This window comes from Macaca fascicularis, chromosome 14, assembly GCF_037993035.2.
Source record: "Macaca fascicularis isolate 582-1 chromosome 14, T2T-MFA8v1.1".
NCBI lineage: Eukaryota > Metazoa > Chordata > Mammalia > Primates > Cercopithecidae > Macaca > Macaca fascicularis.
Window position 1 is genome coordinate 38,119,101 of NC_088388.1, and position 111,859 is coordinate 38,230,959.

At 39.3% G+C, this 111,859-nt stretch overlaps 1 protein-coding gene across 2 annotated transcripts; it reads left to right on the top strand.

The window, feature by feature from the left end:
• Positions 1-943: 943 nt before the first annotated feature.
• Positions 944-109,491, top strand: LGR4 (leucine rich repeat containing G protein-coupled receptor 4). Of its 2 annotated transcripts, XM_045371631.2 has the most exons (18): positions 944-1,616; positions 62,135-62,206; positions 82,907-82,978; positions 84,253-84,324; positions 89,972-90,187; positions 91,012-91,083; positions 93,167-93,235; positions 94,463-94,534; positions 94,718-94,789; positions 95,087-95,155; positions 96,670-96,741; positions 98,213-98,278; positions 99,054-99,125; positions 101,386-101,457; positions 101,754-101,879; positions 103,026-103,141; positions 103,724-103,807; positions 106,307-109,491. In XM_045371631.2, the coding sequence occupies exons 1-18, from the start codon at positions 1,432-1,434 to the stop codon at positions 107,581-107,583; spliced, it is 2,856 nt and encodes a 951-aa protein (XP_045227566.1). In that variant the 5' UTR covers positions 944-1,431; the 3' UTR covers positions 107,584-109,491. The 2 variants fall into 2 exon arrangements, with proteins under 2 accessions (XP_045227566.1, XP_045227567.1); XM_045371632.2 differs by lacking the exon at positions 82,907-82,978.
• Positions 109,492-111,859: the final 2,368 nt, after the last annotated feature.

The window sequence follows — 111,859 nt, forward strand, 5'->3', positions numbered from 1 at the left end:
GCAAGAAAGGAAGTACCCCTAAAGCAGTAGTTGGTACAGATAATGTGGGGTCCACAGATTCTGTGGGGTCTATTAGGCCACAGGGACTCAAAATCCAGCAGAGGAGGGAATGCTGATAATTACCTAACACCAATGTTGCTGCCGGCTTCTCAGCCGTAGTCACCTCCCACTCAGATGTTTTGGAAATTGTCCAGTGTTCAGAAACATCATTTTCTCTGACCTTTACAACATTCCTGTGTTTCAGGATTTTAAAGTGTGTGCGAAAGGAGTCTGATTTGCAGTCACCAAAAACACCAAATACAGAGAGAGAACTGGGGAGAATGAATTGCTAAGTAAGACTTAGCTACCAAATGCATATCAAGATAGGTGTAAAGATCCCAGGTGAAGTGACGCACTGGAGAGGGTACACTTTTAGCTTAGTGTATAGCTAAAATCCAAAGATGTGTGTCACATCGAGGGAAACTTTCTTCCTCCTCTTCAAAATCTTTTTTCCGTTTACAGAGCTCCAGACGTCCTCGCCCTTTGGAACAGCAGAGAGTCATTTGAAACTTAACTGAACGCTGGAGGGAAGTTCTACTTTCCAGGTCATCCAATTTAGGAGATCCAATTTCTGCGGAGGGAAGAAAAAGATGGCTGGGGGAGGGAAAAACTAGACCCCTTGTCCGCTTATCCTTCTACCTTCAATCCACAACCTGCCACACAAATCCAGCCAAGTCAGGGATTTTGCCTTGAACCACTACCACCACCACCACAACCACCACCACCTTGTCACTCACACCCGAGAAACACGCCCCTCTGGTCCTACTCTTGGCCAATGGCGGCTCTCTTCTCTGCATACTAATGAGCTCGAGACCTCCCCGGGCCAATGGCGCTCCGGGAGAAGGGGTAGTTTTGCATGTACCTAAGTGATTTGCATAAGCCAGCGGCCGGGGGCTTGGGAACCAGAGCGTGCAACCCTAGAAGGGAAAAGGACGGGAAGAGATTGATCCGCGGCGGGGAGAGAGCGAGTCAGAGTCTGGGTGTTTGTGCGAGAGCCGCGGCGGGGGCTGGGGCGAGTGGCCGGCATGGCTGAAGGCTGCGCTCTGCAACCTTGAAGAGCCGCTGCATTGGGAGGCCGGGGACAGGGAGGCGGGTGCGATGGCAGAGTGCGGCCCCCGCCGCTGCGCCGGGCCGGCCCTGCTGGCCTGAGCCGCCGGAGGAGCGGGGCTGCCTCTGCGCGTCCATGGAGCAGCGGGAAGGGCGAAACTCCGGAGCTCCGCGTCCCTGCGCCGCTGCGGCGGACTGCTGAAGGGGCCGAGCCTGCGCGGACCGCCGAGGAAGAGACCCCTGCCCCAGCCCGCAGGCCGGCTGCCCAGGGGCGGAGGGGGGCGTCGGAGGGCAGCGGAGCAAGCGGCGCCGCGGGAGAGGCCGGCGCGGGAGGCGGCCGCAGCAATGCCGGGCCCGCTGGGGCTGCTCTGCTTCCTCGCCCTGGGGCTGCTCGGCTCTGCCGGGCCCAGCGGCGCGGCGCCGCCTCTCTGCGCGGCGCCCTGCAGCTGCGACGGCGACCGTCGGGTGGACTGCTCCGGGAAGGGGCTGACGGCCGTGCCCGAGGGGCTCAGCGCCTTCACCCAAGCGCTGTGAGTGCGGGCGGCGGGGACGCGGGGGAGGGGGCCCAGCGGGGGGCGCCGCGGGGCGGAGCCAGGGGTCAGTCCCACCCCACCCCGCCCCGCCGCCGCCCGGGCCTGGGAAGGGGGTCCGCCGGTCACCTGCGTGCGGGCTGACTGGCACCCACTCCTGCGCCACGGGCTTTCCGCACTTTGCCAGTCCGTGTTCGAGCCAGCAGTAGCTTTCGTTCCCAGACTTTTTGGGCACAAGCACCCTCCCACCCCACCGCGCACACCCCCAACTCACAAGGGCATCTGGGGCCAAGGAGGAGGAAGGAATCTAAACACGCTTGCCCCGGACAGCCTGTCCACGCGACCTTCCCTTCTCTTGCGGGCCCTCGCTCAGCTAGCAGGAGTTCCGCCACCGGCGGGGCTGAGGGCGCCGAGAACTTGGCCTCAGTCTGCAGACTGAGGCACGTCTCGTGGGGAAGCACCTGGAGCCTCCTGGGTTCCAGCATGTGAGGAGAAGAAACACCTGTACCTCAGTCAGGGCGAATCTCCTTCCAATTTGGCCCCATCCAGGTAGTGCGTCCTGGCACCTACTTCCCCCCAGTTCCACTCGGGACTACCCCTCTAACGCCCAGGCTTCTGCAGCACGCAGGGGAGTCCGAGAAAACAAGGGAGAATTACAGGGTTCTCTTGGTGGAAATGATGTTACCCAACAAGGTCTTTTAAAGAAGGAATGCTGACTTGAGGTGCAGGATGTTGGAAGAGAAGCAAGTTCCGGAGCATATGCTCAACCCAGGCTGCAAGGTAGCAGCCGGTTTCTAATGCACCTTCACGCAACCAACAGATCTTTTCTTTTGAGCTGTCTGAGATCGAGAGACACTCAAATGTTTCAGACTTCCAAAATCTCCCTGTTCAAACGGGGACTTGAGAGCTTTAGATGTTCCCTTGAGAAAAGAAGAGGAATCTGAACTAGGTTGTGAGGTGGTGGCAAAGGCCACGGATAGAGGAGGAAGAGGGTGACTGAGGGCAGGGCTTGCGTGTTCTTATTGCTTCTTATGTTGCGTGGCCAGCTGAATGCTTAAATCAGGAGCAGTCAAAGAAACGTGTGAGAGAGGAAGGGCTCCTGAGGGGCCCTCGGGTAGACGGAATTTCCTTTTACCTATTGTGGAAGGGACCTCTTAGAAACAGAAAGTTTTAAAGGACCCTGTGAAGAAATCTTTATGCAGGCAGGAGCATTGCTGTATTTCCACGTCGGTGGTGGCAAAGGTGTTCTCCCTGCCCTCTCAGAATGGACTTTTAGTGAGCATCGAGACCTGTTGTCTTGGAACCTGTTTCATTCTTTCACCTTCAGCCTTCCCCTCCCCATTTGTTATTTTTCCTGTCTCAGGTTAGTTTTAGTTATGTATTTGAGGTCTTTTTTTTTTTTTTTCAGTATAGTGAAGTTTAACTTATATTGAAAAACAAAAGTTAACTTTGCGGTGAAGAGCATTTTGTTCACAAAGTTACATTAAGTGGGAAAGTTTGAGCAGGAATGAATTGAATCAAGAGAAAGAAGACCTGTGGAGAGGAAATGGGGCTAATTTTTCCCCAAGTTCTCTACAAACGTTTAGGGAATTTGTGCAGAAAGAAAGGTCCCTCTACCTGAACCTCTTGCAAGGCTCTGCATAGAACAGAAAAGCATGATTTTACTATTTTGACTAGTTGTAAAGACCTTGTTTAGCAGATTCCTCACATTTTAGTGAGTAGACTTGTCCTATAAGGAAAAGGGCTGTTTTACATTAGTATCTAAAACCACAAAGAAATAATCACATTTTTATGGGAACATACTCCTCTCTCCAAAGCATCTTCTGGTAGAACTCACTGAAGGTAGTGAAATGCTGTATCTTCAACTTTGGGCCTTAGATTAAGTTAGTGTTCATGGCTTAGGAAACAAAAATAATTGGTACCAGTCTAAATTGGAGTGCCTAAACTAGCATTATTTTAGCACTTTCTGAGCTTTGGTGCTGTGAAAATGTGTTTTATTTTCTTAGATTTGTGACCCATAGGTAGAGTGATCATACATTCTGGTGACTCCTTATTTCTCCCTACTACTCATTTCACCCTCAAAAATATATATAACCACCCTCTCTAAAAGGGTTTTCAAGAGCAGCATATTTGCGTTTTACTCATGGGGACACTAGCTCATTCAGTGATTCTCAAAAGCCATGTATGAAGCGAGGCCAGCGCTGCAGGTCTGCACACTCCAGTCGATCGTATATAGGACATGTTGTGATCAGCTAGGGTCTTTTTCCAAGTACTTCCAGTCTGTTCTCCCATCGCAGCTTTACTTAGCTACAGTTACACATCAGGAGACTAGTTCCGTGGTCTCTAAGCGTTTGTTCACCTATTCTTAATTTCTGGAGCATGTGAACCAAAAACCTCTGTAGTTATACAGAAAATTACAATCATGAAAGTAGAAGTTAAAAAGATGAGACTATAATTACTAATCAGAGTTCTTCATTTTCTTCTCATTGCTCAATGGCTTGTCCTGGAGTAGTGCTTTCACCTCCCCTGGGGACAGGGGTGGAGGGTGCATTCCACTTTAGAGATCCTGGGACTGACAGAGCAGTGATTTTATTTTACTCAACTTGGGGTCCCCAGAGCCTGGCATATAGGAGGCACTTAAAAATGCTGGAGTGAATAAATAAGGATGCAAGGCCACACTGAGAGCAGAACCATGGCATGGAATTCAGACACCATTCCTACAGGGGATTTTCAGATGCAACATTCTCAGCACTTTTAGCCTTTTGTCCAGATTTGAGAAGGTCCCAGAGAGAGAATACCTGCTTCTTCTCCTTGAGGCTCGTTGAAACTTGTTCAGTCTAACAGTGTCTATTTCCTGGTGAAAGCTGCTTTACCGGAGTCTGGGGACAGCGTCAGATGTAATCCTCAGTACTGTGAATGGGATTCCTGTGTTCACACCATTTGCTGCCCCTGTAGTGACTATTTATGTTTTTGAACGACAGTGTTCAATCTTGTGTCACAATGGACTGACCTGTCACAATTCACCCTGAAGAGTGTTCAAGGCCGTAATCTTACTAATATTAAAATTCCAAAGTTTAATCAGAAGGATTCAAGGTTATTACCGTATTTGTGGTAATAACTCAATCACCTACATTCCAAGATTGGGAGAAAGAGATGAAGTCATGGGGAGGGGAATGTGTATGTGAGTCCTCTCATTTGTGTGTTATTGCTATGGTGTTTGAGAAACGTAGACCTTGAGCACAAATTTGCACGTCCTAGGTTATGTTTGGCATATAGTTTTAAGATTAGCAAGGCTATTTCTGTGACTTCGTGAAGAAAGTGGTGGACCTGAGTACTTGATCACAGCCTTACTATGCCACTGAATAATTGTATGGCCTTGGGCAAGTCATTCACTTTTATTTCTTTTTTTTTTGTGACAATTTCCTCATCTGAAAAATGAAGCAATTCACTGACAATTTCCTCATCTGAAAAGTGAAGCAATTGGATTCACTTGATCACCTCTAAGGCTGCTGCTTACTTCCAGAAGTTTTATGACTTTATATTTTTTATGCAATTTTAGGATGGCAAGGTGACAATAAGGTTATGATCCTCTCATAAAAGTATCCCAGGAGTAGCAGAATATCCTTTTAGTTGAACTCACACGAACCTGTTTATTACTTGGAGGAGTTCTTTGTGTTTAGAAGTGTGTGTTAGGAAATTTGCCATGGAGACTTGTTGCAGAATGCATGACTAGCTAAGGCACTCTGCTAGGGTAGAATAGCCTTGGTTGTTTCCTGTGGGTAGGCTTAACACTTGGAAAAGAAAATCACTCTGTTTCAGTAATTTGGATACTGTACAAAAAGTTACTCAACATCTTCACTTCCATATAATTAGTCATAATCTCTCAAACCTTCACAGTATGTATCCTGTACATGAGCAGGTTGTCCAGCTTTTTATATAGAATTGAGTTACCTGAAGGGCTTTAGAGTGTTTTTAAAGAATCTCCTTTTGCAAAGATCATCTCAGATTCTTCCCTAAGGTGTATTTTTTTTTTCACTATTCCAAGCACCTTTCTTCTTTTACTAATACCATTTGAAAGTATTTTTTTAAACATATTTTCTGATATCTACTGTATATTCTCTGGCAGGTCTGGTTAGTAATCAGTGGCTACATGTTTGTATTTATTGATGGTAGAGTTTTGTCATCTTTTGATTTCTGAATTACAGAAATCAATTGTTGGCTTAGTTTGTGTTGTGTGTCTTTCTAGAGATGCGTTAGTTTATTTATATACAAGTGAACTTTGTTCAAAACAAGAACGATATATGAATATCTTTAAGTATAGGTCCTTTATTTTCTGAACTAGTGAACCATGGATTCTCTTTAAATATAAGCGAGGAAAAAATATTCTGCCAGGCATAGGGAGAGCTGGGTTCCAGATCTGTCAATAATTCACAGGAGTGACCTTGAATGAATCACATGCTTAACCCTTCAGGACCTTATTTTCCTCATCTGTAAAACAAGCCAACAACTCTCACTGCCAAAAGTTTTTTTGTTGTTGTTCTCTATTTAATTAAATTAATTAATTAATTAATTTTTTGAGATGGACTCTTGCTCTGTTGACCAGGCTGGAGTGCAGTGGCACGACCTCGGCTCACTGCAACCTCCGCCTCCCAGGTTCAAGCAATTCTCTGCCTCAGCCTCCCAAGTAGCTGGGATTACAGCCACCTGCCACCACACCTGGCTAATTTTTTTTGTGTCTTTAGTAGAGTCGGGGTTTTACCATCTTGACCAGGCTGGTCTTGAATTCCTGACCTTGTGATCCACCGGCCTCGGCCTCCCAAAGTGCTGGGATTACAGGTATGAGCCATCATGCCCGACCTTAATTTGATGTTTATACATTCTTTGGGTCCTCTGTATTGTCTTAAGTGAAGTATAGGTGTCTAAATTGTAGACTGTCTCACCTACCCAGGAGACTCCTCCAGTTGTCCAGTTCACCTGAAACATTTCCACTGAATGGGGAACTCATGCCTCACAGGCAAAAGTGTACTGGATATGACCTGAGCAATTCTTAAGACTTGAGGCCAGGCGTGGTGGTTCACGCCTGTAATCCCAACACTTTGGGAGGCCAAAGTGTGTAGATCCCTTGAAGTCAGGAGTTCAAGACCAGCCTGGCCAACATGGTGAAACCCGTGTCTACTTAAAATTTTAAAAGTTAGCTAGGCATGGTGGTGCACGCCTGTGGTCCCAGCTACTTGGGAGGCTGAGGCAGGAGAATCTCTTGAACCCAGGAGGCAGAGGTTGCAGTGAACCGAGATTGTGCCACTGCACTCCAGCCTGGGCAACAGAGCGAGACTCCTCTCAAGAAAAAAAAAAAAAAGAGAGACATGAACCAGTAATTCCCTCACTTAGGGGTCCTTAAGGCTTATAGTAACCAATAATGTTTTATAATTTCCAGTCAAACTAAATGCTGTGCCGGTTATGGTATCATAAGTGATTTTTAATGTCCAGGCCCTTGGCTCTTAACATTAGGATTGTAAGGTAACATTTGACAACTTAATCTCTTAGGAAAGATCAAAGTTCTGTATTAGTAGGTGGATCCAGGCAAGTTTAGGCATATTCTTGGCCTCTGTCTCTGTCAAGTCTATCTGTCAGCTTCTTATTTTAGTCATCTTTATAATAATGGAAAGTACTGGCAGCTTGCAAGTTTGGAGTTTAGTTTCTGGTCTCCTTGATGGTGCCTTTTATTCTCATTCTTCTAATCAATAAATAATGGACATTTGACTAGATGATGGCTAACGCCTCTCTCTTTGCTTTGAATTTCTGTGAATCTGAGTAGAATATTAAGTAAAGTTGTAAGAATCGTTTAGTAATTCATGGAAATATTTTTAAGACTGTCTCCCACCTTTTCTCTATTAAAAAATGATAACTATCTTTAAAAGTACAGTATTTGTTGATATACTTGGGTTAAAAGTTAAAACCCTGCAAAATGTGCCTTTAACTCTGAAAAATAAAAGTAATGTAACTTAGAGTATTCTTTATAAGACAGCTTTGCTCTTTTAATGTTTTAAACTTGATCTCAAGGTTTTGGATTGAGAAATATGTTACCCAGCTTGCTATTTAACCACCGTGTGCGGCCTTCAAGTTGTTGGCAAGGTTAAAGCTTGTTTTCCTATATATAAAAGAATATGGATGACTTTTTTCTTTTTTCCCCCAACTTTGTTCGGTGAAGTGTGGTTTTTTAAAAGCTTGATTGAAGATGATAAAATGCTGTAATTGTAAATCCTGTCGGTGAAAAAAAAAAAAATCTAGGACATTTAGCAAATCAGTACTCTTACACAATGGCTAATTTGTCTGCCTCTCTTGACATTTCTTTTGTGCCTTTCAGCACCTGATGGTCACACTGTATGCTAGGTGTCAACTCTATTGTCTACAATTGGGTGAGTTAAAAATTGAGTTTAGAAATCAGTCTTAGCATGAGACAGATCATGATTTTTAGCTCATGTACAGTTAATAACTTCTCAATTTTCCAAAGACTAACAAGTTAGTATTCAAACACCTCTTTTAAATTGCAAGATGTAATTGTGTGGTAGTATACTCTCAGTTCACTCACACATAGACAAATATTTGTTATTAAACTTGGTGTATGGCTGAGTTATTTTTAGCAAGATTTTTAAAGCATACTAAAATATTCTGTGTCGTGTCCAGGCAATTAAAACTCTGAATAATTGGGTTGGTTGATTTTAATGTCTAAAATGTGTTTTTTATACCATTACGTATTTTAATTGTCAAAAAAGCTCACCAGCCTGGTCTTTCCCCAACCACAAGATTTGGCATTATGCACCTCTTATTTTAGATGCAAGTGACCGAGGTTCAGTAATACCCTTGTAATAGTCCAGGTCCCAGAAATGAATATTTAAAAAATATATACTTCGGCCGGGCACGGTGGCTCAAGCCTGTAATCCCAGCACTTTGGGAGGTCGAGACGGGCGGATCACGAGTTCAGGAGATCGAGACCATCCTGGCTAACACGGTGAAACCCCGTCTCTACTAAAATACAAAAAAAAATTAGCCGGGCGAGGTGGCGGGTGCCTGTACTCCCAGCTACTCGGGAGGCTGAGGCAGGAGAATGGCGTGAACTCGGGAGGCGGAGCTTGCAGTGAGCTGAGATCCGGCTACTGCACTCCAGCCTGGGCAACAGAGCCAGACTCCGTCTCAAAAAAAAAAATAAAATAAATAAAAATAAATAAATAATATATACTTCTTAGCTTTCTGTCATGAAAGATCTTATGGGTAAGGCATTGAACCACCCTCCTGTGGCAACATGTTGGTACATAAGTATATAAGCATATCCTTGTAAGGAAATGTAAACCATAGATATTTTGGGAGGCAGCTGGGCCAAGATTGGGTATACGTTTAGATCCCAGGCTGGCCTGCTGTTTGTGCTAGTGAGAAAATGTGCAGAGGAAGCATATTTAATATGTTACAAGACATTTAGTGGTTCTTTATTCTTTATATTTAATTTGTAATTAAGTATTCTGAATCAAGATAAGCCTTTTTAAAAGGCCATGTAAACCCCTTTAGCTGGTTGTATTTTCTAGATTTACACTAAGAGAATGTAGTTTTTTTTTTTTCAAAGTTTTAAAAACAAAATTGACCCTTGAAAGAGTGAAAATCTCATTGTACCCTGGCAGCAAAGTATTTTTGGTATTTGAATCAGGATGTAGAACCCGATATCCAGAAAAAATAACAAGTTAGATTCTCTCTATCCCCTTATATTTTTAAAGTTCTATTTGGGGAAATTTTTCTTCCCAAGAAGAGTGACATAAATTTGGCAGGGAGATAGCTCCTTACCTTGGAGCTGTAATAGGCATAGCTAAGGAATGTGCCTGAGATTGCTTCAGGTCGCACTTCTCCACTCCCCTCAGGCTTTGAGGTTCCTTGTGTAGCTCTTAGTGTAAACAGCAGAGTCATTTAGTACAAGTGGTGACATCAAAACTCCCCTAAAGAGCTTTATTAGAGCTGTTTTCATGTGAGGGGTGATGAATTTTATAATTCTCACTCTTCAAGTGTCTGGTTTTGAAGTTGCTGAATGGGAGGTGTGTTTGCAAACTGGCAATCTCTTCTCTGAAACTCTAGGGAGTAAGGCGTGGGCTATACCATGGCTAACTTCCTGGTTTTTCCCATTTCCGTAAGGGATCAGCTTTATGTTTAGAAGCCCTTGAAGAAACCATAAGGGTCATATATGAAGGGCTTGGCAGACCAGATATTTTCAGGAGGGAGGAAACTCATGGTTGCCACTCCATTCTAGATTATCAGCCTTCTTCTGTGTGCAAACCATCTCAGAGAGCTGGATTTTTGCAGAATAATTCTCCAGAGAAGGAGAGAACACTCTTGAGTAACTCAACAGGAACTCTTAGGCTAGCCTATCAACTCTTTTCTGTAGTAGGGGAGAGAAAGCAGATATGTTAACTGTGGACCTTCAGATTTCAGTTCGTGGAAACTGTTCATGTGCTCTTCAGCCTTCTGTTTTAGATACTAAATTAATCCAGTCTTTGCATATTTTAAATGTGATAATTGCTCTTTAGTTGCCCTTCAGGATCTCCTTCTCTCACACAAGTTGAAGTGTACACAGAATTCTTACGTAATTTAATCTGAGTTCATGAGAAGGGAATATTAAATGAATTTAATACATTTCAAATATCTTTCTGTCCTGTTTTTGTTTTGTTTTGTTTTGAGGTGGAGTTTCATTCTTGTTGCCCAGGCTGGAGTGCAGTGGCACGATCTCAGTTCACTGCAACCTCCGCCTCCTGGGTTTAAGTGATTCTCCAGCCTCAGCCTCCCAAGTAGCTGGGATTACAGGCACCTGATACCACACTTGACTGGTTTTTGTATTTTTAGTAGAGACAGGGTTTCACCATGTTGGCCAGGCTGCTCTCGAACTCCTGAGCTCAGGTGATCTGCCCGCCTCAGCCTCCCAAAGTGCTGGGATTACAGGTGTGAGCCACTGCGCCCAGCCAAGTGTCATGTTTTAAATATTCTACATTATAGGTTTATTAACTGATATTTAGCAGTTTATCATAATCTCGGTTTTCATCCCTTCTCTGCTATTTCTGCTATTTATTTCATTTGATTAATTTTTAAACATCTTAATGTTTTTCTACAAAGAAAAATTTTCTGGTTGGCCTTCCATTCTCCAAGTTCATTTTGAGTCCATGGTCATGTCATCTAGCTTTTTAAGTTACTATCAACTCCCCATTCTTTTTATTTTTGAGACAGGATCTCACTGTGTCACCCAGGCTGAAGTGCAGTGGTGCAGTCACGGCTCACTGCAGCCTTGACCTCCCAGGCTAAGGGCATCCTCGTACCTCAGTCTCCGAAGTAGCTGGGACTACAGGTGAGCGCCACCTTGCCTGGCTAAGTTTTGTATTTTTTTTTTCCTTTTTTAGAGACAGGGTCTCACCATGTTGCCCAGGCTGGTCTCCAACTCCTGGGCTCAAGTGATCTGACTGCCTTGGCCTCCCAAAATGCTGGGATTACAGGTGTGAGCCACTGTGCCAGACCCTCAGGCTTCTTTTATAGGCGTATTTTTATGAATAGATTTTCCAAAACGTTTTTTTTTCTTTTTTCTTTTCTTTCTTTCTTTCTTTTTTTTTTTTTTTGAGGAGTCTGAAACAGGACATGAAGACCTCTGAGTTCAGAAAGGCATTGTAGAGCTTGGGCAAGTCACTTAACCACTTTGGACTTAGCATTTCCCTTGTGCAAGAAGAGGGAGCTTGCATTATCTTTAGGGTTGCACCAAGGAAACGCTTCAGCATGACTTTTTTTTTTTTTGAGACAGAGTCTTGCTCAGTCACCGGGCTGGAGTGCAGTGGCGCCATCTTGGCCCACTGCAAGCTCCACCTCCCGGGTTTTACACCATTCTCCTGCCTCAGCCTCCCGAGTAGCTGGGACTACAGGCGCCCGCCACCACGCCCAGCTAATTTTTTGTATTTTTAGTAGAGACGGGGTTTCACCATGTTAGCCAGGATGGTCTCGATCTCTTGACCTCGTGATCCGCCCATCTCGGCCTCCCAAAGTGCTGGGATTACGGGCGTGAGCAACCACACCTGGCCGCAGCATGACTTTTTTGAGTGACACCGAGTGAAAACTCAATTTGTTATCATTTCTTGTGGGAGTGACTAAGCCGTTTTGTGTGTGTGTGTTATAACAGTGACTTAAAATTCTAACCCTGTTTCTTTGGTTCTTTGAATATATATCAGGTTCAAAGCCCATAGACTTCACAGGTGAGCCACTGTGCTAATGGAAAAAGGCTACTCATCTGGTAGATTTTTCGTGCAAAAATCCATAAAGACCCTGTTAGAGAAACAGTAGTACATCTGATTTTATAAAGATACCTTCTTGTAGATGGTGCTACTTCCCTCTAACAGGAAAGCCTTATGGAGGAGAGGTACGGTTTATCTGGAGGAGGGAGCTCAAGGGAAATCTTACATTTTTTGCCTGGGTCTCTGTGACTTGTTGCTGCTTTCCTGAGACGGCTGGTCAAGTAGAAAGTGCTGTCCTAACAGGCGAATGTAGGGTTTCTCTTCAGAGCAAATGGGTGTGTGATAGCCCATCCTTTAAAGACAGTGTCAAAGTGATCTGTAGATACTGACTTTCTACTTCCAGACTTTGTGACAATGAGGACTTTCATTAAAAATCCTAACTCAGTGGCTGGGGGCGGTGGTTCACGCCTGTAATCCCAGCACTTTGGGAGCCGAGGCGGGTGGATTACCTGAGGTCAGGCGTTCAAGACCAGCCAGGCCAATGTGGTGAAACCCTGTCTCTACTAAAAATACAGAAAAGAAGTTAGCTTGGCATGGCAACGGGCGCCTGTAGTCCCAGCTACTTGGGAGACCGAGGCAGGAGAATTGCTTGAATTCCGGAGGCGGAGGTTGCAGTGAGCCAAGATCCAGTCTGGACGACAGAGAGATTCTATCTCAAAAAAAAAAAAAAAAAAAATTCCCAACTCAGTCTTTGGGAACCTTCATGCCAATGAGAGCCCATTGTAGTTTTTCAGATCACTTTCTTTCTTTCCATGTGGACGTAAGGAGCACGGGTGTCCAATCTTTTGGCTTCCCTGGGCCACACTGGAAGAAAAATTGTCTTTGGCCACACATAAAATATACTAACAGTAACGATAGTTGATGAGCTAAAAAAAAAAAAAAAAAAAAAAAAAAAAAAAAAGTGCAGAAAAATCTCATAATGTTTTTAGAAAGTTTATGAATTTGTGTTGTGCTGCATTCAAAGCTGTCCTAGGCTGCATGTGGCCTGTGGACTGTGGGTTGGACAAGCTTGATGTAGAAGGTGGGTAAGATTTACTTATCATGGACAATTTGGCTGCATTCTTATTTTTCACATCACTTTGTTCTAGAAATATGCAGATTACAAAAGAACTTTTTAAGTATTTTGAAAGTATTTCTTTTACGATTTTTTTTTTTTTTTTTTTTTGAGACGGAGTCTCGCTCTGCCGCCCAGGCTGGAGTGCAGTGGCCGGATCTCAGCTCACTGCAAGCTCCGCCTCCCGGGTTCCCGCCATTCTCCTGCCTCAGCCTCCCGAGTAGCTGGGACTACAGGCGCCCGCCACCGCGCCCGGCTAGTTTTTTGTATTTTTTAGTAGAGACGGGGTTTCACTGTGTTAGCCAGGATGGTCTCGATCTCCTGACCTCGTGATCCGCCCGTCTCGGCCTCCCAAAGTGCTGGGATTACAGGCTTGAGCCACCGCGCCCGGCCTTTCTTTTACGATTTTACTGGTTATTGGATACCTGTGTGTTTTTTATTTTTATTTTTTTAATTTATGGAGATATGTTCTCATTTTGCTGTCCAGGTTGGCCTCGAACTCCTGGCCTCAAACGATCCTCTTGCCTCAGCCTCTGAAAGTGCTGGGTTTACAGGTGTCAGCCAGCGTGCTCCTATTTTTTTTTTTTTTTTTTTATATTTGCAATTAATGCTTGGTTTTGTGGCTAAAGAAAAGCTTATTATCTTAAAAGTAAATTTAAAACTAAAATCCTTTCTTTAAAGTATTACATATTTTTAAAAAGTTATCTGACATTCTTAAGCACAGTTAAATCTTTCTCAGAAACTTTAAAAACTTTTCTGACTTTTGATTCAGACCTGATTTGAACATGAATTATAAAGCCAGAATAGTAGCTAACATATGCAGTAGCACTCACAACCTATTTAGATTGGCTGAGTGTTTCAAATACAGTTGTGCATTTTCTACCCTGGGTCTCTTTCTTAAAAAAAAAAAAAAAAAATGTTTGAGATGTTTTTCCCATTACCATCTTGACATCTGCCTGGTTACACATGAATAGCTTGACCCAGTCCCTCAGCAGGGAGACTACCGTGGCCTTGCTTTCAATAGCCATGTCACTGACAAAGAAAACATATGGAATATTTCATTCCAATCCTTCACACACAGAGTCTGGGGCTGTGAGGGCATGCAGCAGAATGCTTCATACTTTATGGTAGGTTGGCAAATCTGTGCACAAACCACAGGCTCTGCTGTTAGTAATCAAACTGTGTTTTCCAGAGCCTCATTATATTCTGTGGAAAGAAAATCCCTTGTTTTGGATAAATCAATTTCTAATATCAATTTGAATTAACTTAGGATGGCCTGCTTCCATAATGGGTTTTCTGCCTAATCATGTATTTCACCAAAGGGCATTTGGGTATTGCTGTCCCACATTTGATATGTGGTGTGTGTTGGGATCACAGATGCTTGAATTCCCAGTAGGATAGACCTTGAAGACTGCCTGCCTTTATGTTTATCTTCTTGTCAGTCCACAGAAAGAGATCAATTGATCATTGTCCTGCTAGCCAAACACTGCTGCAATGACCTTTAAAAGTTTCTGTTGCATATAGTACTAGCCTTCTACTTGGGGGCTCGATTTCAGCTCAGCTAGCATTGAGGACTTTTGTCTGTGGCATCTAAATCTATAGTACTGAGGCTCATCAGCAGGTGTGATAGGAGATGGTCAAGAACATAAAATTGAAGAGTAAGTTAATTCCTGTCTTTCTCAGCTCTTATTCTTTTGTTTGAGACGGAGTCTTGTTCTGTTGCCCAGGCTTAAGCATAGTGGCACCATCTCGGCTTACTGCAGCCTCTGCCTCCCAGTTCAAGTGATTCTCGTGCTTCAGCCTCTCGAGTAGCTGGGACCACAGGCACATGTCACCATGCTTGGCTGATTTTTATTTTTTTTAGTAGAGATGGGGTTTCACTATGTTGGCCCCGCTGGTCTCGAACTCCTGACCTCAGGTAATCCACCTGCCTTGGCCTCTCAAAGTACTGGGATTACAGGAGTGAGCCATTGCACTCAGCCTCTCAGCACTTATTCTGTGTTAAAAGAATTTGCCAGCCAGGCACTGTGGCTCATGCCTGTAATCTCAGCACTTTGGGAGGCCGAGGTGGGTGGATCATGAGATCCGGAGTTTGAGACCAGCCTGGCCAAGATAGTGAAACCCCGTCTTTACTAAAAATACAAAAATTTGGTGGGTGCGGTGGTGGGTGCCTGTAATCCCAGCTATTTGGGAGGATGAGGCAGGAGAATCACTTGAACCCAGGAGGTGGAGGTTGCAGTGAGCCGAGATCGCGCCAGTGCACTCTAGCCAGCGTGACAGCAAAACTGTCTCAAAAAAAAAAAAAAAAAAAAGAATTTGCCCTTCACACCATCCTGGCTGAGGTGGCATTCCAGAAGTAGGAAAAAACGCCCCCTGTGACATCCAAGGATAAGAAGATTTATGATGTTGGCAGAGGAAGTAATGACATCCATTTCATCAGGGTCCTTCCCAACCCTCAAGTTACTCCAGCCTGAATTTCTAGTTTCATTGTTTTTCAGACATGTAGACTGGTTTTGACAGAAGTTGATGATTTATCTAAAAGGCAGTGAGCTCTCATTGATTATTTTATCCCTGATATAGCCAAATATTTAAATTTATATAGACATCTCTTCTAGAAGTTATTTCTGATGGTTCTTGGTATCATTACTGAACATAAGCTGAATAACAATATGCTAATAGAAATGATTGGCCTTCACGTTTTCTCATAAGAGTGATTCCTTTTGTAGTTCTTGATTATAATAGATTTCCTTTAAATTTATTGGCTCTTTTAAGGTTAAATTTTTAAAAGTTTCTGTTTTATGGTTCTTCATAAATGAATCTATTTGTGGTTCCCTTTTTATTTATTGCCTCCGTATTTTTATCCTAAAATAAATGGTTAATCTTAGATGTTCCATCTTCCTTACTTTGACTGCTTCCTTGACTTTCAAAACTATAAATTAAAGGCCTGGCATGGTAGCTCACACTTGTAGTCCCAGCACTTTGGGAGGCCGCGGTGGGTGGATCACCTGACATCAGGAGTTTGAGACCAGCCTGGCCAACATGGTGAAACCCCATCTCTACTAAAAACACAAAAATTAGCCGGGCATAGTGGCAGGCGCCTATAGTCCTAGCTACTTGGAGGCTGAGACAGGAGAATTGCTTGAACCCAGGAGGCAGAGGTTGTAGTGAGCTGAGATCGTGCCGTTGCATTCCAGCCTGGGTAAAAAGAGCGAAATTCCATCTCAAAAAAAAAAAAAAAAAAATTAAAAAAACAAAACTATGAATTCATAGAGAAAACTTCCCCAAGCTCCTCAATTTTAAAATGCCTCCTTTTTAGTGTTCAGTTCTGTGAGTTTCAAAATGTATACAGTCATATGACCACAGTCACTGTGAATATATAGAGCATTTCTTCACTAGCTGAATTTCCATGCCTCTCTGTAGTTATCTCCTCTCTTCACCTCCAACCTCTGACAACTGCTGAACTGTTTTCTACCTTGGTTTCCTCACTTTATGTAGTTTTGCCTTTATTAGGATGCCATAAAAATGTAATAGAACAATGTAGCCTTTTGTGTCTGGCCTCTTTTACTCACCGTACTGCATTTGAGATTGTAACATGTTGTTACATATATTAATATGTAATACTCACTTTCTTTTCTTTTTCTTCTTTTTCTTTTTGAGATAGGGACTTGCTTTGTTGCCCAAGCTGGAGCACGTAGCATGATCACAGCTCACTGCAGCCTCTAACTCCTGGGCTCAAGCAGTCCTCCTACCTCAGCCATCCAAATAGTTGGGACTACAGGCATGTGCCACCATGCCTGCCTGATTTTTTTATTTTTTTGCAGAGATGGGGTCTTGCTGTTTTTCCCAGACTAGTCTTGAACTCCTGGCCCCAAATGAGCCTCCTGCCCTGGCTCCCAAAGTGCTGGGATTACAGGTGTGAGCCACTGTGCCTGGCTAGTACTCATTTTCATTGCTAAGGAGTGTTCCATTGTATACATATACTATAATTTGTTTCTCCATTCGCCGGTTGAGGGACATTTGCCCTATTTCTAGATTTTTGGCAATTATAAATAAAGCTACCGTAAATATTCACATAGAGGTTTTTGTACGAACTTAGGTTTTTATTTCATTTGCGTAAATACTAGAGTGAGATCCTGGGTCATATGCTAAATGTATGTTTATTAGAAAATCTCAATTTTAATGTCTTGGACTGTGGTGAGGTTTGTTATCACCAATTCCTTATAGTCACAATATATTGTTAGCATGGTGTGTAGTATTAGCAAAAGCTGTTAAAAACTGATTTTGTTTAAATGTCTGCTTTCTTTTTTTAAGTTCTTTAAACTCTTCTAAACTGAGAATGTCTGCTTTTAAAATAATTCTTAGCTTGCTTTATGATACCTAGCAGTTACTATAATACCCGCCAGAGACTCCTGTAGAAATTACCCTAACGTGAAGCATTTTGCTTACAGTGAAAAAAGTTTGAATTATTAATATATTCATATTTGGAATGTCTGATTTTTTTAAAAACGGAAATTTAATGAAGAATTGCAGGGCCTATTATGCATCTTACATGTGCTAATGGGAATTTCCACAGTAACCATCTTGGTCCATGGCAGGATTCCCATTTTGTCACTGAGCAAACTGGGATTTAAAAGGATTAGGTAACTTGGTCAAATATCCCACAGTTAGTGGATGGTAGTTTGTGAAGCTCAGGTGTTCCATATTTAAGTTTGTTCATCCCTGTAGTTTGCTTAGATATTTGACAATTTATCAGAAGAGGAAAAGGTGAAATGAGAAACAAAATGGTGAGAAGCTACAGGTTATTACAGGAAAAAAAAAAATAAGAACAGAAAAAAATGTGCATCCAAAAAGCACACACACATCTGTATGTCTGTATACACTGGGAGACTATGACTTGATTTAGATTCAAAATCTATTGTGTAAAATGAAGTTATCTGTTATTCGTAGCAGAACTTTAAAAAAGTATCTCTAACTTAGTCTTTTTGCTTTTTATACATACTTGTTTAAAAACTTTCACATCATTTCCCATGTTAATAGTGTTTTTTTGTGTGTGTCTGGAAAGTATCAGTCATATGCTTTTTGACTTGCTTTTTCTTTCTTGCATGAACTTCACTTACATGGTATATGAGGATCAGATCTGTTAGTGGACTCACTGTTCTGTTTCTAAAGAAGCAAATTTCTGAATATGCTGCTTTAAACCAAAACCTTGCAGTCGATTAAAAAGCAAAATGTGCAGTATGATGGTTTCCATATAGCTGCCCCCATTCACTCACTGGAATTTCCTGCCTCTCCTGTTGAAGATGTTTTTATAGGGAAGTCAGCATAAAAGTGAATCACCCATGAGCCTTTTTTTCCCCCAAGGCATTCATTTAGTCAACTTGGTATTAATTTAGTTGGTACTCTTTCATTGACTCGAACACCGTGTGTGTTGATGGTGTGAGCTGATGTTTATTAAGCTGTTAATGTTTTACAGACTTGATGGGTTTCCATTTGGATCTGTGTGCTCTTTCCTTTAGCAGCAGGGCTATTATTCATGATTGAATCTGTGGCCACAGTTTTAATTTTGAATGTACTAGTGATAGCCAGCCTCATCCTAAACAGTCATTTGCTTGGTGATTCTAAAGGTTGTCTTCTTCCCCTGGAAGCATTTTTCTTTCTCATTTCACTTATGTTGCATTCTTATGAAGAGCTCTCCGGTCTGTCCTGCCATTCAGATAATATCATCACCATCCTCTTGTTATTAACTTAGATGCTCATAATAATGTTATTGAGTGCCAGGTACTAAGGGAAATGCTTAACACATATTATCTATTTAAGCCTCCCAATAGGCCTCTAAAGCAATGCTGTTATTATTCTCCCCATTTTAGAGATGGAAAAACCATGGCAAGTGAGGACTTACTACCACTAGTAATGAGAGGTTTTGCAGGCAGGGTGTTGGATCTTGCTTTTATAGACTAGGGTTATTTGGTTGAGTGGGTTGTATAACAGTGTCTTTCAGTGCTCTTCCTAAATGTAGGCGTTCATCCATTGTACATGTCTTAGGTATCGTAAACTTCTCATTATGTAGATGGGGAATTAATTCTGGAGAGGTTTTGTTTTGTTCTGTGCTTGAAGTGTTCTCAGCTCCTTAGAATGTAGATTTGGAAAGGATCTAGTCATCTAGTGCAGTGGAGCTAAAACTCTTGTGTATTATGGTCCACCCATCAAAAAGGCTATGTCGTTCCATGGGGAAAGCAAAAAATCAATTTCTTCCAATGGCGTATATTTGTTTATAGACATGGTAGTTATTATTTGCTAAACTTTTCAGCCACGTAAATCGTAACACCAAATTCTCCTGTTGATTTTTGTTTTTAGACTTTTCCTCCCTTCTCAGTATACTTCTGTTAGGAGCTGGCAGTTGCTCTGGCCCAAATTCCCCATTTAATGGGGGAGAAATTCAGTTACATTTAGTTGTACAACATGACCAGAAACATTTATAGTGCTCCAGGGTATGTTAAAAATGAAACACCCCATCTCTACAAAAAATAAATTAGCCTGGCATGGTGGCACACACTTGTAGTCTCAGCTACTCAGAAGGCTGAGGCAGGAGGATCACTTAGAGACCAGGAATTTGAGGCTGCAGGGAACTATGATGTTGTCCCTGCACTCCAGCCTGGGCGACAAAGTGAGACTTGGAAAAAAAAAAAAAGAAAGAAAGAAAAACAAGGCAAGTGGAAGAGCATTATCAGAAGAGATGGTCCTTTGACTGTGTTAATCTTTAACATTTAATTTAATATTAACATTTAGTGAGACTTTTGACTTGTATTGCTGTGGCTTGTGTCTGTTGGATGACAATATAAAATTTCCTGTGTGTCTTCCTTGTCTTCCCAGTTTTCCATGGGCTCGGTACTTTGTTGAAATTGTTGGAGATAATTTGTGGAGGTAAATAAAAATGTTTAATGCAAATAATTTTACTTTTTTTTTTTGAGACAGAGTCTTGCTCTGTCATCCAGGCTAGGGTGCAGTGGCACGATCTCGGCTCACTGCAACCACTACCTCGCTGGTTCAAGCAATTCCCCTGCCTCAGCCCCCTGAGTAGCTGGGATTACAGGTGCACACCACCACATCAGGCTAAGTTTTAGTATTTTTAGTGGAGACGGGGTTTCACCATGTTGGCCAGACTGGTCTCGAACTCCTGACCTCAGGCAATCTATCTGCCTTGGCCTCCCAAAGTTCTGGGATTACAGGCATGAGCCACCATGCCCAGCCAATAATTTTATTTATTCAAACTATTCTTTGAGAGCTACAAATATTTGTATAATGGTTCATGGAATTGTCAGCCCAAAAGTATCTGTGACAGATCTCAGTCAATTTAGAAAGTTGATTTTGCCAAGGCTAAGGACTTGCCCATGACACAGCCACAGGCAGTCTTGAAGATGTGGTTGGGGTACAGCTTGCTTTTATACTTTTTAGGGAGATGTAATATATCAATCAATACCTGTAAGATGTACATGGGTTTGACCTGGAAAGGCGGGACAACTTGAAGCCAGGGAACTTCCAGGTTATAGTTAGATTTAAAAATTTTCTGATTGGCAGTTGGCTGAAAGAGTTTAGTTATTATCTAAACGCCTGGAATCAAGAGAAAGGAATGTCCAGGTTTCAATGATAAGGGTTGTGGAGACCAAAGTTTTATCATGCAGATGAAGTCTCCAGGTAGCAGGCTTCTAAGAGAATAGATTGTATTATAAATGTTTCGTATAAGTCTTCAGGTCTGTGTTGATGCTCATGCTGGTTGACTCTTACTGAATTCCAAAAAGGTGTATGTAGGATATAATGAGGCATGTCCAACTTCCCCTTCCCATCATGGTCTGAACTAGTTTTTCAGGTTAACTTTGGAATGCCTTTGGCCAAGAGGAGGGTTCCATTCAGAAGGTTGGGGCCCTTAGAATTTTATTTTTGGTTTACAGAATCAGTACTCTTTCAACTTTAAAGTAATAATTACTGAGATAATAAGTTGGAACTTTAAAAATTAATTTGTTCAACATTTGTTTATTAAGTGTCTGATGTGTTAGGGACTGTTTTTGGTCCTGGGGACACAGAATTGAACAATATCTGACGCCATCCTTGCACTGCTATAACTTACCTGGTGGGGGGGTGGAGCGGGGAGTTTTGGTAGACAGTAAATAAGCACAATGAATATAAAAGGTCAGGTAATATTAAATACTGTCAAGGAGAATAAAACAAGATGAAGGTGGTTTGCTGTTAAAGTAGGGTAGTCAGGGAAGGCTGCAATGAAATTTAGATATTAAGATAATTAGTCAATATCTATCAGAATATGAATCCATCTTAAGCAATGGCAAAACAAAGTTTAAAAAGTTCCTCCTGGCCGGGTGCGGTGGCTCACGTTTGTAATCCCAGCACTTTGGGAGGCCAAGGTGGGCAGATCATGAGGTCGGGAGTTTGAGACCAGCCTGGCCAACACAGTGAAACCCCATCTCTACTAAAAATACAAACATTAGCTGGGCGTGGTGGCGGGTGCCTGTAATCCCAGCTACTTGGGAGGCTAAGGCAGGAGATTGGCTTGAACCCGGGAGGTGGAGGTTGTGGTAAGCCAAGATCGCACCATTGCACTCCAGCCTGGGTGACAGAGCTAGACTCCATCTCAAAGAAAAAAAAAAAAAAAGTGTCTCCCTACCCCATAGTGACAACTTAATTAAACATAAAAGTCACTGTGCGTGTAGGAGCATTAAAAAAGAAAATAAAAGAAAAAAGAAAAAAACATAAAAAGATTTAAAATCAATGTGGCAGAGTAAATTGGTATGTCAATACAACAGGCTCATGTCTGTAAACCCAGGACTTTGGGGGGCCAAGGCGGGAAGACAGCCTGAGCCCAGAAGTTCGAGAACAGTCTGGGCAACAGGGCAAATCCCTGTCTGTACAAAAAAAATACAAAAGTAATACAAACTATTGATACACATGACTATGGATAGTTTTCAATGGTATTAAGGCTGAATGATTAAAACCAAACTCAAAAAGTTGTATACTGTATGATTCCAGGTTTACTATAAATGACAAAATTATAGTGTTGGAGAACAGAGCAGTGGTTGCTAGGGTTGGAGATAGGAAAATGATGCGAGAGAAAGGTGTTGCAGGAGGGCATTTCTTTGCAGTGATGGAGCAGTTCCTTATCATGATTGTAGTGATAGTTACATGAATCCATCTAAGTAGGGTCTGTAGTGTTAGTAGTGTTGCATCAAAGTAAATTTCCTGGTTTAGCTAATATATTATGATTATGTAAGATGTTGCCATTGGGAAAAGCTGTATGAAGGGTATGCAGGAACTGTCTGTACTATTTTTGCAACTTCTGGTGAGTCTTATTTAAAAAACAACAACAAGTATACCAGATCTGTTGAGAGTCCTGAGAAGTCTTAGTCATGGCCTTACCCCTTAAAGAAGATGAGGAAACTGAGTCTCTGAGGCAAGATGACAGCCTGGGGTTGCAAAGCCAGAGTCTCAATCTAGATCTTTTAACTTTCACATCAACAGTATTTTGCTCCCTGAGAGCATAACCAGTTTTAATTTGCTATTGAGCAATTGTTGGAAGATTATGTGGGTGTCCATTTTTCTCCCCAGCTTCATGACCACATTCCCCCCAGCTATGTATGTGTGTATGTGAATTCTCTTTTATGTTCTGAAGCAGAGAAAGTACAATATACAAATTATGCATTAGGTTTATAATTTAAATGGTTTGAATCATAATTTTGAATGGAATGGACATGGATCTCCTATTATGAAAGTATTTCATTACTGAGTGCTTGGTACAGTCTAAGTAGTATGAGGAATGACCTTGGATCTCTGCCTGTGAATTAGTAGCTGAATGGTGTTTTACTTCTGATGATTCAGTATATTTGCCTTAATTGCTGGATTAACCAATTTCTTGCCTCCCACTAAAAGCACACACAGTTATCTAAACAGAGGATGAATGAATGAAGTTTTAGGGACTAATTTTTGTGGTATTTAAGCAACAATAGTCTAGATTACCCACAACCTTAATTTCCTTTCATGAGTCCTATAGATGGGCTTTGTCACCATTTACACTTGATTACTTCATTGTTAACCCCAGTGATGTGATTTAGCATGCAAAGACTTAATTATTCCTTTCTGGCCTAGTGAGAAATTTCCTTCCAATAATTGCCTCCACTGCCCTTTAGCCTCTTTAAAACATTTAGTTTGTTTGAAACAACATGGTTGCTCAGTAAGCAATTCCAAGCTCAGCAGTGCCTGGCGCTGTCTTTGGACCATAATTTGTACCTTTGACATGGTGACTTAGGCCTCAGTTCTTAAGTGATGTCTGGTCGGTACTCTTCATTAAAGTAGTGGTGTGAAGCATTTGTCTGAAGTTATGGTTCCTAACTAAATGGTCCTAAACAGTTCTCTGGTAGTCTCTTTAAATTTAACATTACCTTATTTTAAGTGAAAAATTGTGCCAACTTTGAAAATCAAAGTAGACTCTTTAAACTTTAGTTTTAAGTATTGAAAAGTACCATTCATTTAGTTGTGAATACTAAAAACTGTAGTATTTTTAAGAAGTGTTTTTGTAAGGAGTCCTAGAAATAGTATAGATCCTTACATAACCTAGAAATAGTAATCCTGGAAGTAGTATATAGATCATTACATAACCTGCCACTGGACATTATTCTGTCCCAGGGTATCAGACTTGTTGGAGAAATTGAAACATTTATGAAGAGTTGGCAAAGAGATGGTTTTGTTTTGTTTTTAAATACAGGTGCATTGCATCTAGCACCCCAAAGCAAGGAATAGATGTGAGAGTACAATTTTCTTTCTTTCTCTCTCTCTTTCTCCTTCCTTCCTTCCTTCCTTCCTTCCTTCCTTCCTTCCTTCCTTCCTTCCTTCCTTCCTTCCTTCCTTCCTTCCTTCCTTCCTTCCTCCCTCCCTCCCTCCCTCCCTCCCTCCCTTCCCTCCCTCCCTCCCTCCCTCCCTTCCCTCCCTCCCTCCCTCCCTTCTCCCTTTTTTCGCAGTTTCACTCTTGTTGCCCAGGCTGGAGTGCAATGGCATGATCTCAGCTCACCGCAACCTCTGCCTCTCAGGTTCAAGCGATTCTCCTGCCTCAGCCTCCCAAGTAGCTGGGATTACAGGCATGTGCCACCACCCCCAGCTAATTTTGTATTTTTAGTAGAGATGGGGTTTCTCCATGTTGCTCAGGCCGGTCTCAAACTCCCTAACTCAGGTGATCCACCCACCTCAGCCTCTCAAAGTACTGGGATTCACAGACGTAAGCCACTGCGCCTGGTCTGAGAGCACAATTTTCTGTGAGAGTATTTTTTATTATACAGCAAAAACATTATGGGAAGTTCCGTTTCATTTTCCAAGTGGAAGTTTGTGGAATTGAAAGTGTCTATTTTCTACCAGGAGAAATTGAAGATATTCTGCCAGAAGGAAAGTATTCTGCCAGGAGGAGTTGAAAAGTATTAATTGTACCATGTTTCAAGTAGAGGAATATACCCGTGTCTCTACTGACAATGTATAAGGCTTGTTGAATGTTGCTTTTAAAATTTTTTTGGTAGCATAGGTTTAGAGCTTTAGTCTTAAGGCCCTATTGTCCGTCTTCAAAATTCTGTCCCTTCCCATGTCCTTAATATTAACAGCTTCATTTTGCTCAGAGGATCTAGAATAACAATAGCATATAGGGAATTGGATATTCTACATTAAAAATACTAGCATGCCAGTCTTTTGGAAAGCAGAATATTACATTTATCAGACATAATGAAAGCGTTTTTCAGGGAAATGTAGCCAAGTTCCACCTTTCAGTTTGCATGTCGTACAAGGCATTTTTGCCTTAAATCATCAGCTTTTAGGGGAACCAACTTTTAGGTAACCTAGAAATAAGTCAAAGGAACACTCACTGAAGAGATATTGATAATAAAGCAGTTCTAATTATTAAAATACTGATCAGGAAGCATAGCAGAAACAATTGAAGCTCATCCTGTTTTATTTTCTGGAGTGTTTTTAAAGAGTTTAGACTATTTAACTTATTATAGACATATGTCATTTGAATTCTGTAAGTGATATCTCCTACAGAATTTTTCTCAGAAATGATATAATTGTCAACATTTTAAACTTTATTTTTATTTAATTTACTTTTTAATTTATTGGTCTTTTTTTTTCTTTCTTTTTTTAGTAATAGTAAATAACCAAGCAAGTTTTTGAATTTTTTAAGAGACAGCGTCTCACTTTGTCACCCAGGCTGGTGTGCAGTGGCATGATCATGGGTCACTGCACGCTGAAGCTCTTAGGCTCAAGTCACCCTCCTGCCTCAGCTTTCTGAGTAGCTGGGACCACAGGCACAGACCACCATACCTGGCTAATTTTTTATGTTTTGTAGAGATGGTGTCTCGCTGTGTTGCCCAGGCTGGTCTTGAACTCCTGAGCTCAAATGATCATCTTACCTCAGCCTCCTGAAGTGCTGGGATTATAGGCATGAGCCATCTCGCCTGGCCGACATTTGACAAAATGATTGAAATAGATTTTTGTTAAACTTTAATTATTATGATACTGTACATTCAATATCAAAAAATAAACTCTTAGGCATGTCTTGAGGATTCACTCATTATACTTCAGTAGGTATTGGTTATTTTATAGCAGCTGATAAGTATCTGGACAGTTTTGATGATAGGCATCATGTTCTCTTGGATGAAGGTAATACAAATAATATTCTTTACTTTTGATAGTTTTATTATTATAGTTTAGCTAACTTGTGATAGTTAGATATTGTCAACTAGGTGAGTTTTACCTCCATTTGCATACTTCCATAGAAAAATAAGAAAAGATGTAAAAATTTATTATAGTATGTGTTTATTATGTTTTATTTAGTTTTTATGAAGTATCAGTGAGTGAATGAGAAAGGCATTTGTTGGTAGTCTTAATCTAGTGAGAGTAGAGGTGAAAGGCAGTACTCCTGCCCTCAGGGGGCTTGCTCCAGTGGTTGATTTAAGGAGCTCATTTTTGTTAGTCTCATGACTCTCTTCTAGAAAAATGGAATACAGTAAACCTGCCTGATATTTTCAAATGCAAATACATATCTGTAGCTTTAATGCTTTATTCAGACTCATGAAATTAGTGTTTCATGACAAAATAATTTGGATTATGAACAAATGTATAGCAAAATCATTTTGTTTCCATACATTCTTTTCAGCTAAAGAACAACTGTGGTGGGGTGTGGTGGCTCACGCCTGTAATCTTAGCACTTTGGGAGGCTGAGGCGGGTGGATCACCTGAGGTCGGGAGTTCGAGACCAGCCTGACCAACATGGCGAAACCCCATGTCTACTAAAAATACAAAATTAGCTGGGTGTGGAGGCGCATGCCTGTAGTCCCAGCTACTTGGGAGGCTGAGGCAGGAGAATCGCTTGAACCCGGGAGGTGGAGGTTGCGGTGAGCCGAGATCACACCATTGCACTCTAACCTGGGCAACAAGAGCAAAAGCTCTGTCTCAAAAAGAAAAGAAAAAAAGAACAACTGAAACTCTGGATGATTTATTCTAATTTAAAAATGATTCTAACTTACTGATGATTTTATTAAACTAGGTCTTACTAGATTGCTACATTTAAGCCAGTGATCCTGTATTTCATGGTAAGGTCTTTGAAAAGAGCATTATGGAAACAAAATGATTTTACCACACATTTGTTCATGATCCAAATTCTTTAATTTCATGCATAAGTAGTTTTGACTCTTACGGTGCTACAGAGAGCAATAACTGTAATCATAGAACCACAGGATATAGACCTGGAACGCATACACGGTGCTATGTTAACATGAAGCGTTAGTGAGAATTATAAGGTTCATTGAAGTATATTAAATATAACATACATAAACCCTATTACTTTCTATTCCTTTAGTGAAATGCGATACTTTGATTGTACATATATTTTTAAAATATTTAAAGACTTAAAATATTTTAAAATATTTAAAGACTTTAAAAATATTTAAAGTCTAATGAGAAAATGCACATTAGACAAACATATTGTGAAAGCGTAGTGTCAGCCATGAATACAATAGACATATAGTTCTAGATGCTTTGTCATAGGATGAACCCCAAAATTGGGGTTCAACCTACGAGACCATGGGAATTCTTGGCTTTGCACAGGAAGGAATTCAAGAATGAGTGACGAAGTTAAGTGAAAACAAATTTATTAAGAATGTAAAGGAATAAATTGGCAGAGCAACCCCAAGGGCTGCTGGTCAGCTATTTTTATGGTTATTTCTTTATCATATGCAAAACAAAGGGTGGATTGTTCATGAGTTTTCCAGGAAAGGGGCAGGGAGTTCCCCAGAACTGAGGGTTCCTCCCCCTTTTCAGACCAAATAGGGTAACTTCTGGACGTTGCCATGACATTTGTAAACTCTCATAGCACTGGTGGGAGGTTCCTTTAGTATGTTAATATATTATAATTAGCATATAACGAGCAGTGAGGATGTCCAGAGGACGCTCATGCCACCTTGGTTTTGGCAGGTTTTGGCCAGCTTCTTTATTGCATCCTGTTTTATCAGAGGGGTCTTTACGACCTGTATCTTGTGCAACCACTCCTGCTGACCTATCAGCTTCATGCTCAGAATCATTTGTAGGCTCGCTCTCTCTTTTTTTTTTTTTTTTTTTAAATTATACTTTAAGTTCTAGGGTACATGTGTACAACATGTAGGTTTGTTACATAGGTATACATGTGTCATGTTGGTGTGCTGCACCCATTAACTCATCATTTACATTAGGTATATCTCCTAATGCTATCCCTCCCCACTCCTACCCCACGACTGGCCCTGGTGTGTGATGTTCCCCACCCTGTGTCTAAGTGTTCTTATTGTTCAATTCCCACCTATGAATGAGAACATGTGGTGTTTGGTTTTCTGTTCTTGAGATAGTTTGCTCAGAATGATGGTTTCCAGCTTCATCCATGTCCCTACAAAGGACATGAACTCATCCTTTTTTATGGCTGCATAGTATTCCATGGTGTATATGTGCCACATTTTCTTAATCCAGTCTGTCATTGATGGGTATTTGGGTTGTTTCCAAGTCTTTACTATTGTGAATAGTGCCGCAATAAACATACGTGTGCATGTGTCTTTATAGCAGCATGATTTATAATCCTTTGGGTATATACCCAGTAATGGGATGACTGGGTCAAATGGTATTTCTAGTTCTAGATCCTTGAGGAATCGCCACACTGTCTTCCACAGTGGTTGAACTAGTTTACACTCCCACCAACAGTGTAAAAGCGTTCCTATTTCTCCACATCCTTTCCAGCACCTGTTGTTTCCTGACTTTTTAATGGTTGCCATTCTAACTGGTGTGAGATGGTATCTCATTGTGGTTTTGATTTGCATTTCTCTGATGGCCAGTGATGATGAGCATTTTTTCATGTGCCTGTTGGTTGCATAATGTCTTCTTTTGAGAAGTGTCTGTTCATATCCTTTGCCCACTTTTTGATGGGGTTGTTGCATGACTAAAACACCAAAAGCAATGGCAACAAAAGCCAAAATTGACGAATGGGATCTAATTTAACTAAAGAGCTTCTGGACAGCAAAAGAAACTACCATCAGAGTGAACAGACAACCTACAGAATGGGAGAAAATTTTTACAATCTACCCATCTGCCAAAGGGCTAATATCCAGAATCTACAAAAAACTTAAACAAATTTACAAGAAAAAAATCAAACAACCCCGTTTGTAAGCTCTCTAAGGGCAGGAATCAACTCTCACTCAGTATCTTTTTAGTTCTTCCCTTGCTTATATTTGTGCCTTGCATGTAACATACTCTTAAATGTTGAATAGTTTGAAGGACATAGACAGATTGTCTTTCAATATTCTATTATATTTTACTGGCAACATTTTATTAATTAACTTGCTTAGCCAAAGTTTATACCGTGAACATCAAATGTGTGCTTACTGCACTTTTTTTTTTTTTTTAATTTTTTTTTATTTTTTATTTTTTTTGAGACGGAGTCTCGCTTTGTCGCCCAGGCTGGAGTGCAGTGGCCGGATCTCAGCTCACTGCAAGCTCCGCCTCCCGGGTTTATGCCATTCTCCTGCCTCAGCCTCCCGAGTAGCTGGGACTACAGGCGCCCACCACCTCGCCCGGCTAGTTTTTTTTTTTGTATTTTTAGTAGAGACGGGGTTTCACCATATTAGCCAGGATGGTCTCGATCTCCTGACCTCGTGATCCGCCCGTCTCGGCCTCCCAAAGTGCTGGGATTACAGGCTTGAGCCACCGCGCCCGGCCATGCACTTTTTTTTTGAGACAGGGTCTCACTCTGTTGCCCAGCCTGGAGTACAGTGGCACCATCTCAGCTCACTGCAACCTTTGCCTCCAGACTCAAGTGATCTACCGGCCTCTGCCTTCAGAGTAGCTGGGACTGCAGGCATGCACCACGAGGCTTGAATAATTTTTAAATTTTTCTGTGGAGACGAAGTCTTACTGTCTTGCCTAGCTGGACTCAAACTTTACCTCACACCATCCTTCTACCTCGGCCTCCCAAAATGCTTGGATTACAGGTGTGAGCCACTGAAACCAGCCTCTATTGTACTTCTAAGTGTGCTGCTGTATTCATGGGGGGAGGAGGGACAATATAAACTCTTCTTCCTGTTTTAACATTTATGAAGCCCTTCATGTGTACCAGATATCATGCTGAGAGCTTTATATATGTGAGTTTACTTGATCATCATAACAGCTGTGTAAGAGGTATTCTTTATCTCCATTTTAAGCTCAGAAAACTGAAGTACAAAATGTTTAAATACGCATTAGTCAAATATATTGAAAATATATATCCAAGGTCATGATTTATAATCTCTAACCAGAATTTGAACCCACATAGTCTGACTCCAGAGCTTGTGCCGTCCAGTCTCTCACACTGGCCCGCACGTGTCCGTAGGTGATAGGGTTTGGTGGAAAAGATAGACATAAACAAATAAAATACAGTATGAGAGTACCCTAAAGGAGGGATGAACAAAGGGCTGTGGGAGCAAAGAGGAGGGGAATTTACTCTGCCTTGGGGATTGGAAGGCTTCGCAGCAGAGGTGACATTTGAGCTGGGTCATTTAGTCTTCTGTAGGGCAGCTGCCCGAGTTCTGCCTTGTTTGAAATAAGCACATTTACAAGAGAATAGTGGAGCACATTCCACTTGATGGATTGGATTGACAGATTGAAAGTAACTCCCCAGAATGATGGCTTTGTTAGGTATTTGTTCTCTGAGAACCCTACCTGCCACTCCCCTTTGGTGAATTGTGGCAAGAAAGCTGTCACATTAAGCTGTCACTCAGGATACTTGTGAGAGGGGGAGGGAAGAACAAATTATGGGCAGAACTAGGTATTTTCAGAACAGTCTAAAACCCGGAAAGATTATATTTCAGAGCATTTAAAAATGAACACAACAGCCTTTTTTTAAGTTGTGCAAAAAGAAAATTGAATAATGAAAACTTAATTAGGCTATGGATATTTTTAAAGCTGGACATTCTGATTCTTATCCACCCTAATTATATGAAGCTTTTTAAAGGCCAAGATAGAAAAAGAAATCAATTATAGACCTACACAAAGTTCTTATAGAGATTGTTTAATTGTAAAAATATCTTTTTTGTGTGTGGTTTTTAAGGAGTGTTTCAGAAGCAGATTCAATTCCAATTTGTGTTACCTTTTGTCTCGGTTGACTAGTTGTTTGCTCTAAGAATATTTCATGTTTTGCTGTTTCTTTCAGTTTGTAGGTGCTAAGCTATTGAAAGGTCTAGAGACTAATCTAGGTCTTTCTAAATTATGGCCGCTTGCAGTTTTATTCCTGGCGAAATGGTTTAACAGCACTTCTTTGAGTTGGCACTCTTCTGCCTGTCTCAGCTTTAACTTTCCCGCCTCCTTCTCAGTAGTCCCTCTTTCACCCTCCACTCCCCAAGCCTGAAATGGAAAGAACTTGCTTTGTTACTGATGATAATATTTAAGCTCTAAAATTTTAACAGTATTTCAGTTGCAAATAAATGGAAATTGTGTATTCTGTTTAATGTGTTTCAGAAAATCCCTGCTATTTTTTTTTTCTTTAAATACAAGAAAACAGGCGTGTAATGCCTCATTGAAAAAAGCCTGTAGGGGTGCTTTGTGCAGGTCTTAATTAAGGGCTTTGAAAGACCAAACAAAAGGAAAAAGGAAAATGCTACAGGGTTATTGTTATTCCACCCCATTGGCTCAGCTAGCTGACCATCCATTGGAGCATTTTGTCCATTTTGAAACTGAATGACACTTTTGTTCGTGATTAACAGAGGTGAAAGAAGCCAATTATTGGGCCGTCTTTTTCCATAGAGCAGCTGCTGTTGGATTTAACTGCAGGCAAATATGGCCTTTTACTACCACAAGGATGTTGTGATGACAGTTTATTTTTATAGAACTCTGGTAGAAAACAAAATCTGTCTGACTCCTGTTATGAATATGCCCTGGAATTTTCATGAAAAGGGTCATTTTAATGTTCTAGCTGTCCCAGAGGTCTCTTTAAAAAACAACATATATGTATATAAATACCTATGTACATATTTTTAACAGCTCCTTGTGTATGGATTCAGCCTTAAAGTTATGTAAAGATTTTTAAAATTTGTACATTTGTAAGCCGCTTCAGCCTTCCCCCATTTCCATTTTAATAAAATCCTCCAAAGCTTGTTAAAGTGACCAAGTAATTAGGGGAAAACAGAGTAGTCTTGCTCAAGCTGTTTTGATATACAGGCTACTTAGGTGGGACGCATGAGTCTCAGAGACCACCTACCCATTAGTTCAGACTTCTAGCCTCTCTGGTGTTCAGTGGTAGGAATGAGCTTGGGGAGGAATTTCCCATTGTGCGATGATACTACATGAGTGTGTAATAACAGGTGTAGCTGGGAGAGGGGCACATGGTTCAGTTCTCAGGATCCACCCAACTCTGATATGCCCTTAGACAATGGAGTAGGAGATGGGGTTCGGGGACCAGCGATCTGCCAGGATTTCTTTCAGTGAGACTCCAGGCCTTCCATTTTTGAGGCATCCTTGTGCTGTGGATAAAGTGCCCTGTCCAGTGTTTCCTTGGGCAAGTTTCTTAACCTTTCCGAGTCTCAGTTTCATCCTCCAGTTGGAGTTAATAATACCTGTCTCTCAGAAGGCTTCTGAGAATTAAATGAGTTGAGCATGATATGTGTCTATCACAGTCCCTGTTATATAGGAAATATTTGATGAATACTAACTTCCTTTATTTCTCTTTTGCTGTGAACATTTCTTATACCAAAATCTGAAACCAAACTCTGCTTCTTACCCAGTTAGTTTTCTTCCTCTCAGATTTTCAAGTAGCAGAGGATTCAGTTTTCAGGGATAATTTAATGAAAATAAATGGCTTCTCTCTATAGCCCTCTCTTCTTCATTTGTCTAGAACAGAACCAACACAGCTCTGTGTACAATGTGAAGAACATGGAATATTGACTCTTTGTTTGTGATTGATTGTCATAATTCATTTGAGAGTCTTCTCAGGCCTGGTGCTGTTGTGCTCTGTAGTCTTTTGAAAATCACCTGTGTTTTTTTGTTTTCGTTGTTGTTGACAACATAGTGGTAACAACATTTAACTCACTACCCCTCAGATGTGTTTTGAAGATGATTATAATTAGTTTATAAGCCCTCTGTAGATATCATTATATTAAAATGGAAGGATGAGGCCCCTAAAATTGTAAAATAAAACAAAATAAAGTTTTCTGGCAAGGTAGGTAACGTAGTTGTGTAGCTGCATGAGACTAAGTTATTAGTTGAACAAGGTGTCTAATGGTGAGGTTCATCTTGTCGCCTCTCAGGTTCTTTGGATGGCACTTTCACCCCCACAAAAGAGTGAGTAGTTCTATTTGTAGACCTCCCACAAAAGGTGGTATTGGAGCTGGGTTGCTTGTCTTTTCTTCTCTGGTTTAATTTCCTACTCTTCTTCTTAATCCCAAGCCCTTGCTTGCCCCATTCGTTCTAACCCTCTTCCATGGTCGATACACTTTTCTCCGTCTCAGCCTGTTCACTGGCTCTTCCCTGAGGAACTGCTTCCCTTGCAGACTTTTGGTTAGAGGCTGCTCATCTTCCTACACTGTTAAGAGAATAGCATTGATTCTCACCACTCCTCGTTGCTGCCCATGGGTCACTGGGCTTTCATCTTCACTCACGACCTCTGTTCTGTGGTCCATGACCTTTAGTTCTCATCCCTCGCAAATACTGTCATCTACTGGCTCCTCTGTTGGTCCCCTTTAAAGGAGAATTGGGTGCCAAGTTCATGATCTTATGGTTTCTGCTATGCTCTCCCCTGCCTAAGTTCTGTCATTCACCCAACATGAACAATCCTTCCAACACTTTTGCCTCTCATTTCATTTATCTCCATCACATTGGTGAGCCCTGTCTTTTTTTTTTTTTTTTTTTTTTTTTTTTTGAGGCGGAGTCTCGCTCTGTCGCCCAGGCTGGAGTGCAGTGGCGCGATCTCAGCTCACTGCAAGCTCCGCCTCCCGGGTTCCCGCCATTCTCCTGCCTCAGCCTCCCGAGTAGCTGGGACTACAGGCGCCGCCACCACGCCCGGCTAATTTTTTTGTATTTTTAGTGGAGACGAGGTTTCATTGTGTTAGCCAGGATGGTCTCGATCTCCTGACCTCGTGATCCGCCCGTCTCGGCCTCCCAAAGTGCTGGGATTACAGGCTTGAGCCACCGCGCCCGGCCGGTGAGCCCTGTCTTAACTCCACTTCAGCCTTTTCCTCCCATGACCACATCTTGGACCTTGTGAACACAGAACTGCTAAAGCACTCTGACTACAACCTCTCTTGCTCTCTTCTTAAGAAAAATTTTAGCTCAGTGTATACAACTTTTTCCGCCTCATTAAACCCTCATGCCCCTTGAACTTTTACTTTCTATCATTCATTTCTTTCTCTGGTTAGATTAAGATCTACTGTCCATTCCTTTAACCTCAGTGTCCTTAACCCTCTTACCCTGTTGTCTTATCAAAGACATTCAAAGACATTCATTTTTATGTAATGATGAAATCAGTCTTATTTAATCACCCATGCCACTTTTTTTGTGTGTGAAATACTTAGTAAGTCCCAAACTAAGTACTTATCACACACAAGTCATCATTTGAGGAGGTAGTTAACTAGTAGAGGCTGGCTGCTTAGATGGAATGGTTTGATTGAGAGTGAGGATGGCACTTTGGCAGGAGAAGAGGCTTTCCATTTGGGCATGTGTGATCTTGTTCATATCATTGAGGCTCTGGGTTCTAGTCGCCTCACCTGTGCATTGAGGCTACTTGGTTACGTGATCCCCAGTATTTCTCTAGTTCTATGAATTTCTTATCCTAGCTGTTTGTTTAACTATGTCACTTTAGGTAAGTCAGGGGACTCCTCTGGGCCTCAATTTCCCCATTTGTAAAAGGGGACACTCTCCCAGCTCTACCTGCCTTGTAAAGTTACTGTGAAGTCCAAATAATTTCACGAGCATAAAAGTGCTTTGTGAGAGCTGGGCAGTGGTTCCCCATTGTGCCGCCATAATGTGTATTCAGATCACTGGGAGGACTGTGTAAAACACATTGCTGGGCCCCACCTCTAGGATTTTTGATTCTGTCAGCCTGGGTGGGGACCCAGTTACTTGTATTTCTGGCAGATTTCCAGGTGATATTGGTGCTGCTAGTTCTGAGAGCACAATTTGAGAACCCCTACTTTAAGGAGTTCTGGATATGTGAGGTACTACCTTACCCTTTCAGACAGTTCCATGCGTGTATGTTAACCATACTTCTTAGTCAAAAGTAAAGACAAGCCTCCGGGTCTTTGTGGGAACAAAGTTACAAATTAATTGAAATCCATACTCTTCCTAAGCAGCTTGGACCTACTATTGTCCCACATGTAAGTATGCAAAACTACATTTTGCCAAGAATTAACTCGTGAAAACCATTGAACTTGTATTTAAAGTCAGCTTAACAGTGGTACTGTGCTCTGTAAAACCAGAATCTTTTCCGACAAGATGCATGTAAATAAGAGACCTCAAAAATAGAAAGACTCTGTTTTTCAAAGAATACAAACAGGTGTCCCATAGAAAACTTGAGATGACATGGGGATTATTTTTCTCAGGTTTCACAGACTGCGGTCTCGGGTGGCTTTCAGGATTGGTTTGGAGAAGGGTCCATCTGCTGGGTGGGCAGGTGTCTTCCTTCCCATGTGCTCTGTGCCTCTCCATACCCCTCCACTGTGGTCAAGATGCATTGTAGAAATCCTACCTCAAGGCCAGGTGCAGTGACTCACGCCTGTAATCCCAGTACTTTGGGAGGCCGAGGAGGGCAGGTCACCTGAAGTCAGGAGTTCAAGACCATCTTGACCAACATGGTGAAACCACATCTCTACTAAAAATACAAAAACTAGCTGGGCGTGGTGGTGGGTGCCTATAATCTCAGCTACTTGGGAGGCTGAGGTGGGAGAATCGCTTGAACCTGAGAGGCGGAAGTTGCAGTGAGCCGAGATCGCGCCACTGCACTCCAGTCTAAGCAACAGAGCGAGACTCTGTCTCAAAAAAAAAAAAAAAAAAAAGACATCCGCCTCAAGGAAAACCAGAGAGTGACAATTCATATTTAAAAAAATCACTCCCTAGGGTGTGTTTAAGAGTGCCCCAGTTTTTAAAGTATTGGCTCACTACCTGCTTCATAAAATGGCCAGGGTACAGGGAGGGAAGTGGAGCAGAGAGAGGTAGACAGAAGAACACTTCTGCTATTGAGAGCATTGCTGATTAAAAATGCACCCAAGGAAATGTAAAATGGCATAACTTCTGTAGAAAACAGTGTGGTGGTTCCTCAAAAAATTAAAATAGAGTTTCCATATGGCCCAGCATTTTCACTCCTGGGTATATGTATTCCCCTCAAATTGAAAGCAGGATTTTAAAAGAAATATTTGCACACCTGTGCTCATAGCAGCATTATTCACAGTAGTCAAAATGTAGAAGCATCCCATGTGTCCATTGATGGGTAATTGGACGAACAAAATATGGTATATACACACATACAATGGAATATCGTTTAGCCTTAAAAAGGAAGGCAATCCATCCTGACACATGCTACAAAATGGATGAACTTTGAAGACATGCTAAGTGAAAGAAGCCAGTCACAATAGGAGAAACACTGTATAATTCCCATTCATATAGGTACTTAGAGTAGTCAAATTCATAGAGACAGAAAGTAGCATGGTGGATGCCAAGGGCTAGAGGGAGTGGGGAATAGGGAGTTACTGATTAATGGGTAGAGTTTCAGTTTTGCAAGATGAAAAAAGTTCTGTGTGGATGGATGGTAGTGATGGATGCTACTGAACTGTACATTTAAAATGGTAAATCTCCATTTACCATCATGACATCTCCATTATGAAAATGTCAATATTCTTATACATCAGGGTTTTTTAACCTTGGCATTGACATTTTGTGCTGGGTAATTCTTGTTGTAGGGGCCAGTATTAGCATGGGTTTTCCAGAGAAATAGGACCAGTGGAATATTTATAGGATATATGTATATATGTTTACTGAGATTGATTAAAAGGAATTGGCTCAGGTGGTTATTAGAGGTATAGTTCCAGTCCACGACTGAAGGCCTGGGACCCAGGAGAGCTGATGAGATAAGTTTCAGTTAGAATCTGAAGGCCTGAGAGCCAAAAGAGTCAATGATGTAAGTTCTAGTTCGAGTATGAGTTGGAACGCCAATGTCTTAGCTCAAAGACAGTTAGGCAGAGAGAGCAAATTCTCCTTTACTTTACCTTTTAATTGTTTTCTAACCTTCAACAGATTGGATGAGGCCCACCCATATTAAGGAGTGCAATCTGGTTTACTCAGTTTACTGATTAAAATGATAATCTCATCCAGAAACACCCTTACATATATACCAAGAATAATGTTTAACCAAATATGTGGGAACTCCATGGCTTAGTAAGTTGACACATAAAATTAACCATCACAGGGCCTGTCCTATGCATTGTAGGAGGCTTAACACCATCCCTGGCCCCTACTCATTAGATACCAGTGACCTCCCAGCTTCTGCCTGCCAAGTGGTGGCAACCAAAAATATCCTCAGACATTGCCAAATGTCTCCAATGCCAAATCACCCCTGGTTGAGAACTATTGCTAAACATTCTTCAGAAGAGTATAAATGTTTTAGGTAAGGAAAGTAGATATTCATTCTAGACTTGCATTTGTTTTGCCATCCCTTGCAATTTTTAGATTCTGATATTTTTATATAATACATGCTAGTTATCAGGTTGTATTGGGAGAAATGTGGGAAATGCACAGACCAAAATTTGGGTCTTGATTCTGGTTGTGTGGCCTTGAAAAAAGAAATGGCCTTTGATTTACTCGTCAGTACAAGTTCCAAAGGTGGGGGTGAGAATGACTTGAACTAGGTCATCTCTATGGTTTCTTTCTTTCTTTTTTTTCCTGGGGCAGGCAGAGAGTCTTGCTGTGTTGCTCAGGCTGGAGTGCTGTGGAGCAATCATAGCTTACTGCAATCTCAACCTCCCAAGTTCAAGTGGTCCTTCCATCTCAGCCCCTTCGCCCCTGTCTTGAGTATCTGGGACTACAGGGGCACGCCACCATTCCTGGCTGTATTTTTAATCTTTTTTGTAGAGACAGAATCTCACTGTGTTATCTAGGCTGATTTCAAACTCCTGGACTCAGGAGCTCCTCCTGCCTGGACCTCCCAAAGTGCTGGAATTATAAGCTTGAGCCATTGCACCTAGCTTTATGGTTTCTTTTTAGCATAAACACACGCGCACACACCACCAGCCCTTTAAAAGACATTCAAGTAAAAATCCATAAAGACTTTAGAAATAGGACCACCTTCTTTTCATGCCTAGCATTACAAGGATTTGAAGGACGGATCTAGTCCCTGTTCTTGCAGGAAATACCTGACCAGGTGACATGCAATAAAAATAGCCACTCCTTCTCAATTTTGACTCGCTATTTATTTTTAAAGCACTTGATAAAAAGTGCATTTTATGGAGGTACGTTAGTTTTAATGATTGCTTCTAGGTAGCACTTTGAAACTTTTCTCAACACTAGAAAATAGTAGCATGTCTTTGGTCTGTTCAACACACATGGATAATTATAATTTCTTTTCAAAATAGCAATTTATAAAAAAAAAATGGCCAAAACAGTAGGGTTCCTTGACTATTTTTAGGGAAGAAATTACTAAGATGCAAAATAAGTTTTAAAATATAAACAAGTGTGTGTATATTTGGACTAACTTACATGTTTACGTTGGTTGTCCTGACTCAGCCACATAAGTGGCAGTTTGCATTCTGGGCCAAGCTTTTTAGCCTGCTGGCCCCCAAATTTAAGACCCATCCCAACTTTTTTGGCTCATGTTTCTATCTAAATATTGGGTGGAAACAGCAGAAGAACCAAAGTAAAATGGAAGGGGGGATTATTTGAAATTAAAACTAGTTAGTAACCAAGCAGGCAGATATATGCCAGATTTTTTAGGGCCATTCCCACCCCCTCAAATCCCTCCATCTCCCTTCACCCCTTCCTAGTCCCACGATGCAGTGCAAAGACTGGTATAGCTAAGGGCCTATCTATCAAACAGATTCAGGATTTGCAAGCATAAGACATGTAGGGTTAGAGTTACCTACAGCTGTGTGATAGGTGCGTGATAACATTATGAACAAACCTGTGATGACTGAGTGGTCCAATAGCTATTTTTATTGCCATGTTGTAAACTATAATGACAAAAATTGTAGGGCTTGTAGAAAATATCTTTACTGCTATCATGATTTATTTTCCTGGGATTTTGTTCTTTTTCCTCTCCATATACATGATAAATATGATGAAAACACTATTACATATATATATTTTAGTTATATAAGTGTTGTCTTCACTTTTCACCAAACCAAGTGAAACATCCATCCTTATAATTTATTCATCCAGGATAAATTTCCTGGATAAATAAGTAGTTTTAGAACATTTCTTAAAATCATTTGATAGTGCCTGACAGTTTCCTTCCTTCCCTCCCTTCCTTCCTCCCTCCCTCCCTCCCTCCCTCCCTCCCTCCCTCCCTCCCTTCCTTCCTTCCTTCCTTCCTTCCTTCCTTCCTTCCTCCTTCCTTCCTCCCCTCCCCTCCCCTCCCCTCCCCTCCCCTCCCCTCCCCCTTCCCTCCTCTCCCCTCCCCTACCCCCCTTTCTTTCTTAGCATTATGGTGTAGTGATTAGGGAGACAGGATTTTGAAGATGGTCTGGGTATTCAGATCCTGGCTTGACATCATTGTGAGGTAACTTTAAAAAGTTCCATTTGGCCGGGCACGGTGGCTCACACCTGTAATCCCAGCACTTTGGGAGGCCGAGGTGGGCGAATCACGAGGTCAGGAGATCGAGACCATCCTGGCTAACACGGTGAAACCCCGTCTCTACTAAAAATACGAAAAATTAGCCGGGCTTGGTGGCGGGCGCCTGTAGTCCCAGCTACTCAGGAGGCTGAGGCAGGAGAATGGCGTGAACTCAGGAGGTAGAGCTTGCAGTGAGCTGAGATCGGGCCACTGCACTCCAGCCTGGGGACTCTGCCTCAAAAAAAAAAAAACAAAGAAGTTCCATTTCCAGTTCTGTAAAATGAGAATAGTGATAGGACCTACCTCTTAGGATTATTGTGAGGTTAAGGTATGTGGAATCATTTGAATGCATTCAAAGTAGTTGATGAGCTGGACACAGTGGCTCATACCTGTAATCACAACACTTTGGGAGGTTGAAGTGGGAGGATCACTTGAGGTCAGAAGTTCAAGACCAGGCTGGCCAACATGATGAAACCTCATTTCTACTAAAAATACAAAAATTAGCTGGCTGTGGTGGTGGGTGCCTGTAATCCCAGCTACTCGGGAGGCTGAGGCAGGAGAATAGCTTGAACCTAGGAGGCGGAGGTTGCAGTGAACCAAGATTGCTCCACTGTACTCCAGTCTGGGCAACAGAGTGAGACTCCATCTCAAAAAAAAAAAAAGTAGTTGATGAACAGAAGAGGCACTTGGTCAAATAAGTGTTATCTAGAAAGGATAATACCATTATTAGAATTTGATCATTTAAGAGACTCTGTCTAGTAGCATTGTTATCTCTGAGTTTTTTTTGTTGTTGTTTGTTGTTTGTTTTTTGAGACAGAGCCTCACCCTGTTGCCCAGGCTCGAGTGTAGTGGCACAATCTCAGCTCACTGCAGCCTCTGCCTCCTGGGTTCAAGCTATTCTCCTTCCTCAGCCTCCCAAGTAACTGGGATTACAGGCGTGCGTCACCATGCCCAGCTAATTTGTATTTTTAGTAGATGCGGGGTTTCACTATATTGGCCAGGCTGGTCTTGAACTCCTGATCTCAAGGGATCTCCTGCCTTGGCCTCCCAAAGTGCTGGGATTACAGGCATGAGCCATCGCATCTGGCCGAGTTTTAATATATAAGTAGCTCGTCAGGAAGGTCATCTGGTGTAATGATGTGGATTTCCAGCTACCTGTTTGACAAATTGCATGGCAAAATATGAAAACTAGGGGTATTGTCTTGATTTTTAAGTGAATCTATTCTTATTCTATTTAATTTCTTATTAAATAGAATTAGAATTTAAAGGGCCATCTTTTATTCTAAGATCATACCCTTTGGCTCTTTAGATTGATGGAGTTGTTTTATAAATGTGCTTACAAGTCAAGTCAAAATAAAAAGTTGACAACCTTGAATTGGTCTCTCCAGTTGTGTGGTATTTCAGGGGGTATGGGTAGGCATTGTATTGATTTAAGGTACCAGAACTCCAGGAGTCACATTCATGGTAGGAAGCTTTTCTCCAGTGTCCTTGACAGATTGTCTTTAGCCACTGCCTTTAGTATCTCTGGCAAGGCAGGGGCTTCTCTTACTGAACAGCTCAAGACATTAACAGTAATCTTTTTTGTTATATTTTGTAACAATTAGCTTCCCAGTTCGGTATAGTGGACAGACCATGGACCTCTCCTTCACCAAAAATTATTTTACTTTGGGTATGTAAGACCAGAGTTGTGAATATTAAATGGGGAAATGAGATGGAAACACTAAGCTATATTAAACATTTTGGAATTACTAGTTCCTTTCTTCCTTCCTTTCCCATCGAAAGCATCTATTGATTGTACTTAATTCACGTATCTAGAGCAATGGAGATATTCTTCTCTTATTTACATGAGAGCTCTTCAAGTTTCTTCCTCAATCTTACCTTCTCCAGACTAAATAGCCTCTCTTTTCAGTGGCTGCCCTCGTCAGGTTCCAGATCCCTCACTGTCCTAGCGTTCAGTTTTGGAGGCTGAATACGTGAAGTTTCTATGTTTGGTTCATGAATTCTGCATGGGCATCTAGTATATGTAGAATAGTAATAAAAATGCCTTAAGTTCCCAGAAGACTGTAGTTTTAATGGTGCTTTCCAATCTTCCCAGCCCTGTGGTAGGGGAGATATTTTCCCTTTTGACTGTGAGGAACCTGAGAGCCTTTCTAAGAACAAACAGACATCATTTAATTTTAGAGTTGGGAAGGCTTTGCATGCCAAGCCGACCTCACATCCCAGAAGAGAAACTAGAAGCTCAGAAGAGTTAAGGGACTTGCGTCAGGTCACATGGCCAAAGCTTGGCTGTGGCCCATGGGAATTGGACTCCATTTTTAAGTCCCATTTTAACCCAGAAATTGAACCACCGCACTGTGCTGCCTCTGGTGTTGTGCAAAGGATGAGAGAAGCATAAGGCAAATAACAGGCTCCTTAGTGCAAAGAACTTGCACAGGAATAGAGTGAATTATTTGTTTTGACTTTCTGTTTAATTCATTAAAAAAATTCCAGCAGCTTACATGATGATAGGGTACAAACTATAGGAGAAACCTTCACATTGGGTGAGATTGTTCGTGGAGGATAGTTTAGAGCACACTCTGAAGAACATTAGGTTGTGGGAGAAAAGAATAGAAGAGTGGGCCTGGCGTGGTGGCCCATGCCTGTAATCCCAGCACTTTGGGAGGCTGAGGCAGGCAGATCACGAGGTCAGGAGATTGAGACCATCCTGGCTAATACGGTGAAACCCCATCTCTACTAAAAAAAAAAAAAATTAGCTGGGCGTGGTGGCGGGCGCCTGTGGTCCCAGCTACTCGGGAGGCTGAGGCAAGAGAATGGCGTGAACCCAGGAGGCGGAGCTTGCAGTGAGCTGAGATGGCACCACTGCACTCCAGTCTGGGCGACAGAGCAAGACTCTGTCTCAAAAAAAAAAAAAAAAAAAGAATAGAAGAGTGTTCCCTGTGAGTGATCTAGGGTAGTGTTCCTTAACATTCCTGTGCTGAGGTGCCAGTTTTGTTTTGTTTGTTTGTTTTTTTAATTTCCAATCCAATATGGTTCATGTTTTTATAAAATATAAAGATTAATTTTCAGGAAAATAAAATGGAACAAAGAAAGTCTACATAATACAAACCCAAAGTTCTTATTGTTGATTCAAAGTCATAAAATTTGTCCTGTTGCCATGATGTGAACTTTCAGTAGCTCTGCTTGTCTCATTGTGGAATGTTAACAGTTTACAGACTACTCAGGTTTTGAGTAGCATTGGTGTAGTGGGAACAAAAGTGGGAAGAAACCAACTGTTGTGGTGGGGAGGATATAGGGGTAAGGAGATCTAGGGGAAGAGGACCTGGCCAGGGCAGAAGAGTATAGGTAAAGCATGCAAAGGAAAAGGTTAAGGCAGTGTAACTGATGGAGAATCTCAGTTTCTTCCAGTGGGTGGAGAGGAATTTGAATTTGCCTCTAGAAGCACAATGGGGGGCCTCTATAAGATCTTTAGACAGCTATGCTTTAGACACTCTTGAGTGTTCCTAGTAATTCTAAGATATTTACTGCTGTCTGTAAGTTCTGTGTATATCCAGAACTTCTTTGTTATATGTCAATTGTTCTTCCACGATTTCTTTTCTCTTAATTTTCCTCTGTTATTTGAAGGGCAGAAATAGGCTGCTTTTTCTGTGTCTTCCTCTTTGAATTTTGCCATTGGGTCTTCTCTGGGACAAGCACTTTGTAGGTCAGCCAGTCTCCTGTACTCCTTGTCCCGTGGCTTGACCACCTCTGGGCGATTTCATTCAACTGCAGTCATCTTCCAGGAAATGTCTAATTTGTTAAACAAATACTTGTTTTATTTCTGAGCATTTTGAGAGCAAGGTCAAAGATGGTGGCTGGGGAGAGAAGGTGTTCAAGTGGAAAAGGCTACTAGTGTACAGTAGGAAACTGTGAGAAGGAGGACTTAGGGAATTATAAAGACTAGCTCATCTTAAGTAGGGTTAGTGCTCCTGGTATGTGGAATGCCTTTTTATTCCTTGCCTAGGAGTGAGTGGTAATGCTCTGCTATATAGATCAGTATTTCAGTCCTGAACCATCAGGGCCAAGAATTTGCCATCCTACTAGGGATAATAACCAGCAGGATGTGACATATTACAGTCAATGTGCATAGAGTACTTTCCTTATGTCAGCATGATCCAAACACTTTACAAGATGAATTACTTTATTCTCACAGCAACCTTGTGAGGTGGATGCCATGATTCATTATTTATAGATGAGGAAGCTAAAGCACAGAATTTAATCCATCTGTTGAAGATTACACAGCTAATACATGGTAGAACTTGGATTTGAAATCAGGCAGCCTTGCTGAAAGTCATGTTCTACTTCTTGAGACTGAAATAATGTTGTATGGATGTAGTACTCTTGAAGATTGTTCATCTTGCATGGATTAGTAAGTTCTTTGGATGGACAATCCTTTTGTCCTGAGCATCAAGAAATATGGAAGAAAAATATCGTGACCCAAGAGTCATGGAAGAAGAAAAACAGAAGGAAGAGCAAACCCAGGCTAGGCAATGTCTTTGGGGGATGATGAAAAACAACAGACCATTTAAACGTCCGTGATGTTTACATAGTTTTAGTTTAGTAACACAAATATTGGTTATGGAATAGGATATCTCCTCCTCGTGAATGTTTATAGTATGTTAGGTGTTGGGCTAGGGGTTAGAAAATTGGTGGTGAACAAGGCAGACTAGATCTTTGTCCTCATAAATGTTATTTTCTAGTGGGGAAGACCATGAACACATAAGGGGCCACTGTAATATACTGCAGTGGTTCTCACATGTGAACGTGCATCAAAATCACATGGAAAGTTTATTAATACCCCTAGAGTATTTGATTAGTTGGTCTGGAGAGGGCACAAGAAAGTGCCTTTCTATCAAATTATCATTCCCAGGTGACATAGGACAACTTTCTGAGAACCCCTAGCTCAGTGGTTAATGCTGAAGAAAGTTTGTTTTCGAATAAAGTAAAAGGAAACAAGATAAATCCAATGATAACTAGACAGAGGAAATAAACTGGTTGGTAATATAGCGTTAACTGGTGGCCATTTTAGGGGGGCTAAGGAGAGACTGTGAAGGGGTGACATTTGAGATAAAACCAGGATGTAAGAAGGAGATGCTATGGGAAGAGCTAGGGAAGAGTAGACCAGGCAGAGAACAAGTGCAAAGGTGGAAGGAGGAGAGGTTTGCGTTCTTGTGGGAGTTGGGGGAGCTGGGAGTGGGGTGAGGATGATTTGAGATGATGTTGGGGAGGATGCAGGAGCAAGTTCAGGTAGGGCCTTGATATAGAACAAAGAGAGTGCTAAGCACTGGATGGGCATGAATTGTCTTCTTGTTTTAAAAAGATTGCTTTGACTGCCATGTGTAGGTTGAATTCAGAGGGGCAAGCATGGAAAGAGGGAGACCAGACAGAAGGCTACTGTCGTGGTCCTGGGAGAGATGGTGATGGCTTGGATTGAGGCAAGGGGTCGAGGGGTGGAGAAACAAGATAGAAGTGAGCTGGAGGAATGCACTGTTTTTGTTTCTACTGGCTTATCACCGCCTGGGGATGTTCATAATGGAGGCCCGTGAAAAGCTTAAATTATATTTCCTATGTGCTGTTTTAGAAAGCAGAGAAGCACAAATAACATATTAGAAAAATAGTCATTATCAAGTTATTTAAGTGTCTGTGCCTCCACCTCCTCCATTCCCCTGAAGGTAAACCTCAGCTATCTGGAAGGCTTGGCTGTCCAGGGCAACTTGTTCTCTGAGATCTCTGATTTAGCCCTATTAACATGGAGTATAATCTGTGTGTGTGTCATTGCTTAATTGTTGGCATGTAGTGACTCAACTGGTAATTTAAATTAAAAGACTGCATATAAGCCTACTATTGTTCTTCTTGGATCTCGATGGAGATTTGATTGGCACTTAAGTGATGGCGTCTTTGAATTAATTACTATAGCTGGGGAAGAGCTGGGAAAACACACTAGGAAAAAAATACATAGTTGTGATGTAGGAGTGAGAGGAGTACGTTCAACGTGAAAGTGAGCCTAGAATGAACCATACTGGAGTCAGAGAATAAAGGAATAGATGCCAAGTACTCACAGATGTCTGGGGCCCCATCTACACCACTGCACCCTGCTGAGGTGTGGTCAGGAGGTAGCCCCACCTGCTCACTGATGGGGGAACTTCCCCCTGCCCTGCAGGGCTGCAGGGGGAACAGTCACATGGAGGTCCCCCCTCTTCCTGTCTCTCAGGATCCCAGCCCAGGAAGATCCACCTCAGGCAGTCTCTTTCTCACATGTTTACACACATCCTCTTCAAACTTTGTGTTTCTTTTCCTTTGCTCTTTTAAATCTTGCCCAGTCACCTCAGGAAATTCTCTCCTTTTCTTTGTTCTGCTCCAGAGCCAAAATAAGGGAAAAAAAATTTTAGTCATAGTTAATATGCATGAAATTCATGCTATGATAAACATATAGACAAATGATCTAATTACTAAATCCTGTGGCTCCTCTATTTACAGATTCCTTTGCAACCTTGGACAGCAGAACACTTTCTGTCCTGGAAGCTTTTCTTTTAGGTTCCTCCTCCGTTTCCTGATCACTCCTGCTTCCCACCTCCCCACCTCCCCTTCCTGTTTCTATTCCTTTTTTTTTTTTGAGAGGGAATCTTGTTCTGTCGCCCAGGCTAGAGTGCAGTGGTGCAATCTCAACCCAACTGCAACCTCCACCTCCGGGGTTTGTGATTCTCCTGCCTCAGCCTCTTGAGCAGCTGGGACTACAGGCGCCTGCCACCATGCCCAGCTAATTTTTGTATTTTCACTAGAGACGAGGTTTCACCATGTTGGCCAGGCTGATCTTGAACTCCTGACCTCAAGTGATCTGCCCACCTCAGCCTCCCAAAGTGCTGGGATTACAGGCGTGAGCCACTGTGCCTGCTCTGTTTCTATTCCTCAACTTTGGTTATGTCTAGAAATGTTTTTCTCAGCCGTTTTCTTTATTTTTCTCCTCTTTATCTCTAAGTGATGCCATCCACTTCTGCAGTTTTAATGCTCCATGTTGCCCACTCCCTCACCTTTACCTCCTCTTTGACATTTCTTCTCAATTCTAGGCTTGAATTTACAGCTCCCTGCTGGATAACAACACATGACCCAACAGACCCAACACACAGTTTCCTCCTGTTGTGTCTCCAGGTGACGGCAGCATCACTGTACCGGACACATGGACAAAAAAACCAACATGTCATCTTCAGAGTTTGCCTTTAAGCTGGGCACAGTGGTATGTGCCTGTAGTTCCAGCTACTTGGGAGGCCAAAGCAGGAGGATCCCTTGAGCCCAGGAGTTTGAGTCCAGCCTGGGCAACATAGCAAGAGCCTGTCTCTTAAAAAGAAAAAAAGAAAAAAAAGAAAAGTTCACCTTTTTTTCCAACCTCTAATCAGTAACATTCAGTAACAAAGTTCTACTGGTTCTGCGCCCTGAGGGGGCTCTTATCTATCTATCCCTTTCTGTCCCTTGTGCTGCTCTTTTGGCTCAGGATCTCATTTATCCCTCAGAGTTGATCTTTCCTTCTTGACTCTGCAATCACCTTTTTATACTTCCAAGCAAGACATGTTTGGGCATTTGTTGGCGTATGCATGCCAGGCACATGGAGGCTGCTCACAAGATACTAATATAATCCATTTTATTCCAAAAAGAGTGCAAGATAAACCGGGTGCAGTGGCTCATGCCTGTAATCCCAGTACTTTGGAAGGCCAAGGCAGGCAGATCACTTAAGGTCAGGAGTTTGAGACCAGCCTGGCCAACATGGTGAAACAGTCTCTACTAAAAATACCAAAAAATTAGCCAGATGTGATGGATGCCTGTAATCCCAGCTACTCGGGAGGCTGGAGGAGGAGAATCACTTGAACCTGGGAGGCGGAGGTTGCAGTGAGCTGAGATTGTGCCACTGCACTCCAGCCTGGGTGACTGCATCTCACAAAAAAAAAAAAAAAGAAAAAAAGAAAAAGAATGCAAGATAGCTTATCAAAAAAAAATGCGTAAGATAAAATGCAAAATAAGTCGATGAGATGACCAGGAACCACCCCCAACCCCCGACTCTTGCCAAACAGGGCGAGAAAATACGAATCCAAGACAGGAATTACTGAAGCTGCTCACCTAATGTATGCATTTGTAAACAGCGGGTTACAATTTTGGCTCACAGAATCTTTAGCTGATAGGGAAAGAGGGTCCATTTCTGTGATTCCACGTTGTCCATAAGATAAAAAAGATGAGTCGTGAAGGAGAAATGCAGCTATTCTTGGAATTGAGGTCAGAGAGAACTTTTTTCCCAAGGGCTCTGATAAAGGGAATTCGGTGTAGCTTCCTGAATAGTAACCTCATTGGCATTCTTGGAATATGCATAGCAATCAGTTTCTTGAAGCTGCTACTTCTAACATCACTCATTGTGGGCCAGGAGAAGAGTGCCAATGTGCTGTTTCAATAAAAGTAGTTGCAAAGGTGTAGGGAATGTAAAAATTGTGCCTACCCACCAGAATTTCTTTGTAAAGCAAACTTGTTTATGTTCCTTAAAAAATATTTCATACCTTCTTGTTCCATTCTCAAACTCTATATTATATGGAACTTCCCTGGCAACTGTAATATGAGCCTGGGTTATCTTTCTAGGTTGTTCAGAGACCCCAGCCTCCATCTGCCAATGTGCAGCCCCATAACCCAGCCATACTTGTCTACTTGCAGTTTCCTGAATGGCTCTGTCCTCTAGACTCTACCTTCGTGCCAGCTGTTCTTTCGTTTCAGAGGCCCTTCCCTGTACTCCTTTACTTGGCTGTCTTCCCCACTTGCATACAGCTGCTCTTTTTCCCCTTAAGATCAGAGGGAATGTTTTGCTCATCATGCCAATAAAGATATGTTGATCAACAACCAGAAAAGCTGTGAGTTTTTTAAGTAAAACTGAACATATTACCATCAATAGCACATCCACTCCTTTTAAAGGTACCCAGAATTCCATGTTATAAATTTTGCCTCATTTTAAATTTATTAAACTTCTACAAGGACCATTATTCTTAATAAGCAAGAAGAGACTTTTCCTGCATTTCCTTGGTTAGGTACTGGTAGTACTGTTTTTCTCTTTGTTTTGATGTTTTGTTTTAACATTAGGTCATTAGTTTAGCTACAGGGAGGGGCTCACCCCGCTCTGACCCATTAACCTCATAGTCTAAGCACCATTTGACCATTGTTTCTGGGGAAATTATTTTCCCAAATTCCAAAGCATATTTTTAAAACATAACTGCAACACAATCCAGCTTAAGGTAGTGGAAAGAATCATGGACCAGGATTTATCATTTGGAGTCTGATCTTGGTGCTTTAATTAATTATTTAACCCCTCTGGGTCTCAGTTCCCTCATTATTAAAATGAGATGGTTAGATTAGATGGTGTTGCATGTTGGTGGTAATAGAAAAATAATAATAACTGACTCTTTGCTATGAGCTGGGCATTCGCCAGAGGTCATGTCATCTAATCTTTATAGCAGTGTTCTAAAGTCAGAATCGTTATCCCCATTTACACTTGCAGAAACTGAGGCACAGAGATTAAGGGACTTGCCCAGGGTTATACATCTAGTAAGAGTTATACAGCAGGCTCTTGGGCTGGCTTGGGGAAATTGGTAACCACTATGCTTTCTAGTTGAGTGGTTCTGTGAGATACTATTTATAGGATAAAGCATGTATTTTGAAATTTTGAGGAAGAAAAATTAGTTTTACTGAAATCCAGTTTTACATCATTCCCCCCAAGCTATTTTTAACGCAGTAACTTGTATTTAAATGAAAACCTTACTCTCTTCCCTGCTTTTTCCCCAATGTGTTTGCATGTAAAATTATTTGGTTGTAGCAATAGACAGGGAGGAAATCTGTTGTTAATGCTCTGTCCATAGGAAATATTAGTCTTTCCCAGAAACTTATTAGGTGTCACATGTAAAGAAGATATTTTATATGTCTTCCCTTTCTTTCCTCCTGCAACCAGCCCTTTGATTTAGATGGTTGGAAAACTGTTAGGCCTGTTTTTCTTTGGAAGTGCCAAGTAACTACTTGCTACTATTACTATGTAAAGCATTTAATGCAATGTCTGGCACATCATTCACTCAGCAGTTGCTATGACCACACATGGTACTAGAGGCTTGGCATACAACAGTGAGCAAAACACAGACCCTACCCTAACAGAGGAGCATAGGGGTCCAGGAAGAAGAGCAGGGGATCGATCAAAGAGATATTGATAAACTTTACAGATTCTCCATAAGTTTAAGTTTTTCTTAATATTATAATATTGTACAGATGAGGAATTAGCCTTTTATTCAAGCTCTTTTCCCAAGGCAGTCCAAACCAAAAATTTTACCTCTTCCCATCACAACCCACCCAACTTCATTCAGCCATATCTACTGCTATTAGTGGGATGGTCAGTTCATTTACTGTCCATAGTAGGATACCTTTGAGAGTGAAAGGGTGTACTATTAATATTTATGATGGAGGCTGGTTATGGTGGCTCCTTCTTATAATTCCAGCACTTTGGGATGCTGAGGTGGGATCTTCACTGAGGCCAAGAGTTCCAGACCAGCCTGGGCAACAAAGCAAGATCCTGTCTCTACAAAAAAATTTAAAAAATTAGCCCTGCATGCCTGTAGTCCTAGCTACTGAGGAGGCTGAGGTGGGATAATCTCTTGAGACCAGGAGGTCGAGGCTGCAGTGAGCTCTGATTGTGCCACATGTATTCCAGCCCGAGTGACAGAGTGAGACTCTGTCTCCCAAAAAAAAAAAAAAAAAAAAAAAAAAGAACTATGCTGAGACAATAACTATAAACTGGAATTGTACCAGGCCAACCAGAATATATTATTGTTGTCACCTACTTCATGGTATCTGAGTTGATCCTCCAACTTACATTCTTTATTTTTTATTTTTTTAATGTATATATATTTTTTGAGAGACAGGGCCTCACTTTATCGCCTAGGCTGGAGTGCAGTGGTGCCATCTTGGCTCACTGCAGCCTCACCCTCCCAGGTTTAAGCAGTCATCCCACCTCAGCCTCTGAGTAGCTTCCCTCAGGCTCCTGAGCGGCCTCACTATGTTGCTGAGGCTTGTCTCGAACTCCTGGGCTCAAGCAATCTTACTTCCTCGGCCTCCTAAAGTGCTGGAATTGCAGGGGTGAGCCACTGTGCCTGGCCTTATATTCTTTAAGATTATTCTCTTTATAATGTGTATGTGTGTGTGTAGGTATGTGAATCAGAGGTGTGTGGCTGGTTTTGCTGGAGGTTAGAGGAATTAGGTATTCTCTTCCTTGTAGGAGCTTATTTTCTAAGACATTCGTTTTTCTGCTTACTAATTTAGTAACAGAAGCTGCTTCAGTAAAAAACCAGATCAGCGGCAGAATTGAGAAATTTTCTCAGGTAAATGTCATAAAGCAGTAACTCTCAGTCATCTTTCTCTGGACAGAAAACTATGTTCTGCTGTGAAATTTGTGTTTGTGTCTGGGTGTGTGTATGCCTCGTTCTCTATTTTTTCTTATTAAGCAAATTTCATGGCAGCACGTTGTTTTCTCCCTAGAGAAAGAAACAAGGGACCATATTATTCATATTGATTGCAGAAATTAAAAATAATTTAAACTTTTTGTTTCTGGGACTTTTAGAACTTAAAGACTTGTCACAAGTGGAGCTGTCCAGGAGTATTACAAACCAGGTTTAAGAATATTTGCTCCCCAAGATTCAGGACCTTGTCATGCTCTGATGGCACAGCCTCTTCTATACTGAATAAATCATTAGTGATTTTAATGAGTTATAAGTCATTCCCAAGGGAATATCTCTAGTGACATTTTATAAATCATCATTATCAATGTCTGTTGTCTTACAGTTAATAGAAACAATTGAGTCATTCCAGTTATAATTTTGAGTCATTTCTTTAAGGATAGAATACATTTTTATAAGCCTTTAAAAAATGGCCATCAGAGCAGAGGGGAGAAAGGAGAGAGAGAGAGTGTGTGTAGGGTATGTGTTTGGGAGGGGAGTCTGCATGCCTCATCCCCTGAAGGGAAGTGATTGCTCCACAAGCCTGCATTACAGGGATGGTGAAATCCCAGGGAGCCTGCCTTTGGGTTCAGGCCCTGACGGTTGGCAGCTGGTCTTCAGGGTATATAGATTGCCTCATCATTTAGAATTCTTCTCTTGCCTCAACATAATGAGGTCAGTGCCTTAGTGTCTTAGAAACTGGAGCTGCTCTTGCCTAGGTCACTTATTGGATGTACAAACGGTGCTTATTGGAAGGCCCCTTTCAGACTGGGGGCATTAGGAGGGATTTACTGGAGTGTAGGTTTTTTGTGGTTTTTCCCCCTTGTTTTGTTTTTTTAATCTTAAAATCAAAATACGTAGGGATGGTTTTATCAAGGTTGTGTATAAACATTTTATGCACAGGAAGTGAAAAAAATGTCACAATGTTACTGTATACTTATAAAAACTCAATAGAACCCAGGGGTAGCAGAGTGAAAATAGAGCTATCTCAGTTTATCACCAGTTCTATAGAAACAGTGGAAAACAGAAGTGTAAGAAATTCTCTTAAATACCCCATGGGATCTCATTGGCATTCTCTCATACTGTTACTGTCAGTTTTAGAGAGCCCATGTCACTAAAATATTAAAGATTAGGATGTGGACAAAGAAAAGGGAAACTTTAAAGGTTTTTAAAATCACTGGGCCAAGCTTGTGGTACTAGGAAGGCAGCTATAATTTTGATTCAGTTTAAGTGGAGGAATAAGAAATATTTGACTTGAGTAGGCAATTCCTTGAACTCATGGTTTTAACTCTGTTTCATGGACAATATATTCGAACTTGGGGCTAAACCAGGGCATTCAGAGTTTGCAATCAGGAAGAGAGAAGCAGGTACATGCTGAAACAAATTTTCCTGAATTGATAGTTACCTTTACAGCATTTGATGCATTCTGGCATTTTTCTGTTCTATTCTTTCCTATTTCAATTTTTTAAAAAAGTTGGCTCTGACCCATTGAAGTGATTTCACAATCCATTACTTGTTGTGAGCCGAAGTTTAAAAAATACGCGTCTAAACAGAAGTTTTCGTGGGCGTGCATGTTTGAAGGCAAGGATGGTGAAGTAATGTTTTCCTATCAGTCGTGTTAATAAGTGTAGCCATAAGAAAACATAAACCATTTAGTTAATTAGAATATTTACCATACTAAATGATGTTGGATTGTTTTCTTTATGAATAGTGCATTTTGTCTGCTAGGATGAAGTAATTGAGTGTTTCCAATTTGCCCAGACGATAATCTTTATAATGCTTCTTGTTGATGTTAAATGGACTACTGAAATAGTATTTTGTCTGTGTGTCTTGGCTGGTAATAAACACTGTTTTGTCATCGTAAGGTTACCAGAACAGCTGTTGACACCCAAAGAATGCCTGGGAACACCAGTTAGGTAGGAAGAAAACAAGGAATATTATAGTTTTAACCCTTACTATTCCCTGTGATGCCAGATGGTAGGGTTCTTGATCAAATTAGAGACAGGAGAGTAATTTTTTTTTTGTCTTTGGTATTTATTTTTCTTTGCCATTTAATAGACATTACTCCAGAATTAGAGCATTTTATATTTTTCTCTTTACAACATATCCCACACTTGTGAAAACTAACCTGTTTAAAAAGACCAAAAGAAAAACAGACAAACAAAAAAACACAAAAGAAGCTGAAACTTGTTTTAAAGCTAGAAAATATTGAATTAGTCTAATTAGTTTTATTTGTTTTATTTTATTTTATTTATTTCTTTGTAGGTGGGCACCATCCAATAGTTTTATTTTTTAGTTACCCTTTAAGAATTTGTAATTTAAGCCACACATATGTTTTGTTGTGTTGTGATATTTACACACCAGTGTTTTATCCTCACTCTTTTCTACCTTCTAGTGTTAGCATCCTCTTGAAGAACACACCCTTAAATGTCTCCTAGGCTGTATTGCTTCATCAAGAGTGTAAACAATTACAGCATAAAATAGTACCTTTGGAAATGAAGTCATGCATCTTTCTTAATTGCTAAACTCTTATAATTCTGAAAGGGGTCTATTTTAGCCTGTACTTACTCCCATACTTGCTAACACAAGCAAATGGGCCTACACATACAGATAGGAAAAGCATGAATCTAAGGGTTTCTTAGGGTTCCATAATTATGCATGGAATGTGCAGGAGCAGGAATGTCGAAGTAGGAGTAATAATGATAGATTTAGAAAGGGCCTTAGAGGTTAGTTGGTATACAGTATTTTACAGTGAAGGAAGCTGGAATTGAGCAGGTCTGGGTTTCTTCTTCCTAGCTTCCCCTCCCTTCGTCCCATTGTAATATGTGGCTGTCAGGATGACGTTTCTACAGCAAACTTGATGTGCATAAACTTTGCTGGCAGCTTTCTACACTTTTAGAATAAAGTTCTGATTTCTGAAGGTCACATATGAAGACCTTTTGGGATGTAGTTTTTGCTTGTCTGGGTAGCTTTTCTCACCACTTGTACACATACTGCCTATAATGATCAAATTCCTTGGTGGTCTTATCTTTTTTGACCATACTGCTTGTAATTCTCTAATTCCTTGATGGTTTTATCTCTCTGACCACTGTGGTTTTATCTCATTTGACCATGTTTTCACACATGATATTCTTTCTGACAGGAAGGCACCCTCCACCTTCCCCCAAGACACACATTATCTAGTTCAGAGGCTTCCAAAAATAAATTTATTTTAGTATAAACCCAGTGTGGATTACGTTTATATTATGGCCGTATACATATACAGGCGTGTGTGTATGAATGTACATGTGTGTATGTATATTATATGTAATATATATTTTATATGTAAATCTAAATAATTGTCATGAACATGCTTATTTTTATATGTGATATACTTAACTTTATATTAGTGAGATCTGCCCTTTGTAACTGCACAGCAGCTTTGGTGTTGGAAGGCTTTTTTGAGCTCCAGATCTGATTCGATCATCTTCACTTGCTGGGTCACACATGTCATAGTATTTACTTGTTTTGTTCCTCTCACTGCCTCAGACAGCTCTTGAGGGTAGAGACTATGTCTCACTCATCCTAGCACACAGGCACAGACCTAATAGGTGCTTAGTAAAGAGATAATGAAGAAACTGAGCCCAGTGTTCTGCTACAAATTGATAGCCAAAATCGCAAAGACAGAAAAGAGCCCCCATGTTTCTCGATTCTCAAGACAGAGCTATGCATCGCAATTTTTCATTTGGAGTAGGACTTGCAGAATGGTTAGACATAGGATGAATTTTTTTTTTTCCTTGAAGGAGAAATGTGAGGAGACACTATCATATATGCCTTAGTTATAAAGGAAAAACCCCACAAAATACAGGTATTAAGGCTTAATTACATACAGCCAAATTCACACTTTTTAATATATAGTTGTTTTGAAAAACTGTACAGTTGTGTTACTGCTATCAAAATCAAGATATAGATCATTTCTATCACCACATAAATGTTTTTAATGCCTCTTTGTAGCCAGTCTTTTCTCCACCCCCCAACTGTTACCACCTCTGATCAATTTTCTGTGTCTATAAGTTCACGTTTTCCAGAATGCTGTATAAATAGAATCATGCAATATGTAACCTGTTGCATCTAGCCTCTTTGTCTTAGTATAAGGTGTTTGAAATCATCCATGTTGTTGCTTATATCAGTAGTCTGCTCCTTTTTGTGCTGGATAATATTCCATTGTATAGATATACCAGAATTTCTTTTTTTTTTTTTTTTTTTTTGAGACGGAGTCTAGCTCTGTTGCCCAGGCTGGAGTGCAGTGGCCGGATCTCAGCTCACTGCAAGCCCCGCCTCCCGGGTTCACGCCATTCTCCTGCCTCAGCCTCCCGAGTAGCTGGGAGTACAGGCGCCCGCCACCTCGCCCGGCTAATTTTTTTTTTTTTTTGTATTTTAGTAGAGACGGGGTTTCACCGTGTTAGCCAGGATGGTCTCGATCTCCTGACCTCGTGATCCGCCCGTCTTGGCCTCCCAAAGTGCTGGGATTACAGGCTTGAGCCACCGCGCCCGGCCCAGAATTTCTTTATCCATTCACTAATTCAGGTTGTTTCCAGTTTGGGGCAAATATATATAATTTATGTCTAGGATTCCTGGGTCATATAGTCATTAGTATATGTTTAATTTTATGAGAAATTACCAAACTGTTTTCCAAAGTGGTTGTACCATCTTGCTTATTGCCAACAGCAGATGAGAGTTCCAGTTGTTCTACATCTTTATCAGTACTTGATATTGTCAGCTGCTATTTAAAAAAATTTTAGCTTCTATTTAAAAAAATTTTAGCCATTCTAATAGTTGTAAGATGTCTCATTGTGGTCTGATTTGCATTTCCTTATTAACTACTATGCACATCTTTTCCTGTGCTTATTTGCCATTTGTGTATCTTATTTGGTGAAGTATCTGTTCAAATCTTTTGCCCATTTTAAAATCAGACTTTTCTTATTATTGATTGTAAGAGTTCTTTATACATTGTAATAGAAATTATTTATATTTTTGTAAATATTTCTTCCCAATCTTTTTTGTGTTGTTTCATTTTCTTAACAATGGCAGCACAGCTTTGAAAGTCTTTGAAGGGAATATCCTAAAAGGTACTAAAATAGAGGTTTTATCAGCCTGGGCAACATAGTGAGACCTGGTCTACAAATAATAAAAAAATAATTAGCCGAGTAAGGTGGTGCTTGCCTGTAGTCCCGGCTACTTGGGAAGCTGAGGTGGGAGAATTGCTTGAGCCTGGGCAGTTGAGGCTGCAGTGAGCCATGATTGTGCCACTGCATTCTAGCCTGGGCAACAAAGTGAGACTCCAGTCTCAAAAAAAAAAAAAAAAAAAAAAGAAAAAGAAAAAAAAGAAAAATATTTCAATCCACTAAAGTAGATGATCATAAAATGAATTAAATGTTTTTCTGATAGAAACAAGTTTTTAAAATTCATTTCTAAGATTTGAAGGTGACATTTTCTCTAGCCTTTCCAAGTTGTTAAGAAAGATTATACTTAGGATGTTGAAGTACCTTAAATAGATGACTTTACAAGTTGATAACTTGTCTCTGCCATAATTAATGTTTATTTTTAAGTGTCAATATGGGTGTTGTGGCATCTGTCCCCTTAAGAATTCCAAGGCTGTAGAGAAGCATGTTTTGGATTCCTCTTGCTGGGAAGTACTGAGCCTTGGTACCTGAGAAAAACAGAGAAGATGTCAGACAGCATGGAGCCAGTTTATCCTACTGCTCAAAACTGTTTGTAGTAGAAATGGTGCACAGACATTAGAAGGGTGTCTATTGTGACACTTGGTTGGATTCTAGTCATGCTAAAACATGTAGGGTCAACAAAAAATATCTTTGGAGCAAAATCTAACATGGCACATACACTGTTTTGGCCGCATTTCTACAGTTTAAATAGCCATATCTTCATGTAGCTGTTCTTGTTTTCAAAATGAAATAATGCAATTTTAAAACAGTTAAATTTAATTGAATGTTGCAACAATATCTTCAACAGTAATAGCAAGTTAAGAATAGAGTGGACTGATGGAGTTTAATACAAAAAAAAAAAACCCTATTGATAACATCTTTTTGCATAAAAGCCTTACTATCCTCGCACAGTACCTTGCACGTATGTGCATAATGGATATTTTGTAAATATTTGTTAAATGGATGACAGGATATCTCCTTTTCCTCTTGTAAAGGAAAGCCCTTAATTAACCTCTATTCCTTTTGACATGGTGGCTTTCAGTAGCAAAGATGTTCCAATCCCATGATGTATGGGCTGCTAAAAATAGATTGATATATATTAGACTTCAGTGTTTACACTTTCATTTGAAGGTATTTTCGAGGAAGATTTTTTTCATTTTGCAAATGAAGAATCTTTTTGGTGTCAAGAGATGAACATGTTCAGAACTATACGATTTCAGATTTGTAAAAATATGTACCATACATAGAAAAAATACGTAATGAAAATTCATGAAATATGGCAGTGGTACCAGCGGGTGTTGATATTGTGGATGGTTTTCTCTGTATTTCAATTTTTTAAAAACAATTAACAGTGGTTACTTTGGTTATTATAAAAAGGTGGGGAGAAAATGAGATTACTTGCCCAAAGATATGGAATAGTGTCAGAAATCAAATCCTTAATGAACTTTGATTAGAACTTCGGTGTTATGTGTGTCTTTACTACTTGTGGTTGAGAGAGACCTTCCCTTCAAATTTGTTCCACCGGAGGCATTTTGCAAAGTTCATTTTTAGTTTTTAGTTTTTGGTCATACTATACACCCTGGAAAAGTCATTGGGAGAGTTGTGTTTTTTTTTAAATGTATTTTTAAGATTTGAAGGTGACCTTCTTGGTCATTATTAACATGTGTTTTTTGAGTTTATGGACAGCACCATCATTTTTTTTTTCTTTTCCGAGAGAACACTTTAGAGAACCCTGTGTTCTCTTGAACCTGTATATAATTCAGTGACTTTTTAAACTGCCAGGTAATATTTGAGATAAAATCAACAATATAGTAGTAGCAGTACAGTTTTATCTAATACAAATAGGAGGGCTTGTTCAAATTTAGATAACATTGGGTCAATCACAGTATATTTAAAATTAAATAATTCTGTGGCAGAAGGCCCAGACCCAATAAGGTTGCAGTGTTAGAGTCCACAGTGGTACATGCTTAGCCATCAGCAAACTGGTTGGGCTCGCTTAGGGATCATTTTACAGGGATCTTAAAAGGTACCTTGTTGAAACATGATATTCTTTACTCTGTAGATACTTTAGCATTAGTGAATTTTATGGGGGAAAAAAGATGAGAGTTTAACCACTGGAGAGATTTGGCAGTTTCAATTAAACAATTGCACCCTTTAAATTTTAATTTTGAAATCAATGACTGCTGGTATTTGGGAGTTCATGTTTATTTTTCGGGGAAGGTGGTGTGCTTTTGTATTTCTAATCTTTCGTTTAAATGAAGTATTTGATCTCGAAGGGTTCTCCCAGCTTAAAATCTTTGTCTCCTGGGGTTCTGGAGTTTAGTTTTGTGTTTAGGAACAACCGCTCCAAGTTTTAGGCCTTCTGCAACATTTAGTGTCTTCTGTAAAAGTGATTTCTTTCTGAGAAGGCCAACAAAGGCAATGTGGTGTCTCCTTTTAGTCTGGTCTTGGTCCATTGTATTCAGATGGCTTCCAGGAGCAGCAAAAACAGGGGATGATGATGAGATAACAGCTTTTTCTTGTTGAACTTATTACACATGACCTGACATTTTCTGATCTTCACAGCAGTCTATAAGGTTCAGTTATTACTGCCTCCATTTTACAAACGAAGAAACCAGGGCACAGAAAAGATGAACAATTTGCAAAGATCACACAGCTAGTGGTAGTAAATTCATATGTAAACCTTGGTCTGTCTGGCGCCAAAGCCTGTATTCAATGCTGGCTCCAAGTAAGGCCATCAGCTCTCTGGAAATTGCCCTTCTGAGATATTTGTGAGTTGGTGGTGCTTTGACCTCATATGATATATATTTATATTTAGTTCTGTATCCCAGAAGGTGAATTCCTGGGATTTATTACTGATGCCACTGGTAAGATTGTGCTACTCATGTGAATTTGAAGGTACTAATCTGTGGGAGCATCTTCTGGCTGAAAATTCTTTAAACAACTTCCTTTTATTTCCTTTTATTTATGTATCATAGTAATTTATATGGCTTTTGAGCCTCATATATTTGTAATTATTGTCATAGGTCATCATTTCTAACCTCTTATTTATAAAGTCTCTTTATGGTGTTGGTAATGTCAGGTCTAGAATTTACTCTTAAGACTATCCATAGGTTGTTTATCACCATCAGCCCTCATTATTTTAAATGGATACCCACGCATCTATACTCTGTCACCACAGGTTTCCAGAGCTTCTCCAGAGATAGCATCTTGTAGCTCACCACTGCCCCCTCCCCCAACTTTTTACTTCATAAATGTTGTAACTGAATCCCAGAAAGTATGAGAGAAAACATCTCTAAAGAGGGAACCTCTCCGGGTGTGTGAAATTAAGAAAAATTTAGAAATAAGTATTGCTCCTGAATCTGAAGCTTTGAAAGAAAAACTCACTGTGTGTTTTACATATATTAGTTTGTAAATATGGAGTCTCACTAATTGCATTAACAGCTCACAGCAAAACTACATGTTATGTCTTGTTACTATAAGGAAAAAAATGAGAGCTGCGTGTGTGTGTGTGTGTGTGTATGCATGTTTTAAAAAACTGGAATAGTGTGGTGTAAATTGTCTCTAATTATGTGTCTTTTTCTGGTGAGGCAATTAATTGGTTCTCTCCCAGACCTTTTTCTGATGAGGAAATTAATCAGTTTTTCTGTTACAGTGATATCTCACCTGAATTCAGGTGTGCCAAGCTTAGAGGAAACTGTACAGAATGCCTCATTTTGTAAAGCAGTTATTGTCGTCCTTTCTCTTTTTATTGGAATGACTAAAAAGCACCACAACTGTCTGATATTTTACAGAATGATTGTTTACTCATATCGGATCATTATTTTGCTTTCGATATGATTAAATGTTTTGTTGTATTCTTGAGAAGGATTTTACTGGTTAAGGCCAAATGTATCTCCCATGAGAGTGACTTAGTAATTTAACAATGACAGAGGGATAGTCTTTAAACTTTGCGTCGTGATAAATTTTTCAGAAACATTCTATAAAATGAATCTCATCTGTTTTTATCTGAAAAGGTGGACTCCTCCATGAAGAAACTACAGAAGAGGGTGAATCAGCATATAATGTCAGTATAAAGGCGACAGTATATCATGTCAGGCCAGGAAGCCACCCAACCAATCAGCTTCAATTTACTGATGAGCAGATGGAGGCCCAGTATCACACAATGGCTATGTGGCAGGGTGGGAGTTGCGCCTGCCTTTTCTGACCCCTGTTTTGATGCCATTTCTCCAGTATCTTGCTAGAGTGTTTATGAAAAACAAAGCATTTCCTCTCCCCTTCCCCCAGGGCTAATGATCACTGACTAAAGTAGTATTGAGGCCTGGGTTTTAAAATAGTAATTCCTAGAGAAGCATAGTAATTTGACTTTTCTTATAAGTTTCTTTAGTAGGACTTGAGTTGTTTTCAGTGATATAAAATTTTAGAGTGCACTTATGTCTCTATGGTCATAAGATTCATCTAAAGGGAAATTTCTTGTGCTAAGAAATGTATATTAGTATTGGTTAATGTTGGTTCCTTAATTGCTAAAGCTATTCCTGGTCCTCCTTTTTTTTTTTTTTTTTTAAACCCCAGTTGTCAAGCAAAAGTGCTCTTCCAGAGATTCATGGATAATTATGTGAAGGTGTTAGGGGCATTATTCTTCCCAGTTTTTAAGCTTGATGGGACTCAATTATTTGTTTTACATTTTGACTACCACTGGAGAAAAGTATTAATAACAGGATTCAAATAATACTTAAGAAGACTCATGATTTGCACTTAACGTCATAGGCTCTGGTGTTTTCTGTTATACCGCTTGTTGAATGGTCTTGGGGAAGCTTTTTTAACCTCAGTAAGCCTCAGTTTCCCCATTTGTAAAGTAAGATTTTCTGTCTAGTCTTACCATGTTACAAGCATGCACTGCATCTTAGCTGCTGCTCCTGCCGTTTTTGTTGCTGCTACTGTTACTGTTATTCCCAAGCCAAAAACTTTTCCAAACCTGCATTGGGAAAGTCTAGTAAGAAAGGATGTGGATTCCATTTCTAAATTTTAGTGAGAGGAAAGATGGGGAGAAAGGTTGTACCTAGCATGATACTGAAGGTGTTGCCTCCTTTAAAAGAAAATTTTACCTGATGGAATGGATGTAATAACACAGTATTAGTATTGTTAGCTGACTTTGGTATGCTTCATTTCTCTTCTCCTTCCTCATACCAATATATGTACTGTACTAATGGGCATGTCTCACATGTGAACTTTCATGCCAGGTTCTCGAGAGGGGAGACCCAAGGGCTCAGCCACAGAATTAAACACCATGGAACTGAAGGAGGCAGCTCCACTGCCCCAGCGCATGCTGGGACTTTCCCTTATGGGGCTGTTTTAACCTGTCTTTCACGGTGCTGACCTCAAGTGGAGTGTGGCAGAGAAAGCCAGTTCAAAAGGCAGCTGCCAGGGAAGAGGGAAATGGTTAATAAAGTATTTTTTAGCTGTTTGAACTAGTGAATTGTTGAGTTATATTGTTGGGTGAGTTTTCTTTCTGTGGACGCTCTTAAGGGAAAACTGGAAATGGACCGCATACCTATCATGTATGCACTTGTCCTTAGCCTGCATCTATTCATAGGCGGAACATGAAATCCACTGACAACTGTTACCTGGAGGACTTTTATAGGTTTTGAAGAAAATATGACTAGGGTAGAGCTAGGACATGCTTTTATTGTCCTTGAGTGACTCCAGAAGCCACCCTCACCTGCAAATTCTATGTATCGTTCCTAGAGTATTCATTGGTTTATTTTGATAGGTATGTGTACTGCCATGAATACCAGAGCACAGGGAAGTCACCCTGGCCCACTTATTGTAGGTAGTTTGAGACTTTTTTTCCAATGATACTTAAGAGGGGAAAATACAGGATCTGAGTATATTTCTAAATTATGTGACATAATTTATAACAAAACATTTAGCTTTTCTGTGTTTTCTGAATTTTGCATTCTGAAGCCAAATTGTGACTATTTCTATGTGTCTTCTATGCCCTTTCACAAAATTATAGCACCTAGTTAGTTTTCTGTTGGATTAAATGCTTTAAGCTTCATGCCACTTAATTAACAATATTCTTAACTTTATGTTTTCCAGGGATATCAGTATGAACAACATTACTCAGTTGCCAGAAGATGCATTTAAGAACTTTCCTTTTCTAGAAGAGCTGTAAGTATTACTTTGAGAAATGTGTGTGTATGACTTTTTCCCCAATTCATTTTGGAAGCTTTTGCTACAGAGAAAGTCTGATGTTTTCTGTTAGGAGACATTCTGATAGCTTAGTTTCAGTGGGCTTTGTGAGGAGGAAATCATGTTTCTTGGAGGAAATAAACTTGGTTTTCTAAGTAGCGTAGTTGCCGAAGCTATTTTTGAAAGCCGTAACTTAAAAAATGCTACTTCCACAGGACTTTTTTGCTGCAATTATTATAACTGCAAATGCTGCAGTGACACCAGTTAATTACAGTGTTATTCTGAGATAACAAGGCTGCTGTATAATTACCATTGTTGCCAAGGAGTTGCTATATGGGTAACAGAACCACAAAAAATAACACAAGGTGTTTCAGGGTCATTGAGCAACAATCTCAACAGCAAGCCAGCAGAAAACTGAGGGTAGGACCCCTTGGACAATTGCAGATGACCTTTGGAAATGGGGTGAAGGCATGAAACACTGTCCAGGTCTCTATGAGCACCTTTAACTTTGAGAACGTTTCTGAACTTGTCAGTTGCATCTTACATTTCCAATTTAACAGTTTGCACTGTGGAAATATTTTCTCCTTGTTTCAACCTCCTTTTTGTTGTGCTCTCCACACTTTTTTGAAATCCATAATCAAAATAGGCACTTTGGGTTTTAAAAGAATTGGGAACTGTATATTATATTTTAAGAATCCCAGTGAAAAAATAAAATCGACTTGAATTAAGTTAATATAGGCTTCTAAAGGCCAAGCTAATGGATTATATAATATATAGAGGTAGGAGGGTGACAGTTTGATACTAAGAACATCAAAGAGATATAGCCCTGAAGGAATCTAAATTCATATTACAGATTGTGTCATACAGCCCAGCTGTTGAGTATTAGATCCAAGTCAGCGAATGTCCTCCATCTTTTAGCTTGGCCCCTCCCCTAGAGAATGGGGAACTGGAGTCAAATAAGATACCCAGGTTGTGTTCTCTCATAGAATATTGAAATAGTACTTAAAGATTTAATACAGAGAAATGTTTCCTCCCACACTAGTTAGTCGAACATAATGCTCCCACAGCAAAAGTTGAACAGAGATTATTCGCCACTTACAAGTTTATGAGCTAGGTCAAATTATTCTTTCTGCTCAGTTTCTTTGTCTGAAAGGTGCAGCTAATAATGGTCCCTCCCTCATAGTGTCCTAGTGAAGACAGAGTGAATTCATTTATGTTAAATGCTTAGGACAGTACATGAAACAGAATGAATGTTACATAAATGCTGGCTAATGTTTATTTTACTATTTTCAAAGTGCATAAGAAAAAAAAGCAGAAGAGTATATACCAAATGTTATCTTTGGGTAAAAGTATATGTTTTATTTTTGCCTCCTATGTTTTTTTTTCCTATAGTGAACATTAATTATTTTGTAATAAATTTATTTTTAATTAATATTTTTCAATTGAGTTTAAAAGAAGCAAACCATTAAATTTTCCACCTCCATCCCCCTTATCCAGCCTTAAGATGCTTTACCTCTTCCTTTTTATTTCACATACAATTTGATACTATAGGATTAGTCTCTCTTTACAGAAGTAATTATGCAATGGAAGGACATTAACAAATGGTTTTTCAGCCATTGTATAATTTAATCACTATGGGATAGGTAATGTACCAGGCCAGCAATGGAGAAGCTCCCCTCATTCTGGATGGGGCCATTGTGTGCAGACCATCTTTGTTGATGCCTTTGATTGCCGGTTATCTTTAAGGAATTTGGAAGTGAGGACCTGGATGTGGAGTCAAACCTGGTTAATCTGCTTAGCGAAGTTCACGTCTTGGATTTCTTAAAATCTCAAATGACCAACCATATGCCAACCACATGAATTCTGCCAACCAGGACTTTTAATTGGAATCAAATTGAATTTGGCTGCTCATTCTTTGTAGCAAGGTCATATTCTCTCCATATTCTCCTATCATAGTAATGAAACCCATCAAATCAAGTCCGTATACTCTCTCTAAATGTTGTATGGTATTTCAAAAATGAATTCAGTTAGGAGAGCAGAATGTTATTTTTAAAGAATACTTCAAAATAGTCTTTAATAACTTTTACAGTACTGTAGGCATTCAAGGGAATTTATTTTTCACATTAATATAAATACTAAAATAAATATAAAAAGCCTATGCTTTTTCCTTATTAAACAATGTAGTTGATTTTGACATTCCAAAATGATGCTGCCATGACTATTGTAATATTTCATAAACAGCATAACTTTGTCTTGGAGTCATCTGGAAGTCATTTAAGAGTGATCATGAAGCCAAATGCCCTGAGTAGAAATTATTTGCTGAGGGTTTTTTCCATGTTAGTTAATGAGGTGTGCTTTACAAGATGTGACTGGGTTTGGCAAAATTTGATGTGGTGAATGTTTGAATGTGATAGAATGCTTGGGGTATTGGGAGAAATCACTTCCCAAGAATACAAAAGTATGTATGAATACTTATACATTTCCTTATTCTTTCAATAAACTCTGAATCCTACACTATGCAAGGTGGCAGGTGCTGGGAATACAGATACAAGCATGACCCATCTTCAGAGTTGACAGACCCTCTAGAGTTGTGCTGTCCAGCATCGTAGCCACTAGCCACAGGTAGCTATTATGTTTAGATTTAAAATAAATAAAATTAAATAAAATGAAAAATTCAGTTCCCTAGTTGAACTAGCCACATTTCAAGTACTCGTATAGTTGCCTGTGGTTAGTTGCTACTATATTAGACAGTACAGATGTGGATCATTTCCATCATTGCAGAAAGTTCTATTGGACAACATTGATCTAGAGGGAGAAATGAAACTAACACTTGTTGCATCATGGTGAAGACGCGTGTGCAGGGACAGAGGCCTAAAACAGTGTATTTTCTTAAGACTGTAGCATTTGGGAAAGTCGTCCACAATAGCCTCTGCTGAGTGTTGAAGGACATGTAGGAATTAACCAAATGAGGGTAGTAGTAAGGGTGTTCTAGGAAGAACTTCATAGCATGTGGAAGGCATGGAGATGGAAAATTTCAGAAGTTTTAGGACACGTAAAGTTGTGTCTTGTTATGGCAAGACTAAAGGGTACATACGGAAAAATGTCAGGAGATGAGGCCAGATAATGAAGGGTCATTTTAAGATAAGAAATTTAGACTTGTCCTAAAGGAGTTTAATTTGATATTTGGGTGAGTAATAGGAATGAGACTAGGGTTTTTGCCCCGAATAACTGGGTGCCGTTTGCTGAGACTGAGAACACAGAGAGCTGATCTATTTGGGGCCCAAAGAATTCCATTTTATAAAGATAGGATCGTAAATAGTATTGTGTCTAGAGCTTTACAATGAACAGAAGTCCATTCCCATAACTCTGAAAGGAAAGTCAGTTTCACAAAGGTAGACATTGAGCTGATGAGGTTAATGGCCTATTGGAGTTCATGAGCCTGGTATGTTGTTTTGCTGGGACTTGAAGTCAGGTCCCTAGAGCCCAGTTCTTTCTGGAACACTGTGAGTGATAATATATTTGTTCTTAGGAAAATATTCCATCCAACTTTTTCAGTGAAATGTACTTTAGATACTATTGTTGCCAGTTGTTTTGTTTTCACATTTAACCTACTTTTTTTCTCACTCTTTTTCCAATCCTGCTCCTTCTGTATATTTAACCTACTTTCTGAAAGTTTTATAGTTCATAAATAGTGTTACCTAGTGATTCCTGCTCTCCCACAACACCTTTTGGGAATATAGAAACATAGATTGTGGCCCCAAATTCCGTACATGCAAGGTTCTGAAATCTTTGCACTTTACTTTCCTATTCTTTACAATGGAACTTCTCACAGAAGTACTGTAAAGGGAATATGGGATAATTGATGTAAAAGTGATTTGTGACCATAAAGTGCTATGTCGCCGTGAGAAATTTCACTAATCATCTTAAACATTGCAGTCTTCCTTAAAGTTATTTGGAAGAGAGATGGTTTTGCTTGGGGATAGAAGTTGCAGTTTCTGTTTGCATTGTAAAAGGAAAGCCAGATTAAAGAAAACATTCACTTAGCGTTGACAGGCTCTGCTGCCTGACCTGATGTTGTCAGACGTGGCTTTGGCTCTCCTTTAGGCTTGTTGGGTATCAGTAGTCATTTGGGGGATGGCTGAAATTTGGAGCTGTGAAAATGATTGAGTTAGAAACAGTAGAAGGAATATCCAGCTAATTTTCCATAGTCTGTCACTGAAAAAATTGCTGTGGCTGTTACTTTGATGTGGCAAAGCAGAAGAAGCCATTGCCAGCTTTGGCACTTGGACAGTTACTGTTTAATGCACACTATATGACTAGGATAATTCCAGTCGTTTCAAAACAAGATTTGACTTTGGAAGACTTCACGATGCTAAAGTGAAACTTACATCTCTTCACAAGACCTAAAGTGAAACTTAGGTCTCTCAATACTAATTGAAGATTACCTGTCATTTTATTTCACCTATAGGACAGTTATTTCTAAATGGAATTACTGCTTTACAGAAGGGGACTGGTAAATAATTTAGACAGAAAGTTTTAAAATCAAATAAAAACAGGGGTGGGTCAAATTAAATAGTTTAAAATAATTGAATTACATATTTATACACACACATAACATATGTCAAATACAGCTATTCAATTCATATATGTAATTCAACTCATGATAATAGCATATACAAAACATATTTAAAAACATTCTGCACACACATCCATATAATATTCTGTACCAAGGTATTTTCAGACTTAGAAAGTATTGCAAGCATAATTTTTCATATACCCTTCACTCCGATTTCCGAAATGTTAACTTTCTCTCTCTGTTTCTCTCCACACACATACAAAATATATGTACATATTTTTCGGAACCATTTGAGAGTAAATTGTAGATAAATCTTTAAATATTGCATTGTGTAGTCCAGAAACGCAAGGATATTCTCTTGAATAACCGCAAGACAATTGTCAAACTCAGAAAACTAGCTTTGATATATAGTATCATCTGATCTACAATTCTTATTCAAATTTCAACAGCTGTCCCACTGATATCCTTTAGAGAAAAAGAAAAAAAAAAATCTGGTCCAGGATATTATCCAGAATAATAAATTATATCTGGTTCCTGTGTTTCAATAATTCATTTTAAATTTCTAAAACTATTTTTCATAGTCTTTACCAAAGTTAATACTAAAAATTATGTGCTAAAAATATATTCTACTGCATTTAATACTCTTGAGACCCCTATGAGGAGTTTATTATTACTTATTTACAGATGATGACATGGAGGCTTTAAAGAGGTGGAAAACCTAACTGTGCTCATAGAATAAAAGCACAGCCAGGAATTGAATCTATGTTAATCTGATTCAAGTCATTGCTCTTAATTTCTAAGCTATAATGTTGCCTCAAAAGGCACAGAATTGGAGGGAAGCTAAAGGGACCATCCACTCACTATTACCTGCAACTCTAAGTAGGTCAACATCTAACTGTCAAAGGTGATCAGCTGCCCAGTATTTCCTGTAGTAAGTTTACTGAACAAATTTGTGAACAAGGAGTTCTTCCCAGAATAAAATTTCCTTATCTAGCCATACCATTTTACAGATGGGAATATCAAGACCCAATAGTAGATAAGTAGCTTGTCCGCAGTAACACAGTTAATATGTAACTGAGCCAGAATTAGACCTTACAGAGTTCAATGCCATCTCTTCTATATCTTACCAATTTTTGTATCTCTGAGATGCCTAGTCTCAAAATAGTCTTTCTGGGTTGTTCAGAGCTGTACAAAGTAGCTATTGTTCTCTTCTAATACGAGGAATTCCCTTTGCTTCCAAACTAAAGTTTGACTCACTTAACGTTTACTCCCCTGATGTAGCCTTCTCAGATAAGCTCTATTGACTGCAGTAATGTCCCAGAAAAAGCAAAATAATTCCTCAGTTGCTCTGGTGATGTTTCACAGTTAAAAATATTAGCAAAGATCACTGCCCTTATTGTTGAGAAGCACATACAGAAGTCATATAGGAGTGTTACTTATCTTACTCAAGCCATTCCCTAGAGTGTGTCATTTGGGGAGCTCTCAGAGTAGAGATTAAGGGTGAAAACAGAGAAATCATGAGGGAGCTTGTAGTAATACGCCACATAGGCTCTTCTGGAAAACATTGTTTTGTTTTAACTCATAAAACTCTGTGAGCTATCTTTATTCCCATTTTGCTGATGGATAGCCTGAGCTTTTCATCAGAGAGGTTAAGTGACTGACCCAAGTTTACATAGCTCATTATAAGCCAGGTGTCAATCCCAGATCTGACTATGCCCCTATAGATGTGGAAAGGGGAATGAGGAAGGACTTGCTAGACAATGTATAATACATTCAACAAACTTTTGTTGGCTGAACCACTACGTTCAGTGCACCAAATGGGATTCTTGCCTTCAAGGGAGAGGGATGGTATACTTGTTATGGGAGTTCAGATCAGAAGGGAAATTACTTCTAGCAAGAAGGAACAATGGCATTTCTGGAGAGCCTTGAGGGATAGGAGGAGTTATTCAAGAGAACATATGCAAGGATCTGCAGAGGAGTGTGAGCAAAGATGGGGACAGAGACTGGGATAGGTGGTAAAAATGGTTGGTTTGGTTGCAATTTTGAATTATTGAAAGGAAGTTATGGAAAAGATACATAGAGTTTGGGGCTAGACTAAGGACATTTTGGCAGACTGACAGAGTTTAAACTCTTGAGTGACTCTTGAAGTTTTTTTGAGCTAAGGAATGATTTGTTCAATATGACCTTCGATAAATGTAGTCTCATAGCAGAGAGTTTGAAATTGAGAGAGTTCAGGGAGAAATGAAAATGCCAATGGCAATCATCTAGGTGAGAATTATGAGAATCCGAATTAGGGCAGATGGGAGGCAGGGAGAAGGAGGAGGGCACCTATTCAAAAGATGTTATGGAAACAGAATCAGGAGAATGTCTTGTCTGGGATGATAGGGGTAACATCATTAACACTGAATTTTAAGATTACCAGGAGTCACTGGGCATGGTGGCTCATGCCTGTAATCCTACCACTTTGGGAGGCCGAGGCAGGTGGATCACCTGAGGTCGAGAGTTCAAGACCAGCCTGACCATGATGGAGAAACCCTGTCTTTACTAAAAATACAAAATTAGCCGGGGTGGTGGCGCAAGCCTGTAATCCCAGCTACTCGGGAGGCTGAGGCAGGAGAATTGCTTGAACCTGGGAGGCAGAGGTTGCAGCGAGCCGAGATCACGCCATTGCACTCCAGCCTAGGCAAAAAGAGCGAAACTCCATCTCAAAAAAAAAAAAAAAAAAAAAAAAAAAAGGATTACCAGGAGTCTGCTGGTGCTTTGACAAAATTAGCAACAATGCAGAAAGAGAAAATTTTTTAGAAGAGAAGATAATTAAATGCTGTTTTTAACATACATGTGGAGTTCAGGTGGGATATGGGTGGAGGCAACTGGAAATTCAGGAGTAGAGTCCAGGATAGAGATTGAAGGGCATAGATTATAGAATAGTATATCATGGGTATAGATTTTGGAGTCTTTTATTTTGAGGTCATTACTGGAAACATTAGACTGAAAGAGCTTGCCAAGGGAAAGAGGGTAGAAGAAAAGGGAAGAAGGCCAAAGACAACTCCTTGGGAAACACTTGAATCAGGCTGTGGGAAGAAGACCGAGTGCCAGAGGAGCAGGAGAACTGGGGCAGAACTCTGCCCCAGGAGCTGTGGGAGGAGAGGTTTTTCACAAAGAAATGAGGGATCAACACTGACATGCTGGAGAAAGATGCCCATGACTAGATACTGAGAAAGGGCCTTGACTTCTTTAAGTATTTTGGAATCATTTCAGTAAGTTGGTGAAAGTGACTTTTGGGTAAAGAAGCTCATCAAGAAACAGGCATTTGGGGACTTCTTATAGGCGGTTTTTGGAGAGTGGCTAAAACTTAGAAGCTGTACTGCATTTGACTGGACTCTATTGGGTTTAAGAGACAGAAACCCAGCTGAGGCATAGTAGAGGATTTATTGTTGCATGTAGATAGAACTAGACAGTCCAGAAGTGGAGTTGGCTTCAGATGTTATTGGATCTTGAGGCTTAAAGCTACAAGAGTTTTCTCATGCTTTCCATTTCTTAGCTTCAGTTGTCTCTACTTTTGTGTTTTGGCTTCATTCTTTCCTGTTGCAAACAGCCTGTCTCCATAGAGTGGGAAATACACCTTTCAGTACATTGTTGCATCTAGGCACCCAAAATAAATATCTAAAAGTGTTCTTCACTGCAAAACTCCTAGGGGGATCCTGATTGGCCAGACTGACCTCATATGCCTATCCTTGCAGTCTGTTTGGGATGGTATGGTGCCACCTGGGTTTTGGACTCATCCTGGTAGGACTGCTTGGAGTTGAGAAGTCCCCAAAGGAAGCAGAAGAAAAGAGAAAGGAAGACCTGCTGGGCAGAAGGAAACCGTAGTTATTCACAGGACACTAGGATCTAGGGACTAGGCATACTGTGGGAAACATTTGTTTAATTGGGTCAGTCTGAAATGAAGAAAGTATTATTGAAGAATTGTAAGGACCGAGTTGGGCTTAGATAATATAAATTTGCAGTGAAACCAACTAGATCTTTCATTTTGTCCCATAGTGCTTAGCAGCCAGGAATGAAGGTGATGAAAGATGTGATGGAATCAGAGTTTGGATTTGATTAATCAGAACTTCATAGGGGACTAGTGGAAATCAAGCAGGAGAATCAAGTGGTTCAGTATCACAGTGTTTGGCATGGGGTTCCAAAAGTGTAGAGAGGCAAATGAAACCATGGTTTGCTGGTTCATTTATTTATTTTAATCAATACTGACTATTCTTTGGCTAAATATAGTAGTGACTATAAGTAAATGAAAATGTGTTTGATTTTCTACTAGTGGGATTCAATTTTCCAGCAAGAAAATAGGCCAAGTCATTTCTTTCATACATTGACCACTCTTAGTCAAGCCATGCTTATTCAACGCAATAAATATGTGCTTTAGTGGGACCTTTGACTTAGAATTTGTTCATCATTTTCCCCTGTTCACTACCTGTTAGTCTGGACTATATGCATACTTCAAAGATGATCATTTTAGATATGCTAGAATATTTGTATCACAGATACATTCAGCTTTTTAAAAAAATTGTAGTTATAAAAATGCTTAATAAAAACTGGACTTAATAAAAAATGCTTAATAAAAAATTGTTTTTAAAAACAATTACAAAAAATAAGTGGATACTCAGTTTTTTAAATCTTGAAGATTTATCGTATTTGAAAGATATGGAGCCATTATCCTACCATGGAGAGATAACTATGGTTAATATTTTGTACATCCTTCCAAACTTTTCTCCGAGTATATGTATACAATTTCCTTTAAAAATAGACTCCTACTATATTTGCCATTTATACTATATCTGCCATATTATAATATTTACATATTAATGCATCCAGTTTTTACCATCATCTAATAAATGCATAGTGCTTTATCATTTGGATGATTCACATTTTATGTAACAAATCTCTTGCTTTGTGGTGGTGTTATGAACAGCAGTTTTGGACAGGGCCTCACTCTATTGTCCAGCCTGGAGTGCAATGCAGCTTACTGCAACCTTGACCTCGTGGGCTCAGGTGATCCTCCCACCTCAGCTTCCCGAGTAGCTGGTGCATGCCACCGTGCCCAGCTAATTTTTGTATTTTTTGTAGAGATGGGGTTGCCCTGGCTGGTCTCTAACTCCTGGGATCAAGCAATCCTCCTGCCTTGGCCTCCCAAAGTGTTGGGACTACAGGCATGAGCCATCGCACCCAGCTGTGAAACATTCTTATCCTATCTAGTCTTTGTTTATTAGATGTACTGTCTTTAATTGTGCTGCTTTTATTACAATGTGGCTTGCCAAATTTAGGTCTTTTCCTAAATTCTTGTATTACAATTAGATTTAACTGTTTATAATGGAAAACTCCAAGTAACAGTGTCTTTAAACACACCAGGCTGTATTTTATTTACCTGAATATGAAATCTGCAGCCTGGTGACCTGGAGCTACTATGATGTGCCACAAAGTTGGCAGAGATGTAGGCCCTGATATTCTGCTCTGTAGTTCTTCGTGTATTCGCTTACATGTCAAGATCACTAGATGACTGTGTACTGGAGCTGTAGCCATCAAGACCCTATCCTCAGCAGTAGATAGGATGAAGTAGGGAATAAAGAGGGGCATAGTTCCCAGTAGCCAGCTTCCTTTAAGAAGCCATCTTGAACATACCACACAATGCATCTGTTCACATCTCACATGGCCAAACAGCAGGGGATGCTGGGAAACAGGACTTTTGGGCTGGGTATATCATTGTCTGGACTAAAATCAGCATTCTATTACTAGGTAAGAAAAGAAGAATAGTTATCATTTAGGCAGTTAACATGCTTTTGGCAGCAAGTGACAAAACTCAATTAAAAGTAACTTAAACAGTAAGGAAGTGTATTATCGTACATGACAAGGTGGTAGAACTATTCCAGGGCTGATTCATGGAGTTTCTCAGCCACGTCATCAAGAACCCAGGCTCTCTCCTACTTCCTAGTGTGCTCTCCCCAGGAGGGGCTGTACCATCCTGTTATCACTCCACATAGAATACTCAGACAGGAAAGCACCTAGAAGGAGAAAAGGGTCATCCTTCTAATGTATTCTCATTTAGGAGTAGAACTGTCTTTCTCAGATACCCCTGGTAGACTTCCTGTCACTTCATTAACCAGAGCTGGGGTCACAGGTCTATCCCTAAACCAGTTACTGGAATGGGACCAGCAGGATGGGTTAAGGTCAGTTGGTATTTACTCATGGAGCTGAGTCATGTGGATGAGAGGATATTTGAACAAATATAGGCTCTGCCAGGAAGGCGTGAATGGGTGTTAGGCAGGCAACGAACAGGGTCTGCCAGCGTACCTCTCTATATTCACATTTTACCCATGTTTATACAGCCATTTGAGCCCTTTCTGCCATGTGAAGCCTTCTCTGATCTTCCTTTTCCAAGCCCCTCTTGCACTCTCTCTACTCCTCACCACTTAGCAGCGTATTGCATGCCTTGTTCTTTCGTGCGTCAAGTGTGTCAGTGTGTACTTGTCTCCTCAACTCTATTGACTTTTCTCTAAGGAAGGGCAGGGCCTGTTGTCACACTTCTATATGACCTTGGTGGCAGTTACCACATTCTTGAACTTGAAATGGAGGGAGGGATTAAGATAAAGGATTTCTTCTCATTTTGAATTGATTGATGTAAGAAACCTTATCTGTCTATATAAAAATGGAATTCCATTGAAGTTTGTGATTAATGAACTGTCCTTATTTAAAAGAAATGAAACAAGAAATGTCATGGGAAAACGCAGTACCTCCTTTGCCATACCTAGGGTACTTGGCCTGTAGTAGAAACTCAATAAATATTTGTTGGTTGACGTTGGCTGTAAAATTTTTTAAAGCTGGAACATATTATTTCCTCACATGGGCGGATATTGCATGTGCTTATTTCCAGAGGGTAAATGACTAGGTTGTCAGGATAACTTTGCTCAGGAAGTGTAACTGTTGCCTGGGTTTTTACTGATTTACCTATAAAATAAAGTATTCCATGGGTTCCTGTAAGAAGTGGGAGACACAAGGCCAATTTGGTGCGGGTGGAACTTAAAGTTTCCTTGAATTGAATATAAAGCTCTTTAGTAGGTAGAAGAGTTCTAGATGGCCTGTAAACCAAGTTTTAGCAGAAACATACTTATTTTTTGTTAAGCATTCGGCTTTCATTGTCGTGCATTTAAATAGAAATATATAATATGAAATATATGTGAAATAACTTCTCCCTTCTCGGCAAAGGAAAGCTATCCTAAAACCTTGAGAATTTCCATAATAAGGGTTTCTTAATTCATGTACATTCTTAAAACATAAAATTTTTACATATACTTTCATAAGAGTTATATGAAGATGCAAAAGTCTTCCCTAGTATGTGAAGAAATGGGGTAGTACATCGTTAGTTGATGTAGAACTATTCTGATGTGCTGTCTCAGATGAGGATTATACTGATAGCAACAGTGTCGAAGCAGAACTATAAAGGATGCTGTTAGTCGTTAGCCCTCTTTATTCACTAAGTAACCATATCCTCTGGTCCTCTAGAAGTCAATGGTAGAAAATAACACAAAACAGGCCAGGTGCGGTGACTCACGCCTGTAATCCCAGCACTTTGGGAGGCCAAGGTGGGTGGATCATTTGAGGTCAGGAGTTCAAGGCCAGCCTGGCCAACATGGTGAAACTCCATCTCTACTAAAAATACAAAAATTAGCTAGGCATAGTGGCGGGCGTCTGTAATCCCAGCTACTCGGGAGGCTGAGGCAAGGGAATCGCTTGAACCTGGGAGGTAGAGGTTGCAGTGAGCCGAGATTGCACCACTGCACTCCAGCCTGAGTTGACAGAGTGAGACTCCTTCTCAAAAAAAAAAAAAGAAAAAAAAGAAAGAAAAGGAATAAAATAACACAAAACAACACTTTTCTGTTTCTAGGATTTACATTAGTTTATTTACATTGTTTTATTCCTGGGATTTACATTATTTAGGTGCTGTAGGTCTTTGGGGAAGGCACGTAGGAAATAGGCTCATATTCCTTATCTTTAAAAAAAAGAAAAATGAAAAAACAGGAGGACTGAGGGGGCGATAAGCTTGCTTGGCCCATGACACAGGGTGGTTTTGAGGGCCAGGAGGTTCAGTATCCCTTATTTGAAATACTTGGGACCAGAAGTGTTTTGGATTTCACAGTTTTTCAGATTTTAGAATATTTCCATTGCTTGAGCATCATAAATCTGAATATCTGAAATTCAAAATACCCAATGAACATTTCCTTTGAGTGTCATGCATGTCAGCCCTCAAAAAGCTTCGAACTTTGAAGCATTTCAGATTTTACATTTTCAGATTAGGGATGCTCAACCTGTATAATAATAGGACAAGGAAAATGAAAAGTACTACACAAATGATAGTTTTTTGTTATGTATATTGATACCAAATGCTCCTACATGGGAACCAGTATACCTCTTTCAGTCTTTATTTCTCACAGGAGCCAACATAGTTCTGAACACATAGCCCATGACATATTAATAAATATATGGCCCAGGACTTTAAGAAGTATGTATTTTGCTTTTTAAAACAGTTGCCACCCGGGTGTGGTGGCTCATACCTGTAATCCCAGCACTTTGGGAGGCTGAGGCAGGTGGATCACCTGAGGTCAGGAGTTTGAGAGCAGCCTGGCCACCATGGTGAAACCCCGTCTCTACTAAAAATACAAAAATTAGCTGGGCATAGTGGTGGGCGCCTGTAATCCCAGCTACTCCAGAGGCTGAGGCAGGAGACTTGTTTGAACCCAGGAGGCGGAGTTTGCAGTAAGCTGAGATCATGCCACTGTACTCCAACCTGGAAGACAGCACAAAACTCCACTGCATCTCAAGAAGAAAAAAAAAAAAAAGGCAGTTGCCAAAATTTTGGATCTTGATGATTTCAAATTATATTTAATAAAAGAATGTCACTCGCATCCTGTTAAATGCTTTAGTTCAGTTTTGAACTAGAAATGCCTTCTCTAGAGGCAGTGTCATGGGCTGGTGGTTGTGCCTAGTGTGCTTCACACATACGCGGCACTGCGGTGATCCACCCACTTGAGGGAATAGAATGGCATCCCAGGAGAAGCAGCCTGGCTATGTTTGAGTACCACCTGTGATACTTCCTATGTGTGGTTTCAAAAATAGGTGTAGAACAGTGAAACCCCATCTCTACTAAAAATACAAAAAATTAGCCGGGCGTGGTGGCGGGAACCTGTAGTCCCAGCTACTTGGGAGGCTGAGGCAGGAGAACGGCGTGAACCTGGGTGGCAGAGCTTGCAGTGAGCTGAGATTGCACCACTGTACACCAGTCTGGGCGACAGAACGAGACTCTGTCTCAAAAAAAAGGTAGGTGTAAAAATAAACAAGGAGAGCCAGGCCCGGTGACTCAGACTCACACCTGTAATCCTAGGGCTTTGGCAGGCTGAGGGGGGTGGATCACCTGAGGTCAGGAGTTTGAGACCAGCCTGACCAACTTGGTGAAACCCCAGTCTCTACTGAAAATACAGAATTAGCCGAGTGTGGTGGGGCACGCCTGTAATCCCAGCTACTTGGGAGGCTGAGGCAGGAGGAGAATTGCTTGAACCTGGGAGGTGGAGGTTGCAGTGAGCTGAGATCCTGCTGTTGCACTCCAGCATGGGCAATAAGGACGAAACTCCATGTCAAAAAAAAGAAAGAAATAGAGAAAGAGAGAGAGAAAGAAAGAGGAAGAGGAGAAACGTTGCTGAGGGGTAGATAAATGTTGCTCAGAAGGGAATGGTGGTGCTCAAAGTACTTTTCAGGCAGGACTTGACGGGAGCAAAATACCAGGCCATCTGGTAACCACCTCTGCAAAGGGAAGGTAGGAACATAGTGAATGGGAGGCTGTGGTCACTCTCTTCTGGCTTTATCATCTACTCTCCAACCTCTCCATAAGGGGAAAGGGAAATTGCCATTAGTAAGAAAGTACTCTATTATTTGTGTGCACAGTTGCTGTAGCCTCCCTCTGCTTTTTCTGCCTGACGTCTCCTCACAACAGCTGCTAAAAGCCACTGAATCCTCATGTGCCCTCCCTGCTGCTCAGTCCATATGTCTAATCAGTGTGTATATGGTATTTCTTACTCTACTAATTCTTGGCTAGAATTCCAGCCAAATGGCTACAATGAAATTTCTGTAATAGACCACAAGAAACCTAGTCACAGCATTTCTCAGAGAAATAACACCAATTGGTAAATTCTGTATTTCACACTTGCCTCTCATGTTTTTAAAGTTGCTTCCCAAGGGAAGAAACTAGTGTAGCTCAGTGCATTTCATGAAGAAATTAACTTTGGCCCAGGTTACCATCTGAAATGTGGCCTAGTCCTTCACACACACCCTTGACCAGTGCCCCATATTTAGACAGCGCAGTTTCTACTTCTTCCCCCCGCTGGAAGGGAGAGCAGATAGGAAATTTCAGGTCATATATGCATTAAGAGTCAAGGATATTATTGAAAACTTGCTTTCCAAAAAGCTTTCCCTGGAAGGAGCCCCTAATGTCAATCCATGGTCTTTATGAATAATAAATGCACACAAAACAGATTCACAGAGACATTACACACTGAGTCACTTGTATGCCGCTTCCTGGAATGGTTCCAAATCCAATGGGAAAGCGGAAATCTAGAGGATTGCTTTTTGCCTCTCCTCTGCCCTTTCTCTTTCTCTCCATTCTCTGTCTTTGCTCTCTTTGCTTCTGGGACTGTTGTAGCAAACAGAGTAAGTGGGAGTTGCCTTAAGGTAAACGGTGTCCCCTTTGAAATCCTGCTAGACTTGTTTTAATTCTGTGTGATCATGTGCACAACACAGCGTGTGTTGAGATACTACTGTGGACCAGTGGACTGATGTTCCCATGTTTAAAGTTCCTCCCCACCTTTCCTTAAGAAAATATACTTCCAGCATATGTCAAGAAAGAAAATGTCTGCCCTGGCACTTGACACTTTAGCCACGTAGTTCTTTCTTTCCTGTTAGGAGACTGAGGGAGTAGAAATGAAATGAGAAAAGCTGCAGAAAAGGGAAGATAATCAGGAAGCTTTCTCACCCTTTCAGTAGTAATATTAGCTTTGCAAATCCAGAGTCTTACAATGGGGCTTAGTGGAGACATTACAGCAAATACCAAGTGTCTTCTCTTTTTAAGGGATCGTACAAAGGAATACAGAATAAAGATGACCTAGTCCCTGCTCGTGAGGGACATGTAAGATCATTGAAGAAGATCAGAGCAGTACAAAGGAACTAAAGGCAGACTAAGATGCACCCAATGAGACAGCTTTGTCTAAGGTACCTGTGGAATCAAAGGAAGGTGGTATCATAATGAGTTCATACCGGTGGTAGTGTACCCTACTTGGACAACTTGAACAAGGCTTCAGTTTGCAGAGGGCAGAGTTGTGGGTATTTCAGGTGAAGGAGATGGTATGAGCAGTGAGGCAGAGGTGGCAATGCATTGTGTGTTTGGACGTAGTAACAGTGCTAAGTTGCAGTAGGAGAAAAGAGAGCCTTTGGGAAAATGCTTAGAATTGTGCTTTTTCAGATTAAGTGGTTTGAGGCAGGAATACTGTGGAAGTTCATGGCAGTAGTCCAGGAGGAAAAAACATCAGGTGATAACAGGAGGAGTCAAAGAGTGGATGGGGTTGAAGCCTTGCAGAGAGACACTCTGTGGTTTTTGGAAACAGAACACAAAGGGGAAAGAACTGGGGCCTGGGACCGTCCACCTTTACAGACAGAAAACCATACCACTTTTACCCTGATTTTTTCACCCTCATTGTTATTTTTTTTCTTTAGTATTTCACAGGCTCTGGAAAATAGTAAAAGAATATTGTTTGTGGGGCAAAAAGAAAAATATAAATAACATGATTTAGTCAATGAAAAAGGTTTTCTGGGAGTAACCAATAGGTTCTGAAGTAGTGAGAAACTAAGAAAACTGTTGGCTATAGCACTGAAGTGCAAACCCAGGCATGGAATGGGAAGTGGCTGGTCTTTGCTAATAGAGGGCCAAATTCCTCCTCAGGATCAGCCACCTCTTTTTCCTTGTGAGTTGCCTAAAAAAATAAAAAAAAATAAAAATAAAAAAACAAACAACAGAGAATGCTGTATATCCTTAACCAAGTCTCACTGAGTTTAGGACATAACCTACCTTTGGGCACTCAGGTAATCCCATTCTCAGCCCCTCTTGCCGGTCATCTTTGGCTGTGGGAAGGATGGCACTGTAGGTCTGTTGGAAACTTCTCTGTAATTGCAGTTCCGAGCTCCTAATGCATAGTCTCTCCTTACTAGCTTTATTCTGCTAGGTGACAGCTATTGATACTCAGACAAGGCTATGAACTTGCCCAAGGCCACTCTGCCCCATGTTATCTGAGAATTATTTCCTAATCTTTTGGTGACTACCAGAGGCATCACAATACAGGTAGAAGTGGATACGCATTTCAGCCAGCCAGGCAAGAGAACTTGAATGCTGGCTCCTTTATGTACCAGCTGTGTGACTTAGGCCAAGTCACCTAACCACTCAGGGACTCAGAAAAGCAGGGCGGTTGTCTTGAGATGATTAAAATGAAAGAATGTTTGTGTACCATCTGTCACTATCACAGTGTCTGCAACTACTGTAGGCTTATAGTTTTTTTCTTCCAAAGAATTTGGGATTTTGTTCCTAACCCTGCTATTTATTTACTTTGCACTTTTCTGAATCTGAGCTTTTAGACATGAAGCATCCCTAAGGTTTGCTATAAGAAATACTAGCTCATAAAATAAGCAACATGTGAAGAGCTTCTGGAGGGTGCAATTACTGAAGCTGCAGAGCTTTTACCAAGCTGCTGTGCTTGTTACTCATTAACACAGCAGCTCAGTAAACTTAGGTAGATACATTCCTGAAGGCTCCACAGGATATGTTTACTCTTCTAACAAACTAAGTAATCAAAGTAGGGTGTCCTCTTGGAAGGCATTATCACTGTCCACCACATACCAGCAGTGTTTATTTCTTCAGATCGTTGGCTTGTATTTCAGGATAAGCCTCATGCAGAGCTCATTTTGTCATTTATATAAAGATAGAGGAGAAAGAGAATGCTTTTTGAAGTTACGTGACTTTAGTTTTCTCATGGTTTATAAAAGGGGCAGAGATTTGGGAAAAGGAAGCAAATATTTTGGCTAATGTGGTCAAACACTCTTTTCTGTTGACAAGATAATCAGGTGTTCTGCATTTTGCTACTTTTCTTTGTTACTTTATAAAATACTTTTTTTTTTTTTTTTTTTTTTTAATGAGCCCAGCACAATAGGCTGAACTCAAGGAAAGCCCCATAGATACAAGGACATTCAAGACTCGTATTAGAGATAAAAGAATAATAAGAATCCTGCAACAGCCTTAGTCTGTTTATAGTGTTTCTTTTTTGGAGGACTCTAGCTTTTTAACACTTGGAAGAGCAATCACAGGGCTATCTGAGGCCCTGGGGAAAGATGACTACTGCCTCTTATGGCTCTTATGGTGCAATTTGATCTTTTAAAATGTGACCTTTTAGACACTTTGCATTACAGCTGTGAGCATTATCAGTTAAATTTAATGAGTGAGACAGGTCCCTTTGAGATTGCTTGTACCAAGCTTGCACTAAGGTAGACTTTGGGATGCTATGGCGTCGGAATGGTGAGCATTTTCAAGGAGGAGCTTCTGAGAAAGCAGTTTCTAGCTAATGAATTGGCATGTTGGTGGGTGGTAACAGAAGTTTGAGATGCACACCCTGCTCTTGAAGGCATTTGTACTTGGCCCACAAGACTAATATACAAGAAGCAACCAGTAGACGGTAGCTTGTGACCAAGTTTATGAGCTCTGAGTGTTCATGCATAGGGCACATTTATAAGAACTGAAGCTTTCAAGAGAAGCAGCATTGCAGTTGAGTGTTTAAGGGGGTACAAATGAGGTTGCTAGGTGAAACATTTAAAAGATGTAGTGCTTTGGGAGGCCGAGGCAGGCGGATCATTTGAGGTCAGGATTTCGAAACCAGCCTGGCCAACATGGTGAAACCCCGTCTCTACTAAAAATACAAAAATTAGCTGGGCGTGGTGGTGGGCGTCTGTAATCCCAGCTACTCTGGAGGCTGAGGTAGGAGAATCGCTTGAAGCCAGGAGGTGGAGATTGCAGTGAGCCAAGATTGCACCACTGCACTCCAGCCTGGGCGACAGAGTGAGACTCCATCTCAAAAAAATAAATAAATAAAATAAATAAATAAGTAAAAAATGTAGTGGTACAGCTGGCTAGTCTAGAACCAACAGGATTTGCTAAAGAGAAATATTTTAAAATGGAAGCAACTGAAGAGGCCTTAAAACCATCTTCTTCAGTCCCTTGTTTTACTTCTGGTGGGCCCTGAGAGGTGAAGGGCTACAAGGCTGACGGCACAAAGCAAGCTGTTGTGAGCCTGGGTTATGGAGAAATGTTGAAAGGCAATGCAGTGTAGAATGTAGGTGCTTGGATGCCTTGTGAGAAACAAAGTGCATGGTGGAAGGACTTTTTAGGAAGAATTTAGTTTAGGAGCATGAACTGTGCTAAACTTGGTGGTATTGCCTGAGAATCCAGCATTGTTATTCTTGCCATTGAAGAAATAATTCTTCATACTTACCCCTTTTCTGGGTCTTTTGGCTGTTTGCTTTCCTGTCCCCTTGCTGCCCCCTATCTTCAGTGCAATCGCCTGTGTGTTAATGTTACGTAAGGATTACACTTCCCAGGCCAATTTGCATTTTATTAATAAGTGGAACACCACTTCAAGAGAAAACAATGCATCTAAAAGTAGAGCTTCAGGCCACAGTGACTTCAGATTTTAAGGCCGGTAAAGTATCTTTCTTGTATCCCTAAAATCAGGATATATAAGTGGAATAGATTAGAAGAGGAGAGGGGGGAACCTAAAGATGTTGTGTGTCTGGCACTTACTAGGTACTCATTTTTAAATGAATGAATAAATTGATGAGTAAGGCTTAGGGATGCAGAGGTTTTAGGGAGGGAATAGGAAGAATAGTGGAAATGCATACCTTTTAAAGGAGGGATTATAAACATTAAGTTTTATAAATTTTTAAACTTAAAAAATTTAATTATAAATTTTAACAGAGGAATTTTAAAGGAGGACTTGGTGACTATGTGATCCTGAGACATGTGTGGAAAAGAGCATTAAAAATATATATATACATAGTTACAGAATCTAGCTGTTTAGGAGAGTATCCCTGACAGAACCAGGAACCCGGAGTGTCCTGTGTTTGATCATATGAACACACAATCATCATTTTTGAGTACACATTTGAAAACTTTCCTTCACTTCACCTGTCTACAAGTTAACTTACGTGAATCACTGCCCTGCATCCTGATTCTTCTCCCTAATATCCTCTGTTCAACTTTTTCTTCTATTTCTCTATGCACAGGGAAATGGGAGGAAAAGTAGGGCTCAGAATGAATTGGGTGCCCAGATTTCTTACAAAAGGATCCAAAGAATTCTTATAATTTCCTTATTCTACTTTTATCCCCACTTGAATTTGTCATGTCAATATTTCTTTAGGAAAACCTGTTTACTTCAGAAAAAAATATATAGGCCATTGTTTGGAAAGTTATGCTTTCAATGACTCACTTTTTGCCTCTCTTTTGCACTGGATATGCTGCCCTTGGTTATGCAGAGATAACAGGCTGACTTGCCTCCCAAAAGCATTCTTCCTTGACAGACTGGTTTGCTCTAATCTGTATAAACACTCTTGCCTGCTGACCAGTAGTCTTGTGTTTATGAGGCCCTTAGAAAACACTGCAAGCTGCAGAGTGACCATGAATAGCAAACTTAATTTGGTTTAATGTGTTTTGGCTTGCTTGACCTCACCAGAATAAAAATGTGCCTGCTTAAATTATTGTATTGGGACTTAAAAAAAAAATTCTAGAGACATTTATCTCATTGGAAGACTCGCAGGATCATTTTAGCAAGGGTTTAAGTCCACGTTTAATGTCAGATAGACTTGAGAAATGTTTAACGTAGAGCTTTAATCACAGATTAGGTTTTTGTAAATTCGGAATTTTAAGTCTGAATCACTATCTTTTTTTCTTGCTACTTTTTTTTTTTTTTTTCCTCTAGACAATTGGCGGGCAACGACCTTTCTTTTATCCACCCAAAGGCCTTGTCTGGGTTGAAAGAACTCAAAGTTCTGTAAGTAATGCAATTTTAGAGTTTCACAGCTGGCTGTGTATTTTCTTTCTGCATAGTCAACATGCTTGGAACTAGGTTAAGCACAGTTTCTTTTAGTTCAGGATTAAAAGATTTAAGGAGTGGCCAGTGGGGAGTGTGGGAGGCTAGAGGCTGATTTGGGCAACCCTGCATCTAGATAACAAAAGTTAAAACTCTAACTAATAGGTATTCTGACCTCCAGCATATTACAGTTGAATGTTAGGCTTTTTGGGTGCCTAATGCATTGAAGCAAACCCATACTTAAGTTTTACTGGTAGGGTTTTGTTTCTACTTATAGCTGTAAGAACTTTGAATTACCTGACCGTAAAAGGGAAAAAGGCTTACAAGCGCTCCAAATGTTAAAATAATTTTAGAGCTCAAGGGAATTCAGATGCCTACAATTTATATAGCCAGCGAACAGTGAGGAAGTAAATTCCTGGCAATGGTCAGGAGCCTGGAGTGTGGCAGATTAGGAAACAGGGGAACTGACTGCCCCCACTTCTGCCACTACCATGCTGGATGCCCTTCAGCAGGTCATTAGACCTCTCTGGTTCAGTGAGCTAGGTGGGACCTTTATCTCTTCTATTCTGTGGTTATGATTCATGTCAGGCAGTCATTTTATTAATGTGACAGGAATGGCTTCAGGCAAAAAATCAAAAGGATTTCATTTTCAGTATGGATCTATGCATCTATTCGGCAGGCCCTAACTAGTAGATGATCAAAGCTCTATTTCTCTTCTGGCCCCACATGCATTGAGGACATTGCTGCTGTTCCTTAAGAGCTTGGGATCTGCCATCCGCTTGGAAAAATTGGCTTTACCTGATGTCCGCGTTTCCGGGCTCTGCTTTATTCCAATTTGAAAAGGCATTAGGCATTCCAACGGATTTGCTTATTATACCTCCCAGTTAACTTGTTATAGCTCCTAATTAACATTAACTGATAGTACCCAGGGTGATGAACATTAACTAGAGTGCCTTAATTACCAGAAACAAAACCACCCTTGGAAACGTGGATTACCCAGCAAGTCTGTGTTAGGGCATGGCTTGGGATAGCAGTATAGGTTTCCTTTCTGGCTTTACAGCAAGTGCTTCCTAGAGTTTTGCAATTCTCTTGTCTTAGATGCTTTCCACCTCCGCCTCCCCCCACATTTTCCCATTGGAAATATTTTTTTGGAAAAAAAAAAAAAGGCTCTGAATTTTTCTAAGAAAAAATGGTAACTATCACTTGTTACTCACTAACCAAAAATTTTCTTTCAGAACGCTCCAGAATAATCAGTTGAAAACAGTACCCAGTGAAGCCATTCGAGGGCTGAGTGCTTTGCAGTCTTTGTAAGTAACTTCTTGATTTCTTGACTCACCAAGAGACTACTCTGGCTGTTAAAGGTGTAAAGAACTGGAATCCTAAGGAAAGACGAGATTTATCCTTTCATCTGAGATAAAAACAGAGATAGCTAGTCGATGTTATCAAAATGCCCTTTGGTGAGGGAGAAGGAGGTGGTTCTGTTTACCTCCTCTCTTGTCCTAGAGGCTGAGAGAAAGCTACTGGGTATTCACTGCTGGGTGTACTTCCATGAACTTGTGCACAGCCGGTGATCAGCACCTCTTTGGAACCAGTTATATGTGTACAGAAGTTTTAGTGTCTTGTGCCTTGACTGTCAAGAAACAGCCACAAAGAGGTTTCTGTTTCGTGTAGTAATGATAATCAGAACAAATCGATTGTAATTCCTCAATGTGGTCAAGGGAACTTCTCGGAAAAAATGAAAAAGTATTCTTCAAAACAGGGAACTTCATTAGCTTCTACTAGAATAATGAATACAAATTTGCGTTGCCTCACTTCATGTCCTAAATACCAAATACAATGGGACTCTGGGGCATAGTTCCTCTAAGTCTGGTACTTTGACCACGCTTTGCAACAGACTCACTAGGGGGAAATTGCTAAAATGCAGATCCCTAGGCTGTAACATAGAAGTAATGCTGGTTTTCTTTTTAAAGGTAGAATTCAGAAGTCTAATTTTAAATAGCAACCTCCCCAGAAGCACTCTGAATAAAAAATGTTAATAGTTATCACCCTTATGTGTGCTGGTATAAAATTGCATATTAGCGACACAACGTATTTGTATATGAATTTGTCTCTTAGGTTTTGTATTATACTTTGAAATAACCGCAAATAGTAGGAAATACGCGCAAGTTAGAAAATGTACGGTGAAAATGACTGAGCTGCTTGTCCCATCAGTTTGCGAACATAAAGCCATTTTTAACTGCACCAAAGAGACATCCCCGGAAATTATAAATTATAGCTTACTATTTGATTTTAGGTTAGATATTCTAGTAGTTAATGAGCAATGAATGTGAAAATAAAAATATATGCTGTAAAGTTAAACTTTAAACTGTATCTAACCCATAAACAAGGAATATCCACGGTGTTGGCCATTTAATTCTTAGTTTAAATGGAAGTTTAATTTAAGGTGGTCTGTATTAAGTAGCTCCCTTCACTAAAATGGTAAGTTATGGAATATAAGGATTTGTTTTTCACCACAGCTAATTGAGTAGGTTCTAGGTAGACGCTTAAAATGAATCCATGGGAATGAGTTCCCTTATAGAAATGTTACTTGCTGACTTCACACACTCTCTCACCTCGGATGGATGTACACAGGGCAAGTCATCTAACCTCTGTTGGACCTGAATTCATCAGACATTTTAAATAGTTATATTTTCTTTTGCTTCTTAAGAATGTATTTTACTTCAAGACCTTCATATTGAATTGTCCTTTTGTAAGATCTAATAATCAAAATACTCAATTATTTTGTCTAGTTTAAAGGGTAATAAAGAGAAGACTAAAATCTTACTTTCAACTGTAGAACAGAAAAATTACCAAGAAAACATGCAAATATTCTCTCTAATTTGTGGTCAATAAGTACATTAAAGTACATGAGACATTTATTGGTAATGTAGATGATTTAAAGTGGTGTTTTTCACAGAAATCATAGGTTTCTCTTTCATGTTTTAAAAAAGCATACTGTGCTTATCATTCATGGAGCAAGTTGCTTAGTTTAAATTATCTCCAAAATTGGGATGAGTGTATGGAGTGGAGATAAAACAAACTTTTTTTTTAAGGCATTGAGATGTTTTCATATATATCAGAAACACGAGGATCTGCTATGTGTCAGGCCTGTTCTCTTTAAGAAGGAAATGTTCATGCATTTGTTAGTAGAGTGGGTGCAGTGGTGAAGTTAGATACAGTTGAAGTTCTCTCATGGTGTAAAACAGTCTTATCAGCACTTGAGTCATTTTGAAAATCTGTTCTTCAGATCTGAATTACATGAAAGATTTCACTGTGGTTTTGAATAGTGCTTAAAAGAAGCAAAGTTCATTAGGGATTGAAATTGATCAGAAGTGGTTTGATGCAAGTGTATGTTTGATAATGACTATAAAATCTGAAAGCCAATTGTTGATACTAATAAAAAGGTCGCATAATTCCCTCCCATAAAACTAAAATGACTAAAGCATTACCTCAGCAGAATATTAAAATGACATGTCATAATTATCTCCTCTAGAAATTTTTTAACATCAGATTACATTTTTTATTGACTATTAAAATATCTCAAAGATTAAATTTCCTAGGTTTTTCTCAGTTTTAAAATATGTTTATAATACTTACATTATTGGTAAGTTAGAATAGAGAGAAAGGAGATCTTTTGATTATACAGGTGTTTATTGATAACAAAGACTTTCAGCAGTTAAATATCTGCATTTAATATTATTTTGTTACTGTAGTTTGTTTAGACAAGAAATTTAAAAATACACGAGTCTCAGTCAATTGTAAAATTGGCTTTTGAGAATAGAAAATAGAAACATGTTTTCCAGACAAAAATAACAAAGAAATTGAGTGAATAAATATGTTATTCACCGTTAAACAAGAAAGCTAAACAAAGCAATAGTTTATCTCTTACCACATGGAGTTTAAATAGAAAAATACCTTGAATAAACCTTGATATTCTTTCCATTTTGTGAGATAGCTGATGCTTTTCAGCATCTACTTAAAGAATTATAGTATTTTCTTCATCTGTTAGTTAGGATGAATACTAATAGCATAGATCATTGCTACAAAGCCACACTGAGACAGTGCTCTGAAGCACTGGTCTCAGTATAAGTACAGACTCTTCACTTTTATGGGTGCCTCACCACACCTACATGTGAATTGAGGGATAAGGATTAACCATGTGAGTCACCACAAATTGTTTTTCTCGTTTAACCTCTTATTTAAGAGTTTCATTTTTCCATAGTTCTTTTTAATCTCTACTTATGTGTGACTTCACAATTTTTGGAAATTTTTAGTACAGAGGAAATTGTGTCCGTGCTTTTATTGTTGTATTAGGCTATTTTATTGTTGTACCTATGCTATTTTGTATAGAAGATAGTTTTATTACTGTCTTAGCTCAAAACTCACCTAGTTTTCTAGCAGTAAGTTAAGGCCATCTTTTTTCCTTGATGACACAGAATTCACGAGAGTTTAAAGGTTCTATACAGTACTGAATTTATATTAAAAAGGCACTGACAGCTTTCCTTATTATACTATTTTCTGAATCAGTAGAGGCATTGTAGGTATTTGGAGGTGCATTACATACTATTTTATTGAATAGGAATATATATCATCAATATGATAAAATAAACAATTTAAACTTTTCAACTGCAGTAACACTAAGGAACTTCAAATTGTAACGAAAATACAACCCAAACCCCTTACCTGGCCTATAGGGACATATGGAATGTGGACCCTGTTTGCATCTACAGCTGTATCTCCCTGGTCCCTCTACTCCCTTCCTCCTGTGTTTTAATCACTCATACCTTCGGGGAGTTGCTGGATCATACCAGCAACCATTCTGCTATTGGGTCTCTGCCTTGGCTCTTTCCTTTGCCTAAAACACTCCTTGCCCAGCTCCTACTTTGACTCATTCTTGCTTTTTCTTTAGGTCTCACTTTAAATGTCACCTTCTTAGAAATGCTTTTCTTGAGTAACTACCCTCCTCCTCAGAGTCCATCAGTCTGTAACCTCAGTGCCCTGTTTATCTACTCCAGAGGTACTTTTTAAAGAACTTCGTTACCATTTTGTGACTTGTTTATTATGTTGTATGCCACCTCCGCCACTGGAATGTCAGTCTCTTGAGGACAGGCCTCATGCCTGTTGTGTTCACTATCTTATCCTTTGTACCTAACAGGATGCTCAATTTAACTGTGTTGAGTGAACTGCAGGTAATTAAGTTACCTATAAGTATAATTTAGCTACATTAATTATTTATTTATATAATATGCTTAATTGTATGATTATGTGTTTAAATCTTTTTCTTCCTAAGAATGGAAAAGTTCCACAAGGGGTGTGTGTGTGTGTGCGCGCGCACGCGTGCACGCGTGCACACGTTTGAACACATTCCTATCTGCTCATTAAAGCAAATCTCCTAAACAGCTCTGTAGGCAGTACTTTGCCACTCTGTAGCCAATACTTTGCCAGTCTGTTATGTAAAAGTTACCTGTCTCAGGGCAAGTTCTAGAAAGTCCAAAAAATAAACAAGTCTAAAAATGTGTGTTTCTAGATAGATTCTTAAGGCAGCTGCTCAGTGTCCTAAGCTCTCCCTTTTCAAGTGTTCTTTCAGATATCTTGACTATTAGAAAGAAAGCTTTCATCAGATACTCACCAGGACCAACGGTCTTTAACCCATGCTATTCCGTCATTAGGAAGGGAAAATGCATCTGGGGCTGGGAGCAGTTAATTGGGACCAGGGGCCCAGAACTTGACTGTGGTGGAAACGGACAATTATGGCAGGAACTGAAGTTGAAACAGCATAAGGAAACAGGAGGCACAAAAACCACTCTAAAACTCAGAATTTCCTCAACTTGAAAGTTGTCAAACTATTTCTTTAAAAAGATGCTGTCATTTTGAATTTTTAACCAGTGTTTTTGTGTGTGTGTGTTCTGTAATTTTCACAAAGAGGTTCAAGGCTGTGAGGCATGAATATAAGTAATGAAGATGCATCAACAAGGGATTTGTGAGGAAAGCTGTGATTTGCCTGGCACATAGTGTCCGTCATCATATTAATAGCAGATTGTCTTTGTGTTGAAAAGCAGTTATTCCAACAATTACATCTTGTTGTGCCAACAATAATACGTAGGACTTAGTTTCCTGATTTTCAGATGGGGACTTAATTTTAAATATTAGTAATCCTATTAGTAAGGTGTTCTTAATTCCAAAATTTTTGGAAAAATTGAAGAAGCTTTTAAGCCACAGTAACATTGATTTGAGGAGCTGCTTGATTTTTCCAACAGATAATTTGACCTTTTCTTAATAACTGTTAATTTTAGCACACTGATTTTTCAAAAGCACTTAACTGCTAACAGAAGAGGAAAAAGTTGCTTTGCCTGTACATGGCACTTACATTTTTAACTTGCCTAGAGGTAATAAGGATGATTGAAAATCTATTTAGATTTTTTATTGCTATACAAAAATTTTAAGTATTTTCTAATATTTCCCTTTGGTATAGAATCAGAGTAGCAACTAAATTTAATGTCTAATAGTAGTTTTAATGTAACATTGGAAGTAAAGTAGCTTATTTGGTCAGCTTAGTTTCTTCTCTTTTTTTGTATGTTTGATAATTATGCTCTAAAACATAATTTCAATAAGAACTTTGCAAGTTTTTTTTTTTTTTTAATATATCTTTCTGCTATAAAGTTACTTCTTAGCCAAAGATAGTTGAAGAATATAGATTTGGATACATGCCATTCTTACGAAGGAAGAGAAAGAACTGACTTTCATATACAATACTGATCATGAAAAAGTTATTAGATTTTATGAAGACTTCTAGTAAAATTAAAGATGATCATTTTTATAAGTCCTTTTTGTTTTGAAAGCTTTGAGTTGTGAGACTTGAACTGACTCATTTCACTAGAATTTGTTACTGAACATGGTTGTTTCTGTTTCTGTTAGGCGTTTAGATGCCAACCATATTACCTCAGTCCCCGAGGACAGTTTTGAAGGACTTGTTCAGTTACGGCATCTGTGGCTGGATGACAACAGCTTGACAGAGGTGCCCGTGCACCCCCTCAGCAATCTGCCCACCCTACAGGCACTGACCCTGGCTCTCAATAAGATCTCAAGCATCCCTGACTTTGCATTTACCAACCTTTCAAGCCTGGTAGTTCTGTAAGTATCTAACCCTTTTAATTCCATATATTTGTGTTAATTGGGGTGCAAAAACAGGCTTCTTCTGACAGATTATTATCAAAGCACCTCGCTGAATATGCTCCTGAATAGTTAGTGCTTGAGGGAGCTGCTTTTGTACAAGATTAAACAGAATGGGAGAATTTAAAAAATTAATAGCTGGTGATAATTGTTTAATCTCCCTAAGATAAATGACCAGTTGTAATCATGAGAATAAATTAGGTCATTCAGCACACATTCATACAGCTTTTACTTGTGTCCCAGCAGCATATTCAATGTTAAAAGAAGGGAAATCATTTCAAGGTGGCCATAGAAGTTAGTCCCAGGGATGTTTCGTGTTTTCCACTTGTTCAGAGAGTATGGGATGCAGTGCTTTTTAAATCTTCCAAGACATAACAAAGTAGCACTTCTTTTTAAATCTGTTAGAGATCTCACTGGTGTAAACTACACTTCCTCCACACTGTTACCCTCATGTCCTCAGTAGGAGAGCTCATCAAATTTTGCCTCATATAATTAAGAGCTAATCAAAACTTTATTTTGATGAGTAAATATTAAATAATCTTCCATGTACATACCACATTTCCATTAGAGATAATCTCTCTTTCCATGGGGTATTCTATGTTTAGTGAGTCTATGCAGTGTACATAGCAAGAGATAACTACCCAATGCCACTTGTTTTCTGTGGTCAACTGTTGATATGTTTAGCTACATCATTCCTTTATACACCAATTCAGACATATAAAACAACGATAATAGTTGCCAATGGGAAATTGAAAAGTCATTTTATGCTTTTTTTTCCTCCATAGGCATCTTCATAACAATAAAATTAAAAGCCTGAGTCAACACTGTTTTGATGGACTAGATAACCTGGAGACCTTGTAAGTATATTCATATTTTAGGCACCTGCATTGTGATATTGAAAGTGCAGTTTTGTACTCCATTACAGAAAAAGAAAAAAATGTTGGCCTTGAGTTCAGCTTCTTATTCACTTTGATACTTGACTAAATTCTTGCTATCAAATAACCCAATTATGAATACTAGTCTAAGTCCATGGCTAAAAATGGCAAAGGATGAATTGCATATTTCCCCCCAAAGAATGCACATTCAAAACAGCTCAATCTACACATTCAAAACAGCTCAATCTACAAAGATGTATACCTTTCCAGAAATGTTGGTTTTGTTAAATGTATGACAGTTTTGGAAGTTAGAAATTTCTAAAATGAATTCTGGATAGTTTTGTTTTTTTCTATGACCTCAGTTGCCTTCTAATTGTTAACACTGGGTTTGAATACTATATCTGCTTTTACATGTAACAAACGGAGATTTTATATTTTGCTGTGATACTTTTGTTGTTGTTTCCACTAGCTAAAGTGTTTGAGACCTCTGGCTGTTTCAACTGTACATTGCACCACTATATAAGTAAAAGGCATTGTGCAGCTGTGTATAATTGAGAGAAGGATCTTTATTTTTGTTCTTTTAGCCTATATTAGTTGCCTTTATTGCCTTTATTCAAAGATAATGTAATGATTGCTGTTGTGATGAGTAAATGATTCAGAGAAGGTCTCAATTACATGGGTGAGTAAAACCTGATTGGAATGCTCAGGGTTTGTAGTATTTTATTTGATGAATTTTCTGGTTAACTGTCAATTAATGAGAAGTCTTAAAACCTTTTAGGACTCTATTAATTCACTTTCCTATCTAAATTAGAGGATAGGAAACTTCAATGGATATATGAAAGTTGAAAATCTTGTAGAAGGTAGTTCCAAACTCAGATCTCCTTTGCTAAGTGTGTGAGTTTCAGTGTTATAAATAAAAGATTGAAGAGGTTTCCTAATCCTAGGCTGTGTACACTATTTCAATTATGTTAAAATTAAACCTCTTCCCAGTTAAATTTTTATTTGCCATTTTTTTCTTCTATGTTACAAAAAGGAAAAGGAAAACAAAATAGGTCTCAAAGGAGCTGAGCTTTTTAAATTTTACTTTCATTCTGAAGTCAATCATGCTAATCATATGCCAATGTGCTCTTTATGTTAAAAGAAATTAAACTTTAAACACTCTCAGAACTAAGACTTTTTTAGTGCAGATCACTATGGCTTATCTGTCCCCTAACTAATATAAAATTCCCAGTAATTCATAACCTATATGAGGACAACAGTTGTGTGAATCTACCCTTGTCGTTCTGATTATTCTTTTTTTCGAGACGGAGTCTTGCTTTGTCACCAGGCTACAGTGCAGTGGCATGATCTCGGCTTATTGCAACCTCTGCCTCCCAGGTTCAAGAGATTCTCTGTCTCAGCTTCCTAAGTAGCTGGGACTACAGGCACGTGCCGCCATGCCCTGCTAATTTTGGTATTTTTAGTAGAGACGGGGTTTCACCATGTTGGCCAAGATGGTCTCAATTTCTTGACCTCATGATCTGCCCGCCTCAGCCTCCCAAAGTGTTGGGATTACAGGCGTGAGCCACTGCGCCTAGCCTCCTTCTGATTATTCTTATCTCAGGTCATCATGCTGATGGTGGAACTGAGTTCAGCTGCTCTTATACCAGAATTTCAGGAAGCCACTGTGAACTCCAAATGGAAACTTCAGTTTCATGCTGTCATTTACAAATGGATATTCAATGAATTATTTTCTATAATGAATTTTCAGAGAAATACCATTCAGATGGTTTATGTATTTAATGCATCAGTAATACATGATTCTGAAAATTCTTTGAACTTGTAAGTTTGTTGACCTAAAAACATCATGGAAGAAGAATGATTTATCTCTGTTCAGTATTGTAAGAAAAGGTGTAAATTCAGTTAAACTCCTACATGGTTTTGGTTTTGAATGATGATATGGTTGGTAAAGAAAGATTACCATACAGAGGATGTGATTAAAAAATATATATCTGTAACAAAATGCCTTATGAATTATGACCACTATTTAATATTTTGATATATTTTCACCCATTTTTTTTCCTAGAGACTTGAATTATAATAACTTGGGGGAATTTCCTCAGGCTATTAAAGCCCTTCCTAGCCTAAAAGAGCTGTGAGTATTGCTTCATTCTCTTTATGTCTTCATATCCCTGAAACTCACCATTTAATGTTCCGACAATGAGATTTTAGCACATCTTGTTCCGTTGCATATAATTGTAATACATGCACACAAACACACAAATAATCGTACAATTGGATTGTGTTCGATGGCACAGACAATTTTGAGTATAGATCGCTGTATAGGGTTAGATGCTGGTAAAACAAGAAGGCCTGATATACAGTGTCTGCCTTTAAGGAGCTTGCAGTCTTAGTCTCACTGGGGAAACTGATCATGTTAAGACAGCTGTTTCTAGGTAGAAATAAATGCTGAATGAATAGGATAAATAAATCATTCCAGAAGAATACCTAATTGAAGTTTGGAGTTACTGCAGAAAGCATCACCAAAGGGAAGGAGTTTGACTGAACTTGAAAGAATAAAAATATTTAAACACAGGAATGAGGGAGCATTTTTGTTTTTATTTCTTTCTTTCTTTTTGTTTGTTTGTTTGTTTGTTTTGAGACAGGGTCTCACTCTGTCGCCTAGGCTGGGGTGCCACGGTGCAGTGGCGTGATCACAGCTCACTGCAGCCTTGACCTCCCAGGCTCAGGTGATCCTCCCACCTTAGCTTCCTGGATAGCTGGGACTGCAGGCATGCACCACCACGCCCAGCTAATTTTTAAATTTTTTCTAGAGATAGGATTTCATCATGTTGCCCAGGCTGGTCTCAAACTCCTGGGCTCAAGTGATCCCCTCAGAGTGCTGGGATTACAGGCATGAGTCACTGTGCCCAGCCTGAGGGAACATTTTGGACGTTGGGTTTGTCATGGGTAGAGATAGTGACTGTATATGGCACAACAGGGACTGTGTGTCATGAGCTAGTTAATGGTTAACATTCTAAGATGCATTGCCAAGAGACTAAATACAGGCTACAGTGAGAGAGATTTGGAGGTTAGAACACCTGTTTCTCATAGTCTAAAGCTTTTTTCTATGATGAAGCAACAGATAAATGCATATGAGGGATCTGATAGATACCAGGCTAAGCAGTGGGTTAAAAAAGAATTAGGTATGATACTGAAAAAGATTAGATAAAATTAAAATTTGAGATTTCCTATGTTTTTGAAAATTTTCATGTAGTCATTATCAGTTGTATTTTATATAATGCTGAATTGCAGTAGATACTTGGATTTTATTTCACAAGAGGCTAATGCATTTCAAAATACTTTTCTCCTATCTTTCTAGAGGATTTCATAGTAATTCTATTTCTGTTATTCCTGATGGAGCATTTGATGGTAACCCACTCTTAAGAACTATGTAAGTATTTTTGAAAGTTTCTTTTAACGTATAATTATGTGAAGCTATGTCTTTACAATGCCAAACATCCAGATAAAGAATGAAAATTCAGACTTTTAGATATATGTACATTGTGAACATAGATTTAATATTAGATTGCTTGTGAACATATGAACATGTTACTTTTTTTGGGTATTTTCACAGACATTTGTATGATAATCCTCTATCTTATGTGGGGAACTCAGCATTTCGCAATTTATCTGATCTTCATTCCCTGTAAGTATGTGAATTTAAAAACAAACCTGGATATTTATACAGTTGTTTTAGTGGAAAACAATAATTTGTTACTGGAACTCCAGAAAACAAAATCTTTAAAATTTTTTTCTCCCTTGGGCAGAATTTATAATGGTTCTTATTTTTGTGAATACTTGGCCACATTATCACACTTTCAAGTACATTCAAGAGATGAAACTAGTTTTATTTTTAGTTATAGTTGCACTGTAATTTTAAACTGTTTAAAAGATAAAACATGAAAAAAATTAAAATTACTTTGTCTTTCTCAATTTTTTAAAGAGTCATTCGTGGTGCAAGCATGGTGCAGCAGTTCCCCAATCTTACAGGAACCGCCCACCTGGAAAGTCTGTAAGTATGGCCCTTTGAAGAGGGCTTGTATAAAGATAACACTACTGGACTGCTAGCAGGGTGCCAGGGTCTGTTAGTGACAGTTTATGTTGATTCCTTCAGTTTCCCTTTGTACATTTCATGCATGGAAAAGAATATATTGGGTTTGGGGTCAGTGAGCTTAGACAGAGTAGAGCTGATTATGTGGATAAGATCTGAGAAGTTCACAGAAAATACAAAGCAGCAATGAAGTGGCAAATTAGAAGCAGTGCTTTCAGAATTTAGAAGTGGGAGCAATCGATGTAGACTATCACAGAAGGTTTCACGAAGGAGGTGGAATGTTTGAATACTGTCAGGTTTCCCAGAGCTGACTCTTTTATTTAAGGCAGGATTAGTAAAACTGGAAATACCAAAAGTATTCTCAGAGATGGCATATAGATGAGCAAATATAGCTAGAATTACATGTTTATAATAGGATGGGGGTGGTATGGAGACATCGGAGAATTGTTTGTGATTAGACTTTACAATGACAGGCCTTGAACATTGGACATTTGGTTGTGGCAGTTTCCCAGTGAGTGGTCTGTGCATGGGTTTACAGGTGCGCTTAAGATCTTGATGACCTCAGCCCTTCAGACAGTCAGGTGGGGCCTGAGGCAGTTAGGGCCTCTAGCCACAGGAGTCTTACTTCAGCGTGCCATTTAAATGTTACAATGGTCACATGTGACAAGATTTTTTTTAAAAAGAACTTGGGAAGCACTGAGGTAAGGAGTTTAAACTTGACTCTTAAGGCAGTTGGAGATGTTGAGAATGTTCGAGCAGGTAATGTGAGGAGGGTAAGGAGAAAGAGACTAGAGATGGGGAGAACAGTGAGGCAGCCGTGGGAATAGTCCGCCTGACCAGATGAACACACTGAATTATGAGAGCTCCAGATCTTTAATCCATCACTGGATTTGCACCAGGACAAATAGTGTGGTCTGTCTGAGATTCCTCCATCCCTCTCTGCCTCACTTCACTCTTTTTCTGAAAGAATTAGATGCTAGAAACACAACAGAGGAAAAAATAACAGGAACTGGTGATAGACTAGAGAAGGGAGAGGAATAAGAGAACATTTGCAAATGCTGACCCAGGTTGACTGAAAGACAAGACAGAAACAAGGTTTGGGGGCAGAATGCAAGTTGGTTTCAAAGGTCTTGGGTGTAAGAAGGTGACAACTTGCAATTAACTGTGATCAGACTGTGTGACTGTAGATTAGTGTTTTCCTCCTGGTCCATGTGGAGAATCAAGCCCGTCATCTGGACAATATCAGCATCTAATGTCACAAGTGTTTTTGAGTTCCTGTGGACATGATATCACATTGGGGTTCAGTTCACTTTCCTGCATGTCTAACTTTATGGAATAATTAGGCCATGGGATGTATAGAATCTAGTCCATATGTAAATATGTGAGCACTTTTTTTCTATCATTTTTCTATATGGGAATAAATTTTGCTTACTATTCTTGAGTTGAATTATTACATGAATAATGTTTTTCCACAGGACTTTGACAGGTACAAAGATAAGCAGCATACCTAATAATTTGTGTCAAGAACAAAAGATGCTTAGGACTTTGTAAGTTGGATTCTTCTTCCTTTCCCCTCATACCTTTTGTTTGTATAGTCACACATGTTTATTTTTAAGGATCTACTTTCCATAAGGTGGTTTTGAGGTATAATTACTACTTAGTTGTTCCCTTTCTGTAAAGGAGCAGATATTTGAGTCATCTCCATGGTGGGCAATATGCATTTGAATTAGGTTTTAGGATTATGAATATATCATATACTTGTGACTTTATTTGAACAAAGTAAAACCAAGCTAGGTTCTTTCTTAATTTTTTCTCATCCTGACTCTTTGTCTTTATTCTAGTTTGTCCAGGGCTGTATCTCCTCATATTCTCCTCTCCGTCATCTGCAACCTAAGCAGAGCCTAAATCTTTATTCAATCAGGAATGAACTAAAGCTTGTAGCTTTCCGAAAACTTTAGGCTGACCTAGAAACTAAAAGTAAATAAAGGATGTAAAAATGTCACCAGAATAAACAATTAAGTTATTAAGTTGTTAATAAGTATTCAGTGGTGGGAGATAGTAACAAGATAAATGACTGATTGATTAAGCAAGTAAAGTCACACATCCACTTGACAATAGGAATACATTCTAAGAAATGTGTCATGGGGCAATTTTGTCATTGTGTGAAAATCATAGAGTATGCTTACACAAACCTTGGTGGTTTCTTCTACATACCTGGGCTATATATAATCTGTTGCTTCTAGCCTACAAACCTGTATAGCATAATACTGTACTGAATACTGTAGGCAATTGTAACACAATGGTAAATATTTGTATGTCTAAACATAGAAAAGTTGGAGCAGAAATATGGTATTATACTCTTATGGGACCATATCATTGTATATGGTGTCTGTTATTGACCAAAACTGTTATGTAGGTCATGACTATAATTTAGTGATGTAGTGGTGTATCAAACACAATGATCACTGTTGAGGAAAAACTGCAGTGGGACTGAAAGTTAAATAGTTCTGGTGTTTGATGTAATATAAATGTTTTTTAAAATGTTGATAAGCATACCATTTCTCTTAGAGCTTTTCAATAAAAGAACATATAAGTGATTTATGGGATAAACAATATTGAAAAAATACAAATTTTTAAACTGTATAAATACAAATTTTAAAAAATGTAGCTTTACCAACAAATTTTATATGTTTTCTATATTTTTCTATATTTACATATTTAATTTTATATATTTATGTTATATACTTTATATATATACTTTATATAAATGTATTTTTACATATTTTATAGTGTCTATGCTCAAAAATATATTCTTGAACTTTCATCAGTCTTAGGCTTATTGTATCACAGAGGTATTTGAAAAGTTGACAAGTCTTAGGAAAAAATAATTGCTTTTCTTATTCAGGCATACCTCTTTATTAGTTATCTTAACTCTGCTTTCAATGCTTCTGAGTACCACTCTTTTAATATAATATTCTGATAACATAGCATTAATTTGTTAATTTCCGTTGTTTTAAGGGACTTGTCTTACAACAATATAAGAGACCTTCCAAGTTTTAATGGTTGCCATGCTCTGGAAGAAATGTGAGTTGGTCTTTGACTTACTCCTTTTGCTGTGGTATATTGTTAGTTTGTTGAGCATTTCCTATTTTTAATAGATGGCTTTAATAGTAAGAAATTAGAAATTCCTGTAATCAGATGTTCCCATACATAACATGTCAAATTGAACCAGATGTATTCATGCAACCAGCATGTATTAGGCACTTACCTATCAGGCATCCCATGAAACACTATGCGGGGGAAGTTGGTGTTTTTTAAAAGAAATAGAAAATGAAAACTTGTCCAGCTATTGAGGGAAACCAGACATGAATGCCAGTTCCCATCATATCCTGTGTTGGACAGTACCGGTGGAAGTTGGCTGGGAGACAGGAAGAGGGAGGCATTAATTCTCCCATTTTCACTCTATTTAGTCCTGTAACTTTATTCCTATGGTATTTGTCATAGTTGTGTTGTCTTTGTTCCTTTTCTCCCTGCATCATCTTCCTTCTCTTATGCCTGAGTGGGGTTGATGGGGGAGTTTAGATAGCATACCAATTAATTCCCAGTACAATATGGGATGAAATACCAATTAATCTCTTTCATTTTATAGATGAGAAAAGGGCAGTTCTCTTTCAACAAGATCACTGTTACATAAGAATAGTTATTTAAACTTAGAAAAAACTCAACTAAGAAATGTTATAATGTTATTTTTCAAAATAGAGCATAACTTTTTTCTCTATCTCTTTCTCTTTCCTCCTCCTCCTGCTCTCTTCTTCGTCTTTGTCTTCATCTTCATCTGCTTTCTTCTTTTTTTCTTTAGTTCTTTACAGCGTAATCAGATCTACCAAATAAAGGAAGGCACCTTTCAAGGCCTGATATCCCTAAGGATTCTGTAAGTTTGTCTATGATTATTAAAGACAATAAGTTTTTTCCAAACTATGTTAGTATGTTGTTATGATTTCCATGTTACTAGATATACTTAAAGATATAATTTTAATTTCAGCCTGAACAACATGGTGAAACCCTATCTACTTAATATAAAAAATTAGCCAGGCGTGGTGGTGAATGCCTGTAATCCCAGTTACTTGGGAGGCTGAGGCAGGAGAATCGCTTGAACCCTGGAGGCAGAGGTTGCAGTGAGCTGAGATTGCGCCATTGCACTCCAGCCTGGACAAGAAGAGTGAACTCCGCCTCAAAAAAAAAAAAAAAGATATATATAAATATAATTTGTGTTCAGTAAATATTATTTTTAGACTTTTCCTAAAATATTATTTTACGCATTGCAAGATTTTTAGACTTGCAACTTTATAAATAATCTACTTTCATTATTTTTTACTTTAGCTAATTGTTCATTGGCAAATAGAAAAATGTGTAATGTGTATAACTGAAGTGATGTAGCTTGTTTGTTTTCAAGTTATAATAGTGAGGTTTGCCAATTCCTTAGGGCAAGGGTAGGCCGACTACAGCCTGTGGACCAAATCCAGTCTGCTTCCTGGCTCATCAATTAAGTTTAATTGAACACTGCCAGGTCTTTATTATTAAAGTGCTGTCTAAAGCTGCTCTCACCCCACTATAGCAGAATGGGGTAGTTGCAGCAGAGAGTATATGACCCACAAAGGTGAAAATATTTACTATCTGGCCCTCTACAGAAGAAGTTTGCTGACCCCTGCACTGGAGTATCTGTCATGGCAAATAGAGTTCATAAGCCACAGAAGCACTTATTTAAAAAATCATTTGTATTTGACTACATATTTGTTCCGGGTACTCTCATAAGTACTTGGGAATATAGAGGTGACTGAGACAAAGCTTGCCACTCATTATATTCCTAGAACTTTAGTGCAGAAACATAGTACACTAAATTAGTGAACATTTTTCTTTTTTTTTGAGACAGGGTCTCTCACTCTGTCACTCAGGCTAGAATGCAATGGTGTAATCACAGCTCACTGCAGCCTCCAACTCCTGAGCTCAAGCAATCCTCCTGCCTCAACCTCCTGAATAGCTGAGGGACTACAGGTGCACACCACAATGTCAGCTAATTTTTTTCTTTTCTTTTTTTCCTTTCTTTTTTTTTTTTTTTTTTTTTTGTAGAGATGGGGTCTCCCTATGTTGCCCAGGCTTGTCTCAAACTCCTGGGCTCAAGTGATCCACCCACCTTGGCCTCCCAAAGTTGTTTGGATTACAGGTGTGAGCTACCTTGCCCAGCACAACATTTTTCTATTATAGAAAAAGTTTGAAAAATTGACAGTGAAGTGAAATTACGTGTATTGAATATGGTTTTTTAGTATATCCCCTTTAAGAAATATGACACACACTCTACTAGAAAATATTTAATTGGTAGTTGGGTTGCTGGATCATCGCAAGTCGTAGACTAACTTTCTGGAAGCCTGGGCAGTCATAGGGAAGAAGACTGGCTCCTAGTTGCCATCACTTCTAGAACACTGATAAGTGACAGAAGCTGGTCTTTTCGTAATTTGGAACCAAGTGTGTTGAGTTTCCTTGTTATCTATGAAATGTGTCTCAGAATGAATTTATTCAGTGTTTAAATTTCCTTTAAGGTTCAGTGTAAGTGTGTTTGTAGATTATTTGTTTTATTAATTCTATAATATCAGAATTTCTCAGGGTATGTTCCTGAACACGGAGCTGGCTCTACTGTTGATGCAATGTTTATTTCCTGCTTAGGAAAAGAAGGGTATCTGCAGCCCTCCTGGAATGCTCTTGTTTGCATATTGATTGTTTGTCTTCTCTCAGGGCCTTATCAATAACCTTTGAGAAGGCAAATAATATGAAGTCTGTTTTTATTTTCAGCTTTTTCAGAAACTGGGCTTTTCCTCACTGAGTTAGCAGTACCAAAGGTTATATCATATCATTTATATTTTTGAATTGGTATCAGAATGATAAAGTGGGAGAATTCACAACTGTTTTGAAACAGATGCCAGCTAGAATTACTGCTGTACGGAACATATTCCAAGAAATACATTGTTGTGAAGGAGAGGCATTCAACATAAACATGAAAAAAATATTGCTGGGCGAGATTGAAGATATTTGTTATCTTATCAGCAATATTGTGTTACTGCCTCTAATTCTAAAGTATAGTCTAAGTGGCATTTTGAGTGTTTATTTGAAAGATTAACATGTTACTCTTATAATTGCAGAGATCTGAGTAGAAACCTGATACATGAAATTCACAGTAAAGCTTTTGCCACACTTGGGCCAATAACTAACCTGTAAGTAGATGATTACACAATAATATCATGAAAGTAGTAACTAGTGCTGTAGAAACATCTGTTTTAACATTGTCAAATCAAAATATTTTTCTATTTAGTTATTCCCTTGTATAAATACTAAGCTGTATTTATAGTAAAATCTTCTCAAATGGCAAGATACATGCTAGAATTATCATTTTAGCACCCTACTTGAACTTCATCTTAGGGATCTAATATTCATGATGTTAATACATGTACGGATGTTTTCATGTGATTTCTATCTTGGGCATTAACTTGAAGTCTCATTCATATTTTAGAGATGTAAGTTTCAATGAATTAACTTCCTTTCCTACGGAAGGCCTGAATGGGCTAAATCAACTGAAACTTGTGGGCAACTTCAAGCTGAAAGAAGCCTTAGCAGCGAAAGACTTTGTTAACCTCAGGTGTGTTTTGTTTATTTTTCTTTTTTGTTGAAGTTATGGTAGGCTCCAAAATTATAGAGTGTCCTGGTTTTTTGTTGTGGTTCTCAGATTTAATGATAGGCTATAATTTAAGGGTATTTTCTTTTCTACCTCAATCTTTGCAAATTTGGTAAAAAATAGAATATGAACATTATTCCATAGTTTTTAAGAACGTGAACTGGAGCCCTTGATGGGGGCTATTAGAATGGTTTTTTAATACAGTGGACTTTTCATTAGCAATAAGATGGCAGAAACCATGTAAATGTGAGCCTGCAGAAAACGGATACAATGCTATAGTACTTCATGAAAATTTTAGAGTTATGGGGGACTACATTAAATATAATAGAGGGAGAATATTGTTAGGAGGCCGAGCATGGTGGCTCACACCTGTAATCCCAGCACTTTGGGGAAGGCCAAGGTGGGCGGATCACTTGACACCAGGAGTTCAAGACCAGCCTGGGCAACATGCTGAGACCCTGTCTGTACAAAAAGTACAAAACTTAGCTGGATGTGGTGGCACGTGCCTGTAGTCCCAGCTACTCAGGGGGCTGAAATGGGAGGATCACTTGAGCCTGGGAGTTCTAGGCTCCACTGAGCTGTGATTGCACCATTACACTGTAGCCTGGGTGACAAGAGCAAGACCTTGTCTCTAAAAAAAGAGAGAGAATATTATTGTTGCAGAAGAAAATAAATATTTTCATTACATTTATTTAAACAAAGTAAATGTATTTAATGGTATAAATTCACAAATGACCTGGGGCATTAATTTTAAGTGAAACTATCAGTTTCATATGATAAATTGAGCATAGTTAATACATTTATAAAAGGAGTCATAAGATATTACTTTAAATTGCAGTACTGCTGTTAAATTTTAAACAGTTTGATTTACATCCAACTGTTAAGAGAGATCTTATAGAAAGGGAGAAAGTCTCGGTGTCATCTGATATCAGAGCTGTTTTCACAGATAAGGAAACTGAAGCCCAGAGAGGATGAATGACCAGCGTAAAGCACATGGCAGATCTTTCTGACTCCTAGGCTGGGATTCTCAAAGTTTAAAATACTTTTACAAAACAAAACTGTATCTGTGGAGTTGCTATTCAGTGTAGATTTTACAATTTTTTTTTCCAGGTCTTTATCAGTACCATATGCTTATCAGTGCTGTGCATTTTGGGGTTGTGACTCTTATGCAAATTTAAACACAGAAGATAACAGCCTCCAGGACCACAGTGTGGCACAGGAGAAAGGCAAGTGCATGAGTTTTGAAAAACAGAACACTCCTTTAAGGCATTGATTAAAGTTTCTGTTATTATAATCCCTTTGTGAATGATCAATAGGAAATCTGTGAGAAAAATGGCATTCTCTGGCCAGGCGCAATGGTTCATGCCTGTAATTTCAGCACTTAGGGAGGCCAAGACGGGAGGGTCATTTGAGCCTAAGAGTTCGAGACCAGCCTGGGCAACAAAGCAAGACTCTGTCTCTATAAAAAATTTTAAAACTAGCTGAGTATAGTGGCATGTGCCTGTATTTCCCACTACTTGGGAGGCTGAGGTGGGAGAATCCCTTGAGCGGAGCCCAGGAGTTCGAGGTTGCAGTGAGCTATGATTGTGCCATTGTATTCCAGACTGAGCAACAGAGCAAGACCTTGTCTCTAAGAAAAACCAAAACCAAAAAAAAATGGCATTCACTATGCTACCAGCATCTTCAATATGCTACTGAACCTTCTATAAGGAGAACTCACACTTATATACAGAGAAAATCGCAGGAAAATATGGTTCTTTTGAGTTGCGTAAGGTTTTAATTAAACATGCTTTGTGTTATATGTTTAGGTACTGCTGATGCAGCAAATGTCACAAGCACTGTTGAAAATGAAGAACATAGTCAAATAATTATCCATTGTACACCTTCAACAGGTATGCCCAGCCTTTTTCTTCACAGTTACTCATGTTAAACAAACATTAGGCAAGTATATCTAAATATCCTGGGTATAGATGTAATTTCTGTAATAGGGATGGTACTAGAGGATCCCGTGAAGCCTTCTGATTTGTGCTTTGTGTACCAACCAGCAGCTTAGGAATCTCTTGCAGAATCTCAGGCCCAGACCTACTGAATCAGAATCTGTATGTTAACAAGCTCCCCCAGGTGAGGGTTATACACATTAGAATTTCAGAGGCACTTTCTTAAGAAAGTGCTCCTTTAACTCTGGGACTAATTCTATCAGTTAGTAGTCTGTGAAGATTGTATGTGTGTACTTAATGTAGCCTTGCCTTTCCTTATTTCCCCTCATTTACGTCATTGAACTTTGTAGTTTTGGGAAAGTTATAAAACTGACACCACATATTTGGTCATGATTGTCATAGTCTGCCTAATCTACTAGAGAAGATGTATTTATAATTTTACTGTAAAAGGGAGGCTTAAATATTTTAGTTAAATTGTGTGCTACAAAATAGATTCCTTTGTTAGTATAATATCATAGGATCATCTGGACATTAATTTTATGACTCGGAATTATAAGTATTATGGATTCACTAGTGATTGCTGCAGAATCGTGAGCTTCTTAAAGGGTTGCATATGTATTTTATGAATACTTTCTTCTGTAGAGAATAAGCTTTAAGTTTACCAGATAAGTGACTGCGATTGGCAAGAATCATCTAAGTTTATGTAATTTATTTTATTATGTGTTAGTGTCTATACTAATTTTTAAAGGTTGGGGTGCAGCTTGCTTACTTGTCTCCCTGGAGTTCATGTGCCAGAGAATGTACATAAAGAACTGATGATCCAATGAGAAGGGAACAGGTTTCTTAAAGGGGAAGCTGGACTTGAACGTGAGGCATTTCCATTTCTTCCACCCCGAATCTAAACTTGGAGATTGGCCAGGAGGAAAGCTGGTCTGAGCTCATCTCCTTGGGCTGCCATGGAATGAAATGCAGGCCTGCCTCCCCCTACTCAGTTGTAGCAACACACAGACACGATGCGCTTGCTGCAGAAGCTGGAAGTGCTGGAAGTGGAGGAGAGCTGGGATCCTTCTGTTAGCACCAGAGGAGGCAGCAGGCTTCCAAAGACAGGGATTGGGTGGAGGCTGCTTCCCAGGCTTTTTTGGAGAAGTAACCTTTCTCACCCATAAAAGTGTTCTCAAAAGGTCTCCTGTTCTCTCAGATGGATGAGCTACCCCTCCTTCCATGAAGGATGAGTTTAGATAACAGAGATAAAGATGATAATGAGCTTTCTCTTAGCACTTCCTGAAGGGTTAGTAAAAAGGAAATTAAAATAAGAGTTTCTTACGTTATTTGGAAGTCAGATAAATGGTGCAGAACTGGCTTTTGAGGTCTGTGAATATCCTAACAATTTAAAATATTTTATTGGATATATGGTTTTCATGACAGTTCATATAACATGTTTTTTAGACAATTGTAATACAAAGTTTTCTTGTGTTTCATAGTCAAAATCTTGTTTCTCTTTTCTAATTTTTCAGTAAAACAGTTGTAATTCGTGTCATAACTAACATGTGAAAGTCAGTTACTGGAACATACAGTTCAGTGACTGAATGAGTTCTTGCAATGCTAGTTTGTATTATGTAGGATTTTATTGTACATAGCTTTGTATGAATAGTTAACATCACCGAGGTATAGTCCTAGCTATATTATCTTACTGAATGGCGTTTGTCAGGCCAATTAAATGATTTGAAATATCAGTTTCTCTGGATGAAAAATGGGGATAATTATACTATCTTAACCTGCTTCATCAGGTTGCTTTTGAAAGCCATAAGAAAATGTATAAAAAATATGTGAGGATATATCCATATACATACATGATTATAAAGTATATTGGGGCTAGAAAGGAAGAAGAAAAGGGAGCTAATGTTTATTGAAGTCTAACTGTATATCCAGCATCCTGCTTAGTTCCTTATGTGTATAATTTTACTTAAGCTGCATAAGTGTATGAAACAGGCATTATTATTCACAAGTGAGAAAATTAATACAGGTTAAAATTTATACAATTTTAAGTTGCTTTCTTAAGGTAAGAGTAGCAAGTTATGAACCATCTCATTCCAGACCCTCAGTTTATCAAATACCTCTTATGCCCTAGACTTTGTGCTATGTAAATTAGCTTAGATGCAAGAAAAAATGAAAAATTTCACCTAAATATCACTGTTTATCAAATATTTAATATAAAAGAAATATTTATAGCCTTATCAAATATTTAATAAAAGAAATTAAAGTCAGTGTATTTTAAAAATAGCCTGGTCCATGACCAGACTATCTTAGAAGTCGTAATCAGTTCAGTTTTGGTCAAGTAGAGAGCAGATTTAATTAGTCTATATCATTAGTTTTTCTATCAAGCCATATCATTTTCTAAATTGTTTTCTAAGTTATCTTTTGTTTCTCTCTCTCTCTCTCTGTGTTTTGTTTTAGGTGCTTTTAAGCCCTGTGAATATTTACTGGGAAGCTGGATGATTCGTCTTACTGTGTGGTTCATTTTCTTGGTTGCATTATTTTTCAACCTACTTGTTATTTTAACAACATTTGCATCTTGTACATCACTGCCTTCGTCCAAATTGTTTATAGGCTTGATTTCTGTGTCTAACTTATTCATGGGAATCTATACTGGCATCCTAACTTTTCTTGATGCTGTGTCCTGGGGCAGATTCGCTGAATTTGGCATTTGGTGGGAAACTGGCAGTGGCTGCAAAGTAGCTGGGTTTCTTGCAGTTTTCTCCTCAGAAAGTGCCATATTTTTATTAATGCTAGCAACTGTTGAAAGAAGCTTATCTGCAAAAGATGTAATGAAAAATGGGAAGAGCAATCATCTCAAACAGTTCCGGGTTGCTGCCCTTTTGGCTTTCCTAGGTGCTACAGTAGCAGGCTGTTTTCCCCTTTTCCACAGAGGGGAATATTCTGCATCACCCCTTTGTTTGCCATTTCCTACAGGTGAAACGCCGTCATTAGGATTCACTGTAACCTTAGTGCTATTAAACTCACTAGCATTTTTATTAATGGCCATTATCTACACTAAGCTATACTGCAACTTGGAAAAAGAGGACCTCTCAGAAAACTCACAATCTAGCATGATTAAGCATGTTGCTTGGCTAATCTTCACCAATTGCATCTTTTTCTGCCCTGTGGCATTTTTTTCATTTGCACCATTGATCACTGCAATCTCTATCAGCCCCGAAATAATGAAGTCTGTTACTCTGATATTTTTTCCATTGCCTGCTTGCCTAAATCCAGTCCTGTATGTTTTCTTCAACCCAAAGTTTAAAGAAGACTGGAAGTTACTGAAGCGACGTGTTACCAAGAAAAGTGGATCAGTTTCAGTTTCCATCAGTAGCCAAGGTGGTTGTCTGGAACAGGATTTCTATTACGACTGTGGCATGTACTCACATTTGCAGGGTAACCTGACTGTTTGCGACTGCTGCGAATCATTTCTTTTAACAAAGCCAGTATCATGCAAACACTTGATAAAATCACACAGCTGTCCTGCATTGGCAGTGGCTTCTTGCCAAAGACCGGAGGGCTATTGGTCCGACTGTGGCACACAGTCGGCCCACTCTGATTACGCAGATGAAGAAGATTCCTTTGTCTCAGACAGTTCTGACCAGGTGCAGGCCTGTGGACGAGCCTGCTTCTACCAGAGTAGAGGATTCCCTTTGGTGCGCTATGCTTACAATCTACCAAGAGTTAAAGACTGAACTACTATGTGTGTAACTGTTTCCCCCGCCAACCAAAATCAGTGTTTATAGAGTGAACCCTATTCTGATCTTTCATCTGGGAAGCACTTCTATAATCACTGCCTGGTGTCACTTAGAAGAAGGAGAGGTGGCAGTTTATTTCTCAAACCAGTCATTTTCAAAGAACAGGTGCCTAAATTATAAATTGGTGAAAAATGCAATGTCCAAGCAATGTATGGTCTGTTTGAAACAAATGCATGACTTGAAAAGGATCTTAGGTGTAGTATAGCAATATAATGTTAGGTTTTTCTGATCCGTAAGAAGCAAATTTATACCTATTTGTGAATTAAGCACAAGATAAAGAATAGCTGTTAATATTTTAAAAAAATATATTTTAAAATGTGATTTTCTATAACTGAAGAAAATATCTTGCTAATTTTACCTAATGTTTCATCATTAATCTCAGGACAACTTACTGCAGGGCCAAAAAAGGGACTGTCCCAGCTAGAACTGTGAGAGTATACATAGGTATTACCTTATTATGTTTTCAATTGCCATCCTTGACATAAGAGAATCATAAATTTTGTTTAAACAGTTTATAAATCTAAAACCTGAAGATGTTTTTAAAACAATATTAACAGCTGTTAGGTTAAAAAAAAAGCTGGACATTTGTTTTCAGTCATTATACATTGCTTTGGTCCAATCAGTAATATTTTCTTAAGTGTTTTGTGATTACACTACTAGGAAAAAAGTAAAAGACTAATTGCTGTGTGGGTTTAGTCGATTTGGCTAAACCACTAACTAATGTGGGGGTTTAATAGTATCTGAGGGATTTGGTGGCTCCATGTAACGTTCTCATTAATGAATACTTCCTAATATCATTGGCTCTACTGATATTTTCCAATTTGTTGGTATGTCACCTAGTAATAGTTTAGATTATATAGAAAGTAAACTGTGGTCAATACTGCATTTAATTAGAAGAATGGGGAGTAATTACGACACAAAGTACTTATGTTTATTTCTTAGTGAGCTGGATTATCTTGAACCTGTGCTATTATGTGGAAACTTCTATACATCTTCCCCATACTATTTTTTACAAAAGAGCCTATTCAATAGCTCAGAGGTTGAACTCTGGTTAAACGAGATAATGTGTTATTAATAAAAATAGAAGAAGAAGGAATAAAGCTTAGTCCTGTGTCTTCAAAAATTAAAAATTTTACTTGATTCCCATCTATGGGCTTTAGACCTATTACTGTGTGGAGTCTTAAAGTTATAATTGTTCAATATGTTTTTTGAACAGTGTGCTAAATCAGTAGCAAACCCACTGCCATATTAGTTATTCTGAATATACTAAAACAGTCCAGCTAGATTGCAGTTTAATAATTAAACTGTACATACTGTGCATATAATGAATTTTTATCTTATGTAAATTATTTTTAGAACACAAGTTGGGAAATGTGGCTTCTGTTCATTTCGTTTAATTAAAGCTACCTCCTAAACTATAGTGGCTGCCAGTAGCAGACTGTTAAATTGTGGTTTATATACTTTTTGCATTGTAAATAGTCTTTGTTGTACATTGTCAATGTAATAAAAACAGAATCTTTGTATATCAAAATCATGTAGTTTGTATAAAATGTGGGAAGGATTTATTTACAGTGTGTTGTAATTTTGTAAGGCCAACTATTTACAAGTTTTAAAAATTGCTATCATGTTTGTATATTTACACATCTGATAAATATTAAATCATAACTTGGTAAGAAACTCCTAATTAAAAGGTTTTTTCCAAAATTCAAGTTATTGAAAATTTTTCATTTTATTCATTTAAAATCTAGAATAACAGATATATAAAATGTGTTAATCTTTGTGCTATATGGTATGAAATACAATATGTACTCAGTGTTTTGAATTATTAAAGTTTTTAGAAAGCAATCTATTTTGCCTTAATTTAAAACAAGGTATACTAATGAATTTAGTTTTAAAGTAAGCAAATTAAGTATTTTTAAGTGGACAGTATTAGAAGAAATGTTGGAAGTAACCATTAGAAAACACCATTTTGATGTTTATTTGTAAATATATAAGAACATTTTGCTGAAATTTAGAAAAAGGCTTTTATCCTAAGTCTGAACTATACTCATGGAAAACAGATTATGAAATTTCAGAAAAACCATTGATTCAATCTTTATCTAAAAAGCAAATGATTAAAAAGTCTGTATGATACTAAATGTAGTCAGTTGCCCAGATGCTTAGAAATACTTCAGTATTTACAATCACTAAGTCCTCATTTTACAGATGAGAAAACAAAAGGCTTAATGAAATTTAAGTGAGTCCCTGAGTCACAGCAAATTAGACCCCAAAGCAGAACCCAGTGCCTCTTCATTCGGGACATAATTTTGTGTGTGTGTTTGTTTTACACTTCATATATGCTTGAAATTTCCATAACAGAAAGTAGAGTAGTATAATTACCTCACCTCCCCACCCTTCACCCCATACCTGTCACTGCTTTGACAATTATCTGCAGCACGTAGTGAACCTTGTTTCACCTTCATCCTATTCACTGACCCCCTCCAATCCCTCCGCCCCTTGCATTATTTTGAAGCAAATTTAAGACATCATATTGTTTCATCTGTAAATACTAATGTCTACGGATAAATTTTTACAGTTGCATAATATATTGCCACAGGGCTAACTGGTGATGAAATTATTTAAGCAAAAGTCCCTCTTATACAAGTTTCCAGAGCTAGCAAAACATAATTATCTCAAATATACCATAGTCAAAGTACTAATTGTATGAAAAGATGTCACTAAGTGAATACCCTAAAACTTAAGGGGAGAGACACTCTTTTACACATTTGTACATTTATATATAATTCTACCCATCTCGATTATGGCTTCTCAGCTCCAGTAATGAAAAGGCACTGTAAGAAATGAGACCGCTGGAGTTAATTATGTTCAAACACCAGCACCAGCACCATCTGACTCTGCCTTATAGCCTTGGGGGTTCCAGCATTGCTAGTGCATAATGTCACCGTTGGTCATAATGATGACCCTGGCGCATCAAGAAAAGGGTATACTTTGTTTAGGAAAACATTTTAAGGGGACAAAGAAGTATATGACATTTAGATTTCTATGCGAAGAGGTTAAAGTGAAGAAGTTCTGGAGTTTACACACAATTTTTCATTGTATCTGTCTGATCCTGAGCTTAGAAACTTTGAGAATTAATGAGATAATATGACCCTGTGAGATAAATTTTTTCCCCCATTTTCAGAGGAGTGTTAGGAATGGAAAACCTATCAAGTACCAGGAAAACCACTGATTCCAGGTCCCTTTCATACTAGTGTTTTTTCCCACTACAGTTATGTTTGGTTATATCTATTGGCAAACAGCTTCTCAAGCTTACCTCTTTATGAGGCCCTCACACAGCCCAGTGCCTTTTGGTGTTACTGATTCTAGAGATGTTCTGATAAAAGGTTTTTAAATGCCAATATTGAATAACTAGGGTCGACAACGAAAACTCCATTAGGTCAGTGTAATTCCTTGATCAACTTTTATTAATTATTTGGAGTGCTCCAATTTTCTTCCATTTTCATTTTGTTTTCACCGAAATTTTGAATAAAATATTCCATTTAGATTTAACCAAGTCATATTTTATTAATTATAGCTCTGCCTTCTGAATTGTCTTTGGTGGCTATTACTTCTACCAAAGCTAATTCTCCTGTGTTAAATCTTGTAGATCTAGATTTCGTCAAAGAGTTTTGTATCACTGTGGTCCCTAAAGAGTTTTGTGTGCTGTGGTAGCCATGGTCAGTTTTCATTTGATATTTCTACCGGTAATATACATTATGAACTGGACAAAAACCCTATTTATTTACAAATGTACAGTTTTGTCAGCATGAATAAAGCATCCACCTCTCCTTTACTACCTTTATCCCCATTCCCGAGTGACCCTAAGATCCCATATAAAATGCACATCAGCATATTTACTGAGGTGATTTTTCGCCACAAAAGGATGAGGAACTTAAGGGAGAGACTTTTAATAATCTATCCCTTGTGCTTTACGCAGACCCTACCGTACACTAGAGGCTTCGAAGACGTCAAAAATTCATACGTGTAGACAAATTATGTCCCTTAACGTGCCAGGCAAACGAAGTGCTACCAAACACGCAAAGACTGTCCTAAAAGTGCGTTCTGGAATACACCTGTAAACTTGGATCTAGTTCGCTCCCCTCTCCTCAAAATATATCGGCTTGTGCTGAAAGAAATCAGACCGATGCTCATAATTCTGACCCCTTATATAGGG

Excerpts from the sequence above, each read along its gene's own strand:
- LGR4 (XM_045371631.2), top strand. The coding sequence starts at position 1,432 with ATGCCGGGCCCGCTGGGGCTGCTCTGCTTCCTCGCCCTGGGGCTGCTC. Across the intron at positions 82,979-84,252 it reads TTGAAAGAACTCAAAGTTCT|AACGCTCCAGAATAATCAGT; the intron begins GTAAGTAATGCA and ends ATTTTCTTTCAG. Across the intron at positions 96,742-98,212 it reads CAAAAGATGCTTAGGACTTT|GGACTTGTCTTACAACAATA; the intron begins GTAAGTTGGATT and ends CGTTGTTTTAAG.